Source organism: Erithacus rubecula (assembly GCF_903797595.1).
Source record: "Erithacus rubecula genome assembly, chromosome: 2".
Taxonomy (NCBI): domain Eukaryota; kingdom Metazoa; phylum Chordata; class Aves; order Passeriformes; family Muscicapidae; genus Erithacus; species Erithacus rubecula.
Window position 1 is genome coordinate 54,792,010 of NC_136685.1, and position 141,755 is coordinate 54,933,764.

A 141,755-nucleotide genomic window follows, 5' to 3' on the forward strand; every position below is an offset into this window, starting at 1 on the left:
CTCAGCAAGCCACTAGTCTGACCATAACCTGTTTCAGCCCCTTCTCCTGTCACACCACGAGCAATTAATGCTCTTCTCAGTCTACATGCCAGTCCAGGGGACTGCCTTCACCCCCTCTTGCAATGTGCTCCTTCTACCTCAGGGAGAAAATTTATTTTTGTCCAATTGTTTATGTAAAGTCTTTATTTGGTAGAGGTCTTCCAGGACACAGACATACACGCAAAACATGGAATCTCAGAAGTTTCTTCTCTTTCCTAATTTAGGCAGAAAACCTCCTCTGTCACCTTAACCCTTTAGATACACTGAGCATTGAAAAAAATGTTACCTTTTTGGCAGCATTATGCTGTTCTTCCAGTTACAAATCAGCCCCAGAACTTGTCCAAGTGCATGTGGTGACCTGCCTCAGCTTCATCTTTCACTTTCCTCCCTCATGGCTCATCTACAGACTTGAGCACCACTAACACACTTGGCAAGAAGTCATGAGCTGGATTAGCTGGGGGGTCCCCTCACCATGAGCATGGTCACTGTCTGCAATTCTTCACATGCACAAGTACCCATTATCTGCAAAAAGTAACATGCTGGTGTTTTTCAAGATAAAAATAATTTTGTCTAATACAGATCTCAGACATTTTAATTACCACAGCAGCTCCCACTGAAACCTCCAGCAAAGCTCATCTCTTGGCTTGACTGTGAACAGGACCCAGCCTGATATTTGTTTGAATGTTGACTAACACTTTTTGTTCTGAAAAATTGAGGAAAAGTGCCTGTTAAGCACACTTTCCCCCTCCAGTTAGGAAATGAGATGATTACTTCTGTTGGACATTATCTGGAAATGTCAGAGTGACTTGGCCTGGCTGACAAGATTTTATCACCTCTAGCATGACAGTGAAACTGGGCTGGAAACTGATCATAGCCAGAGGACTATGGCTTCTGGACAGCCTGTTATTCCTGTTCTGGAATAAGAACAGGCAGAAAATCATGAATACTTTCAGGAAAGAATATGATCAGCTTAAAGATGGGGGTTTTAATTTTTTTTTTTTTAAATTGCAATAACAAGAAATTCAGCTTTGCAAAGTAAGACCTCCCTTCTAGTCCTACATTCCTTCTTGTGCATATTAATTATCTTACTTCAGTGTAGTGCAAAAAAAAGAAGTCAGCATATTCTCCTTTCCATCTCTTCTGCCCTTAGGAATTCTGGATTTGAGCACTTTTTCTGCAGGTCTGGAAAATCTGCTTATTTGGCTTTAATCTATTTTGTGAGTATGACTTTCCATTCCTGTACAACCAGTGGAGCCTTCAGCATCCCATTTGCTTCACTTTTCATGTCTTGCAGGAGTTGTGTGAGAAAGAAGATGGCTCCTGTGAGTCCCTGGAGACCAGAGCAGCCTCCAGCCACTGTGATAGCAAGAATACACCCTTGTGCCCACAGTTCCTCCTTCACAGGAAACAAAAAGCACGTGAGGCTGCCACAAGGCTTACATTCAACCCCAGCAAGAAGGGCATGGGGATGGAGGTGTGGGTGCCACGAGCATTAAGCAAGAGTCTTAGCAAATGCCTCTGAGCCACTTTGCTTACAAGGGAAGGGAAATAATTTGAATTATAATTCTGGTTGGTTTATTGCTTTAAATCAATGCTACCTAGTAGTCAATTTTTTTCTGTCTTTTTTAAATAAATAGAGTACACAATTAAGTATTTAAACAGCCTAAAGAGTTCCTGCTATTTCATTCAAAACTCAGCAATCAAATGCACCAAAATAAAAATTTCATCCCAAACTTAATTTTTATAGTCTCATTTTAAAGAGCAATGTCAGGGGTTTATTCTTACATATATACTTTAAAAATACCCTTGCACATTTGCTGTTAGATCTCTGAAAGCAGACTGATAAGGTGGTGCTTTGCCTTTGTTGACAGGAGATAACCCAGGACACACTGGGGAAGGTCAAAGTGACAGAGCTGAGCACTCACAAGCTGAGCACTTCCTCACAACACAGGCATTGAGGCTGAGTCTCCTTGCCTTGAAACACAGCCTCAGGGAGCACAAGACCAGGACATGATCACGTTTTCCCCTTTTCTGATGGATATAGAGAACCAGTTGAAATCAGACCACCATCTGGAGAGATCAGTGCTGCACCCCCAGCTGGGTCCTTGGAGGCAAATTACATCAGAATTCATGACTTGTGGGAAATGTAGCACCTATTCCCACCAAACTTTGAAGATTATCAGCTGCTATTACCATAAATGGGGTAAAAGATGCTTGGTACTTTGTACTTTTCCAAGTCTATGTAAATATGAGCAAACTACACTAGATAGTAAAAGGTGAAAGATTGAATGATACTGTGTCATATCTTTACATACATGTGTATATTTATCTATTAACACAGTGCATTAATTACCATTTTGACACAGAGAGACACAGATTACTGATCAATGACTTTATGTTCTCTAAAAAAATTACAGAGTGTTCAGTTATGTAAATGAGACTTTATCCAGATGTTGATTTTTTTTCTTTGATGGTAGTTAAAACTTTATCAGATTGGTTTCCATGTTAAGGACTTAGTAGCTGATGAATCACATTGTAATTTAGGTGATTTGCCAACATGGTTATATTTCCTGGTCTTTATCAAAAGAGGAGAAGCATCTTTCCATTTTTCCTTGGTTTCAGTGGGATGGAGGATTTCAAGAAATAAAGGTCTCTCAAACTGCTTGCTCAGGACCCTGGGAGCAAGAACAATACAATAATTATCTCCAGTCATTGATTATCTCATTTTTAACCCACTCATAGTTCCCTGCAGTTTGATCTTGTTCATCACTGTCTAAAAGTGCCTCTGAATGAGGCTTGACCTTGCCACGGTGGTCAGTGCCATGACATTCCTCATCTTTGCTGTGCTGTCACACTCACAACCACTGGGAAACAAAGGCTTCCTGCACTGCTGCCACTCAGGCTCCTGTGCATTTCTGCTTCATTCAGCATCACCACCAGCAGTGCAAAACCCCTGGCCTCCTCCTGGTGTCGGGGGATAAAAGAAGATGAGAATTGGAGAAACCATTCGGAGAGCCACTGGGACATGGGGAGCAAGGTGAGAGCAGTAACAGACCCAGGACTGGCTGAAAACTCAGAAGTTTAGTTACAGCCTCTTGAAGGGATGCACTCTGCAGGTGGATGAGTTTTTCAGATTTTTGAAGACTATAATGACAGGAAATTGCTACATGATATTACCCAGGAAGAGTCACAATCTTCAGCACAAGTGAATTTGAGGGACAGGTGAAACCAGTGGTGGGTGGTGGTGTCAGATCTGCAGTGTGACAAAACCAAGCATTTTGCCAATGGCAAGGGGAAGGTTTTTGAGGGAAAAAAAGTAAACTTTACGTTTTTCTGTTTTCAAATATAGTCTATAGGTTTTGTGGTGAAAACTCCATTTGTCAGTGAATTTGGGATTTCTTGGAGAAACACTTAAACCCATAAATCTTCTAAAGTTTAATAAGATATAGCATTTCACATCTCAAAAGATGGAGCACAAGTGGTTACAGAACAGAAAGCTGATGCTTGGGTATTGCAGGAATAAGGAGTGAAGGAAGGAATGCTCAATCCACCCTACCAGGTAGGCACCCTGCTCCTGGCTAGAAAATTAAAAATCACACAGGGTTCCTGCTAAAGTGTTTGAGGGAAATTTTCCCCCAGTCTCTGCCCCAACTGAACCAGCCAGCTGAGCAGACTAAAAGGTCCAGAGAAGCCAGCTCCAGCACAGAGGGCTGGTTCCTGCACCTGTGGCAAACTGGGTGCACAGTAGGGCAACCATGGGTGTGTTCAGCTTCCTGGGACCCCTGCCTGACAATAAGACCTGTGAACACAGAGCCAGCACCATCCCCACAGTAGAAGTGTTGGTATTAGGGGAAATCTGTACTTACACAGGAAGCTGCATTAATTTCTAAACTTCAGAGCTGCAGGAAAGAAACACTGACCCTTACTGTAGTTTCCAGGTCTACACGTCAGCTGTTCCAGCCCCCTTGCCAAACTCTGGTGGGATTTGTGGTGAATGTGGCAGATTAGAGGGTAAATGTGCAAAACCCTGAGAGAAGTGGTAACCTTCAGTGAGGAAAAATTCTTGTGCAGCTGAAGTGCCAAAATCTCACATCTAAAAACAGCTTTCCTCTGCAGATCACCATCAGCAAACCCTTTCACATCACCTCCAGCTCCCAGTTACCTATTCCTGCCCATTCTCTCAAAATCCAACTTTTTCTCTGAGTCCCTCTTCCCTGCTGAGGAGCAAAGTCCATTTCTCTCCTGTGCTTGCTGCTCCAGGGATGTGGTGAGGGCCAAAAACTGGAAGAAAGGGGGGACCAGGGTTCACAGATTCACAGAATATTTTGAGTTGGAAGGGACCCACAAGGATCTTTGAGTCCTGCTCTCAAGCACAGCCCTTCCCTGTGCTCGATTGGAGCCCACCATGAGCCAGCAGCCACTGACAGGCACTCTATTCCTCCAGGTGCCTCCTTCAGCAGTGACACCCCTAGAAACATGCAGATAAAGGAGGGCAAGTTCAGTAGGGAGCAGATGTAGGATCAGAGGTGCCAGCCAGACTACAAGTACTTGGGAGACTAAAGATGGTGACAGGTGCCTGTGGAACTGGGAAGAGCTCTGGCTGCAGTTCTGTTCCCCCATCACTGTGCTCTACTCATGTTAAGTTCTGGTACATTTTGGATTATGATTTTGCATTATCAATGCAAGCCATGGAGCAAGAGCATCCCCCCTCTCAGGGGTGCCTCTGGCTGCAGAGAGTCCCCAGACAGCCCTCGCTGAGCAGCCAGACCCAGTCCAACCCCTGGAGACTGCCCAGCTTCTGGAGGCTGTAGGGCCCTAAGGGAGGCCCAGGAGCCCAGCATGTCTCCTGCGGCATTGCTTCCCATGACCCAGTGGCGCTGTGGAACAATTACATCAAGCTGCTTCTCTCCTGCATCCCAGGGGAGGGGGCAAATTTTGAGAGCTGCAGGCAGCTGTGGGAGCCTGTGGGTTTGCAAATCCTCACATTTATGGCAAAGTCATTTGTACATGTTTCATGCACAGGGCAGATGAGTTCCAGAGTCAGTGAATGACTGCCCGTTTTGGTTAGGCTGGCTGCACTTGTAAGCAAGCATCTTGTCAAACAGTGAGAAGTTAAGACAGCTGAATCTTTGTTAACCAAAAGCTGGAGGCAAAGCAGCAATTTCTAGCAGCACCTTTTCAAGCAATGTCAGAATATAACAGATAAGTCCAAACACTAGTGCCAAGATTTATGGGGCAAGTAAAATAGTTTGTATTACTTCAAAATTCAAAATGAAGATTGCAGGTTACTCTTTCACTGCTTATAAACTCAGGTAAACTCTAGGACTGCTCATGGGTGGACCAAATCCAAACTTGGAAGTACTTTAGGATTTCCTCAATTTGTGTATGCCTGGGTGATGTCTAATAAGCTGTCTTTAAGTGTTAAATAGCACTCTTTTATATTTTCCTTTTTAACTGGATGTGTTTCTGCCAGGGCACCATGTGTTTCTCCTGCATAGTAGCTATTACCATCCACAGATTTCCATCCCACAGATATTTTAAAAGCCAGTCTAATTACTTCGCTGAGATGAGGCTCTTTGCCAATACATTTGCTATTGCCATTTTCTTTTAAATCTTGGCCATGGAAGGTCAATGGATTAACCCTGCCATCTCCAGAAACAGGAGAACGAGTGCCAATCACTCCTGTGTCTGGAGAGGGTCCTTAGCTCTCCTTCATGAGGAGGAAGTGGTGCAGAAATCCTATCTTCATCTTACCTTTGGTGAAACATCTGTCTGTTTATATGCTCATTTGGTTGGGGAGAAAGTCCAAGAGGGTTCAACTACTCACCTACTTGTTAGGATGCTGGTGGGATTGGAATCCACTTTCTCTCAGGATATGAGTCTCATTCCCCTGCCCAAGCTGCAGGGCAGGGGTCTGAATGTCAGGTGGGAGTGTTTCTGCATACTGCATCTGTGGGGTCGCTTAAAAGGCAGCAACCCCAGCCCAGGTACCCCTCAGGGATAGCACTGTGCCAAGATCCTTCCAAGAAGGGAAGCCCAAAGGCATTCCCATAATACTTAAGCCCTGGTTTTGTTAAAACCACAAGCTTGAACAAGGTAGTTTCTGCAGCAAGAGAAAGCATAAGACGAGACACTGGGTATAAATTCTCCCTCATCCTTCATGCATCCTGACTACTACAACTCTTCTCCACTTCTCATGGCCTCCTGCCTTGCAACAGACTCACAGCTCCTCGGGGCCTCTGGAAGAAAACCTTTCCATGGCTTCTGCCCACGTATGTTCTCCTTCCAGTCCATGCACCACAGCAATCCTTGGCCATCTTCTGTGCCATGAGCTCCACCTGTCTCAGGCGGCACAGGTCCTGCTTCCCCCGCTGCTGCTCAGCCACAGCTTTTGTAACACAGCACAGACACACACTCTCCACCAGCGCCCCTGGAGATGTGTGGTGACAGCTCTGCAGGACAGCCAGCACAGGTGTCAGCCATGCCACACCTCCAGCAAGCCAAGGGATCCGAGATCTGGGCTCTCCCAGCACTGCTGCTCTGCATGGCCTTTACAGAGACGCCTTTCAGACAGCACTGGGCTGATGCATATCATATTCCCCTTCCCAAGGGTCCCTTGGGTCAGACTGGGCACAATCACTCTCTTCCTTAAGTAAGAGTTGTTGAAAGAAATACACCCATGGCACTTCATGCACTGCCCCTTCACTCAGCTCTCCTGGGGGGGTTCTCCAGTGCTGGAGACTACAGCAACCAGTGGAGAGGGGCTGTTGGGAAAAGCCATGGGAAAAAGGGAGATAAAAAACAGAAAAGTTGCTGCTGCATATAAAAGAACACCACAAAAATGTGTTAACAGAGCAGTTGCCCAGCAGGGTTTTCCCACGTCTAAGGCATATGGAAACTTTGTCAGTCGCTGCATCAGCACACAGAGTTCTGACCCAGCTGTGGTGCTGCAACACAGCCAAAGCTGTTCTGGCTGGTGAGGGAACCTCCCCCCAGGGGCTGAGCACTGCTGGCACTTGGCACCAGGCTGCTGCACTTCATTCATCCAGCAACTCATCTGCAACCTCGCTGCTCCTAGGCTCTCTGCTGTGATGTCTTCTGAATGAAACCATATTGTGAAGAAGAATTGTTGATTCACATCATTTGAAAACACAGAACTACACAAAATTTTCTTCTACATGAAAGATATCTTTTCGGAGAAGTAAAACCTGTTCTCCTCCAGTGCCAGCTGGAATCTGGCCTATTACTACTGAAGCAATGAGCAGCAGCAACAAGAGTGGAGTATTTAGAGATACTTCTGTCTTTTCCATGCCTTCTTATTGGAATAGAGATATCAAAACCCACCTATTTAATCTTGAAGACATTAAAAAATTAATGCATCAAAAATCATATTGTTCTTGTAAATATATTCTGATCTGCAGTGTTCCATATGCAGAGCTATATTTTTAGCATACACCTTCACAATTTGAATTTTAACATTTTTCACTGAGGGCTGGAATCATCCTTTCAAGCCTTGCAGCTAAAACACAAATTTCTCACAGTACTAAGAGGCAGGTGTGCTGCTAGGGACTCTGCTGTGGTTTTACCACTGTCTAAGGGAGACAGGTTTGATTTTCTGAACTGCCAGCCCTCAGAACAACTCAGAAGCTCTGACATGCATTTCTTCAGGGCCATAGTTACAAGTCAGGTTGCACCACCATGAATTGGCCTCACCAGAATCTAAATTATCTCCTACTCCTTGCAGGAGACAGGCAGGAACAGGCATAACATGAAATACTTTGGATACATCCAAGTTCAATTAGTAAGAATTCCCTAGTCTGGAGCAAAAGCAATGCCTGAGGTTGGATTGGCCAGATTGATGTATTCAGGAAGACTGTATCTTGATCAGCAGCTGCTCAGAAAAACTTGCTCTGTTCCCAGGGCTAAATGTCTCTGCTCTGATTTGACTAGCCCCCAGCTAACACATTTCATTGGAACTGAGCTCTTTAGGAGGCTCTGAGGAACAAGTGACCCTTAATTATTAGAGAAAGGCAACTTGTTTCTGTAAACTCTTTCCTTGGAAGATCAGAACATACTCAACTCACTCTAGAAGTTCTACAGCAATTGTCACTTATTTCTCCCAGCTCTGAAGCAGGAAAGTCAGGTCTCTTGATTCACTATGACACGTTGCTACATGAGGTGTGCGTGTCTCTTGGAAATGGAAAACACATGGTCAGACCCATAGGCTATTTCTCCAAAAAGGGTGAGAGGATCTCTACTTGTTCACAGGGAAGCGTGCTTCTCTAGATGATGAACCAAGAGAACAGCACTGCAGGGAACTGAGTCATTATTTGTCTGTGTGCCACTGAGAAGAAAATGGGAGGAACAAAATTTAAAGACAGAACAATTTCTTTGTTTCTTCAAAGTGCATGCTCCCTTAAAAACTGCTGGGCTTCTCACAGGCATCTGTATCTTCATGATCCCCAGACTGTAAAGATTAGATGCAAGTGAAGTTTTGTCTCCCCACATTTAAATAGCTAGCTGAATCCAGACCCTAGAGAACAAGGGTATTATGTTTCCCAGATCATAAGCCAAGAAGAGTGTTTTTATGTGAAAACACATGCTACTCTATGTAACACCCAGAGAAAATCTTCCTCAGCCTACACAACACAAAGAGCCTGTGCTCTCCTTGACACAAGGAGGTGGGCGTCTAATGATGCTAGAAGATTAACACTACAGAATAAGCAGGGAGACACACTGGTACTTGAAGGAGCATTGTGACAGAGAACCTCATCACTGAAGGGTTATAAAAAAGGTCATCAAGAAGTCAGTTACTTATCTTGTAGGAGCTTGTTTATGAAACAAGCTGTAAACCACAAGCTGTGCAGAACTCAAGAATCGCATCTGAAGACGTGCTGCCCTTTTCCCCTGGTGAGCAGCAGGCCCTCAGCAGCAGGGAGCACATGATCCTCAGGCACACCACAGCACTGTGCTGTGCTGCTGCCTTAAGGTCCCCTGCAGCAACTCCCACCTTACAGTCAATTAATGGCAGACTCTGCCTATTAGGTGAGCATCAGCCCCATCCAATTAAGTCTGACTAATGACATCTAGGAACCATTATATGAAACCCTGGATCAACAGGTTATTTTTAAGAAGAGGAGATTAGTAAGAAAAATCTCTGAAGACCAAACTCCCTGGATTGACAAATGCTCTAGCTGTATCAAGAGAAACTGATCTACAAAGCATTTATCATGCTACTTTGGATAAAGGACTGCTCACATGCTGTGCACTAGAAGCAAACAGAAATGCGTGCTGATTCACCTGACCTCTGTATACTCCACAAATTGAAACCTGATAAATTCCACTAATCTGTGTCAAACATCAGCTACAGTGCCACTGAAAATACCAGTGCATGATAGTGCACTGACAGCACTGCAAATTACTTACCATTCCCCAGAATCTGTCATGAGCCTGTTTTCATTTGGTAAACAGTGATATTTCCCCCACTTTACAACCAAAACTAAAAATAGCACCTTTCATTTCCTAACTTCCTGAACTTCATCAGAAATGTGTTTTTATGCAGCAAGCACCAGCACTGTAAACAAACTGAGGGTCTGAATAGCTGTGAAGAACCTACCCAGGACCAAGGTAAGTCAGGCATTGAAACAATCATCTCCCCCTTCAGGAAATGATGCTTTGAGCAGATTATAAAATACCACAAATTGCAAACAAACACACTTTAAAAAACACATTTCCAAGAAAACAATTCAAACAGTAATGGTTTTGGGTAACAGTAACAGTTTTGGGGGGGGGAGGTTTGTTCATTTTTTTCTCAAACTTTATTGAATGAAACAAAACAAAGCAGACAAACACAAGAAATAAGGTGAGTGTTCCTCACGTCTGATCTCTACAGTAGTCCTTTAGAGTCAACAGCTACGAGCTCCTCCAAGCACAAAGGCCAAGAGGGACCACAGTGCCACAATGCCAGAGATTCTAAGAGACAAGAGTAATAAAAAGCTGTTAGGCTACTCATATTTATTACTTAATTTTGTGTTTATTAACCCCTTAGATTTTTATCCAAACCATGTCAAGGCAGAAATTCACCCTTCATGAGGATCACTGTCACCACCTCACAAAAGGGGTGCACTTTGAATCTGGAATTCTCTCCCACTACCAAGCTTTCAAGTCAGCTGTACAAAAAACCCACTTCGATCCCACACCTGAGATTCCACCTTCCTATCATCTAGCTTATTAGAGCTGAAGCTACAGCTCATTGAGATTATCACCTCTCTGCTATGACAGCACATACACAATTTTGTGCTATCCAGAGAGTAACATTCCTGAGTTAACCATGAGTGAGATTAAAGTCCAGTTGCCCAGGGCTGAAAGCTCATGAGCAGACAGTCAGCAAACAAACCTGCTCCTGAGTCCCCTGCTCCTCGGAGGGGCTGGCAGGAGGACACTCAAACACGTGGCAGGCTGCTGCTGTGCCAGGGCCTCCGATCTGAAAGGAATGCTTCCCCACCCCCACCGCCCCGCTCCGTGCTCCCACAACTCACTGCAGCAGGCAGTTCACGCTCGGCGAGTGCCTCCAGTGGCGATAGACGGAGACCTGCAGGTGAGGGTGGTGCCTGTAATCCCGCAGGACCAGCTTGACTCTGCAATGAAAGCACGGCTTGAGCTCAGCCCGCAGGCTGCTTACAGCACCTCACAGCTCAGGGCAGGATTTTCTACCCAAGGGCTGTCACAGCAGAGAGAGGATGGGACAAAGGGGCAGAGCAGAGGAAGAAAGGACTAAAAATTAAGACTTTCTGATCACTTACTGCTTGTATTTATTGGAGAGCAGAATGAACTGGTTCTTTGAAAGCCGTCTGACATCAAAGCGACAACGAGCTTTAAACTCTTGGTAAATCTGTCTCTCTGTCAGCCCTGGCCAGCCTCGGACATGAACAACCAAGGCAGGGGGATGACGGCAAGGAGCATCTTCCCCAGAAAAATTCTGGAAAATTTACAGTATTGAGACATATTTGAATTAGGAAATACTATAGAGGCACTAGTATGATAATCAGAAAATATTCAGAACATGACAAATAAATGACAGGCTGTATAATAATGCTGTTGGTGTAACTTTTTTTTTTGCCCCAAGATTCGTCTAAATATTGTCATAAAAGCAAACTGTCATGACTACCATGGAGAAACTACCTGAGAAACAGCAATGTAGATTGGCTAATGCCATCTTAGAGAATACCAGCATGAATACATTTTGCAAAGCAGCAATTCAACTCACTGGCCATTTTAAAAGGTCCACTGAGTCACTTGTATGATGACAATTTCTGGCATGATGGGTCCCAGCACCCGTGGATTCCTCTCCTCTAAGGAGGCTACCACGTAGGCCACTGCCCTATGCACCCCACAAACAGGTCACAGACCTGCAATTCATACGCACAATGCTTGAAACGCCACCTCGGATGAAATTCACTTTGTCCACATGCTCAGCTAACACGGTGAGATACTGTGAGAAAGAAGGCTCAGCCTCCACCGCATCACTAAATTAGAAAACAAAAGAGAACAAAGTTTTGTTTCTCCGGTGCTGCACTGCTACACAGTGTCAAGCTCTTCAACTAGTGACAGAACAGATAGTTCAGATCTTAGTATCTTCCTACAGAAGTCAAAAAGCTGCAAGAAAAGGGAAGGGAACTTAACTGAAGGCACTGATTCACAGGGATTTCAAAAATGGAAACTAATGGAAAATTATTTGACCCTTACCCAAGTGAACTGAGCTTGAGAGAGCTTGTTCAAGAACAAAGAAGTCATAATGTCATTTCCCAACCTCTGAGCCATCACATGGCCCCTGATTTCATTTTTAAAATGTCAGCTTTGACATAAAACTACTACTTTCAGATTTATAAAATAAAAATCTAATTAGAACATGACATTTCCAATAACACTTTCTTTTGTCCAAAAGGAAGGTCAGCCTGTGAAACAAGAAGTCAGCCAGAGCAAATGGAAGGCTGTTTTCCATAGGAAAACCTCTCATGTAATGCAATTTTTAGTCAACACTTAAACAATACTCACTCTGTGGATCTGCACAGTAGCAAATGAGCTGACATCAGAAGAACTAGAGAAAGGAATAATGAGGTGGCATTAGAAGAAAGCTAGAGAAACACAGCTAAATACATAGAAAGCAAAAATGCATTGAAGTGCAGCTAAGTTACTAAGAGCAACAGACTGTATATAAACAAATATTTCTTAGCATCAAATAGACCTCGAGAGAAGGAAAAGATTGCCAAATCCCAACACAACTTCTGAAGGAGTTTTTAAGCATTTTACCTGAACCACAGAGAAATGCATCATAGCCTGCCTCATGAGGAGATTTCTTCTCAGCTGTAAGTGTCAAACAAAATCAGGAAGTAGTAAACACATCTAGCATGCTGTGAAAACTACTCACACTGCAGAATCCTGACTCATAAGATCCACTGTTCTGGAGGTTCTTTTCCCCCTCCCCTCTGTTTCCTTCCTCACCCTGAAACTTTACACTTAGTAAAAAGTCTGTGCTTCTAGCATGCATTTTAAAACACCAAAAAAAGAAGCAACAGTTACATGAATCTCTGAAAAACTTAGCAAGATGCACATTAAAAAATTTCAACTTTTATGAAAGTCTAAACCAAACTGTGTCGTTTATGTTATTGATGGTTTTCAAAACAGGATGCCCTGTGCTGCAGGACACAATGCTGCCAGGAGAAGCGAGAAAACATCTCAGCCAGTATCACACCATGTCCTGACACAACCTCCTGCACAGGCATCACTAACCCTGCACACCAGCCACTGAGCCACTGTTACTTCACCATTAGCTCCTTCTACTTTTCCTTCTAAGACAGCTGTTTCCCACATCTCCTTGCTCCTTCCAAGGGCTCCTGACTCTTCACAGCCCACGTCAGGTTCTGTTCAGCCCAATATAGTGTAAATGCTGTTTGTACCAGCAGCATGAGGCAAACCTGCCCTGCATTACCCTCAGCAGCTACCAGGGACATGCAGAACACACATTTTTGGGAGCCCAGGCTTTGGGTCTCGACAAAAATGTGTACCAGCAGCTGTGGGCAAATTCAACAGACCCACTGGCATTCCCTCATGCTTTGCATGTAGTTACCCACAGGGTACAACAAACCTCTTTTGATCTATCTGACTGTGAAGATTTGCTTAAGAACATACCGTATCTTGAGCAGCCACTGGCAAGAGCTATAACAGGGCACGGTGGACCTTTGGGATTTAGGTTGCTGCTGAAGACAAGTGGATGTGTGAGATTTTTGTCTTTCCTAAGTATATTAGAGAAAAAATACTGTTCTCTAGTGACATGTAGCTTCATTTCAGAAAAAAATTACTGGAGACTTTAAAATTAACTTGGGTAGGCCTCTAGGAAAAGGCCAAAATATTTGAGTAATATCTACCAGTTTTCTTCTTGAAAACTAACTCCTAAATACTTCCTTAGTTTCTTCTCTAATTCAAAACTCATAAGCAGAAAATCTGTTCTAATTTCATATTAAAAAAAAATGTGAGCAGAACTAAAACTGCAGGGAAATAGGTTGACTAGATGGTTCTATCTGAATGGGGAACCCTGGAAGATAACAAATACCCCTGGAATGACTAAAATTAAAGAAAAAGCAATCAAGCAGAATATGCAGTGTGAAATTGCTAATAAACAAACCCTCAGAATCCCAGCACTGTTTTTAAAAAAATATTAATTTTGCATCTCCTTCTTGGGACTAGGGGGTAATGGGAAACAGGCAAGATTTTCCTTTCCTTAGCAAAATTGATATGGAAAAAATTATTTCACAAAAGAAGTGTAAAATAAGTCTCCTACCACATCATGACTAAGCTCATGAGATACAACATCTACTCATGCTCCATTTGAACACGGTCTTTAGTTACTGTTTTGGGCTCAGTGCAGTCCTCTCTCAGCACAGGCATTTGAAATTACAATTTTTACATTTTACATTTGCACCAAGAACTGAATCTTCCTCATTTCAGAACACGACATAAGCAACATTTTTCAGGCTGTGTATACAGCTGTATGCAAACCAAATTTGTGACCAATGAAATAGTGGTGATTCAATGTGACAAGTGACTCAGAACAAACAATTTACTACACAATTCTTTATAAGAAACATGTGTGAATCCTTTGCTCTTAAATTTAGAAAGACGAGGATCCAGTTGAAAAACATTTGAGAGGAGGGAAGTATGAGCATGGGAAATGGCTGACTGTGAAATATCTTTCCAAAGAAGACACAGGGATCACTGAAAGCTCTGTTGGCCACCACTTACCTGCACAAAACTGCATACACCTCCAAAAGACTAGATACTCGAGGAAACAGACCTTTCTATAAAAGAAGAATGTATTAGAAAACCAACCACGACAGACCTTATGGCGAGTTCAATTACTTGCATTGCCAATTTGTTAAATGAGATCTAAAATTAGAACTTCCCAAAGCAACACTGAGAACTGGTTGCAGTTCTGTTATTTTCACAGGGCACTCCTCTCACCTTCTGCACAGATTTTATTACAGTCTTGGTGTCTATGATGACAGGAAACAGGTTGTGAATGTTCCGTTTAAACTCCTCATAGCTTTCTGAAAGCAAAGCACATGTGGAGAAAGACATCAGGAAAAGGGAAAATCCAATGGAATTGCAAAGTAACAGGGAAGAGAAGTGACAGCAGGCAACAACGCCCTCTCCAGCATTTAGAACTCAGAAAAGGCAACCAACCCTGCTGCTTACTAAGCCCTGCAGGTGTCCGTGGTGGCAAATGGCCACTGGACCTCCTGTTCCACCCCCAGTGCAAAGGCAGCAGCCTGGGACAGCAGCTACACACAGCAGTACCTGGGAGAGGCCTGTAGAACTTGTCGTGAAGATGCATAAGGTCCATAAGCATGTTGTGTCCCACCAGGGGCTAAGGAGGAATATAAACATAACAGCCCATTGGAGCACATTTCTGAAGAGAGCTCAGAGATAAACACAGGCACACTCAACAGCTGTAACCCTTTCCTCCAGCATACAACACCCACACATGCTTGCACAGGAGTCATTCAGGTTGCAAGGCTCACAGGAGGACTACTGCCTGCAGGAAATCAGACTTGTGAACTCTCTGAGAGAGTACTGTCTCAGCAGCATTCTATTTCAAGTGGACCTAAGGAGCTAAGTGGATTCCCTGTTCAGCTGAACAAGGTTCCAGCCATCAGATTTATATGCTCATTCACAAGGGCAGGGACGGTCTCTGCTGCACATCACCCATAGTCCTCTAAAGCTGAAATCCATTTGATAAGCTGCAGACAGAATGTAAGAATTTCCACACAGTCAGACCAATGGTCCACATGGTCCAATAAACTGCTCTGTCACATGCTGAGAAGCACAGCTTGCCCAAAAGGCAAGATTCTGCTCAGTTTTCTTAGATGGTGATTCAAACTGTAACACCAGGATTTTTAAGATTGTATTTAACAAAGCAAAATTAAAAAGAGATGAAAATGAGAGTAGGGTTAAGGCATTTTACCTTTTTGGCTTTAACAAGTATCAGGAAGAGGTTGGTAAAGCCCCGGGCAGACAGGAGAATGAGCTTTTCCTGACAGTGGTCATAAGAAGAGTTCTCCAGAAGCTGACGACGCTGTGGACTCACTTTTTTCACCATTACCTGAAAAGAACAGTCACTGAGTATCTCAGCCTCCCCTGCTAGTTATTTGTACATTGCTTACTGGGGTTCAGCAATGCTGAGGTCAAGTTCAGCTTCAAGGCACTGCAGGACAGAAAAACTGCATCCATCCCGTGACCTTGGGACTGTCTCACTTCTATATGGAGATCAGTGCTCCAGTAACTAAACAGGCCTGCTCAAAGTGAGTCTTTATTGTGCCTCTCTACTTAAAAGGATGATTCCTACCAAAGGGTTTTATTGAGCACAAATTAACCTAATTCAATTTAACTTGATACCAATATGGTAAGTTCATGGTACCAAAAAACCCAGAAACAAACAGCAATCATATAATCTGAGTCCCCAAAGGGAATGCTTCAGAGGAAAAGGCTGGGTAAATCTGACATTCTGGGGACAATGGTTATCAGACCAGAGTAGGACTAAGGCAAAAAAAAAAAAAAAAAAAAAAAGATTTCTGTAAGCTAATTCTAAGCAACTGACTGATATCATAATCATACCCACAATCACAGTTTTAATACAGAAAATATTGCACTTAATGTAAAATACCAGTAGCAAATAGCAAAACAGCAAATCACAGAGTAAAAGTCTTCAAAGCAAGTTCATGGCAGAAGTCAGCACAGGAAAACCACAGAAAATGCTAAAACTGTATATTCTTGTGGAAGCATTGAAGGAGGAACTTAATAAAGTCTGAAGACACAGGGAGGGTGCCTCCAGATGTGCTCCAAGGACAAGCACTTCTGCTGAAAGGGATTTTGGGGATACAGGACAAACAGAAACCAGAGTTGCTTGGTTTTCTGTATCCCTTTTCTTAGGATCCCACCATCAACATTTCCTTTGTCATTGTCTTCTCTTCCTTCTCCTCAACCCTATCATTAAAAGTACAAGCAACATTTCAGAGTCCCTTCAAGAATGCCAGTCCTGTATGTCCAGAGAGAAATTCTCTTTCCAAAAGGTCCACATTGCATCTCACCTTCTTGTCTCCAACAGGCTCTGTCCAAACATTTTTGAGAGCCTGCCTCAGAACCAGCTGAACTTCAAGCATATGATAGCCTATGACACAAAATAAAAAATTTTAAAAAAAGCAGTAAAACTTCAGAGGTGCAGACAAGCCTATTAAGTAAAACACAATCATCACTCACATCATTCTTCTAGACAGATGAACTCACCACGTTTCTCCCATAACATATACAACATATAGAAAATATTCCTCAACATATGATCCTGGTACATTACCATACACAACGACAGAAAGAAAACAAACCAAAAAACATAGACACATACACACACACACAAAACAAAAATACACCAATAACTGCAAACCCACAGAAATAAACAAAACACAACCCCCTCCCACCAAAGATCACAGTGAAAATTTCAGGCAAATGAGCTTTAGTAAGGACATGGAGGAAAAGAAAAGACTAACTGAAGAGGGAGGAGGCTACTACTCTGAAGAAGATGCACTCTGGTTTTGGACAGTTTCAGTTTCAGAGCAACAGACCCAGAAGCCAGGCACACAAATGGCACCAATGCATTTTCCTCCATAGCTGATAAGGACCTAACCCAGTCCTTTTCTGAGCAGAATTAAGAGACACCTGAATCTGTCTTCTTGCTTATTTAAATAAATGTCTTTCTTATTACAGGTGATCACCAGTGCCAGACTCTATTAAAATATCAGTATCATATCTAGCTGACAAAGCAGATAAAAAGCACAACACAGTCTCCACCCCTCCTACTGCATCCTCTGCAAAAAAAGTCAACAGACAAAGCCTTGAATACTCTGTTCCTCCTAACCTTTTCCATGTTTTATTCCCTGACCTAGAAGACTAAGTTTTGGGTTCTGTGAGTAAACCTACAAATTATTCCCTGCAAAAATTCCCTGCTCTTCAAGTCAGCGCAGAAGTTCCTCAGCTCTGCTATGGTGCTCCCAAAACCTAACATGGGGGATAAGTGGCCTTTTTATTTCCAGTGGCATATATGTATCTCCACGAGGCTCCATGCTCCTCCACATGAGAGGGACTAAACTCTGAAAGGAGGGGAAGAAAATAAACAAAAAATCAGATCACCCAGGATTTAAAACATGTAAAACATTATCCTGATTCAGAGTAACTACAAATTCTCCAGTTGCTGACCAGCAGAAGCAAAAAAAATGGAAGTCAATTGCCACAAAGCATTCTCCAAGCATCCAGACATCCACTTCTGCTTCAGAAAGACCTATCACCCCAACAGAGCAGAAAAGCAGAGCCCAGAGATTAACTCCCAACAGGAGTTAAAGTATGAACTGGGGTAAAGAGTTGTAAAGACAGGATGGGCACTGGTGCTTTCCCTCTCAATAGAGTAGATTAACAGAAGAAAGTACAGTTATTGCCCCAGAGGTTCACAAGAAATTATGAAGTCACTCAGACCCACAGGTGCCTAAGAGAGGCACTGTTTCATACCATTCAAATCCTGCAGAATCATAGTCTCCTCTTCTTTTGCTGCAGTTATCCAAGAGGTCACTTCATCAATAGCTTTCTTCAGGACATCCCTGTCTGCAGAACTAGTGCTGGATGAGGGGAAAAAGACAGTGTGAGAAATGCACTTTACAGGTGAAGCTTTGTGCTTTGCTGTAGGAATGCAAAAGCTTCATTTCCCAGCATGCAGCCAATTCTTTGCATAATATCCTGTGATCTCAATCTTCCTTCAGACACCATGTCATGCTGGAACAGCTGGCAGCAATGAGTTCAGACCAACAGGTTCAGTATTTCAACAAAATGTTATCTGAGTGATGCTGAGCAATGAACACAGTACTGAGGAGACACCTCTCTGGAAAGTGCTCACCTGCAGACTTTCCAGGTACCTGCTAAGAGGTGCTGCCTAAGGATCTTCTCCTGTACCTCATTCATGTATGGGATTCCATCTTTGAGGAACTGAAGGGAGAGAAAATGCCAGGTTGGTTACATTCCCCTGGATTTTCTCACAGCACATTAGAGAATTAGCAGGTTAGTCAGGACAGATGAAGTGTAGGCAATCCAACAAGTATGGAGGAAAGAAAAGTATATTTGTCAACTGTAATCAGTGTTTTTTTCTTTTCTTTTACCTTTCCTTTAACAAGATGCTTCCAAGAGTCAAGAAGACAGATGCTTTCTGCCCAGAATTGCAAAACAGTACTCTTAAGGGGAGTCTGAACAGAGTCTGAATTTAATGGGAAATGTGGCAATACATGGGATGCTGGTAAACTGGTACTTCTGCACCTTCATGAATAGTAAAGACACCCACCAAGGTTTAGTAAATTCTTATCTTACTAGAGATAGGTTTTGGGGGCTTTTTTGAGGCAGAAAAATTTGTCTGAGGTTGTCAAGGATGTGGTTGTTGCCTTTACATTAGTTCAGAAAAAACAGGACTCACTACTCCTGTTGATAATGAATTGCAGGATGCATTCATACTTTAGGAAGATGCTATTACCCCAGAAATGTAACATTTAGGGATACTAATCTGATTTCTTCTGCAGTTGCACAGATTTCCTCTGTTCTGCATTTCTGGCAGAGATTACATACCTTGTTGAAGTCAAAGCCATAGTGAGACAGGAACTTAATACTAGATGCAGAGAGGGTGAATTCGGTATCTCTTATTCCCAGTGTTGAGGGAAAGAGAAAAAAGTTGTATGAATGCACCACATACCTAAAATGAAAATAAAAATATCTCTAAAAGACAAGAAATAACTCTGCCCAAAATGAATTATGCATAAAATATCCTCATTGTAATAGAAAACTGCTTTTTTACTTACTTGTTTGAATTTTCTTTTGAGAATATTGCCAGCCCTGCAAGAAAGAAACCTCTGTTGAGATGGCAGCTGGATGTCTGCAGACAGTGTGCAAATTAGATGAGGGATGTGGGGAAACCCTCAAGAAATACACGTTTTCCATTCACAAATGTCACTATGTCAATCTTAGCAGCAACTGCCAGTCCACTCCCTGGATTCCTGAGAGCTGAAAGGGACAAGCCCTCACTGCTATGTGGGAAAAGGAGTCAAATCTGAATTAAATAACAAATAGACTGAGCAAAGGGCAAGAGATGAAATGGTGATGAGTCTCTGACTATGCATACATAGATGAGTCTGTGGGTCCAACTGCACGACAATAATGTTTAGGAAAAGCTGGGCACATTAAGATCTTATATACCCCAAGATTTCGAGCAATATTTCAAACTGTTTTTGAGCTGGCTTCTTGACTCCTTGACTGGTTCTAAACTGTCAATAGCTCTCCTCCACAGGTCCCTTCTCATGCTGATTTATTATTTTAGGAATAACAGAAATAGCAGCCTTCATTTTCCTCATAGTCCCCTTACTCATAATGCACTGTATCAAATGACACTGCTTTGAACAGGAGCTGCCGTCATATGCTTGCATCCTCTGATTTAAAAGCCTTGTATTTTTAACTGTGACCTTTAAATATGGTCAACTTCAGACCAGTAAAAACTATTTAGGCCACCTGACTTTATATTATTTATTAAAAAGCTGATAATGCTAAACATCAGAGCGGGGGGAAAAGAAACCCAAGATGAAAACTTCTCTGGAATGAGTGAGTAAAGGCCAGTTACCTGCACAACCTGGGGAGAACACCTTCCGTGTCAGAACTGCACTTACCAAGCTGAACAGGAGTGAAGCGCTGAACACTCTGCCTGGCCTTGACATACCGCTCTGCAGGGGAGTCAAACAGGCTGGGAACAAAACCAGAATGGGAAAGGAGAGCAGGCACATGAAGGGTTGTTATGCACAGGCTGCTCTCACAGGGCTAGAGCAACAAGCCTCCCTCACATTTCAAGTTCAATGGTTTTACCTGGGCTCGTTGTTTTGTAGGCAAGTTGAATGCAAACCAGTAAATTCCATATCGAGGGCTGTTAAGATGAAAACAACACAAGAGAATCTGAAATTTGTGGCATGCGCTTCACCAGCACCAGGACGGGGGTCACTCAAGCACTCCTCTTCACCCTAACCTTTGTCAAACCGCATGAAGCAGACTCAAGAGAAGAAGCTGTGCGGCTGACACCTGCATCTGCCTCATTCCCGGGGCAGGATGAGGCAGGGACACCTTCCCCACGCCCCTCAGCAGGGGCCTCCCTCACCCTGCGCTGTGTTCGTGCCCCCAGCCCGAGCCCCTAACACCGCGGGCCCCCAGCCCAGGCCAGCACCGCAGTCGGGGTTCCCTTCCCAGCCTCTGCTGCCTGTTTGAATCCCGCGCCTCAGCGCAGCTGTTGTGGGCGCAGCAGCGCCATGACGGGCTGCAGTGCCCCTCAGTGCCCGGGTCCCCACGTAGGCAGGGGCCAGCCGCCCCTCTGCGGGTCCGAGGGCAGCACTGCGGTCGGACGAGACGCCCCAGACGCTCACCCACGAAGGCGGCTCGGAGGATGCAGCGCCTGATGTGCGGCAGGCAGCGGGCAAAGTTCTCGGCGCCCACCTCCATCGCCGCCCTCCCGCGGCCCGGCCCGGCCGGCGCGCCTGCGTGCCCGGCGCTGCCCCGCGGGCGCGCCCCATCCGCTGCAAGCGATGGGAAAGGCAGCGCCGCGGAGCTCCGAGCGCGACCCGGGCGGCGGCAGCCGGGGGCTGGGAGGCTCGGGCTGCAAACTGGAGAGGCTGTGAAGCCGCACGGCACAGCCCGCGCTCGCAGGGAGCGCAGGGGCAGCTCCCACTGCCGGATATACAGATCGCACAGAGGCCATCACTGTCTGAGAGCTGTTATTGCTAAGAACCAACAACTAGGTAAAAATGCAGTAAAACAGTGGATTTTTTTCTTTATGTCATCTGAACACTGAGGATACAATACAGATGCCTGAACCGGGTCGGGCTCACCCCGCACGCTGCCGAGCCCTGGCACACACCCTTGGCGCTCCCTCCTCCTTCCCGACAGAGCCCGCAAACTCGAGGCAGCAGGTACAGCACCGGGACACGGTGCAGGGGTTGCACTGGCCAGGCTGGCCTCCCTGACCCTGCCTGTCAGAGAGGATCCCTCCGACACACAATACACTGTGGGGATTTCACAGCCTGGTCGTACTCGAAGCTCTGCAGAGCCATCAGGCAGAGACTGACAGCACCAGCCTGTGCCAAGCAGCAGGCAGACACACAAGGGGAGAATGGGGCTTCTTATTCCCTACAGCACGCATCTGTGCAGCTCCCCTCCTAGAACTACCCGTGTGGTTAAGAAGTTGGAATCTCATGATTGCAAAGATGAGTCGGTGGGAGTTTAATCTTTTCACCAAGATTTGCGCATTACTTTATCACAGTTCTAAACATTCATGTAATGATTACACTTTGCTAGGTTAGACTGGCAGCGTACAGGGATCAAGTATCAAAGCATTACCAGAGTTCAGGTATTAAAAATAAAATATATTTTTTAAGTGTTGAAATATTAATAAATTCTGTCAAGCTGAACTATGGTAAGTTTATTCTAGCTTTAAAGGTGTTGATCATTTTAGAGTAAAGCATATGACACACTTCTATCCATTTGAAAATATTTTATTATAAGATGACACATTCAGACTTTTTCCAGCTCTGGACCTTCCCTCTACCAGTACACAAAGCTAAAGAAGTGATCTTTGTTCCTTGGAAAGTCTTCCCAAAGGTCTCCGTTTTACCGGTAGATTCTTCGTGGCTCACGCAGAACAACACCACCCTCCTCCATAGCTTTCTCGAATTCCTGAATCTTGTTTAAAAGATAGACAGAAATAAATACAAAAAATAAATACCAAAAAACCCCCAAAAAACCAAAAAAGCCAGCAAGACTTAAAAATCAGTGGGGACATGTTATATGGAAAAGCAGAGGTTAACAACCTCACAGAAGCATAATACCAAGAACTGCAGCTTGTCAAAACTGCCCTTCTGAGTGTTGCACGGAGGGATTGTCAAGCCACATAAGAAAATTAATAGTGAGAAGTAAAACTGATGCCTAAAAAGGAAGAAAGGGCCAAAGGAATAAGGAGATGGGTACTTGCCGAGTCACAACGATGTTCCCAGGGGATAATGGCTTTAAAGTTCACAAAGTTGATTCCTGCTTCCAAACAGCGCTGTGCCATCACACGGCCAAGGTTTTTGCATGCAGCTACTCCCTTGGGACTGTACAAGTGTCTCTTTATGGCCCACTCTCGGGTAGAGGCAGATACCACAACATCCCCGTTGGAGCGCTCGACAAAAGCTTCTACGTAATGCTGGGTCCGCTCAAGCCGCAATCTGAGTGCGGGAAAGAAACAAGAGGAGATTAAAACGTCTTTTCCAGAGAACACAGCCAAATGCTTAAATTACTCCCTTTAGGAAATAAAATTGAATGTGTTAATACATATTATATTAAATTACCTTATATTGTATGTTTTGCTTATTAAGACAAAATAAGACCCATGTTGGGAGGAAAGGGTTAAAAGTGGAATAGTGGTGAGGAGGATTCGCTCAAGTGACCTTGCAGCTTGGAATGCCAAGGCCTGGAGAATAACATTGTGGGAAATCCCATGTATTATGCCTAGTGTTGTTTCTCCTCTGTTTTGAGAAGTTAGAATCTCTGTGCAGAGGGAGCACAGGTGTTTGAAGAGCCTTGGAGGCTCTCTCATGGATGTTGTTGAGCTGCCTGTTTTGGCAGACAGAAGACCAAAGTTTGGAGATCATGAATAGCACAGGGGAGACAACAGTATGACAGCAAACCTAAACGTCCCTAATAAATGGGTGACAACCTGCACAGACTGGCATCATGCGTCTCCACCTTAGTGCTGTTTTGGGATCCTTCAGTTAGCAAGGTAATGAAATAAATGTACTCTTTGCATTTCAGCAAATTCCAGTAGTTTTGTGGTCATTACAGATGCCTGTGTCAACTCACACAACTCCTATTACTAGCTCAGAAGAGTAAAATTCCAAGAGCAGCTTTTCATCTCAAGGCCACAGTCCTATGTTGCCACAGATCAACCCACTCCAAACCAAGCACTGTACAGCTGCACAATATGGAATAGAGATATGAGGGGAACTGCTCGAACAGAAATGGAGCTTTAGGGTCACTATGCAGTCTCTTAAAAGCTTGAGCTGACACAGCAGGTAACAACTTGTTAAGATCTGCAAGTGATCAGAAGGTACCTCAAAACCTTCCACACATAACAGTAGAATATTTATTAGGAGCGAGTATTTCTGATTGTATGAATGAACATTGTATGGTGTTCTCCCCACAAGAACAAAAGAAAGAGTTTGAAATGCCAGCCTAAAATGAACCTATTTTCTAGAGGACAAGTAAATTAAAACAAAACAAATTCCACAAACATAAACCAACCCCAAACAGACTATTATGGTGCCTCAAATAAAACCATGAAGCATGGTAAGCATAGGAGTGAATCTCGAATTAAAAAGCTGTTGCTGAAGCAACATTACTGTTGTCTTAGAAATAGATGTAAAATCTTGACCACATATGCTTTCACATGCTACTATCCACTCTTCTCTGAACACAGAAGGTGCCTGCTGATTAAGAGACACTAATGTGCTAACTGATTCAGCAACCCAAAATACACATTTTGTATATGGGGTTCTGGGGTTTGCTTTGTTGGTGGGTTTTTGTTTGTTTTGGGGTTTTTTTTGTTTGGTGTTTTTTTGTGGGTTTTTTTGTTTGTTTGGTTGGTTTTTTGTTTGTTTTCTTTTGGAGTTTCATTTCTGGCAGTAACTTCCTGACTCACCTGTGCCAGAACTCACGCTTTGGCCACGTTGTCTTCCAGCCACGCTCCTTCCTAGCCAGGGCCATCTGCTCCAAGTTCCGAGGATTTCTGTTAGTGAAGTTTGGGGCAACAACCTCATTTTCACTTGTGTCCACTTCAGTCTCAGTTTTGAGACTGGCTGTAGTTGATGCAAAACGAAGACCTTGCGGGGGAGAGCAGAAAAAAACCCACCAAAGATTAAAAAAACACGTAGTGCAGACAGCAGAATTGATATAGCACAGAATGACAGCTTACATAAGTCAGCAGGGCAGAATAATCTTGCTGTTATTTTTTAAGCACTTAACAGATGAATGACAAGACCTCAACCTGTCTCCCCAGTTTATGAGGTGAACTGCAAGTATACTAACGCCGTTTCTAAACTCACGTGTGACTAGGAGATCCCTAGAGCCAAAGCTTTACAAAACACTGAAAGCGAAGTACTCAAGGAACCAGAGACAGCGCTACCAAATAACAAGGTATAAACCCTTCATCCTTGGCACAGCAGCACCGCCGGACGGCCCCGGGAGCACGGGGGCCGCGGAGCCGCCGCCGGTAAGGGCCGGCATGGGAGCCCTGGGCTTACCCGCCGCACGGAGCCCGCCGGCCGCCAGCCGCAGGCGGCCGCTCAGCGCCATGGGGAGCCGGGCCCGCCGCACCCGGGCGGCCGCCGCTGCCCGCCCTCCGCTCAGGGACAGCCGGGCGCCGCCATGCCGAGGGGCGGCGCTTCCCGCCGAGTTCCGGCCGCCGCCGGCGGGGCAGGCGGAAGCGCCGAGCGCGGCCCCGCTCCCGCCCCGCCGGCTGGGCCGCCCAGCGCCGCCTCAGGGAAAGGGGTCTGCTGGGTGGCACTCGCGTCTCACAAAATAGAGCAGAAACACTGCCCCCACTCGGGGGATCATCTTTTAACTTTTCCCCGTGGAAAAAGGGCTTTAGGAAATGCCGGCCTCCAGACACTGGGTCGCTTTTCCGGGCACGGGTGTAAGGAAGAGGGAGCAAGGCGCGGAAAGGATCGGGGAATGGGTAAGAGCAACAGTAGGTGTTTCGGGGACTACCATCATTCTGTTTTAGGCTTCTTTCTTACCGCTCCTACAGCACACAGGTACAGCAGAGCTGCTCAGCCTTCTCAAAGCATCCTCCTGCATGACAGTGCAGGAACCCTACTTGGGGCTGTATTTAACTGCTGTAGTCCTGAAAATGCATTTAATGAGCCATCTGAGAGCAAACTGTGTCGAAAGGAGGCTGAAGGCCTGGTGAGACCCTGGCACCACGTGGCAGATGAAGTCTGGATACTGCTGCAGGAGCCGGGCATAACTTCGGCTGCGGAGGTCTCTCCTGGCCCCACAAGGTCAAAAATACGAGAAGCCTCTTCACACCATGCCCTACAAATCATCACATGCCCATACTGAGCCTTGCAGGTTTCCCCATGTCCCCACCACTCCCTGAGACTTTTCCCTCAGACTGTAGCAAGCTTTTCCCTATCCTACAAGCGTCACCGCTTAACCTACTTATCAAAAAGTGGTAGGATAATGGGAACAGTTACAGCTCAGAGACCTGCAAACAATACAGTGGTGTCGTTACCAAGCGCAATCGCAGTCATGACTTTGGGTAATTCTCATTAAAATTGTTTTGCCTAAAATGTCAGCTTGAATTAGTTTTTCCAGGCTGCAGATCTACTAGCTTCTTCATCTTTTGCCATCTCAGAACAGGAGACCGGGCTTGGAATTCGCGGCCTTCCCCCAGCACTCGGGGTACAATCCCGACCAATGAGTTAGATGCCTGAGAAGCGCAGTTACAGCCGCGCATGCCGAGGTCCCCCCTTCGGGAAGCAGGCTCTTTCCCAACGCTGGCTAGCGGCCATTCCCGCACCCACCCCTTACCCCGCCACCGGCGGGACCCCACGCGCCTGCGCGCCCAGGCCCGCGACACTTTCTAGAAGCTCGTGGAAGCGCCCCCTCGGCCCCGCCCCGTCGCGCGGCGCCTTTGTTCAGCCGGGCCCGCCAATCGGGGCTCGAGCCCGGGCGGCGCCGCGCCCCGGGATTGGGCAGGCTCGGGGAGCGGCTCCGCCCCCCGCGGGGTGTGCCCGCCCCGCCACCCCCTCGCGCAGGGGGGCGCGCTCCCAGCGTGCCTCGCGCCGCCCCGGCCCTCTGCCGCTCCCCGCGCTCCCGTCCCTTCCCTGAGCGTGTGGCGCCGCGCCCGGGCGGGAAGATGGCGGCCATGGAGGGGCCCCTGGCCGTGTTCGGCGAGCGGACTAGCGGCGACACGGTCCGCACGCAAAACGGTAACGGCGGCGCGCCCCGGCCTGGGCCGGGGGAGCGGTGGGGGGAAGGGAGGGGCAGGAAGGAGCGAACATGGCGCGGCCATGGTCGGCCCTGCCATGTGCTCACCCACCCCGCTCTGCCCAGGAACTGGCGCTCCTCCCGACAGATCCCTTCCCTCCCGGCCGCTGCTGCTGCAGGGAGGGCATAATGGAAGGATGGAGGGAGGGAGGCACACGGACGAGGAGCACACGCCATCGCGGGCCGCCCCGAGGAGTCTGAGAGGCGACGCAATGCCGCGTCCCCCGCCCTCCTTCCCTTGGCCGCCGCAGACACCGGGCGGGCCGGGCCGGCTGCTGCTGCACGGAGGCGGCTCTGCCCCGTCCCGGCCGCGCAGGGCCTGAGGCTGCGGAGCATTCTGCAGGGAAAGATCCCCGCTGCCCAGCCCAGCACAGGGAACCTGCTTCGGAAAGCGGGGACCACCCTCGAGATGCGTGTCTGTAGCTGTGGTTCTCGAGCACATTACCCATTGCTCAGGATTGTACCCCATGTCCTGGGGAAGGCTGCAAATCCCGAGACTGATCTCGGATTCTGAGTAGACAAAAGACAAAGGAACAAGCCGAAGACTTGCTTCCTGATCAAACTGAGATTCATTCCTGTAGCTCTGATGATACTTTAGGCACTCCACTTAAAATTTACAAGCCTTGCTTTAATTCACGAGTGAGATTCCACGTGCTAATGGCACCGTTGGTACAACGTTACTTTTTTTCCAGAAAGCTGCTATTAGTCCTCCTAAGGGAAAGAAATTGTTGTTTTGTTTGAAGGTCTCTGAGTTATAACTATTCCCATTTAACTACCACTTTTTCAATTTCCAGATTAAGTGGCTATGCTTGTGGGATAGAGAAAAACTTGCCACGGTCTGAAGGAAAAGGTTGATTGTATCTTTTTCCTATATGAAGATGGCAGAACAATCTTTAAATGAACCAGTGTTTTAAACACTTCGTGTTTTAGAAGTGACTCAAAAGTCACTTTTCGGTGACTTGGTTGCAGAAGTAAATGTGTTGTTTCAGTCACAGGCCTGATATGGACCAAAAGTTGTTTTACTAATTGATACGTGATGATACCATTGTTCTCTGTCAGCCCAGAACTGAGGACTCAATGAGAGTGAAGTCTTGTGGCACAGCTTGCTGCCATCAAAAGCAGCAGTGCTACCAACCCCACTAATCTAACACCACTGCTCCTCCTCAGGGCCTCAGTCCTCTCCATCTCACCCAGACAGCAGAGAAAGCATCCTTTAGTTCCTGATTTGTTGGTTCTTCCACTATTTCTTACAAACCTGAGAATCATCCTAAAGCTGGGAAGATAAAGCTTTTTTTTTTATTTCTTTCATTTATTCAGTTACTGCTGCATCTGCTATTGCCAATATTGTGAAGAGTTCTCTTGGTCCAGTTGGTCTGGATAAGATGTTGGTGGATGATATTGGGGTAAGTAATGTTACTTTAAGAAATGTCAGCAGAACTTGTATTCCTGTGTAAAAGTGCTTCCACTTAGTGTGCTTCATAGGTCTAATGTGCATGTGCCTGCTTTTTCCGTGGTTCTGAAAGGAGTAGGAGAACTGTAACAAAATTGAGTATTGTGTAATTTGTGTTACATCGTCTTAGTTTCATCTATTGTAGCGGTAATCTATGTGGTACAGTTATTTCTGCAGGTAAGTTCTTGTAGCCACTTAAAATATGGGTCAGATTGCAAGAAGTGAGTTTCACCATGTAAGTCAAGTTTAGCAGGTGATGACTTTTATATCCTGGTCTCTACATTAGGAGAAATAACAAAAAAAAAAAAAGTAATTTAAGTTTTTATGTAATTTTTTTTTTAAATTTTAAAATATTTCAAGTAATTGAAGAAAGTTTGTAATTTTCTAGGTTGATGTAATAAAACAATGTGTTGGAGGGAGATGATTGCGTGACTACTTATCCAGTATTTGCAAAATGTGGTAACACGAAGGCTTTTCTGATCAAAAGAAAGTGCAGATTCTGCACTGGTAACATTTTTGTCGTTAGAGTAGGACTCCTGGTTAAAAAGAAGCAGGAAAGTTTTGGTGTAAGTAGTTATTCTATGGGAAATTGCAAAGAATAATTAATTTCTTTTTGTGTAAACGTTATGAAATGCAATGAAATGTGAACGTGTAATAAAAATATACCTCATATGCACACTTGATTTCTGAAAATTAGGACGTGACCATTACTAATGATGGTGCGACCATTCTGAAATTGCTGGAAGTGGAACATCCTGCTGCAAAAGTCCTTTGTGAGCTGGCAGACCTGCAGGACAAAGAAGTTGGTGATGGGACCACCTCAGTGGTATGTAGCAGATTTTATGGGCAGATATATCAAAAGTCAGTGTTACAGTTTTCCATAGATGCTAGTTTCCATATGCAAAGTGGTGCTCTGGAAAAAAAATATGCTTGATTCTGTTCTATTATTGATTTCTTCCTGTCTTGAAGGTTGGGGATAGAGGCTGAATTTGGGTTTTTAATTTTTAATGACTGCATGAAATGAAGTACCAACAAAGATACTGAGTGTTGAAAACTTGTCTGAGACTTCAGATATGTCTTTGGGGGTTGGAATGAGGTAGCTCTCACCTCACATCAGAAACTGTCTTTAGTCCCGAGTTGCACAAGGTAGTTATTTTTCTTATGTGGAATGCACGTATTGAATGCATGTATTTCAAACAGGTAATTATTGCTGCAGAACTTCTCAAAAATGCAGATGAGCTGGTGAAACAGAAAATTCATCCTACCTCCATTATCGGTGGATACAGACTTGCCTGCAAGTAAGAAAGTGATGGAGTTGAATTTCTGCATTTTACAACTGCATTAGTACAGACTTTTTAGTGCCAAGTGGAATATGGTGATTTGTTGCAGGGGTGGTGGGGTTTTTGTTGGTTTGGGTTGGGTTTTCTTGTGGGTTCTTTTTTTTTTAATTATGTTTCTGTAATCACGTAACGGAGTGACAATCACTTACTTCCTTGGAGAGCAGTTGATTTTATCCCTTTGTTGTTTGAGGTAACATTTAGGAGACCTGAAAACATAAAAGTTTTTGTCTTCTTGTGCAGGTGGTTCTTTACCAGTCTATTTCTCTTTATTTTACAGGGAAGCTGTTCGCTACATCAATGAAAATCTTGTTATTAACACAGATGAGTTGGGCAGGGAGTGCCTAATTAATGCTGCTAAAACATCAATGTCCTCGAAAATTATAGGAGTGTATCCTTTAACTTAAGTGAATGAAGTGAGAGTGGCTGATTGGAGAGCTTCAGTAGCTAGGATAGAGTGTCCTTGGTTAGTTTTTATGTACATGACACAGGATGTGTAGGCATTTTACAGATACTGTGACCTGGCATGGGAAAGCATGTTCAAACTCTTCCCAATTTATTTAAATCTGGATTGACACATCATGATAGCTTTTAAAGGGTATTGTTTCCTAAGAATTGCTTTGCTTGTTAGGGAGACTAAATAAAGAGTTGTGTGAATGAAAGAATGTGTTACAGTGGTACCTGGGAAATGAATCCAGAGGGAAGAAAGTTGAATTTTACTCCATGGGCACAAAAACCTGCGTTTTTAGCTTTTGTGCAGACTGAACATAGGATACATAATTTTCTTTAGCAACAAAAGGTATGCAAAATGTAGGTTTCATACTAGTCTGTCTAATTTTCTTACCAGTGCTGTAGCTTTTACAATGAGTCATTCCTTTAAGACAATGGTAAGGAGAGTTAACATTTTTGTGCCTTTCTGAAGTTCTTTTTCAGACACTTAGTTTAGGCACTGTCAGTTACTTCTGTTCATGGTTTGTTGCTTTCTTTTTTTTTCCTTAAGCATAATACTACTTTCCTTCTTCAGTTTTAACCTTAACAGCCTTTCAGTGATGGTGATTTCTTTGCTAACATGGTGGTGGATGCTGCTCTGGCAGTGAAATACACAGACCAGAAGGGTCAGGCTCGGTACCCCATCAACTCTGTTAATGTTCTGAAGGCCCATGGCCGCAGCCAGAAGGAGAGCATTCTTGTGAACGGTTACGCTCTGAACTGTGTGGTGGGCTCACAGGGTAAGAGCAGGCTGTGTTTCAGAAATCTTCTGTGTCAGCTCAGTCCTCTTTGTTTTTCTGTATTGCTCTTCTTCCTTGCTGCAATCATTGCAAATCACGTGGGTTGTCAGTCCCAGAACAATTACACAAGAACACAAAATACTGCACTTCACCAGTGTTTCTTAGACTAGAGCCTGCCATCTAGCAGTGATTCACAGGGTATTGGTGAGTTGCTGTTGTTTCCCTAGCTCAGTGTCAGCAAGGTAGCATTGTGGTCTGGTGGAACCTAAATGCTTCCCTTTGGGGAACCAGTGCCAGGTTTATGGGGAACTGTTGTGTTTAGCAGAGCTGTGCTGTGATTAGGTGACTCAGAGTATGTGAGATTGATAGGTCAGATTGTCATGGTCATTCACATTTTGGGGACAAGGTATGTAAAAAGGTAATACTGGAAAGTGTTGATTGGCATTTTTCTGCAGTAGGGCAGAACTGGAGGTGGAGAAGCAAACAGTAGAAATCTGAAATGTGGAAGTAACATTAATTTTAATCTCTAATGCTAACTTGATGTTCTGTTAAATTGATTTGACAAAATCCTTCTTGCTTATTTTTCCTCATCAGGTATGACCAAGAGAATAGTTAATGCAAAGATTGCATGCCTTGACTTCAGCCTGCAGAAAGCAAAAATGAAGCTTGGTGTTCAGGTTGTTATCTCAGACCCTGAGAAGCTGGACCAGATAAGGCAGAGGTGTGTGGAAGCTTGAATAACTGAGGCAGTGGGGTTTCACAGGCTTGATTTGGTCTCTTCAGTTGAGGTGGCTCAATGTAATTTTGGCTGAGTGCAAGAGGTAAAAAATGTTTTGAATGTTAACGTTTCCCAGCAATACCAAATAGAAATGGAAGGAGCCTTCGCTTCTGGAGGCAGAACTAGTATTAAGTCAGTTTTCAAGAAATGCAAGTGTGTTTGTGCAGTAGTCCATTCTTGCAGAGCATTAAGATTTCAGGAAATTAGCTTGCAGGATGTGATGGTATATTTCTTAATACCTTTTTATAACTTGGACATTAATCTTTGCAGAGAGTCAGATATTACCAAAGAAAGAATCCAGAAGATTCTGGCCACTGGTGCCAATGTTATCCTCACCACTGGAGGTATTGATGATATGTGTCTGAAATACTTTGTTGATGCTGGAGCTATGGCAGTGCGAAGAGTTGTAAAAAAAGACCTTAAGAGGATTGCTAAGGCATCAGGAGGTATGTCTGTATAAGAATAACTGGTTTATAAATTTATTCTTCAAAGTAGAAGCTGTTGTTAGGGTATTTGTAAACTGATTTTTAAAATATAGCTTCTTAACATTCAAGGTCAGAATGAGTAAAGCTGAGGCACTTATTTTTAGCTTTAATGTTGCTTTTAAGTGACCTTCGTCAAAGTAGTAGTATTTTAAGACTTGATTGCTGAAGATTTACAGTGGGAGAAGAAAATGCTGACTTGCACTGTGAAGACTGGCCTCTTGTGGAAATAAAAGCCTTAATCTGTGTTTATTTAGAAGTCTTTATTATGCATGCATTCATAAGCCTCTGTTTAGACAGTTAAGTACATTGTTTAGATAGTTCAAGACAAATAAAGAACTACTAAATCACTAAATACATATCTAAAAAAATCTGGTCCTGTACACACTTTTATCTGTCATTTCTTGAATTTGGAAGAAAACATTTTCGTTGTGGTAAAGCATGGGAGCTTGTACTGGCTGTGGAAAAAAAGTGCTGTAAAAGTTGAACAAAAGGAGCAGTCATTTTATCAGTTATAAACTAAAATACTAAATTTCTGCCTGAGAACTGGAAGTGTTGTTTAAGAAAAATCTATTTAACACCACTTTTATTTTTGTTTCTCTTTCTGTCCACCTATTCTGGGAAGTAGGCAAAGGATGATGTGCAGGAATTGAGTGTTAACTTCACTTCTTTTTTGTTTGTTAAAGCAACCATATGCTCAACCCTTGCAAACCTTGAAGGTGAGGAGAGTTTTGAGGCATTAATGCTGGGACAGGCAGAAGAGGTGATTCAAGAAAGAATCTGTGATGATGAGCTGATTTTAATCAAGAAGTAAGAATCCTTTTAAAAATACTCAGTTTTGTATATGTTCTCTACTAAGTTGGAGATAAAATTCCATTTATTTACTTCATGCTATCTTAGTAGTTGGAGTAGTTACACACATGGGAAAGTAGTTATACACAAATCCACTGCAAATTAAGAGGTGAAAGTACCAGTATTTCATCTCTTGCTGGAGCTGGATACATATTTGTGAACTGCAGTATATGCGACAAATAAGATTGCTAGGCAATTTTTACTTTAATTTTTGTTCATAAACAAGTATTTCTAAATTGGCTTCCCTTTAGAGATGGTAAAGGGAAATGGGTACCATCTGAGTAATTCCATCTGAATAAAGAGATGTGAGCTAAATCTTACCATTTCTAGTGAAAGATAGTATTCACTTGTGCTGCTGTCACTGCTGTCTGGTACCTGAACACTTAAATAACAATTAATTTAATGACAACATTTTTTGGAAAATAACTTTTCTACTGCCTCAGTATCCCTTCTGGGTGTTCATGTTCCTGTGGTGTTACTTGAGTGTGAATGAAATGCCCTGCCCATGGCACTTCTGTGTCAGCTACATGGTGACAGCTTTTTCTATAACACTGGCAGTCATTTTTGCTTACTTGAGAGCTGTCTTAATTACTAGATAAGTACACTTTCCCCTCTTTGATTGCAAAACATCTTGTCATTACATTTTGACAGGTAGCTTTCTTTAAAGAACTGAAATTCAAACTAGGTGCTTGCATGTTAGAAATTAAGTTATAATGTATGTATCCTGCAAAGGGACATAACAATGTTAAGATTTTCTTTTAAATGTTGAAGTAATAAGGCTCCGCTGAACTTGGCTTTAGAAGAAAAAATTTACCAAGAAAAATTTTAATCTAGATTCCATCAAACACAGCTGACTTCTCATTCCTTTCTTTTTTAGTACAAAGGCTCGTACTTCAGCATCAATTATCTTACGAGGAGCCAATGATTTCATGTGTGATGAAATGGAACGATCTATACATGATGCTCTCTGTGTTGTCAAAAGGGTTTTGGAATCCAAGTCTGTTGTTCCAGGTGGTGGTGCTGTAGAGGCAGCACTTTCAATATATCTTGAAAATTATGCAACCAGTATGGTAAGTCGTGCACAAAGAAGCAATGGTGTGGATGTGTTAGACTTGCACAATGAATCTCCAAGCATTTATGTTCATCTGCTAGAAGTCATTTCTGTGGTTCATGAAAATCTAATCATCTTACAGACTAAGATGGTTCTTTAAAATTGAGGATGTAAGTTAACTCTGATAATTAGACTCTATTGTTCTTTGACCCAAACACAGGTTTTGCATGTGAAAACCCCTACCTATTAGTGCTGTTCTTGATTGTGGCTGTATTTTTTTCCTCTCTTGTTGCAGCTATTGGTTTAAAAACTTTTTTCCTCTTTCTAGGGATCGCGTGAACAACTTGCAATAGCAGAATTTGCAAGATCCCTCTTAGTAATCCCAAACACGTTGGCAGTAAATGCCGCTCAGGATGCCACAGATCTTGTTGCAAAATTGAGAGCATTCCACAATGAGGCTCAAGTTAACCCAGATCGCAAAAATCTGAAATGGCAAGTATCTGTCTTTTAGAAGGCTAGTAAAAGCCATGTGGGTTGGTGACCTAGATGTAAAATTGTTCTCCCAGTTTACTGAACCATGATGTGCATAGTAAAAATGTATGTTCTCAGTGAACTACTGTGCCCCTTCCCTTCAGTCCTGTGTATGTATTGCTGCAACAAAGTAGTAGCTACACAGTATATTTCCAGCTGTTTTTCTACTGTTTCTCCATCTGACATGTCCTTCTTTGCAGGATTGGTCTTGACTTGATCAATGGAAAACCTCGTGATAACAAGCAAGCTGGTGTCTTTGAACCAACCATGGTCAAAACTAAGAGTCTCAAGTTTGCAACAGAAGCTGCAATTACTATTCTTCGAATTGATGACCTTATTAAACTGCACCCTGAAACTAAAGAAGAGAGAGGAGGATGCTATGAGGATGCAGTTCAGTCTGGAGCACTCGAAGAATAACTTAGGCTTTATTTATGTTTGTTTCACTTATACTTCCCACTCTTATAACTAAAATGTTAATAAAACAAGTGGTTGAATGTTGCTGCTATTTTCTTGTGAACAAACTTAATTTTTGAAAGCAAACTTGGTCCTTGCTGTGAGAATTTAGGCTCTGGTTTGTGTTAACAATTAGTGTGCCTGCAGTAACCACTGACCTCTTTGTCCAGTCAGTGATTGAATGTCACAAAGTAATGTTGTAAGCTTATTTACTTTTAGGCAAAACAAACAGAATGTGAGCTCCATTATTAGAAGTTTATTAGTAAAATGTTTAAAAGCTAGTTCACACTAGCTGCTCATTCATTCCCTCACATTTATCTCTCGATGCACATGGCAATTCCCATTCCTCCTCCTATACAGAGAGCAGCAACACCACGTTTTCCACCAGTTCGTTCCAGTGCATACAGGAGAGTTACAAGGATGCGACAACCGGAGGCACCCAGAGGGTGGCCGAGAGCAATAGCTCCACCTTGAATATTGATCTAAAAAAAAAAAGCCAATACAGACAGTCAAGAACATTTAGCTGGCTTAGCTGACTTTCAACATCAATTACTTCACTGGGATCTAGCCCTTGATTATTTGTGAGCTTGAAACCCCAAACATCACTTCATACAAGAAAGTGCAACAGTTGGTAGTAACCAGTACTTCTGCAAGGATGCTATTTTCACTGTGAAGATAAGAGGTGAATTTAGGGAAGGGAGAATAATACCCATGCTTCTTTCAGCCATCACTGAAAGAATACTGTGGCAAATACACTTGCAGCAGCAATTTCAAATTCTAAATTAAGTATGCTTGAGCAGTTGCCTAGATTTGCATAAAAATCCACTGCAACAACGTTGGAACTTGTTCATCTGGGGAACTGTCTGCTAGCAAAGCCAGTGGGCAGAGCAGTGTGAGGATGAGGACATGCCTGCTGGGGCTCCCTATTTGCTTACACCAAAGGGACTGAAAGAGAACTGTGCTCATCTTTACAATCTCCATGCACAGAATGGGACAAGTTTGAATTACAGGAGGCAAACTAATGCCAGCCTACAAATCATTACCTTTTCTAGGTTTACTTTCAGTTCTTTTGCTATTGCAACAGACAGTGATGCAAAGGCTTCATTAATTTCAAACAGGTCGACTTGTTCCAGAGTCCAGCCAGCTTTGTCAACCTGAGAAAACAATACAAATAGGACCTTATTATCTTTTAGGTCTTCCTTAGCACCAGAGGAAGCTTTTCATAAGATGTAAATTGGGCGATTTTGAAGCTACCACTTCAAAAAAATTGAAAGAAAACAATTTTTTATAGCTAGTGTTGATGACAATTCTTGAAGACAACAGATTTCAGTGTCAGACAAGTCAGTACAACGAGCTGTAATAATGCTGGGTGCTCATAAAAATCTTGACTAATTTTACATGCATAGCAGTGGTGGTGCAATTGTGAGAATCAAACTACCTGGTGCCCTTCCTAGGAAAAGCACTGGATTCAAAAGCAGGTTTTAACAGACTAAAAGCAATTTTTTTTTTGACATAGTCTGACTCCATTAGGGAGTCTACTTGACAGAGATCTTTTCATGGGACATAGAGAGGTGTCAGCCATTAGTGATCAGTGCCACATCTGATTTTCCAGTCTCTCCTGCCTTTACATTGAAAGCTGCCACTTCAAGCTTTTTACAGGTGACTATTTTGGAAGACAGTTTGGCTCGTTTTCACTTGAGAAACTTGTGATGCAATTGCCTACTCTAGTACAGGCTTAGGCATGTTTCACGTGTAAATTTTTACTTCCACTCACTTTGTTTCTAACAGCAATACTTTATCAGCAGAATCATCAGCAATGATATTTCTTAACATAGGCTAGCCAGACTAGTACACCTCCCAGGCTATAGTCAAGGAGGAGAGCCTTTTCTTACTAGATAAAATAGACAGTATGGAGTATCCCATTCCTCTGGGAAAAGCTTAAGACACACTATGTTATTGTAACACTAAATGTATAACATAGAAAATTCTTGCACTATAAAGTGGTAATCTCAGATTCTGAAGTGATAACCATAATACACAGAGGGTGTGAACATTTGATAACACACAAAGTTTAATCACAGAATCAGAGAATATTCTGATTTGGAAGGGATACATGAGGATCATCGAGTCCAAATCTTAAATAAATGGCCCATAAAGGAAACAAAGCCACAACCTTAGTGTTATTAGGACCATGCTCTATGAAGTTGCCCTTTTTCATAGTATGTATGCAGTTATAGGTACAGCTTGTCTGTCCCACAGTTTAAACTAAGCTGTATTGTATATGCAGTTATTGCACTCTTCATTTAAAAGAACAGTTTGAGATCTGGTAAGAAAAAACTTCAGCATTACAGTTCTGATTTTCTTGTCAAAAGCCACAGAGCTTGGGTGAGTTCAAGTCAGAACTCCACATCACCAGGAGATTTCAGAGGTGAAAAAAATAAGGCCTTAACAAAGTATTAAAAAAATAAGGAACATTAAAGCAAATCTGTTTCATGCTCAATTTCATAGCTAAGCTTTAAAAAATCAGCTGGGGCTGCCTTGGGTTATGTCTGTACTAGCAAGCAGTATGGTACCAGCAGGGCTGCTCACTGGGGCATTGAGCACACTTGTCCTGTGGACTAACACTGAGCACATCAGTGGGTTCAGTTAGATGTGGTTTTGGAATGTACCTTCCTGTTTAGCTACATCTGAAAGGAATCCAATCTGTAAGCTCCAAGCTTTTTGCAGGCCAAACTGAAACACAAAGGGCACCATTTCCATTTGCTGATGCAGATGGCAGTCAGTGGCTCTTCTCTCACTGTTGCACTATTGCAAATACAAGCAATGATGTAAAAATTAACCTGGCAGACACAGCATCAGAATTGTGTCACTGAATTAGTTTAGTTACACACATCCCTAAAATTTGATATTTAGCCTCCTAGGTTATCTAGGTATAATACCACAAACTTGACTAGTTTATGCTCTGAAGTCCATTTATACATATATGCATTTGGGTTTTCTTTTTCCAACAAGTAGGTAGTAGCCTAGCAGCACTAGGATTCCTAATCATATATACTACACTATTTTGAGTCCTTTTTTCACATAGTTTACTTTTTTCTTACTAAGTTTTCTTTAAAACAGGGCAAAAACAAGACATGGCCAGAAAACAAAAAACAATTAAAAGCAAGAGTTTTAACATAATAAATACATAGATAAGTGATTACTTACAGCTTTCCTTACTGCTGAAATGGGCCCTACTCCCATAATAGACGGATCTATACCTGTCTGAGCCCAAGATACAATCCGAGCCAAAGGCATAAGACCTCTCCTAGCAGCTTCTGATTTCTTCATCAGAAGAACAGCTGCAGCTCCATCATTTAAACCTGTGGAGTAACAAAAAACTTGTGTTTATTTGTTGGACTTTATGGCTTTTACTGTAACACTTTCTCCTGCTTGCATAATCACAAATCATTTATTGGTATAGGTCGATACTGTTCTTATCAGCCACGTCTGCTCTCCACCACAAACACTTGAAACTATATTGCTGCAAATGTGACACATTTTGATTCTTCCACCAGCTGCTTTGCAAATAGAATCACAAGTACAATCTGAAAAAGAAGTACATCAGATTTGTTGGACAGGCTTTGGAAGGGGCAGCATAAGGACAGAGGAAGATGTTTAAAAGCTGCTTGCAGCAGTCCCACAGGAGTAACATTTTCAAACAGGAATCATTAAGTTTTCCATTTTCCAGACTGGCATCCCTTAGACAGTTTTAAAAGGAAATATTCTTTCCAGCTTATCAAATATTGCTGTTATTGTCCAAAATGTTGTAGTGTTTCATAGAAAACCAGGAAATAAAAGATGTCTCTGTAAAGAAATCCTCCACCACATCTAAAATGGAGTTCTACCTACATTGTCAAAATTACCATTTCCTGCAAGGCAGTAAAAACACAGCAGCCACACCCCTCAGAGAGACCCTGCTTTGAGCCACAAGCAGCTACTGTTCTTTTCCATTTTATTTAAACCAGATGGACCAACCTGAAGCATTAGCTGCTGTTACTGTCCCAGTTCCATCTGTCAGGAAGCAGGGCTTTAACTTTGCCATTGTTTCCAAGTTGCTCCCATGTCGAGGATGTTCATCTATTTTAACTTCTATAGGGCCTGCAAAACAGAGCATTATGCTCACAGGAAGGTCTAATCACACAAACACATCTCAAACAGCAAGACATCAAAAACAACATGCTGAGTGGGACACTCTATTCCTTTCAATCAACAAGGCATTCTTATGCTGGAGACAGCTGCCAACCCAAGGCAGTTTAACAAATGGCTGTAACCCTCCAGCTCCTCCTAGCAGGGCAGATAGCTCAGGTTTTCTAAGACAAACACTGGCAGCTAAAATACTCTCTAGTTGTGCATAAGTCAGTATTGTTCTTTCTGTTCAAACCCAATAGTTCTCTTTCTGCAGGAGGCTATATTTCAAATGATACTTCTAGTAATCTTGTTACAAAGAGTAGTCAAGTGTCGTTGAACATCATCATCTAAACTGTTACATGAAATAGTTTGTAGCCAGTCTAATGTCAGGACTTTTTCTACAGGGTCTGTTCAATGGAATTGTTGAAGAACTGATTCTTGATTTCTTTTTGTAAAATTCAGGTTTTGCATCTACCTCACAGGGAGCTGGGGAATTCCCCTGCTCTAGAAACAGACCTTTGGTTCAAGCATTGTAATAGGTCTGTTTATATCCCTCACAGAGATATAAAGAGAAACATACCCATTATATGCAACCTGACTACATAATTAATTAGTAATCCTAATTATTGTCACTATATATTTTACTAGATGGGCAAGGTTTGCCAGATCAATATGACTGTTTTAAGTCTGGTGCAGCAGGAGTCTTAAGAAAATTAAAAATACTGATCTTGGTACCATATCCAAGCCTATATTAAGTCAGTGCTTTGTCTAGGTTGTTACTCTATCTTCAATAAAACACACTAGTAGTATTTGCAGAAAGCCACACTGAGATATTCCACATTTGCCTTGCTTCTCTCTTATTTAAAATAGAACAACTGAAACCTGAAAAATAGAGCAACAGGCTACATGCTTGTAAAAAGGATGTGTAAATGGGGAACCATCCACTGATTACAGGAGACACAGCAGAAATTTTTTTTTTTCCTTAAAATCAACTCTCGTTATCTATTCACACCTACCTTTTTTAGAAGGTACAAGAACAGGAACAATTTCTTTTGTAAAATAGCCAGCTTTCTGTGCTGCCTCTGCCCTCTTTTGTGACTCTACAGCAAGTTGGTCTTGCTCCCCTCTGCTGACTTGCCACTTATTGGCCACATTTTCAGCTGAAACAGGGACAAAATGCAAACCGCCATCAGGAAATGCCAAAATTTTAAGTTGCAAAATTGTAAGCAGAAATGTAGTCATTAATGTTTGCTGTAGCAAGCAGCTGAGTTTGTTGAACCATTTTCATTGTGATTTCTTCATTTTGTTTACTCATGATTTTCTACTGCATTTTCACTTGAGGATGAAAATTTTTTCTATGTGGAATCTCCTCCCAGGTGATCTTATCAAATTAAATACAAATGCAAATAAGCTTTTGCAGTTTATTGCTTCTCTGAATTACTATGCTCAGATCTGTCTAGCCACTTCAGGAAAGGGAACAGTTCTGAAGTCACTCTGTTTCATAAGCAGGATCTGGAAAAGCAGTTGGCTGACCATCCCATCCAGGGTGCAATAACCTGAAGCTGCAGAACCACACATATGCACAGGACACTTTACCTAACTCCTCCCCATTGTAAATCTGAATGCTCCAGTTCCACTCAGAGATTATTTTATTTGTATTTTTTCTGAAATTAAATTTCTCAAATGTAAAAGAGATGCAGAGAAACTAGCTTACACAGAAGAAAAGCCCAGAACAGTAGCTTTACCAACAAAATGGAAAATGCCTTCATGCCTTTCAATATTACATATTTCTTTCCTTTTCGTGACTACAACACAAGGACAGCTTGAAACATGTTATTTGTAACTTTAGATTTCTGAAATTTCCTGTCAGTGAATTCTTTCAGTTGACCATTTCATTTTATGGACTGTCACCACTTACCTGTTATGCCCATATGGTACTGATAAAAAGCATCTGTAAGGCCATCAAAGATTATAGTGTCCTGCAAGGAAGCCTCTCCCACTTTCACCCCAGCTCGCATGTGAATGACATGAGGAGCCTGCAAAAACATATTTTGAAAGGAATGAGATGTTTACATCTCCAGTACATAATTTAGACAGACCACTGCAGAGACAGACCCCTGTCTGCTGGCTGGAGGTACCCATCCCAAATCCTGGCAGCCTCTCCAGCTCTGCCTGTCCCTCCAGAGCCTGCCAGCTGGCATGCCATTTGGCCTGTGCATCTCCTGGTAGCAGATCACCACACTACAAGTGCTGTTTCCTCTCCACAGACCAAATCTATCATTCCTGTGGCCACATGGCTGTAGCTCTCCCATCCTGCTAGCCTGCTCCAGGTAGTTCCCGATTGCACTCTCCTGTCAGGGAATGTCAGCATTACTCTCAACACAGGCAGCTGAGCCCTGGCAGAAGAGGCCATCTGTTCTTGGGCATCAGATCACCAGCTCAGACCCATTCCTAAATACAGCCTTGGGATGGACACCTCAAAACAAATCTGCTTTGCTTTCTTTCCAAGCTCTAACTGCTTGGTGAACAATGACATTTGCAGTTATTCCTTCTCTGGGCTTCCTGCAATACAAAAATCCTGTCTGTTGTGATCTGTTACAGCAAATCACTACAACAGGGCTAGATGGAAATGAAAATGGAATTTTAAGTGCAGTGTGTGTTCAGTAGCTGCAGTAGGAGTCTTTTCCTTTTCCTAAAAGAAGCATGCTACTGAGGTCAACTGCTGCACGTGTCAATTAATTCACAAGCGCAGCGACCCTTTCCATCTGCCCCCAGGTGCCAGCCTGCAAACGCAGGGTTTCAACATCGGGCTCTCTGCTCCCGGTGCGTCAGCGCAATGCCAGTCTAATGCTGTACCTTGCTCATGCTTTCCATGCCCCCTGCAACCACGATGCTGGAATCTCCAGTCAGTATGGACTGAGCAGCCAGGCACACGGCCTTCAAACCCGACCCGCAGATCATCTGGCAGCTCCAGGCGGGCACGGAGTACGGGATTCCCGCAGCCACGCTGGCCTGGCGCGCAGGGTTCTGGCCAGCACCTGCGGGAACAGGCAGCATCCTGCTTAAAACTGCTCTTAAAACACAAACATCTGCCTCCTCGCTGTTCACAACAATACCCCCTTTCCACAAAATGTAGAGCTCGCTCCTACTTTTAGCAGGAGTAGAGAAGTGCCCAGCAGTAATCTATAAACAGAAACCTCTCCCATTTATATTCATCAATAAATACCTGCTACTGATAGTTTTATATCTACAATTCTGGTTTTGATGATGGGTCAGAGGAAACACTACTTCAGATTAGCCCTAGCCTGTTATGTGTGTTGCTACTGGCTGAAGAGTTTCTTTTTGACATCTTCTGTACATCACCAGCAGTTAACTCTTCCTGAAAGTTCATATGGAAACCAAAAGCACAATTATGCACATATGGACCTGAAGCTTCCAGTCTTTGTTGTGATCCTGATGGAGATAATAGGAGCCCTATATTCAAAGAAAACAGTCTTCATCTGCATCTCCCGAGGCCAAAGTTCTTTGTACACAAAGAAAAGCACTAAGAGAGCCCATCATTCAGCAAGCTACAAATACAGAAGAATCTGAATCATCTTTAAGACAAAAATACATATTCCCTTCCTCCACATTTAAAATACAAACCTGCCTACGATTCTCCTGTTAAAACATTACCCTGGAAAAAGCGGGAGCAAGTTCAAAACAAACAATTCCCTGCCAGCTGCATTTTCATTAAATCAAAATATTTGTCTCCAAACAAGTGGCATCACAGACCTTGCAGGTCAGTCCTGCAGATAAATAAAAATGCAGGCCAAGCTCTTAAAATCTTAGAGTTACCATTATTTAGGATGCTAAATTTAGGAGCTGAGACGATCAAGGTGAGAAGGATGCAAAGAAGAGAAACTGATGTTCCCACTTACACTGTTGGCTACTTAAGGGATTTAAAGAAAACCCGAACTATCCTTTCCCAAAACCCATCCTCTCGGTCACCCAGAGCCACCCACGCGTGGAGAAGCAGCCACGCCGCCTCTCAGGTCCTTTGTTAAGGAGCCGTGCTCCCAGCGGCAAGGGCTGAGGTTCGGGAAGGTGCATCCCGAGCGGTTTCAATGGCACAAGCCCGAAGCGGCGGTACCTGCGGTGAGGACCTGCCCCAGGATCACCTCCGACACCTCCTCGGGGGCCAGCCCGGCGCGGCGCAGCACCTCCCGGATGGCGGCGGCGCCCAGCTCGTGCGCGGGCAGCGACGAGAGCCCGCCGTTGAAGGAGCCTGGAGGGGACAGAGGGAGAGCGCTCAGCACCGGGCACCGCCCGGCCCTGCCGGGAGCACCCAGCCCGGGGGAGCACCGGCGCCCGGTCCCTCACCCACGGCGGTCCTGGCGGCCGACACGAACACCACGGGATCCGCGCTCATGGCGGCGGCGCTGGGAGAGGAGCCGAGCGGAACCGAGCGGAGCGGAGTGAGCCGGGGAGCATCGGCGGCCGCGGGCGAGCCAATGCGGAGCCGGCGCGGGTGCCGCCCTCGCCCGCCGCCGGGCGGGGCGGGAGGACGGAGCCCGAGCCGCGGATTCGTCGCCGGGCGCCTGAGGACAGCGGGGGGCCGGGCGGGCAGTGACGTGGCCGGGCCGCCCCTGGGGCGATCGATCGGCCGAGCGTGGCCTTGGCCGGCTCCTTCCCAGCCGGGGCGGAGAGAGGAGGGGCTCCGGGAGGAGACAGGCTCCTTCCCGCCCCTTCTTCCCGGCCCCTTCTTCCCGGCCCCTTCTTCCCGGCCAGCCGGGGCTGCCGGGGCCGGGCACTTCCCCGTGTCCCCCGCTCGCACGCCCCGTGCCTGCGCTGCGCCCGCTGCCAGCTCCGTCCGGTTTGTTTATTTACAAAATAAAGCGTGCGGGTCAAGTGCTCTGTTGTCGTATCTTTCAGGACAGTTTGTCTGTTTCATCACGGCATTTCTTCGGATCCTCGGGAGCAGGGAGAAAAAATAATAATTTTAAAAAAACTATACAAAACTGCTTATGGCTGGTTTGACCCGCTTAGCAACTGATGCCCAGAGATCAGCAGCACCCAACTCGGCCTTTTTATTTATTTATATATTTAATTTTAGCACAAGCCTGACATATATAATATATAGGTGTATATATATATATATATATCTCTAGGTATCTAGATATTAGTACAGGCAGTTCTTGGCCGCTGGCCCCAAAGGTGTTCCTGTCTGACCTGACGAAAGAGGCAAGCTGGGGGCTGTTTCCATGAGAGGAGGCGGCTGCAGCAGTGGCCTCGACCCATAGCAGGAATGTTTCTGTGCGGGGATATGCAGGTGGGAAGCCTCGAGATGCAAGGTGGGAAGCAGCAACATTAAGATATCTGGAGGAAGAAGGGACAGAATAAAGGGAGGAACCAAGACAGTAAGTCAAAGCAATTAACAACAGTTAAAAAAAATTACATGGGCTGAAATAACTGGTCTATTGCACTGCCTTGATCTTCAGTCCTTACTCCTTCTTTCCTTATTCACGGATACCTGGCCTAAGGGACATGCCAGCCAAAGCACTGCATTGAATTTGCATCTGAAGGCCAAGAAGATGGTTAAAAATGTGCTTCTACTTTAGCTACAAAATTGGAAGACTTTTTTTTTCTATCCAGGTAGTAAAATAATGTAGGTTTTCACAGAGAGAACAGAAGTACAAATTAAATCCTAAAAAGCACACGGCTTGTGATGATAAACACGGACAAACATAAATGTGGTTATGAATGCATTGGTGCACTTGTGGTCACATCCTGCATGTTGGTTAATCTGAACTCGGCAGTATTAAGTCTGCATCCACAAAATGCATCTGAACCTTCTGTGTGGGCACAATGAGCAACAGGAGCACTGCAGTACCTGAGTTGGATTCTTCTGATGTCTATCAGCCTCTGTTCTTGCTTTACATTGTAAAAAGCGACAGCATTACTAGATAGGGAAAAAAATCCTCCTTCAGCTATGAAGAGCAAGATTGGCTAGATTTCACCAGTAACTCTGTTAAATCATGCTGCAGGACTCCAACACTCAAAATACATTCCTCCTTTTAGATATGTTGGTCTTTGTGAAGGATAGAGCCAAAGCAGAAAACCGTGTGTCATAACATATCTACAGTTACTTTGGGGTTTCCAGCTTTCAGCAAGAGAAGAATCCCCTCAGATATCTTCAGGAAAGGAAATCTCTGGAAAATCCCTCAGGCAGTCAAACGCTTAGGCGGACTGATGTACCAGTCCCTAATGGGATGCATAAAAGGATGCATTAATTGGCAACTTGCACACACCACTGCTTTTCTTTAATGATGCTGCGAACTCAGAGCAGCTGATAACACTGACAAAAATGTAAGATTAAATCTGGAGGGGAAAAATATGTTTTGTGTCTTTTCAAAAGGCTACCAGAAAGCAAGTAATAGAACTAACATACAAGCCAAACTAAGGAATGTAGGATTTTAAGCAATACAGTGATTGTTTTATAAAAATATTGTACAGTTCCTGAGCAACCCTGTATGTATGAATGTAGTCCCTACACATTTTCAAAATTCAGTACAGAATAACACAGACATATGAGGGCAGTACCAAGTAACCTTGTTTATCAACTGTACCATATACCAATATGTCATTCTTAATGTAACATTTGACTGATTACAACTTAAGGCCGTTGATGGAAATATAAAGTCAATAATGTGAGATGAGCTCAGATTAAATGTCAGCAGGTATTCAAAGTCCACAACTAACACTACACTTGAAGAAAGCCTTATGAACAGGATTATCTTGAATTTAAAACTTTACAAATATCACCACAAATATTGAAGAAAGTGAGGCTTCAGCCCCTTCCCTCCCACAGTTAATTTGCAGACAGAAAAAGTTCAAATATGAAGCAGCCTTAGGGACTTCAGGCCAGCTGAGAGCATCTTGGCTCTCAGCCCCAACCAGCAGAACAGCGTTGCAGCTCAACATCAATGACAAAGCAGTCTGTGAGTTTGGGGCACCCAAAAACAACAGAGATGAATTTTATCTTGGTATGTCTACCAGGTTTGCAGTATTCTATTTAACTCTGCTTGGATGGTGTCCAGGATTGAGATCCAAATGGACAAAAGGGGCATGTAACAGCGAAAAAATGTAGCAACTGCACAAAGGCAAATAATTATGAAACATGCATGGTACAGATCAAAGCTAAGTTACTTGAATGCAGAAAAAACTACTGAATAGGAGTGGGCAGCTGTACTTTAAAATTCAATGTAGTTAATGAACAGCATTATGTTCTCAATAGCAAACTACTGCCCTATGCTGGTACATTTTGCCATTTCTTGGAAATTTAAACTCTGGGAAATTAAGTCATCAATTCAGATCTTACTTGCTATAAGTTGCACAAAGTTTATTGACTAGATTGCTATGAACACAATCAAATGGACATGTGCTTTCCATGAAATACTCAAGGCACAAAGATTTTTGCATTTTCATTTGCTAATAGTGGCTCAGTTTTATTAAAAATAGACAAAAAAAATAGAGGATTTCAGTGTTCACTGATTTATTCTCCTGCTATATTCCCTTTTTTCTAAATATGACCTTTTAAAATATCATTATTCTCACCAAAATGTGAATACTTTTTTTTTTTTTCTAAATCTGACACATAGTCAATGAATATTTGCAAAAACAGATTTGCTGGGAATGTGATTTTAATAAAAACTAAGCTGCACCTCTTAAAGGGAAGAAAACTCCCCAAATAAAATGCAATTAATTTAAATTAATACAATTTAATATGAGATAATTTTTAAAATAAATTTCACAACTTTCCTGTGACAGCAAATTCTCTAGTCTATAAAGTCTTATATACAAATATTGGTACTAATATCTGCTTAGGGCACTCAGGCTTCCTGGATACTTTTAGTACTTTAAAGCCTTTTTTGATGTGTGGAAAGATGATTCATTCCTTTTCCAGGTTTTCTTAGCAGAGGACTGACATGCAGTTATATAGGAGTAGGTTGAGCGCATAAGGCATATTTGAAAAACAGACACAGTTTCCCAGTGAGATAAAGAGCTACATTTTCTAAAATTTCTCAATCTCCCATCTGACTGACAGGGTCCTTGGAAATCAAGGCAATAAAATGTCCTTGGCTGTGTTAAAAGCAATCTGTGTTTTTCTTGAATCCATCTTTGTAAGGGAATGTTCATAATATAATTGGTGTTTAATTTAAAAAATGTTGTCTTCCCCTCAGACAGGAAAATGTTTGCACTATTAAAACTATATTAGCCTCTATATAGCTAAAAAAAAAAAAAAAGAGTATAATAAACACTTATATCCTCAGCCACTATATGCACACCTATATTCCAAATGCAAGCTTGCAGTATTCATCAAGCATCCCCAAAAATTAATTTAGCCTGAGTCACCATTTGCTTGCAATTGTATCTGGATGGATTATCAGTCAGGGGATGTCTTCAGGACAGGCTCTGGAATTCACTCACTACATATAAATATATATATATAATTTACTGTTAATTAAAAAGCAATTATTGCAAGAACTTTCTGAAGAAGTTTAGTTACTTCTTGCTATAAAGATGTAAGAAAAACAGGTGATAATTCCACTAAGAACCATAAAAGCATGTTAGCAGGGGATATAAAGACAGTGTTAAGCCTGCAGCCTAGCATTCAGGAAGCTTCTCTAAAAGACAGAGTTCTCTGATGTCAAATTTGGGCTTTCTGCAGCACAGATCTTTATCTGGTATTTACCTGAAGGACCTCTCTGTATCACTGTCCTCTCAGTGCAATCCGTAGATTTTATCTTTTTCCCACACCTGTAGGCTGCAGGAGCCTTTTCTGGTGTGCCTGAGAGCTCATTCTCTGCTGCAGATGTACCACGGGTTTGCCTGGCTCCATCTCCTGTCCTTGCAACTCAAGCACAGCCTTCTTTAGTTCCTGGTATTTCAAGGTCCTTTAAAATGACAAGAGTATGTACAGTATTCCAGACTTTTTTTTTTTTTTTTTTTTTTTTTAATTTTGGAAAATGCTTTATGTTATCATGAAGCATTTTCCCTCTCAGCCTGCCTTCCTGGGGATGAACAGCATTCCTTGGAGCTGGGAAACATCGTGGTATTTGTGTTGGTCCAGAGGGCTTCTGTGTGAAACCAAGGGGTGGAATAGAAACCCAGAACTGAGCTGGTAAAACCAAGGAGGAGCCCTTCAGTTAATGGATAATTAAGGTAATGAGTAACACACCATCACTCAAGGAACCCAAAACCCGGTGAGCTGTGCTGCCCACACATTCATAATCTGATTCCTATTCCATTCTATTGTTACAGGTGAATCAATTTATGAATTTGGCTTTTGTGTTGGTGCTTGGACAGATTTTGTAATGTGCCCTCTGATCCTAAGACCAATGCTGCTGCTGGGGTTTATGATACCACCAATTACTTGAAAAGCTAATTTACTCCAGTTACCACACTGTAAACACAACCCAAGGCGAGTGTCGACATGTTTGTTTCAGCAGCACTAAAATGTTCCAGGTTAGTTCTCACTGTATAATGTGATGTGAAAACAGAACAAAAGAGTATTTTAGTTAAATGTCCTCTTCCCAAAGTTATCAGAGGACTGCTTACCAAATTGTTGCCCTTATTTGCCTAAAAAAAAAATTATAGGTGTAGCCTGATAATACACTTACTAACTTCAAAGTACAAAAGAAAGACAGCCCAGAATATTAAGCTCTGCAGGCTGATTCCATTTATCTCCACATGTCCCTGGCTGTCTGCCTATTGCTCAGCTAGCATATTTTCCCACAAATGTAATCTACACTTGTAAAGATAAATTTAAAATAACTAGGTGCTGACAAGGGGCAAAAAATGCAGGAATACTTTCTATATGCTCATGAACACAAACAATTGTGGAAGGTTTACCATCCCACACTTTGGAGTCTATCTGAGCTAGACATTTATCTCCACTGCTAAGAAGACACAAAGGAGGTTTGGTTTCTGAACATAACAAAAAGTAGCCAAACTCTAGACAAAGTACTGGGAGATCTTGTGTTTAAATCGACACTGATACACAGAAAGTGTTAGGTATATTATACACAGCTCTGAGTGTACATCTGCATCTATTTTATGTAGAAAAAAATCCAACTTCTTCTCCTCCTTGGTTTATATGCAGCTTTAGTATTGTAATGTTTGCGTTTGCACACATGGAAATTAAGTCATTTGCTACATTAATGTTCTTATTAAGGCCTACTCTATTAATTCGGTGCATCTCTCATGCTGCCATATCCTGGGATGGCTTAATCTGTAAATCGGTATCTTGAATGCTTAAAACAAGTATCTGCAAGAAAAGCAGGAGCAGGTAACTACAGCAATCACAGTGCATCTCTTTTCACTTCTAAATGAGGAAAGATTTCAAAAACATTTATTCAGGTCCTTTCTCCTTGTGGTCACCTCGGGGAGCTACGTCAAGTCACTTGTAGCGTGGTTTTTAAACGTTCTAAGTTCTCAGTGAAAAGTCGGTGTATTTATATATACACACACATGTGGATGTGGGACCACGTGCGTCGGGTTTTATTCTGCAGCGCTTCTATTATTTCTGCTGCCAGTAAGAGCCAGGAGAGATTTCCGGAGCACCTTCAGCACTGACATACTGAGTGCCAAACTATTCCATCTGCGCAACCCAGGTGACAGACTAATTTAGCCAGCAGCAGCTTTACGACTCTGCCGGCAAAAGTATTTACCCAATAGCACAGCTTGGGAAAACACGGATGGTAAGAAGGATAAACTCCATTTTAAAGCACCAGCTCAGTGCTAGACCGCACTGAAGGGCCAACTTTACTTTATTGGTTTTTATTCCCAAACGCAGAAACTTCAGCTTCTTCTGAAGCAGCTGGAATTTAAGTTCTTTATCTTTGACTGGTGGCTGAGGACACAGGCTCGAGGCGGCGGGCAGCCCCGGCAGTCACGCCGAGAAGCCCGGCACCCATCTCGCACTTCATTCACTGCTGCGCGCAGCTTTCCTTCCCTGAGCTCCCGTTTTCCCCGCCAGCCTGCCGGCCAGGCGCCAAGCCCCCTTCCCAGGAGGCGCCGGCTCCCGCTCCCCTCAGCCGCTCCGGCGGGAGCCGGGCGCCGCTCGCCGCATTCCGCCGCACAGCGGCGCCCCCCGCCGGCAGGAGGCCGCGCCGCACCCCAGGATACGGGCGCTGCGCAGTCCGTTCGGCCGACGGGCTTTAAATCGCCGCTCTAACAACCCGCGGGAGCCGCCGCTTCCCGGCGCGGGCGAGCGACGATCGCCCGCAGCGGCCGCCCCACGGACAGGCGGAGAATCCCGCGCCGCGGCCCGCCACCGCCGCGGCGCCTCCCGCTGCCGCCCCGCGCCGGGTGCGCGCGCAGCCGCCGCCCGCGGGGCGGGGCGGGCGCTCATTTCCTCCCTGGGCGCCATTTTGTAGCGCAGAGAACCCGCAAATAAAGAACGGCGGGAGCGGCGCGCGCGGGGGACTTCGGGCGGGCGGGGGGGTGTGCGGCGGTCCCGGCCGCGGAGCTGCTGGTAGCGGCGGCGTCGGCAGGCGCCGAGGTGGCGGCGTTTCGCCCCCGCTCGATGTGAGGAGGAGCGCGGCCCAGGCAAGCGGCGTGCGAGGGGCGCGGGGCCTCCGCGCCGCGGGCGGGAGGTGAGTGGCCGCGCGAGCGCTCCGCCCCGGCGGGACGGACGGAGCGGGCAGCCCGCGGTCCCGGGGTGCCGAACCCCGGCGGCTCCTCCGTCCCTACCTCGGGCGCGGGGGGGAGGAGCGGAAGCACTTAGAGCCATCTTGTTGGAGGCCCCGAAGCCCGGCCTGGCTGCGCGGCCGGGATCCTCCTTCCCCTGCCTGGGGCTGCCGCCGCGCCCCCGGCCGCGGGAGCCGCGTTGGTCGCTTCCCGTGCGGGAGAGGAGCGAGGGCGGCGGGGCGGGCAGCGCCCGGCCGGGGGGCGGCCCAGCAGCTGGGTCTGTCAGACACCTGCGGCTGCGGCCCGCGGGGGGGCGGGACCCCGAGGGTGCTGAGGCGAGTGTGAGGCCTGGCCAATTACGGGGCTCCTGTGAAGCTTTTCTTCTTAAACATCAAAAAGCTCCTCAGTACGAGAAGGGCAAGAAGCTGCTGGATGGGATCCAGGGGAGGGCCACAGAGATGATATGGGGTCTGGAGTATTTCTGTTGTGAGGAGGGACTGCGCGAGCTAGGCCTGTTTACTCCAGAAAAGAGAAGATTAAGAGGTGCTTTCATCAATACATACAAATATCTTAAAGGCGGGTGCTATCGTAAAGTGAATGGTGCCAGACTCTTTTCCCAGCGACAGGACGAGGGTCAATGGCCATAAACTAAAACACAAGAAGTTTCCCCTCAACGTGAGGAAGAACTTTACGTTTAGGGCAGCAGATCACTGGCGCAGGCTGCTGTGGTGGTGCATTCCCTCTTAACTCCTTTCTAGACTGCAGTGTGATCTGAGAAATTTTTGAGCAATCTCAAGCACACTCATTCGGGACAGCTGCTCAGGCAGGTCTTGGAGTCTCCCTCTCTGGAGACATTCAGAGCCCACCTGGACACGTTCCTGTGACCCTGCCTTAGTAGGGATGGGGGGTGTTGGGCTACGTGTGCCTTCCAACCCTAATGATTCTGTGATTCTGTAAATTATATGTTTGTATATATGTGCACACACATACGTGCTTTGGGAGTTGGGAACCTGTGCCGGGGTTTTCCCCGTGAAACTCTTTCTTGGTATCATTAAAATAACTCTCAGTTCGGGTATAACAAGTAAAACCTCATTGCTTATTCAGTTACTTTTGCTCACTGACTTTTAAAAAAAGTTTTTAAATCCTGTGTTTTATAAACGTTGTAGGAAAAGGTGTGCAGGCTTCTACCAGAGTTACTAAAATTAAGGCGTGCTTTCCCCATTTCACTTTTTTAATTGAAAGAGCCATAGAAGCCTAAGTTTTCTTAAAAATTCTTTTATTGCCTTACAGTGTAAAGTATGTAATGTGGTTTTATGTTGCTTGTTGCCAGGAGCAGATACGCAGAAGGAGTGGCGTGTGGCAGCCACCGTTTCTGCAAAATCATGAAAGTGCTTAGTTAGGATAGTACAGTTAAGCTGTTCATAATATAAATCACAAAATACAATCCTGTTCATTCCAGTCAGTTATGCAGGAATGTTGTTTCTGATATTGGTAGGAGAGACATGATCTCTTTTAGAGAAGAGCTGAGTGATGAGAAGTATCTCTTGTTGCACAGTGCTTGAGAATTTACTGTATTAGATTCAAAGAATGAACATTTCAGTTGCTGTTGTTGTCTGTAGCGTAGAGATTCACCTTTTCCGTAACAGAAGACTAAGGCAAATCACCGTGACAGCTGCTGTAGCCAGCCTGGCACTGCTGATATTCCTGAGAAACATGGAGCACAATGATTGCAATATACAGCAGTAATAAATGGTGAAGCTTCTGCTAAGGTGCTCCAGGTTCCCAGAAAGCTGTTGGAGGGCATTAGTGAGGTGAAATTCGTACGTGAGGAAAGAGCACGAAGTGTTTTTCTGTAGATATTATCAATCTTGCTTTTTCCAGAATAACCTACAGAATACTTTTAGCTAGTGTGTTTTTATTTTTTAATGTGTGGTTCTATCATGGCAAGTAATAATAGGTGGCAGTAAGGCAGTAACTTCTGTAACTTCAGTCTTTCGTGCTCTTGTCTGAAAGCAGGAGGTGGTTTTGTAAAAGGTGATGTGCTGGGTCTAGAGGTTAGAGTAGCCTGGTCTGGTGCTGGAATTTTTTGTGATCTGGAGATGGAAGGTTGAACTACGTTTGCATGGAGCATCAACCTTTGATTTCTTGTAGCTATGGTTGTCACAGTAATCATATAATTGCCGTATGCTGCAGCAAGGGTTATAAGTCAGGTCTTTGTGGGAAATGCACCGTTTTTGGTGCTTGTGTGCTTCTGGTAGTTTTTTTGAGGAACACACATGTAATTTTGTGTCATGTGTGCACCATTTAATCAATGTTAGCTGTAGTTGTCTGTGATAGCTGAAAGTCATGTTTCTCTCTGTCAGGAATTTAACATTAGCCGAGATCTATAAGACTACTTCCAAACTCCAGAGGAGTTAAAAATTCTAAAAATGTTTGTAAAAGTTACAGTGGAGAAGGTAGGCAGCCTAAATATAGGAGTCACAAGCGTTGCCTCTGTAATCTCTAGTTACTCTGAATGACTGAATCAGGCGCTGGCAATTTGTATCAGTAGCCTCTTATGCTTCTAGTTTATATTTAAGGTATGTTTTTGGTAATAAAATAAAATAAAGACCTGCATGCAGAAGTTCAAGCAAAATGCTCGAGTAGCTTCTTTTGAGTGGGAGGGAAGTGGGTGGAAGTGGAGGGGACCTCTTCGTTTAGGGAAGCACTTACATGCCTGTGTGTTACTAAGCCTAGCAACAGGAAGCTGCCATTCATTAGTGAGATGCTTCTACTGAATGTTTTCTTTCTGTGGGTTCTAACGTCAGTATTTATTGTAGGAAGGGAGTGTGAGTGTTGGCTGTTGTTTGTTGTTAGCCAGGACCTTGTTTGGTAGGGTGCTGTGTAGTGGTCGGTGGTGTCAGTTAGTGCAGGTTGAAAAGGCTCTGCTTTATTAGAATGTGCTTGCTTGTCTTACTGTCAGTTTTAGGATTTGGAAAAGTTAGATTGGCTCTTTGAGTGTCACTGTAAAAATACTAAGGTAATTCATAAAAAGCATTGAGAAAATAGAATATTTATTCCTTAAGAGCAGTGTTTCTTTAAAGTTAAGTGTTCACAATGAGGAGTTGACACACGTGCAGTAGCAGCTTTACAAGATTGTCAACTGTTGATATTGTACATAACTTTTCCACTGGAAAACATATTGCAAAGCAAACCTTGCATTTGTTGTTACTTGAATGCCTGTAAGATTTAGGAACTCAGTATTTTTACATAATTATAGTTCTAGAAAATACTGTGTATTACTCTTTTGAGATAAGGAAGCATGTCCTGTAACTCAGGGCAGTGTGAATATTTAACCTAGTAAAATGCAGTCCTCTTATGCACTGCATGCACTAGAGGAATTCAGTTTGGCCTATCTAAGCCATTTATTTTGCATCTTGCTTTTCCTGAAAATATTCACACGGGTTTAAAAATAACAGTACTATCTGTTTATTAGAATCTTAACAGAATAAGTACTTGCAAGAACATGTTGTAATGTTCACAAATTATTCTCTTTCATTCCAAAGAGGAGGAGCAGTAGTATAAATTGCTTTTCTCAGACCCTGAGTATTATTACCTTGCCAAATACAATGTAGCGTAGATATCTGCTAAATTTCAGGTTGATACAAACTTGGGTGGTTTTGATTAGTAAAATAGGAAGCATTGATTGCTAATTGGCTTTTTAGACATAAGTAGAAAGTTTGAGAACTTTTAGAAATAAGGCATCATCTAGATTATAGGAGCAAACATGTCACGGTGTTGTTTTGTACTCTGGTGTGGAGCCAATATTTCAGTGGTGCAATACTGCAAACTGCAACAAATAAGGCCAGAAATACAAGTTTCTGACTTGTTCAGTGTTTCATTTACACTAGAAACTACATTAAATGAATCTCCCTTTTTTCTTCTTCCTTCAGAGTTCACAATGACGAATGAAGAACCTCTCCCAAAGAAGGTATGTGTAGAATTACTTGTGACTTCACCCTTCCAGGTAATCAGGACAGTTTGATAAGTTATGCTTTTCTTTTTTCTTCATAGGTTCGCCTTAGTGAAGCAGATTTTAAGGTTTTACCTAGAGATGAGCTTATCCTAAGGTAACGTAAAAAGTGTTTTTTCCATCTCAAAATTTTAGTGAACTTCCAGTGGTAGATGTGTGAATTTACTCTTCCATTGTCTTTTAGCACCCTTGTTCTGAAAAATAGTTTTATTTGTTTCATGATGTGTCTATTCTGTAAAGGTATCCTCTTCTCTCAAATATTTTTATTTGTAGTTTGGGAGGGAACACTTTTCCCCAAGAGGCAAAATCCTTAATAGAATTTTGTGGAACATGAGTACTAGTGTTTTTTTCTTCACTTGTAACTGTTGAAGAGATGATTCTTTACATTCCTTGATAGATATCAAGTTATTTTAAGCATCAGAAAAATGTCAACTCTCTACTTCTCCAGTACTTCTTACACTTTCTCAGTCCATGGAGTTGTCTTCTCCACATGTTCAGATATTAACAGAAAAATGTTAAAATTAAATTTTCAGCACTTAGAACTTTGATAAGGAAGAACCTAGCCATCTTTTTCACTTTTTAGAAAGCTGAAGTGTTACCACAGAAACAATTATAGGGAATCCTGTTGCACAGACCACCTGCTTAAAGAAACCACCCCAAGCTACTTGTTTCCATATGCCTGAATTTCCTGATTTGTAAGCCAGGAGCTATCCAAACTAGCCATCTGTGGGGCATCTGTTTATCTGCTGGAGTAGTCTGTGCATTAGTTTTTGGTTTCTTGTACACTGAGTTGTTATCATTATTAGGGTCTCAAGGTAAATAATGCTGTTTCATGGAACAAAAACTAAATTGTATAGAAACACTGGGTTGTATATGCAACACTTAGTGTACATGGTGGTCAGCTACCCTCCCTTCTGGGTAAACTATCCTGCCAGCTACTTTTGGGGTGACAATTTTTTCCAGTCTGGCTCCATATGTTTAAAACTGGTTTCTGCCTCTGGGTATCCAGTTTTTTGGGCTGTAAAGGAAAATGTATTTAAACAGTAAGAAAAAGTGCTTCTTTAATAAGTGGTTTTGGCCTTGTGATCCTTTTTATAGAAATTTCTGTACTGAGGATTATCTCTGGCAGTAGTAAACTCCTAAGTCTCCAAAGCTGTGCTCTTACTTCCTGCAATAAAATTCATGTGAAAGTACTAAAGCACAGATTCTGTGCCACTTGCTTTGACTGGTAGTGTGAAAACAAAAAAAAAGGCTGTCAGTTGTAATCAGTTTCTGTAACTTGCAATGATTATTTGCTACCATAGAAGAGGTGAATTTCCAGCACATGTTCAGGGGATAATATGATGGAATACACTCAAGGAGGTAAAGTATGTCAGCAGCTCACCTGTGTTAACGAAGAGGCAGAAGGGAATTTGCTAATGACACCCATATTGCTATTGAATCATCTTCTTAGTGTGTAGAAAAACTAACATGTCCTCAAAAAGGGAACTTGATGGATTTAAGGATAATAACCATTAAGTATACCAAGAAATGGAAATTTGAATTCCATTTTGGTCATGTCCTTTTTATTAGTTTGCATTGATCAGTCTTTCAAACACTTTTTTTGGGTGGGGGGCTAGTTATGGATTTCTAATTCACCTGTAATTGTGATTTGACATAAAACTAGCAATTATTGCATTAACTGCTGGCTCCATTTGTAGGATGGAATAAAATATTATTATTACACATATATTTTAATCAATGTCATTTCTGTTACTTTGAGACATAGAAAAGCGTGTGTTGACCTCTAGATTATCTTGAGATTTGGAAATGTGTTTTTTTGGTCTGTGCTTCAATGAGGCAAATGCTTTTTGAGACAGACATGTGATTACCTTTTAGTCTTTTAGGTAATTACTCACCATTGCTGTACAGTTTCAGTGATGAAATACATAGGTAGAAAAGATTTTTTCCAGTTTCTGTGCTGTGAGTCCCAATTTTACTGTTCTTTTCCATGAAGTGCATAATTTAGGTTTGCTCATCTTAACTTTTGTTGATTAAACATGAGCAGAGCCTTTATATCTGACCTTGAATATATGCTTGTCTCATGACAAGTCTCTGGACTTGTTGCTGTGGACTCATCTCAGACTTTCCCCTCTTTAATGCAGTCCTGACTGTAGGAGCTTCTGGGAGAAAGAAAAGCCAGGAACACAGAAATACTCTGGATCATAGCTAAAAATCTGGATCAGTATTGCCCTTATTGTTTAGCAGAGTGGTTAGCTGCTAAAACACTGAAGCATTCTGATATACACCAGCATTTTGGTGGAAATACAGTGCTTTTACTAAACTTCAGTCAACAAGGACTTAGAGTCAGTCTTTTTTGGAATGGCCTGGGTGCAGTATGTGTCTTAACCCTATCATTTACTGTGAGCCCCAAAACTCAGCATAAAAAATGGGTGCATCAAGAAAAAGTATTTAGTACTTCAAATTACCTTTATGAAGTCTGATAAATATTTTAGAGAATGAAGGGGGTTAAATAACTGATGTAATGCTGTTCAGTTACCTTCCAGTTCTTGTGAGACTGTAAGTGATCCTTGAATGCAGGACAGTGTCCTCCCAGTTCTCTCCTGAATGCCTTTCCAAGTAGAACATCAGTGAAACTCTTCAGGTTATTAATTTTGGACCATCAGATTACAGACCTAAACTACCATACTGAGTGAAAAGCAAACTGATGGAAGAAAAAAAATCTGTTCTTTTAGCCTTTGTCATTCTTCCCCCGCTCAGATTCAGTGATGAGCTGCCTTAGTCTGCTGCAGGTGGGCTGGAAGGCATAATCTGGGGCAAGGAAGGGTCTGGCTGCATTCCCTCCCAAGATCTTTCTCAGGCCTGGCCTAGTGGTGAGGAGGGAATGTTGGAAAATGTGCTTTGATGATGTGTGAGCACTTCCTGCCAGTGGCTGAAACACTGGTGTGTTACCAACACCATTCTGGCTGTGAGCGCAAAGCACAGTGAGCACTGCTGTGGGGAAAATTAACTCTGTCTCAGCCAGACCCAATGCAAGTTGCTTCAACTGCAAGAGTCTTCACCAGGTTTTTGACAAAATGCCACATTTGAATAGTTAGGCATATGGCTTGAAATCCATGACATGGCCTAGAGCCATCTAAGTTTTCCAGGAGTTTGGTTCTTGTCTAAATACTAGCAGCTGTTGAGAGGTGACTTACAGGTATTATCTACACGTTCTTGGTGACCATAGGCTACATGGTTTGTTTGTGGGTAGTTATTTCAGGGGTTTTTTCCTTTTTTTTTCAGGTAGTGGTCTGGCACATCTGATTAACTTGTGTTTCACATCTTTATTTCACTTGCTCTGTATGTTGCTCCTGTTAGGGGATTGTGGGGGTCTCATGATTTTGATAGAGTTACTGGGTTTGGGCAGTGAAGTGCAACTTAAAAAGTCAAGTAGTCCTGTATATTTGAAGACCAACTGTTTATTGCATATCATTTTAAAATGTAAAATTAGGTTCTTTCTATCTAGATTTGCTGTTTAGTAGACCATTTCAGTTTTACTTCTGGGAGATTGAGATCTCCTGAAGTAACAGAATTTTTAATGGTCATATGGTGAAACTTCTTAGAGTCGAGAGATTAGTTTAAGGGTTAAGTACAAATACTACTGCTCCCTTTTACAGAGCTTTGTAAGTTCATTCATGCTGTTGCCATGTTCAGCTGAAGAGATGTAAAATTTTTTTGTTGCTTGAAGGAAGATATCTTGTGCTTCCTTTTCCCAGTGATGTGATCTTGCTTGCTGTTACAGATCTCTGATGCTTTTTAGACCCTTTAATGTGCTGTTTGAATTCACTAAGCGGTACAAATTACCTAGAGGTAGATTTTATACTTTCAATTAAAGTAGTGGTATAGGTTGGAGAGTTAAAATGGAGCAGTTGTGATGAATCTGACATAAAATGCATGTCAGGGAGAAAAATTAATTGAGAGGAGGTAACAGACACCTTCTACTGTAGTGGTAAACTAGTAGATGAATTTTCTTTATAATATGCAGTTGTACCATCATGAGGAACACAGACAGTTAGGTGCAGAGTACTACTTAAAAATCCCAAAATGCCATGCTGTGAACTTTTTACATAAAGCATTTAATGGTAAACTTTACATCAGGCTTTATTTGCTACTGATTTGATGGTTTGTATAAAACAAGCAGTGCTGTTTTTAAGTGATGCTTTTTGTCTGCAGATGAATTGCCTAAATATTATGTTTTCAGACTGTTTGGCTTATGGATGATGAATATAATCAGAATGGTCTTAACCTGCATGAGCTGATACAACTGCTTAACCTAGACTGCCATTTCTAGTGTCATAATACACTTTTGCTTGTCCTGTTCATTTGGTAACATACTTAATGTTGTATATGTATCACACTTTGTTACAGAATTTTCTTTGAATTGCTCTACTGTGAGAATAAGGTGTATATAGGGTACTTTATGAAGATAACAAAATAAGTAGTTTGATTCTAATGTTTGTTTAAAATACTGATTTTTTTAAAGATTTAAGTCAGTTCTAATTGTTGTAATGCACAGCTACCTTTTTATTCCTCTGAGATGCAAAACAGATTTAACTGCTTCCATGATTAGAAACTCCTTTTTTAAAAATGGATTTGTCTTTTATGCAATTGTGTAATTCCCTCTTGACATTTTCTGATGATGGTATCAGTGTGTGCTCTGAAAGCTTAGGAATGAGATGTCTTGAGTTAATAAACAGAGCTTCAGAAAATTCTTCTTTTTCTCTTTATATCTGCGACAGGTGGAAACAATATGAAGCATATGTGCAAGCTCTGGAGGGCAAGTACACAGACCTTAATTGTAAGTTAGCCGTGTTTCAAAAACGGTGCAAATTATCAGAATGTCTATAGCAGAGTGATCAAGTAATAAGTGTGCTTTCTAAAAGTGCTAGAAATGAGAGCTAATAATCTGTTATGTCAGTTACTTGTCAGGAAAAGAGCCCCTGTTTTTTCTGCTGTAACTTTTCAGCCTCTCCCTTACCATTTTCCAGTTGCAAATTTATCACACCATCTAAAAAGTCTCGGTTTTGTATCTATAGGACACAGACTGGGCAGGGAAAAGCTTCAAAGCATAACCCCATCAATAGGTTTTAAAATTTCCAAATTTTACCATTAGAAAAGGAAACTTTACCTACCGAAATAGTCCAGGAATGCCTTTAGTAGTCTTACAGGATTGTAAGACTGGGAGGGGGAATAGTAGTTAGAGGTAAATGTCTAAAATGATCCCCAAGGATTATTTGATCGATTAGGCAAATTTGATTGTCATTCTTACGTAGTCATTAGAACTTGATCTTTTGGAAGATATGGGGAAAACATCCTACTCTGAAATGTGAAAATATGAATGCCTTCTGGGAGTGACTGAACAGCCAATCCTAAGTCATTTTAAAAGTTATGTTGGCAGCTGGAGATGATATATTTCCTGTTTTCCACTCACCTTTTCAGTCTAAATACTTAAAAATGTAATGCCACTGAGTTTAAAGGGTATTTTTCTGTCAGTCCAAATGGATGTCTTCTCTTTTGCTGTTATTACATCCTTTGTCTACTCCTGTCTCATAATGTTTTGGGTTTTGGAGAGACTAAAATATGGCAAATGGAAACAGATTATTCCATTCACATCTCAAACTGCCTAAACATAGATAAAGAAGTTGTTTCAACATTGCCAGTTTCTTGATTTAGGAAACAGTACACACTGTAGTAATCAGTGTTAATGAAATATGTGCAAAGATTTATTTAGAAATCATTGTCCTGAAGCAATTCATGATGTTCAAGTTATATTTACAGCTGATTATTCTCAAGAAATTGGAAAAAAATGAAAATCCAAATTATTCAAATTCTTGTCTTACATATGACAAGAAGCAGAGTGAATACAGTTGGTGTTGAGTTGCTTGCTTGTGTTTTTTGTTTGAGTAATTTGGAAATGTGCTTCCTTCTCTTGTATTTCATATATAAATTTTCATGGAAGTCCGTGGATGAGAATTCTAGTTGACAGAAATTTCTCAAATGTCTGTTTGTCATGGAGTGTTGAGACCAGTGTGAGGATTGCTGGTAAACAGCCCTGTTTCACAGACTACAGATTTTTTGTGAGAGTACAGGCTTTCCTCCTGCACCACCCTGGCCTCAGCTTTTCTTATATATCCCGGGCAGTTCCAAGTTTCAGACTGCAGGTTGTAATAATAGTTGGTTCAGGAAGCAGTTTAAAAGTGATTTCCTATATAAACATGGAAACATCTTCAAAATTTTAGTAAGTCTTAAAGAAGGACCAGGAATACAGATTTAAAACCACCAGTTGTCAAGCTTTTCTAGTACTAAATATTTTGGTTTTTGTTTATGCTAGTTAAAAACATGACTGTAAAAAGCATAACTGTTTGACTTCTGTTCATGAATTTGGTTTTTAGGTTCTTTTAGCTGTCTTTTAAAAACTTCCTATGAGAGGATACTATAAAAAATGCTTTCTGTGTTATTGTGTTAGCTAATGATGTGACGGGGCTGAGAGAATCCGAAGAGAAGCTGAAGCAGCAACAGCAGGAATCTGCCCGAAGAGAAAATATTCTGGTGATGAGGCTGGCAACTAAGGAACAGGAGATGCAAGAGTGTACTGTAAGTATTTAGAAAGGATGTGTGTGTTCAGACAGTTGCAGCAGTATCAGCTGTTGAGCCAGTACCTGTGTGCTATGCTGTGTTTTTTGTGTATCTACATGGTCACATTTTCTGTGTTTAAAGACATGGCAGGATGCTTCAGCTTTAATTGAATTAGTAATGATCACTTCTTAAACGTTGAGGGTTTTAAAATATTAGTTCTTTCTGTGCGTTTTCAGCAGCAGTTGTTGTTGGAAGAGCTTTTACTTCAAACTAGGCTAATTCTTGCATGTGTCATGCTTACTGTCTTGTAGCTTTTGTCTGTGGTACAAAAATGTTACTTCTGAGTATAATAGAGTCAGGAACAAATAAAAATGTAAGAATATGATTAAGTTTATTTGGTTTCATTTAGGAGGTTTTAGGCTGATACTTCCATTGCCTTTGGATACCAAGGTATTTGTAAGCCTCTGACTGGATAGGTGAATTGTTAAATTGTTACTAACTTGTTCAAAACGCTCTTGAAATTTGGCAGATCTGCTTAATTTCTAGTGTTCTAGATACATGTTTTGTTGATCTTCGTTTCTCTCCTTTGTTTCAAGCCATTTTCTCTGATTTTTATATCTGTGTTTAGTTTTAGTTTCATAGAAACTATCTCATTTTGGGTTACCTTCTTAACATAATTTTCATTCTGCTTGAATCTGGCAGTTTCTGAGAGGATTGTAAAAAGCTTATTGCTACTTTCAGTAATATACTCTTCAGAGCTTCTCTTATGAAAAATACAAGCTGTGTGCAAAACTAATAACTAGTGTTGTAGCTTTCCTTTGATTTTTGTGTGTTCCATTCTTTTTGCCAGAAGTTTTTCAGGGTATAGTAGTGTAACTGAAGAACCGTACAAAGTATTTTCACTATTCTTAAGACTGTAAGATCATTTTACTTTGCAGTAAATAGTGTTATACACAGGAAAAAAAATAAAGGGGGTTAGGCTTACTTTGCAATGGCAGAAAACAAAGCCTAGTATCACTGAGGTTGAAGAGACTTGCAGTTTCTAGTCCAGCCTGCCTGTTCACAACAGGGTCAGTTGGGCCAGGTTACTCAGGACTCTGTGCTATTGGCTTTTAAGCATCTTCTAAAATGGAGACTTCAGAACTCTTTGGTGACCTGTGCCAGTGTTGAATCACTGACACAGCAGAATGTGTTTTATCTCTGAGTGTAACTTCCCATGTTTCAGTTTGTGCCTATCACCTTCCGTGTTTCAGTGGGCACCGCTGGCTTTGCTTTCCTTACTTCCCATCAGGCATATCATTGGTAACATCCCCTGAGCCTTCAATTCTTCAGATTGAGCAGCCTTAACACTCTCTGCCTCTGCTTGTGTCAATCCTCCAACCCCTTAATCAGCCTCATGGCCCTTCATTGGCCTCACCCTGATATGCCTGTGACTCTCTTGTACTGGGGTGTCCAGGTCCGGACCCAGTATCCCAGATTTGCCACCAGTGCCAAGTGAGAGGAAGGATCGCCTCCCTCATCCTGTTGGCTGCCCTATTGCCAATGCAGCCCAGGATGCCAGTGAATATCTGGTACTGTACTGCAACACTTCCCTAGTTGTAAGGCTACTGTATTGGTCCTGCTTCATCTGTGAAGTTTTACTGATAAATTCTGCTATGTGGAACAGCAGTAATAATGGTGTGGGTTTTTTTTTTTTTTCTTTTGAACTTCTAAGCATATGGCTAAAACAATAAATCCTAAAAATAAATAAATAAAAAGAAATACAAGTTTTTCACCAAAACCAAATTTGTGTGTACTATATTTGTCACTCTTCCTCCCTTGAAATTATAAACCAAGTATTTAATGCTTTGAATTTGACAATATCATAAAGACTATAGGAAGTTTGGACTGCACTTTGTTAGATGTTTATAGCTGCATAATCTTTCCAGAACATCTATTTAGGAGAACTTCTGAAGAACTTTTATTTTCAGTATACTTTAAAAAAGAAAAAAGGGTGCATGACAACCTACCAAAAAGAAACAAAAAACAGATACATGCCCACACACTCAGGTGACTTATATTTCTCCTGCTCTCGACTCACACCAAGGATGTAACCTCCATAGTCTATGGAGGTAGGGAGATGCATCCTTGAAGAAGAGGTGAAAAATGGATACAGTGGAGGTGTATAATGGAGACATAGTCACTTTTAGGTATTTTCAAGTTTAAAAATGCACATAGTTTCATGTAGGTCTGAAGGGCTATTTGGCTTTGTGTTCCTAGAGAGTATTTTTTCCACTACAGTAACAGTAGAGAAATGTCATGTTGTGTGAGATGCAAAGTTAGGCTATAGGTTGCTAAATCATTTAATAAGCTATTCATCATGTGATATTAATTGACATGCGTGATTTTAATCCATAAAATATTTTTTCCATATTTTTATAATAGTTAACAAGTTTTTTATAATCCACACTTAGATGTAAAATATACCAGTAGCATTTATATGTAAGTCTTCAGTGTTACTTGTCACAGTTTAATTAGGAAGACAGCATTTATGATGTCTAGTTTCTTGAAAACTGCAGATGTGTTTTTGAGACATTTTATTCTTACAAACTTACTGCTTTCAAATTCACATGGTTAAAAACTTAATACCGTACTGTATTCACCTGCTAGTAGTTGGCAAAGACTGAGTTTTCTGATTACTTGTGTAGAACACCTTGCTTACTAAAGTACACTAGCTCCATTTTAAAATAAGGTGTGATGAACTCCATTTTGGTGTTTTAATTCTCACCCTTTTAAAAATAGTAGCTTTTTAGTGTGTTTTCAGCCTATGAAAGTAAGCAGTTGCCATCTAGAAAGTGTAGGTGTGCATGTCAGAGCAGAAGTAGCAGAATCATTGCCCTTATTCTGTGTCAGTGCTGTTTTAGAAGAAACAAGGTAGGAGTGCATAGCTCCATTCTCTCTAGTGCTCTGTGCTAACAGGAGAATATATGTATTTCTTCAGAGACAGTATCTCAGTAAAAATCTGTGACAGGTGCTGCAAAGTTACTCTGTGGTTTTAGGGTGACTAAGGGCTGCCTTGAAGTTCAGGCTTTTAACATCCTATGTGCCCTTGTTGTCAGCAGCAGCCTCGAGCTACCTTCCCCCAGCAGGAACAACCCTAGAAGAGGTTACTTCTCTTAGGGAAGTGTGGGTAAGGTGTTGGCTATGGTTTCTACAAAGCTTTATTTCTGGCAGAGGAATAAACAGAGTAGTTAATGCTACTTCAGGGAAAGGCTTTAACCTCCTTCCAGGCTACTGCACAGTTACTGAGCATCAGTAAGTGGGTAGACATTTGGAAATACTTGCTCAAATATGTTTTTCATGGAACAGGTAACAATGAGGGGAACTTTCTGTGGGTGAAATTGGAGTGTAGCACTAGATAGTCATTACTCTTGTGGTTTAGGTTACAGCTCTGTTGTGTTTTTTCTTAGTTGTGCACTTTCTTTCTTCCTTCCAACTCCTTCCTTATAAGAAAAATATGATCTGACTTAGATTGCTTGCACTTTCTCTCAGGCACCTGTGATCTGGTTTGTAAATTCTTCATATTTAGAGTCTGTTCTTTGTAGCCATCTTCAGATGATTTCAGCTGAAAGCATGCAACTGTTTCCAAGAATGTGATAACTAGAGGCATTGAAAATGTTATTGTCTGTCCTTAACAAAAAGATAACAATCCATGTAAACAAAACCTCACACAATCTGATATCCTCTAAATAGACTGCTTTCAGTGCTCTCCTGCCTTGGGTTGGAACAGAGGGAAAGCTGATAGCAAGATTTTTATTCTGTTTGTGAAAATTGCCTCTACTTGTCCATCTGGGGGCTTTTGAAAAATACCAGCTAGTGTGTGCTTTCATGTTTGGGAATAAGAACAGTCTGTAGGCATTTTGGGTGTTAGGGTGGGTATTCCCTGGGGTCTGGCATTGGACATGGCTATTCCTGTATGTTGCCACTGACTGCAGGCAATCTCTCCTGCTCCCTAACCCTTACCACCTGGAATATCAGTGGGAGGTGACTCATACCAGAAAATTATTACAGGGAGCAATGATGTGAGGTTTGGACTGGCTAAGCAGGAAGACAAATATAATTAGGAAGTCGCCAGAAAATGGAAGACCCTTGGCCTGCTTTGGGAGCGGGTTGTACTGGGAGGAAGTTGTTAGGTCTTTATGGATGAAAAGCCTGACAAATGAGAACTCTGGAGTTAACAACTGGAGAAAGCACTTGTGGAGGGATCAAGAAAATTAGAATTGGAAAAAGTGGAGGGAAAGAATGGTCTTTTTAAGTTTGGGGAGGGAATGAGCAAGGGTTGGTGAGCTTAAGGAAGTTTTTTCCTACATCACTGCTTTAGAAATGATGGTTGAGCTGAAGTCCTGTGCAGGTGCCATCTGCCAGGCTCAGGATTGTGAGCTGGAGAGACCCCAGTGAGATTGTCGAATAATTGGCATTGCACACCACTGGCTGGGTTGTCCAGAGTGTTTAAGTGCATTTCTGGTGTGACTGAGGAGCAGTGGCAGCAATTCTGTGTGCTGGTGATCCAAGGAATCTGTTACAGTTCTTAGATTTACAGTGAAAGAGGAAGGATTCTGGGCCTTGGTGAAAAAAGGAATGTGGCCTTCCTCCCTCCTCCTTCTCCCAGTTAGTGATGCCTCTTTAAAAATGGATTTGGAGCAATTTTGCTGTATCTTGATTATATTTCTGAAATATGTTGCCAGTGAAGTTGTCTGTTTCACTGTCTACTACCTCTAGCCATCACAAAGAATTGACAGGTTGTTGAAATACGTTCAGTAGCAGAAGAATCAAAAAATTGAGTGGACGGAAAATATACATCAATAACAATGAATAAAATTGATCTTTATTCAGGGAGCAGTAGATTGTGCATTCAGTGAGGCAAAGGACCCAAGAGGTAATATGCCATACAAGAAATGTTAGCATAACCTTAATCTGGACTTCCTGTTTCTAGGTAATGTTTGTATGTGGGTTCTTGAGTGCTTTATTTCTTGAAAATATTTTTATGCAGTGCTTTGCTCCCTTCATATTTCTTTCTGCATAGAAATATGTCTGTTTAAAATTTAAAGTATGATGATTTCATTTTTTTTTTAAGTAGCTAGGTATTTTTATTTTTATAATATCAAACTAATATGTCAAAGGAAATACTTCAGTCATTCCAGAGCCTTTGAAATCACTTACTTGAACTCCAGGAATTTTTGCTATTTAACTTTAACAATATATAAATTAAAATATGTTATACTCCATTTAAAATTGACTGAGGTTTCTACTGCACACTGAATGTGCATAGGACTTCTGTACTTCCTCTTCACCACTGCTGTGTAAAGACCCTGTAAGAAAGTAACTGTATGTACAGGTACCTGGTTAAGCTGTCAGTGCTGCTGTCCTTGCTGTGTGTCCCAAGGAAAGCAGAGAGTGCAGGGAGACTTTCCCTTTAGGGTTTGTCAGTGAAATTCCCTTGCTCTCACGTCTGATTGCAGGACTGCCTGTGTGGGAAGCAAACCATCAGACTTTCAATTAATGTCTTCTAATATTGTGTGATTCTCTTCAGCTCTTGCTGATGCAGAAGTGTGTGTGATACAGGGAGCATAATAAGTTGAATTTAAGAATCAGCACTTTCTGTGCAGGCTGATACGGTACCAGACGTTAGCAGGGTTCTAAACACGTACTTCTAGTACAATTTAAAATATGTATGTTATGATGGGATTAAGACTGAAGAAACTTTAAAAGTTATTTCTACTTATTTTCATTCATTTTGAATAATAAATAGTATATTTGAAAGAAAACCTCTCACTACTTCTGAAATTTTGACTATTGCAAGTGTTCTAAACATAAAAAATTGTAACTCCTTTGGCTTGTGGTTATTGCCAGAGAATAAAAATCCAACTAAAATCTGTTTTAATTGCTGTTAATATTTCTAAATTAATTTTGTTTAAAAATACACAATCTTGCATTGTAAGTGACAATTACAGTTGCAAAAAACCTTAGAAGGTTCTAAAACCATTTTATTATTTGCTTGTAAACATTTGTTGTTAATTTTAGCTGAAATGTTCCTTAACTTCCACTGAATTTAAGTGGAAATTGATTGTCTGTTTTAATCAGGTAATTCTTTCCATATGCTCTTTTCTCCCCACAAGGAATGCAGGCAGATACCAAAGAAAGAGGGAGCATTCTAATGTTCCAGATCTTGCTCTAACGAATGTAAATTGACACATAGAAAATAATCTGGGATCTGAAAGGGAATCTGCCATGAAAGGTTAAGCATGGCAGCTGCTTAGGATGGGAGCTTGGGTGAACAGGCACATGGACGAGGGTGCAAGGTGTGCACAAGTGATTTTTATCCTGCATTTTTCAAGTTACAGTGTGAAGGGAAGCTACCTTGATGTTAACTTTGGAGTAACTATTTGTATTGAAATGACTTATGATTTTTCTGTAATAATGTATAAATAACAGTCTTTTTTTCTTATTTTATGCAGAATCAGATTCAGTACCTCAAGCAAGTCCAGCAGCCTAGTGTTGCCCAACTGCGATCAACAATGGTGGACCCAGCCATCAACTTGTTTTTCCTAAAAATGAAAGGTGAACTGGAACAGACTAAAGACAAACTGGAACAAGCCCAAAATGAACTGAGTGCCTGGAAATTTACGCCTGATAGGTAAACAAAACAAATACTCCCCAGTCAAGACTTCCCTGACAGTCCCACTACGAGAATGCTATGGTGGGACAGCCAAGTACTCGTTTCCACACCAAGACTCAGACGTTTTGAGGCAAAAGCCACATTCTTATACTGTCCAGCTTGTAATGCTTAATGTAAAACTTACCAGATGAACCTTGTGTTTCAGCTTTTTTCTCCCCTTTGCTTCAGAGGCCTGACAGCGTCGGACTATTCTGAAGAAATGGCCATCTTCGAAAAAAAATCTTTTCTAGAACATGTAGACATTTGCAAAATTGTTCTATTTGAAGAAAATAGAGGGAGAAACAGAAGTCTTAAGTCTGTGGCACACTGTGTCTACAGACAGTTTGGAGGAGAGAGAACCTAGAGATTATAAATCATGAATTGAACATGTAAAATTCCCGTAAAATGTAGAAGTGGAATATGCTTCGCTCTTAACCTTGAGCCTAGTGACTTAGAGACACTGTAAGTCAGTTTTGCCAATAAGACTGTGGACTTCCTGCTTGTTCACTGAACTGCTGGGTCAAAACTCAATGAGGTGAATTTTGCATTAAAGAATTTACTTGCTAACCAGTTTTGCATAACCACGAGAGTGGTATTTGATATCACAACAGTGGTAGTGTACACATTTGACTGTTTAGCCTTTGGGCTCTCTAGCACTTGATGCAGCCTTAAGTCACTGTTGCTAAATAATGAACTGTTTTCTGATGGTTGGTAATCCTGTGGACGCCTCAATTAGGACTGTACAAAAATGTACGTTCCATCTAAATGCAGGTTTAAAATTGTTGGAAGCAATATATATTTGATCACAACTAGCATGTATAAGAAAAACTGGTTGTGATAAGAATTTCACTGCATGTTTTCATGCAGAAATGAGAATTTTTCCATCTTCATACTAAGAACTGATCTCAAATGCTCAATACAGAAGGCACATGATGGCAACTGTCTTCAGTATTGGTGGGGTGTTTTTATTCCGTTGTACACCTGGGTTTTTTTGTATTGTGCTTCTCTATAAAATGTGCCTTGAAATAGTTGTAATACATAGTTCAAGGAACACTTCTGGTTATACTGTTGTATCATGAAACTCCTGGGATGAACGAGAATTGAACAGGTTGTTACTTCTGCATTGTCTCGTTCGCTGAAAATGAAGTCAGTATTTTATCAAACCAAAAAAACCTTAAATGCATGCATGGTGGATTCAGTGAAGGAGTTTTTGCTACTCTATTGATGCCTCTGTTCTGTTGTCCCAAGTTACTTGTAAGAGTAGCGATCTGGGACAGTTGGGAGTGCACGTGCGAGGTCTGTAAAGCAAAATGTAGATTTGGTGTAGCATTTGTGTGTTCGTTTTTTCCCATAGCAAATAGAGTTCTATTTAGTAATCTGAGGTTTTGATTTTTCAAAACAGTTGGGCAACATTTTAAACAATTCATTTTTAAATTAAAAAGAGACATTCAGCTGTCACAGAAGGTGATGTATTCTAACTGTTTTGATGACTTTTAGTAAGATGCCATTACATTATTTTGACTTGGAAGTATCTTTAACTGTTTGTGCTTCAGATGATTAATACAGGATCGAAGAGTAGTATATTTATGCAGGTTTATTTTTTTTTGCATGAGTAATAACTTAACAGCAAAAGAAAAAAATCCACAGAAAAATTTTACCTTTTTAAAAGTGATACATCCGGAATGATTTTGCTATAGCAGTATCTAAGATTTTATTGATATAGCATCAAAACAGAGGTAAGACTTATATTAATAAATTGTTAATGTGTTACTAAGCCATTTGTAAAGCTCACTATAATGTGTTGAAAGAGGCATGCCATGCAGATTGCTTGTTTCTAACTTGGAGTTCAGAAAGTTTTTTAGTACATTTAGATAAAGGTTGGTTGTTTTCTAAAGTCCTCAGGCTCTGGATGTGTGAATACAGCTGAGGAGAGATGAGTAACTTGACAATTCCTTTCGATACCAAGTGTCAAAAGAAAATGTTATTTCTATAGCTACTACATACCCTAGTTTGCATCATATAATTCTAAGTCAGTGGTGTGAATGTTCATAATTCATATGTGCAGTGGCTGAAATATAGAAAGTTAAGAGTTATTTCCTGGTAAATAATTGAGGCTTTGTTAACTGGGTTAAGATTTTACTGGGTTTTATTTCTTGAAATTGGCTCATATAAAATATTGGTAGGGTTTTTTTCATTCTCTTTGCGTCTTGCCCCACCCCCTCCTTTAATTGCTTTAATTGTCCATCCTTGTACACAATAACTCATTTAATGGCATCTGGCCTAGTTTTTGAAAGAGGCAATGGCCCTATTCATATTCTAAACTGATGTTCTTGGGATGGATAACATGTTAACTGCAGCCCTAAGCAGAGTTAGTTCTGGACCTTAATGTAGATAAGACTGTGCAGCGTAAACATTGCTAATGTCTGGAGGGGGAAATAAAAGGGCATGTAATCAAAGGAATGGCTATGCTAAGCCATTTTAACCATCATTAAGCAGAGTATAAACTTGGAATAAAAATTAGTTGAAATGTCATTTTACAGTAAGCCTAGTACAACAAACGTTTAGTCTTCTAAAATTTAACCACTTACATTCTTACAGGTTTTATTGCATGTATGTTCAAGAGGATTTGTGAAAACTATGCTGAACTTAGTTTTATAGTTCATAGAAATTATTTTAATAGTTATTGGATTTAATGTTCTTGAATGTGTTGTCTTTTTTTGTAAATTGCAAAGGTTATTCTCTACTAGTTCAGAACATCTGGAAAATTTTTGATGGGAAGAAATAGCATTATAGGTAACTATGCAAATTTCTATACAGGTAATAAATATTTAACATTTTGGCAGGAGTTAACCTGAAGCTATTAATGGGATTCTAAAATTGTCCCAATTCCAAGGTAACCGGTACTTGCTGATTCTGCAGTTGATGTTGGTTTGTGAAGAGAAAAGCATTGAATGACTTAAGCATTGTAAACTTTTTCTATTTGTAGTGATGATGAATACAGTAACAGGAATTTGCAAATGACTAAAAATCATGTCTGCCTATTAACTTTTGGGATCTGTCACATTGGTTATCTCCAAAGTGGTCCTGCTTTGCACAGCATGAACATCTCTAAGGAAACTTGCATCTTAAATGTGCGACTTGGACTGTATTAGGTCGGCACAATTTAAACTTCAAGGACCTGGCATTGGACATCACATCAAGAAAGAAAACAGGCTGCTGCCTTTAGCAGATTTTCAGGCCTCCAGGACTTTACACAGCCAGATTCCTTCTGGAGCAGCCCATCTGAAAGATTTGGGAAAGTCAGTTGAAAAATGTTAAATGGAGCAGAGTTGGCAGAGAACTTAAAAGTTGTCTTAAGGCTTGAATGCTCAGAAGGTAGCTGATAAGGAAGTTGCTGTTTTTAAATTCTTCTGGTTGGGTATTTTGGTTGCAGGAGAGAACTGTGGCTGTGATTGTAGCAGAAATGTCCTGTTCTACTTTTTTAATCCTCAGTTTTTTTCAGTATTTGTCACTTGTTTAGAAGCATACAAAAAATTAAATGACCTTTTTGGTCTTGAAAAGTAATGCAAGTCTTGCTATTGAATTCACAATAAAACTGTTGAAGTTTGGGGGTTTTGGCAGAGCTTACACTTTTGTAGAAAAGAAGACAGCTGCATTATGGTGCTGAGCCTGTTAAAAGGAGAACTGTTTGGGAATGCTATCCTGACTTGGCAGACTGAGAGTCCTAAAGGACTTTAATTTTTCTCTTTTATGGAGTCAGCTGTATTGCCTATATATTAATTTGCATACTGCTTCCTATAATGCTTTCCAATGAGATTTTTATCATGAAGATTAAAGATGTGTAACGTTACCAATTTAGTAAAGAAAATCATGTCAGTTCCTACCTGTTTTACATTCCTTTCAGAAATTGAATGTCCTAATGATCATTATTTATGGTCTGAAGTCTGTAATTTTGAAGTAGATAATACACCCCTTCCTTGATGTCCTTCCAATGTTCAGCTACATTTTCATTCCTCTTCACCTACAAGATGTACTTAAGAAATGCTGGCCATAGAAATCATGAAGCAGACTGTGCATGTGACTGTCAAACATATAAGTTGGCTTGAAAAATAGACATCTCATTTTTTAAACTAGAGTACCTAGACAGCATTCAAATTAATGTTTAAAGCTCTTAAAGAAAAATTATTGTTGGTATGAAAAATGAACATGAGATGTGTTACTATTTCCCCCATGCAACTTCCTTTTCTCCACCCAAATTCAGTTATTAAATTTCATTAATTCAACAAATGGGGAGCGATTTTGCGCATAATTTGCTTGTGTAGTTTTATGTAGTCCTTGATCATTTGAATTGCAAAACACATCTTTAATCAAATATTTAATTCCATTAAGAATTGGCACATGCAAGATTGTGCATACTGATAATCCAGATGTTGGTATAAAAAAGTACAATATGCTTATTCATATTTTCAGTAATAAAACTTGCCTTCCACTTTGTGGGACAGCGACAGAAGATCAACTGGCGTTGGAACAGCACGTGGTAACTATAGGGAGACTTTCTGCTATGACAATTATGTTGAGGCATAATGTTCCTTGAATTGTGACATGCAGAAATTGCATCTCCTTTTTGTCTGTAATTGTGATTGAGGAAGATAACTGAAGGTTTTATATTCATTTTGTGATAGATGGCTCTTTCCTTTGCAGCCAAACAGGGAAAAAGTTAATGGCGAAGTGTCGAATGCTTATCCAGGAGAATCAAGAGCTTGGAAGGCAGCTGTCCCAAGGACGTATTGCACAGCTTGAGGCAGAATTGGCTTTACAGAAGAAATATAGTGAGGAACTTAAAAGCAGTCAGGATGGTAAGGGATTTTTTAACGAATAGAAGTTGCCTTGCAGTTCTGCAAGTTTAATTTTGTGGTGATATACATAATGCAAAAGCATTTTTGCCAGAATGAAAGAGCAGTATTGAGTAAAATATGACAATAGTAAGTATTAACTGGTAGTCTTAGTTAAAAACAAACAGACAAAATCCTTAAGTTGGGGGAACTGGTGGGATTCACAGCTCCAGTAATGCAGTGTTTGAAATAGAGATTGTTCTGTAAGTCTTGCTATTTAATAGGGAGTGTTTAGACTGCACACATTACTGGTGAATTGGCAAGATGAAAACTGTTAACATTACGTGAAGCCTAGGCATGCACTGAGAACAGAAAGCTTCTTGTTAACTGACTAATTTGGAATTTATTTTTAAAAATCAGCAATTTTTCAATAATGCCTAAGAATATGAAAACTGGTATTTTTTTCCCTTTTGTAACTCAGATGAGTGAAAATGTCTCCTCATGCTTATAGTCTAAATTTTACAACTAAATTGAAATTATCTATAAACTCTGACCTCTTGCATAACTTAAATGAAGGGGAAAATGCAGGTTTACAAGTCTTCAGTCTCAAATTCTGTGTGGTGTGAGTGGCTCTTGATAGAATGTTAGATTAGGTTATCTGAAGTTTGGGGATATAACCTATCTAGACATCACATAGATGTGAATATCTTTTTGTTTGCCTTACATCTGAAGGTTGTAAGATATTAGAAATTTGATATGGCATCACATCTGAGATGTCTTACATTTTTAAGGATAGGTCTTTCTTCAATCATTTTCAACTCTTTGAGAAAGCAGCAGTATAAAATAATTGGAACTCTTAAGAGAAATTATGTATAATGTCATTTTGTGGGAATAGTAACTAATGTTTTGATAATGCACTTCAACAAAATCTACCAAGTACAATTGAAACAAGTGTAGATACTAAAGGCTGCTACTTTTGAATACAGCACTGAGTTGCTTCTTCCCCATATATGAATCAAGATGATGATATTTCTGCAATAACAGTTTTCCTAATGATTTTTTTCCATAGCAACGAGAACACTTTAAAAAAATTTTACAATATTAAGCAGTTTGCATTTTATTTTCACTGTCATACTGATGGTGCAGTTGAATTGAAGACTGAGTCAGTGTTTCTTACACTGTTTTGAGGTCAGATTTGTTTTGTTCCAGAATGAAGAACTAATTGTAAAAACATTTTTCTAATACATGAATATTAAAAACACTCTTGTTGGTAAGGTCTTTTTTTTGTTGTCTCTTGAAGGATTTAAAGGATTAAACACAGTAAGAATTGAAGCTTCCTTGAAATGTGATAAAAAAATAATACTTTGGCTACTGAATAGGGTTTTGCAGTAACTCAGGTCTGTTATGCACAGATACGATTCATGGTCGCTTTTACAGTATTTCTGCCAGGAATTTATAGTTGAATAAAAGTAGAAACATTAGGATCAACTTACAAAATATTAATTATTGTAATTGAGTTTTTCTCTGAATATCTTACTTTCTTGCCCAGAAATTAAAATCTCTCCTATTTTTAGTAGCAGTATAGAAAAGAGTTGGATACCTCAGTTAAGCATTTTCTCCTTCAGAGGCAGAGTGTCAAAACCAGTGCATACCTGATGGCTGAGAAATAGTTCACTGAAAAATTTCAGCATAAAATGTTGAGTTATGAGATTTTAATTTTTTTTTGTCTGAGATTCAAGCTATATATGGGCTATTAAGTGTTTGCAACAAATGTGTTTTCTCTACATAGAATTGAATGACTTCATCATCCAGCTTGATGAGGAGGTAGAGGGTATGCAAAGCACCATTCTAGTTCTTCAGCAGCAGTTGAAGGAGACTCGCCAGCAGTTGGCACAGTACCAGCAGCAGCAGTCCCAGGCCTCCAACCCAGGAACCAGCAGGACTCCATCCTCTGAGCCCCCAGAGCAGGGAGAGGCTGCGGGCAAAGACTGCAGCCGCCTGGCAAACGGACCAAGCAATGGCAGCTCCTCCCATCAGCGGACGTCTGGGCCTGGATTTTATAGGGAGGGTAGCGGCACGGAGGATGACTTCCCGGCTTCTCCAGGGAATGGTAATAAGCTGTCCAACCACTCTGAAGATAGAACTGGTAGAGGAAGTGGTAGCTACATAAACCAGCTCAGTACTGGGTATGAAAGTGTAGACTCTCCCACTGGCAGTGAAAACTCTCTCACTCACCACTCAAATGACACAGACTCCAATCATGATCCTCAAGAGGAGAAAACAGTGAGCATGAAAGGTAACAGAACTGTGGGTTCTCGTCATGTCCAGAATGGTTTGGACTCCAGTGTAAATGTGCAGGGTTCAGTTTTGTAACATTTTTCTGCAAAATTTTTATACAGTGTCATTGAAATTGGGAGAGAATACTGTCCAGAAGCCGTTTAAATTAGTGCATACTTGTCACAATTTTGCCTTTTTGTGGGTTTCTTTTTGCTTCAATACCTCTGCCACTTTGGAAATTTTAACAGTTAATTACGTTGAATGTTGCTAAAAGGACGTTTGTGTAGCTCAAGTTATTTTTATATGAGTTAATGTGAAGTTGAAATGGAAGTTATTTCCATAAAGTATAACATAAATGATGTCTGTACAAATCTGTGTATATCTAGAACCTGTGCTGTGTAAGGGCATTCTTACTCATACTGTTATACTTAACACCACCTTCAAGATTTGTCATAATAGCTGTGGGTTTATGACTGCCAAGTTTGCCCAGTACAGTAGTTTTATCACTAAAAAGATGGACTTACTGAAGGAGTCCTGTAGTAGTTTCAGTGTTAATTACAGTTTTTCCCACCATACATCTGTGCATTTTCTCCTTAGGTGACCGAATGTTTATGGATTGTGTGCATAGTTACTCAGTTTTTAAGAACTGTTGTATCCTGTTGATGCATATTGCTCTGTGACTCCAATATTATCTTACCTGTACTGACCAAACCTAAATAAAAACTTTTAATAATGTAATTTCCTCCTTGTTCTGCATTGACTTACACGGTTTGCTTGTATGCGGTGTATTTATAGTCCTTGCTTTTGAATTGAGTTTGTATCTGTGTTCCTCCTCTCTGATACAGCGTATGCCAAATACATGAAGTTGGAGGTGTGTACTAGTACTGGTTTCAGGACAGCCTGATTATGCTTGTTCCACAGGTTTTGTCCTTATGGGTGGAAAAAGGGTGGGACTGAGGGGGAGATGGAAAGGAGAAGTTCATAAAAGTAAACCTTAGTGTTTAAACCTTGTTTTATTAACAATTACAAAAAAAAAAACCAAAAACCAAGCCAAACCCAAAAGCTCGAAGTACCTAACAGGTAAATGCACAAATTAAACTAAGTAACTTAAAGAATTAGCAATTCAGCCTCTTGAGCCAGATAACTTTGTTTTTAAATGCCTGCCTGAGGAAACTGATTTTTTAACAGGTGCATAGGATGAAAGAATTCATTTTAATTAAACATACTTTTATTGCTCAGTAGCAATGAGCTATGAATTTCAGAGCCTGGATTTCTGGTGTTTATTTTCTATCTGCTAGCTTAGTGTTGGTCACACATGACCAAGGAAGATGAAAAAGCACTGTTCAAGGTAAGACAAAAGTACTTGGTGTATTTTAGGGTGGACTTAAGTCCTGTTTCAACATTTTTCTACCTGTGAATCTTGTAATTACCAGATGACTAATAAAATTAATGCATATGTAACTACTAAAATAATAAGAAATAACTATTGCAATTCACTGTGGAAACAAACTTGTTTGAAAGCAGTATTTCTCAAAAATTATAGAGCACACTTTTACAATAAATTTAAAATTTTATTTAAATTAATTCAAATTTACAATTACGGTAAATTATTAGATTATTGAAGGGCTTCTGTAGTAGCATTTTTAAATGCTAGCTAAATTAGTGTCTGCAGTAATATTGTCCAAAACAAATGGATATAATTAAAATGCTACCAGCTACGCTTGTCTGTATTGAAAACATTCTAGTCCCTGGCTGGCACCACTGCTATTTTAATTTCATAGGGTTCACATGAATGTTCTAAAATCACTTAGTAGTGGTCACTGGAAGTATAAATTCTACTGGTGACACCTCGTTGCTTTTTGAACATTGCTTCAGGCCTTATTGCCTGAAAAACAGCAGGTAAATGGTTGAATGTATGAAAAGGAAGTGACAAATACCTGTACAAAAATGGTACTGGCATTCGGCACCCAAATGAATTTTTACATCACGGAAGTCCCTGATGATGAATTTTATTTGATCTTACTTGATATTGCTTGCTTGTGTAGCATCTATATATATGTACATCCTGAATCCTATACATTGTAAAAGACAATATTTGTAAGAAGCTTCAAATGCTCAGAACGCAATACAGTATTTAGGCTTTATGTGATCAGATGATAAAAAGCCTTGTGAGGAAACCTGTGGTCATTGAAATAAGGTATAGCTCTCAGGTGGTGACAATTTACTTAGGTATAGAACATTAATGACTTTAAAATCATCTTTACATGATGTTTTTAAATAGTTAAATCAGAAATACAAATTATACCATCAGACTTCAAGTTATCGTTTTGAAAAAAAAAAAAAGGTGTCATTCTCGGCTTAGAATGTATCTTCTAAATAAGCAGGCTGGGCTGCTTTAATTAATTTATTTATTTATTTTTTCTTTCCAGAATGAAAGCAACCCAGCAACTGTGCCAGTTAAAATTAATAATATAATTGCATAATTGACTTGCTTTCATGGAACACTTGCTACAAGCATTAGTGAACTGCAGTGTAATACTACATATGCAAATACTAAAGCCTGTAATATTCATGGTTTTGCCTGGCTGTTGGTGCCTGTATTATGACACTTAATAATCCTGAATGTAGTTTGTTCATTTTAACAAAAAGTGGCATTTTATTGATCCAATAAATACAACATATTCGTCTTTAAATTAGATGGAACCTATACCTTACTGCATGCATTTTTAGTAGTCAGGGAGGAAAAAACAACTTGCTGATTTTGGACAGTTCGTCTTACATCTTAGTTACTGCTCAAGCAGTTATTTCCAGTGCTCAGATTCCCGCAAGAGCACTGCTGGCTGATCAGACAAGCTGAATTACTCTCCTTTTTGGATGCCTCGAGAAGAGAGGGATGGAAGCACTGGCTTCCGGGGGGCTGGGATTCCCTTCGTGGGTCTTTCCAGGTGGATTTCTTCTGCAACTGGCAAAATGAAGTAATTTATTCTCAACAAAATTGTTCAGGCTTAGCCCCCACTGACTTGTTCTAATTTGAGTTTTTATGCGCTGGTAAATGTAGGTGCTGTAAAGTCTTAAGGCTATATGTATGTATTTAAAAAGACAAAATATAAAGACCGACGGTTTTGTGGTAGCAGAGATTAATTCCATACAATTTAAATTCTACCTAAGGTTTGTCTTGTTTGCAGAGTGCCTCCTGACTCTTGAGGGATGAGCTTCTCCCTGACCTCGCTAGAGACCCGGTTTCTAATGGTTCTTTGGACTCACTCGCGGTAACTCTACCCATTATTTTAGCTGAGGAGGTTAAGGTGATTGGGTGAAGGATTTCCATGAGCGCTAGAGGCCGCTGACTATGCTACATGCAGGAAAGCAGGTGTTGGGGAAAACAAGATGTCCAGAAAAAACGGGTAGAAGAATAGAAAGGAATTAACCAAAGTAAGTCTTAGACAAAAACGCTGAAACGGTAGCGATAGTGCAGCCAGACCCATATGCAGGTTTTCAAAGCCGAACAAAAGTGTTTCCCTAGCACTGTGCGGTGCTGCCGTATCCCCTCGGGGCACAGGCAGCGGGCGGCACTCGATCTGTTTTGTAGGGGCGCTGAGGCAGCCTCGCCTCGGCTGCCACTACTGCGGGCCTGAGTTTTAAGATAGCGATTCCAGCAGCGTTCCACTCACAACGACGAGCAACACCCCCTGCTAAAAAACCAGCATTTAACCGAATGCGAAGGCCGGGTGGCCGCGGGGTGTGTCACCCGCGGCTCGGCCGAGCTCAGCCCCCGCGGCCGGGGCGGAGGGCGGGCGGGCCGCGGCTGCGCCGTCAGAGTCGCGCTCGGTTCCAGACGCCGCCATGTTGCGCCGCTTCGCCGCCGCGGGCAGGTGAGAGCCGAGCCGCGCCGTGCCGTGCCGGGGACAGCGCGGGGATGGGCAGAGCCCCGCACCGGGAGGCGGCGGCCGCACCGCACCGCCCTCGCCCCCACCGCCGAGCCGGGGGCGGGAGGGCGGGAGCGGGGGAGGAGGCGGCGGCAGGGTCGCCTTCTCGCCCTCGGTGTGTGCCCCCGCCATTTCGCGCGCAGGGAGGTCGCGCTGTGCCGGCTGCCCCGCGGGGTCGGCGCCGGGCCGGGTGGAAGCTGCTGACGGTCGTCCTTGAGCGCCTCCACGTTCTGCCCGCGCCGTCCGCCGGCGGGCTCTGGCGGCCTGGCACGGTGCTGCCAGACCCTCTTGTTCTTGCTGGCCGGGGTCGCCGCACTCAGCCGCTCTTCAGGGTCCCGAGGGCTTTTCTCGCGGTGTGACCCTGGCTTGTGTCAAGGTCACCAGCGGCACGGCGGCCGGTCTCAGAGCTGACCGTCCTGCCGGCCCGGCGATTCTCCTCTCTTGTCATATGACAGGTGCGAGGTGTTAAAATGGGGAAGGGTAGCGCAGCCTGCGCGGTGTCTGTGCCGGGCATCGCGGCCGTGACGCCGCGTGTGGTGTCCCGGTACTGCCCATGGGACAGGGAGACACATGTCCGTGTAAATGCTGGGGAGACCCAGTCCTGGGAACCCGCTGACTGTGTAGGAGTTTTAGCTTTTTCTATTTCCCAGTACATGAACCTTGTGGATAGCGAGGGAAGGACGTTTCGGTGACATCTTTGCTTCTATTTTTAATCAATAAAGATTAGGTGAAGCTTTGAATGTCATCGAGTTACTGCTGGCTTTTCAGTGCTGTCCCTGCTTTTCCCTCACGTGCGTGCTTGGGAGGGTACATGAGTCTTTGCAGCGGCCTTGGAGAAGCTGCTGCTACACAGTGCAAAGCCCTGTATATGTGACCTTTGTGTGAATTCATCTTTACAGTTAAGCTGCAAAATATGCTTGCTTTAAACTCTTGAGAAATGGAAATTTGATTTTTTTTTTGGCTAAGATATCACCCCAGGTACTTACAGCAGCTGAGCATAACAGCAGTGTATTCATTCTATTTCACTGGCAAAGCCCAAGTTTTACCGAATAAAACTGCTTCCTTCTGTTTTTTTTCTTTTCTAGAAGCAGTGCCAGGTTTGTAGCACCCTTGGGGTGCTTGGTTTCTAGGCAAAAGCACACTCTTCCTGACTTGCCATATGACTATGCTGCTCTGGAACCTCATATTAATGCAGAGATCATGCAGCTGCACCACAGCAAGCATCATGCCACCTACGTGAACAACCTGAATGTTGTCGAGGAGAAGTACAAAGAGGCACTGGCAAAAGGTTTGTATATGCACAGTCAGCAGGTGAGATGGGAGCTTATTGGCATAGATGATACAGGAGAGGGAAAAAAAAAAAAGGGACATAATTTCTTTTAATAGTTTTGTATTATGTCATCGCAATATTGTTAGGGGAAGATCTTTTATTGTAGCTTCAGTGGTGCTGATAATTAGAAATAAAATATAAGTAAAAGGCATGAATTTTGTTTTCTGTAGTGCTGTAAAACTAGAAGATACATTGGTTTTTGTGGGTTTAATCTGTACTCCGTTAGTAATTTGAACTGAACAAGTCAGTAGGAAATTGCTGTCATTTTGCTGAACGAGTACTTTGCAGTAAAAATTTAGTAGCACAATTAGATAAAGTGAAATTTTTGTGCCCTGATAGTTTTCTATCTGCTCTGCTCAGTCTTGGTAACTAATCTTGGTTGCCTGGAGATAAGTGGAGGTAAGACAGACATGCAGTTAATGTATACAACAAGCAGTGGAGAGACCTGAATTTCGTTATATCACTGGGTCAAATTAAGGGTCTGTGTGGGTCACAAGCCTACTAAAATATGCAGGTGAGTCATAGAATTTTTTGTTACAATCTTAAAATTTGAGATACGCTGCCTTTTGTGAAAACTTTGCAGGTGCATCAGAGCTATGCTGAAACATGAGATGAGTTTTTCTAAACTTTGAGTCTTTCAGTTGAACTAATGAAAGTGTGAGAAATAACATGTACATCTTTTTAATAAGGTGGAATAATTTTCTGGGGTTTTTTTGCTGTTATGATCTTCTTAGAAGGTATCAGTTTACCTCAGAGAAAGTATTACTGTATGGACTCACTTCTGTCTGCTTGCCAGGTGGCTTCAGTGGAATTTTAACTGCTTGGACTTGGGTGAAAGTGAGAATTGCTGATGTCTGGGTAAACCTCAGCCATGTATCACTTAATAGTTAATTCCCAGTGTATTTGAATAGAGAATTGGGCTTTTCAAGTACCTAAGTGGGCCTAAAAATAACTTGTACAGTCTGAATTAATGAACTAATGAGATTCGATTAAGAATCAGATAATCATGACTGCTGCCCTGCACTGCCAGTGGCAGATCCAGGAAAGGTGTATTCTGGAGATGTAATTAGTACAAACACAACTGAGGAAGGAACCTTAAGCATAAGAAGACTGTGTGTCTGCTGCTGCTGTCACTGATGCTGTTAAATGATGAAAGTTTTAGCTACTAGTGAAGGCAGAATTTTTGGTTATCAGAAGCAGTGTTATGGATCCTTTATTTTTTAGAGATTATAGCTTTTGATAGCATCTTGTCACTTGCTATTGAAATGTTTTACTGATAGGTAGAGATTAATTTCCAAAGGGATTGCTTATTGGCTGTGGTCATGCACACCAAAGCAGACAAATATTTACTCAGGATATTTGTGATTGTGTGGTTTGTTTGTTTGTTTCCCAGTTGGTATCTCAGTGTGCAGTGTGCAGTATTTTGATCCTCATTAGAAAAAATTCTAAGACAGGGCAAAGTCTGAGCTGCTGCCTCATTCTGTCAATATTGTTGTTATTTCTTTTCACTAAAACTGGGCACAGTCACTGGGCTGTGTATCAGTGTTGGGTTAGGTAGCACATCTGATCACTGTCCAATGACTTTCTCTGCAGATAGCAGAACCTTGTCAATGTCTCTTATTCAGCAATAGAAAGTAAAGTATTCTCTTCAGATTATCTTTAACATATTCTTCATTTATCTGTATCTGACTAGAAAACTCAAGGCCATCCTGTTGGCTTACATTGTCAGCTCATTTGAATATTAATCTGCACTTCTGTGATAGCACAGGACTTTGTTTCAGCATAAACTGGTCATGACTACTGGCCCATCAAAATGTGTCAGATTTGCTAATTGAAGGATATTAACTTGTATCTTATTTTCAGTGAAAACTTGTTCCTACCATAGTTTCCCTGCTCTTCTTTGGCCATCACATGACCTGTGATTGCACTCTTAGAAGGAAACAAATTACTTAGGCTAAGAAACTGAGCTAACTGCTCTGTTGAGCACCTTTGAGCTCCTTGTCTTGGTTTACTGAATTGTCCATGGATTCTATACCAATACATTTCAGTATACTTTTGCTGTAACTTGAGGGCAAATTACCCCTTTTCAATTGCTTTTTTTAAATTCCTGATGCAAAGTTCAGCAGCACTGAACGTAGAAAATACTGGTTTTTAAGGACAGTGATGAAATGCCATCTCTGGTTCCTAGTGGTCCTGAGGAGCGAGTTCTTTGACAGAATGGTGGAATAAAGAGTGATGAACACATTAAAGGCATTCTAAGTTAGATTTTGATTTCTGGCTTGTTGTATATTGTATGCTTTGAATGAACTTGAAAGTGTCATTAAGGGATGCAAAATTCAGGGGAAATGTCCCAAAGATGCCATCTTAGTGGCCATGAGAGACTCTTATCCTTAACCTGATACCTAAATCCAGCAAATAATGTTTTTACAAACTGCATTGGGTGCTTTGTTTCAGTGCTGTACCCCTCTGCAAAGGTTATAAGGAAGTGCTGAGAATGTGGAATCCTGGATTGAAAGCTTAGTAATGAATGTGCTACTGCTTTGAGGTGTATTACTGCTTTGAGGCTTGTCTTCATGTCTGTTGTTGAGGTGACTCAGAAAATTTCTACCACTCAGTCCTGAGAATGGATGTATTGGAATGGTAGAAAAAGCTTTAAAAATCTTTTAAAGGCTTCAGTGTTTTTAAAAGCCAAAATAGTAATGAAAACACTTGTATTAAAGTGGTGCAACACTGTTTAGAGGCACAAGGCACCAGTGAATTCTTCAAGGAATACAGCATTTTGTGGAGAGAGAGGAAGTACAGAGCTGTTTGATTTGATTTCAGACGCAGGATGCTGTCGTGTGAAGTGAAATTATTTGGGTCACTTTTCTGTGAGTACCTCCCTCCAAAAAACCCCAAATGAAACAAAAGATAGGAAGGAAAAGAACATTTTGTGTATTTGCTCATTGTACTTACTGACTTTTCTCAAGCTCAAACTGTTTGCCCTGTAAATTGTTTTAAGAAGTTTAAAAGTGCTTGGTTTGCAAATCAGTGGGCTAATGGGTGAGTAGTGATGATACTGAAGAATTCACAAGTGCTGGGTCCTCAAAGAGTTCTTGCTGTGTTCATTGCTTTATTCTGCTGTAGTGTGGCAGCAGGTCTTACGTGTGTAGTATGGGCTGCCTGATAGTTGCAATATTGCAGATCATTTATTTCAGCATAAAAAATATCAAAAATAATAAATCTTTAATAGGTTTTTTCTGTGACACTCTAGAATATGGATAACAGTACAAACATTGGCAAGTTATATGCTTGTAGAATGATTTTTCAGTGGAGGCCTAGTAGAAACTTACTGCCTGTTGTGGTGATGATAATGTTTTAATTTATGTATTTTTATTTTCTGTATCCTTAGGTGATGTTACAACTCAGGTATCACTTCAACCTGCACTGAAGTTCAATGGTGGGGGTCATATCAATCACAGCATCTTCTGGACAAACCTTTCTCCTAATGGAGGAGGGGAGCCTAAAGGTTAGTGCATGTTACAGTGGTTTATTGCATCAGTTTAATTAACAGGTAGAATTGATGATCTGTCTTTGAAGGAGTCTGTCTTTCAGAGTTAATTCACCTTTCTGTGTGACAATTTATGAAATTCTGAGTTAGTCGGGGGGTTTTTGGATGTAAGCCAAAAGTATAAAAAACTAGTCACGTACAAAGTATTTTTAATTTCTAGAGCTGATTGTGTATACACTGCAAAATACTTGGCTACTGCTGTATGCTTCCCACCTTCATTAAGAAACAGCAGTTGTACAAAGCTGTGCCAATTAAATTGCTCTATGTACTCGGTTCACAGAAAGGGAGAAGTGTGCTGCAGACCCACCCAGCCTAGTGGCTGGACTTACGCTCCAGTTTGGATAGGGATAGTTTAGCACTTAAAGAAGGGATCCCTTTGGGGAGGATAGAGTACTAATTACCTAAAGTGACCTGCAATTAAAGGTAAAGGACCTTTAGCACAGATCTCACAAAAGCTGTTGTGATAAATTTGGGAGGTTTCGATCGAGGTTTGTATTTTATATGCTTGTGATCTTTCTGTGCTTTTTTTCTGTTAAAGGGGAATTGATGGAAGCCATCAAGCGTGACTTTGGTTCCTTTGCAAACTTCAAGGAGAAGCTTACAGCTGTATCAGTTGGTGTTCAAGGATCAGGCTGGGGGTGGCTTGGCTACAACAAGGAGCAGGGGCGCCTACAGATAGCAGCTTGTGCAAATCAAGACCCTTTGCAAGGAACAACAGGTCAGGTTTCTTCCCTTCTGCTCTGTAGATTCAATAGACAAGTGTATGACATCTGAAAAGTGGTTTGTAGAAAATCTTGAGAAGAAATTGCTGGATAAATAGATCTGAAAAACCAAATGTCTCTCCCAGCAGAAGTGAAAACTCAGTTTTTAAAGCAGCGTTTAAAAAGCAGGACTTAAAAATTGTGAAGAGCAGGAGGATTAAGTGTCCTTCTAGTCCAAGGGAAAACAGATGGGCCCTGTTGTGAAAGTGCATTTTGCTTGGTGAATATTTTAGCTTCCGCTTCCTTGGATTTTTGAGAAACTGGAATAACTTGCACGTATCAAGCAATATTAAGATTCTTGCCATCAGATTTTTTTTTCCTCTTTCAGAGGAGCTATTCACAGTACTGTCAGTGGAGGCCAGACAGCAGGAGAGGATGAATGTAATAACTCTTGTTTCTATCTAGGCTGGGTTTAAAATGAAGCCTTACAATTTGCTTCCTTTATATTGACAGAGTGATGAGTGTTGACCAAATGATGTGGTTAAATGGTACAGTTGGACAAGCAGTACTGGCAATGATCTCTTTCCAAGATATTCTTACTTCCTTAGAGAGACATGGGAGTGGTAGTGGCAGGCTTCACAGAGAGAAGAGGTCATGACCAGTGACAATCTGCCTGCAGTGTCAGTTTGTCCAAATAATTTTGCAGATACCTTTAAAACATGTTATTCAGAATTCATAGAGAATGACAAGGAATTTCATGTATTGCTAACAATCTGTGTACTACCTATTCAGTAGGGTGAGAAGAAATCAAGATTTAGTATAGGGACATAGAGTATAATGGGGGTAAAATTTCAGCCTCCCTCCTGTCAAAATTTATCATTAAAAATTCAGTGACAAGGGTATTTTAGCACAAAAGCAAGGAGGTAATTAGGCAGGTACCAAATAGCCTGTAATTAAATTATTGGAAGCAAGCTGGCTTAGCAAGAAACCTTTATAATGCAATTTTGCTTTAAAGTGCTTGCATATCTATGAAAAAGATAGAAACCTTTCCAAAAATTACTTCACCTGGTTTTTGTTATATCTTCCAGGCAGTTCCAGAATATTTATAGATGTGTTTACCCAAATCATCTCTTTGAGTTTATGCAGTTTGTGTGTGTGTGGAGCACAGTTTTGTAAATATTGCAATAAGGACCAGTATGCTGTAGAGCTCTTTGTCTTCCTGCAGATTAAGACTCGGAAACTGGGTACAACTTGGGGACTTAAAACTTCACATGCACAGTGTGTTTTCATACATTCACAAAATTTATCCTCTTTTTTCACAGGTCTCATTCCTTTGCTAGGCATTGATGTATGGGAACATGCTTATTATCTTCAGTACAAAAATGTTCGCCCTGATTATTTGAAAGCCATCTGGAATGTGATAAACTGGGAGAACGTATCTTCAAGATATGCAACTTCCAAGAAGTAGAGTGGAATTCTTGCACAGACTACTAAAATGTCACCAGTTCTACTCTGGTACCACTCTTGTAGTAGTGCCTGTGGCTTACAAATGAATTGTTCTACTGCAGAAAGCACTTCACTCATCCAACAAAAGCATTTCATAATCAAGCAAAGTGTCTGCTTGTTTAATTCTGTGAAAGGTGTTTACTTAGAGTTCTGGAGCTTTAAACTGTTGTGCAACAAAGAGAGACACCTTAATCTGTTCCATTGCATATAGAAACATAGGTCACCTTGCTGAAGCTTAATGGATTTCCTTGTTGCACTAAAATACCTAAGTGGAAATATGTGCTACTGTTGCTATAAACAAATAAACCTCATAAGAAGAATCTTCTATAACTGTCTACAGGAGACTCATTTTTAATATCTGTTCTAGTTACTTGAATTTTAAAAAATTGTAAGAGAAAATGCCCTTTGTAAGTTGTATTACAGGCTGCAGAGCTTTCATAAAGGGGAAATAGGTGTTGCTGTGCCTGCCTGAATTGGCTGTCTTCAGTCATCCCTGCTCCTTCCTGCATCTCTTACGTGAACTCTTCATGTATCACACTGATGCAGGGGTGTTGGAAGCATTACCTTGGGCAGGAGATTACAGTACTGGCTCAGGCAAATTGTTCACATAGGGCTGAATGACAGCATGTGATACTCATTTCATACTAACTGTTCAGGTATGTCTTGGACCATCCTTCAACTAAAGGGAGTGATTCCATGCATATGTCAAGTACGAGTTGTCTCTGCATAGCTGTGTTGCTGAAGCAGTAATAGCAAATTAAACTTGATGCTTGAAGCAGGGACAAAGTAACCTCTGTGGTGTAAAATGCCCATGGTCTTGGAAAAAAAATGGTTGGCAGATTGTGCTTACCATGGTGTCTGCTCGAAGGTGAAGGAAGCTGGAGTTTTTTTCTGTTCCTTATTACATGTGATGAAGTACCACATAGCAGAGATGAAGAACAAACCAGTGGACTGCTCCTCAATATGAGTGAGTCCTGAGGCAGGGCTTTGTTGGTGAGTGCTGTAATATGTGTGCCAGACCTGGTACTGCACCCTCCAAAGCAACAGGAGGTAACTATGCCTGTAGACTGGTGCTCTGGAAAAGAGTGCTTAAGCTGTGGAGGAAGTTTGAATTAGCCCCAGGTGGTGAGGCTTTAAACCAATGAGAACTCCTAAAGTACAGCCAACATTTGCTGAGACTCTAAAGGTGGGTAGAGTGAGACCCAGCACATGCTGGTAAAGCTCAGTTTCTGCTGGGCACCAGATTAAGAAAAAGTTCTCTTGTCTCCTGCTTCCAGTCAGCTGGTGAGTCAGTCCTGATACCTTGTGTTCTACCTGCATCTGAACGTACAAAGTCATCAGCTCTATACAAAAGAGAATGTCTGTGGAGTAGGAAGAAGATGGGAATTTTCTAACTGCTGAAGGCAATTTGTAGGGCCAGTGAAGCAGTGAAAATTATTTAATGCTTGACAGCTGTAAAGGACAAAGGTTTCTTATGTGGTTCATTTGAAGTAAGGGCTTGGTTAAACTGTCTTAATTCCATACTGCTGCGAAATCTGGAAAAAGTGGCTCTTGTGGCACTGTGAGGTGGAGTATGTGCCTGTAATTTAGCAAGTGTGCTAGCAAAGCTGTTGACTGGGCATTGAAATGCACAAACCTCTTAGTAATCTGTGTTAGGCAGTAAACTCAGAATTGCTGCTGAGAGCTAGCACTTTGTGGTACAGTGGTTGCTGTGGAGGTGGGCATGTCTGTCTCCCGCTACATGAATTGAGAAACAGGAGAGGAAAGCCTTACAGCTGATCTCAAATGTCCTGTCTGGACAAATCTGAGACCCATCAGTCAAACTTGAAATTAACTGTTTGTTCTAGCTAGACCTTACTAGTAGTAAAAGTAACTGTGTGTAAAGTCATCTCCAACCTGAACTGTGCTGAGTATCATGAATGAGCATGGAATTACTTGCAGACTTGATTTCAGTGCTGGACTAGTCTTTGACCTGGATCAAACAGAAGAGTTGCAAAATTGCATCCTGACAGACCCCAGAGTTGCTGATAAATGTGCCATGATTGTAGACACAGTTTATTTGTGTGTAGGTCCCATTATGCTAAAATAAAATCTTGGAGTAATTTTCAAGAGGGGAACAAAGTGCAGTACCTAATCCAAAATCTGGGAAATGATAGTGTGTCATGGACTGAAAGAACAGGGTGCATCAGGGTGATCCCATAATAAATACTTGCAGGTGGCAAAGCTGCTGCACACATAGACTTTGGTTTGCACATTGCAGCTTTTGGTGGCTGAATGTTTTTCAGAAACATGCAGTTGGGTCCAAAAGGGCAATACACTGCTGGGAAATGCAAGTGCACGTTTGTGACTTTTTGCTGACCCATAAAAAGATATTTGAAGGCTAATAAGAATCACAAAGTGTGTGTATCTCATTCTGTACCAGGACAGATTAAAGTAATTTGAGGTCCCCCCAACTGAACTCTTGCAGCCTTTCTGCCTCTCCCATGGCAGGCTGTGGGGGTGATGCCATGGCCAGCCCCAGGGTGACACCTTCATCCTGCTGGGAAATAGGATGGGTCTGTGGTTGTCTTTACTGAGCATGCAGAAGTGGAAATAGATGAAGGAGGCTTTTTCCTTCCAGCTTCTAATTGCCACCTTACAATTTTTTAATTTTACCTTTATCTACAGCATGTATTAAAAACCTCCCAAAGCAGTAAACCCCTAAACTGACTCCAGAAAATACTGACAGTGACACAGCTTGTGAGCTGGTATGCTCTTCTAGATATTGAAGCCTCTTTATTTACTGAAGACTTACTTGTCTTTGCATTCAAGACTTCAGTTCTCTCTAGTGTAGCAAAGTAGGTTTAAAATGCCACTGCCATTCTGCTAATATTTTACATGCCTGTTGCATTGACCTTGCAGAAGTTAATCATTACACTACTATAAAGTGAAACAATTGTGTTTGCAGTTATGTCTAATACTGAGGAGATAAAAATACTGGTAACTTGGTAGGCTTAACCTGCATTTTTCTTCTGCTTAATTATTAAAAGTAATGCTCTTAGGTTTCATCATAGCTGTGACTCTTGTTGATTCCAAAAGCAAAGGGTTCTGTGGTAGGAGTGTGTGAGTGTGGAGCGCTGAAGCAGCTCCAGTCCCAGAGACCCAGAGCTGTGCCTTCCCCGCTAGGTGGGAGTGTCAGTCTGTCTTACTCCGTTGACTTCGAGCTTCCGAGTTGAATTTCCAAGAGTCAGGTTAGGAATCTGGCCGGGTGTTCTCACTGCTGAGGAGGGGATCTGCTTGAATTTCCACTTTCTAAATAATCAAAGGTGACTCTTTTCAGTATGTGGGGAGGAGACAGCGCTGCTGTAGAGAAGGCAGTTTATAGTAATACATACAGTCAAATACAGAATTCACTGTAACTGGAGCCAGGCAGGCAGAGGCTAGAAGGAGGTACTCCTAATTAAATGAAGATGCTTCTGGGGTTCCCATCTGCCTCATCAGGCTCTTAAGTGTGTCTGGGTAGGGACATGCTGTACATGCCAGCCTGAATGGTCTTTTGAGTCCAGAGACCACAGGTGTAACTGCAGGATGTGAAGGCTGTCACATTGCTGTAATTAAGCCAAGCCTGCAGGGAGTTTATAACCTGGGGCATGGAGCTTTGCTGTTACAATTTATAGAGCTGCTGCTGCCATCAGCTTTTCCCTGGATCTTCTCACCCAAAGAGATGGATAGACCAATTAGCACAAATTGGTAAACCTGATGCCTGGACCTGCCAGAGCTGGTGGTGGACCCACAGAGCCTTGAGATACCACAGAAGCAGCTTTGACATGTGTCCTCCAGCAGGGTTTTAAAGCATGTCTGGATTGATGGGAAATCCCTGGAGCTCAGAGAACTGCCTACAGCCCAGTACTTGGGAAGTCTTGGCATCAGGGCTATGTGAAGTGACCAGCAGTCCCCAGAGCTGTGGGCTCCTGTTGCATGTAAATTTGAAGAGGAAAGGACAGTTTTCTGAAAGTATTAATTTCTGTGGAACTCTGTGGAAACATACAAAAGCTGCCTGTTGTTGCTCCTGGTATTTGCAGACTGGTTGGAGGCTTTCAGAATCTGTCTTCCTGTGAGGGAGTTTTGTCCCAGCTGGAAAGGTAAAATCTTTGAGACGTCCAGGTCTGTCTTCAGTTAGACTACAATTCCTTAGTCCTTTATTGTTTTTATCACTTTTTTCTGAGGAAGAACCAAATCTATACTTCCCTGGCTTCTCCCTACCTCTCCTGAGGTCCCTTACTGAGCTCCACTTCCTTTGGAGTGTGCTCTGCAGTTCTGTTCCTTGCAGCTTTGTTCCTTCTCGCCAGCTGCTCCATAGTGCTGCATCTTAAGGGCTTGTCCTTTATGCTACTGGCACTAGGACTCTAGCTGTAAAATGTCAGATCTAGAAGCAAGTAGCATGGTAATGCAGCTACTTTTATCCATAAGCTTTGCAGTACTCAGAAGATTACTGCACAGGGATTTTGGTTTTGCCTTGTTTTTGTAAGAGAAAGTTAAAAGTTTTTACGCAGTTACACAAAAAATACCACTGGCACGTCAGAGGTCTGCAAATCAGAAAGCAAGAGAAAACATCTGTTCATTTAAGTGTCGTGGTTTGAAGGTAATCTCACAATTCTGAGAAGGACTAATTTGTACCATTTCAGTATTTGAACTTGACAGGAAATGGTGATGTTGCAACCCTTGTTTTGCCTATAGAAATTCAGACCTGAGGTAGCTAAAAGCAAGGGCTCCCAGTTTTCAGGAATTTTTAAATTTGGCTGTGGTCAAAACTGGATAGAATTGACAACTTGTCAGTGTTTCCAGGAATCCAGAAGCTCCCCAGGCCCCACAGCTGTCAGGGAAGTCTGGTGTCTTGTCTGTCAGAGCAGCTGTTTGTGGGCTTGGAGCCTCAGGCTTCTCCAAAGGTCATTCACATAGAGCTGTTTCAAACAAAACACTTCAGGCTCATAAAGGTATTGTTTAAGAAAGTTCTCTGTCTATGTATCTGTCTTCTGACTGAATGCTTCACTGGGGTGTTTCCAGCCACTCTTATCCCTCTAGCAGAATTGTGTTAAGAGGCTGTAGGGAGGAGAGAAAATGCAGTCTTTGAAAGGATTTATCACTGAGCTGTCTTTGATTTCTTCTTCCTGTAAGATGCACACAAGCCTGGCCAGCCTGCAAGGAGCAGAGCTTGACTCTTGGGTGCCTTCAGTGTTTGAGTTTGTTTCCCAAGTCACTGAGAGGAACTTGTGTCAGGAGGACTTGAACTTTTTATTCCATCTGGGCTCCTCCACCCCTTCCTGGCTTTAATTGCAATAGGTTCTGCTGGTATTTAAAGGAAATGTATTCATTAATTTCTGCTTAGGTCACAAAACTAAAGCTCTCACCTGGGCTTTTTGGAGATGAATGGATATTATTTATCAAAGTTTAAGTGTAGGACTTGGTGCTTGTTTGCATAACTAAATAAAATGTGAACAATCAACTGGAATTAGCTTGTCTAAGGGTCAAATGCCCCAATGGGAGTTTGCCTTCATGAGATCCAGGTCAGTTAAAAGGAGCTCAGGGCCAGAATTGCTGCTTCTCTGTATTATTCAACTGGGAATTAGAGTTGTTCCTGGATTTTGTTTTATTAGAATGTAAGTCATAGCAATTAAGTGTTGGTTGTTGTCCATCTGCTGATATTCCTTGCTGTCCCAAATGCATTCTCTCCAGCTTGTGTGAGATGGTGCAGTGCACATGGAGTGGCAAACTCATGTGTAGGGAAAAGCACAGGATATTAAGTGGAATGAAATGTTTTTCTTCCAGATGTGGCTGTCTGGCATAGACACTGTGGAATGGATAGAGGTGTGGGCTAGTGATGAGGGTTCAGCCTTGAAACTGATCCTTGAAATTAATATCTGCATCTACTGATTCTGAGCTGACCTGGCCAGATTTCTCTCCAGTGGGCTCTGATGTCAGCTTCATTAGAAAGCAGCATGTTTCTGTGGCCTCAGAGAAGTGTCCAACAGCTAGATCATGTTGGGATGTAGGAATATCCCATCAAAGCCTTCTTTCCTTTGCCTGAGCATTTTGCATCAGCAGCTAGTATGTCACAACAATGCAGTTATCTTCCTGCTGTGTATTTTCATTCCAAATCCCAAGCAGTTCACTCTAAGGCAGTTTTGCATGGGTAGAAAAAAGCAAATGCCCATATCCAGCTGATGAGCTGTCCCCAGGTACTGCATCCAGGAGCATGTGTTTTAAGTGGTTGCAAAGGGATTCTCTGGGTTGCACCCTTGGGCTGATCCTGACATATGGATCAGGGCAGCAATATGGAGAAGTCCTAGTCTGGTTGTTACTCACTTGGAGCTTCTTGCAGAGTCTGAGGTGGACCTGACATCTGAAAATCCTAGTTCTGCCAGTAATCCTTAGGGATTTCACTTTTGAGGGGACTAATGTGTATGTGTCTAAATATACAAATATGATAACAAACTTATCTCTGTGTGTGTCATTCTGTTAACCTCTTCTGAATGTTTGGAGAAAAGAATGGCAGAAAAGTCATCTGGTTGCACTCATTCTTGCAAGCCAACATCTGGCTGCCAGACTTGAGAGGTTGTGTGATCTGTGCTCATGTGATTTCCATGCTTTGATTCCCTGCTATGACTGAGTGCTGCAGAGGAACTCTTCCCTCGTGACAGAGTGTGATCTGAAGTGTGCTGGAAGGACAGAAGGTGTCCACCATGAGACTTTGTTTACATGGAAGTGTTTCCAAGCTAATCCAAGTGGCAGGATATATGTGTGGTTCTCATACTGCTTCATACTGAAGCCTTGGCCTTAAAAAGCTCTTCCTTGGGCTGGAACTGTGCTTGCAGTTACCCAGATATATTGTAGAGGTGAAATGTCAGCCCTGCACTATGAATGTGATAAAGGTGAATGCTTCGGGTTAGCCTCTGAACTGAAATTCAGGAAAAATGCTTTGCTTTTGTTCCACACCACACACATACACATGCAAGGAAATGAACCCCTGTGTCTTGCCTCTTTGATTTATTTGTGGATGAATGAAAAGGGTGGCATGGCAGTGCAGTTCATGCACAGAAGGAGGACGTGGGTGCTGGAGCGTTACCTCTGCTGTCTGGCTAGGCACTTGGGATACTCTGAAATTCAGGAGAGCAGCATGGAATTCTTCCTTTGCTGACATAGGCCTGAACATGTATCTCCCACTGGAGTGCCCTGTCTGTCATGGCAGGAGCATTTCAGAGGTGATGTATTTTGGGTTCCTGCAGCCAAAATGACTGATGGTCATTATGTGAGGTAGGCAAAGGTGACCCCCTCCAGACCAATGCCCAAGGTACTCCCCCAACGAGGAGAATATGGATATCAAAAACTACTGAGGACAGTATCCTGACTGCTCAAGGGGAGCCATCTGCCCTCAGCATGAGCTCATCCCACTAACTAAGCCCTACATCCTCTTTCCAGCTCCAAGCATTTGGTGACTTCGGATGAATTGGCGAGACATTTTGAATCAGTCAACACCCTATATTCAGTAAGTAAGTTATTTGCTTCTCCCAGTCTTGCCCAAAGCATTTTTCAGTTGCATGAAACTATTTGTTATTGGCTTGAAAGGGGAAAAGGAATGAAATAAATTTGTTGACCGAGTCAAAGAACATGTAACAGCAGTTAAACAAGAATTCTGATTTACTGATTTTTGTCACGATCAAATTTAGACTCCTTTTTTCACAGATATTCAGGCTGTGGAATGTTTTTTTTTTCCAAAGAAATTCACAACAAATGTGTTCATCCCAAGTCAGAATGACTGTCTTGGTGGCAGTTGGCAGTGGCATTCGGGTTATGTTAATGAGAGCTATATTAAATATAGTGCAAAATTAAATTTAGCACAAAGTAGAAACCAGTAACATGAAAAATAAGTGAAAAAGAAGAAAGAACTACCTGTCAGACTGCAGATCAAAGGGAGTATTGAAAAGTCCCAACACTAGTTTTTTATAGTTTGGGTTTTTTTCAAGGAAAAAAAATACTATAGCCTGAAAACTGTGATGATAATTTTCTTTTTTGAAGCTGCATAACCTCACCTTCTGTTGGAGAAACAATCAGGCTTTATCCTTCACCTTGACCGGAAAATTAAATGCAGTGGAAGAGGCAGGGAGAGGAAAAAGGCTCTGTTTTTGTCTTCCATACTAATTTGCAAAGTTCTTGACGAGGGTGAAAAATTTGTAAAACTGTTCTAAGAAAAAAGCCCAAACAAAGGAATCAGAAAAATAATGTAACTGGGAAAACAACAAAACTAAAAAAATGGTGCTTGTAGAATGACAGTTAGTTGGTTATCTGTTGCAGGATAATTTTGGTGAAGATTGAAAGCTGCCCACAGAAGTTAATAGTATCACCACCATCCACTCAAAACAGCCTGTCACCTCCATTACCATCATCTGTCAAATTCTCAGGTTACAGCCAAGGATTATCAAGATGGCCCAGCCTTGTTGGCAGTAATCTTTAAGAAAAATATGCCAAATTACAAAGAGGCCCTGCTTAGACCAGAGGATATGCTATTGTCACGTTGTATCACTCTCAAATGGAGCTAACATGAAACTAGGCAGCATTAATGTGTGTAAGGACCCTCTGCTCTCTTTAGAGGTAGCTGCTCTTTGTCACCAAAGGAAAAGCTCCCAGAAGAACCTCTAGCTGCTTGTGGGGTTTATTATCTGACATTCCAGCTTCTCACACCTACTTTTCCTGAGTGACGCAGTTGCACAGCTCAGATCCTCATGACTCTAGCAGAACAGGCAGCTGGATGAATCCATCAGGCAGCTGTATGATAAGCTGTGATCTACACAGGCAGAGAAGAGCATTTCCAGCAGGAGATGGTATTTATTTCCATAGAAACAAAATGATCCATTTTATGTCACTCTCTTTGCTGTGTGGCAGAAGAGAGAACAGACAATGGTAACCCCATCAGCTTCTTGTGCTCTCTCATATGTCAGTATGGAGAGGTTTAAATTCTGAACAAGCAGATTTCTCTCTGATTTGTGTTAAATTGTTCACATGTGGTGAAGGTAGCCAAGAGTGTCATGGAGTAAAAAGGCCTGCTGTATTTCAGAGACCTCTCTGTCAGGCAAGTCTCAACACATCTCTAGAGCTGCAGAAATCCTTGAGGTCATGCCTGCTGGTCTTATCCTGCATCCTCAGCATGCAGAACTTCCACCCTTAAAAAGTCCTACAGGAAATTTCAACTGCAATTTCCTTAAGACGTTGGATATCAATACATTTCAGAAGGAACACATCAGTTCTGTCTGTATTTGGAGAAAGGTTGAGTATCTTCAGAAGTGTTTTGTATTTTTTTGTTGGGAACTGATAGAGTCCTTAGGAGCCCCAGCAGCATGACAGTGGTCCATGAATGATTGATAATGCTGGATTAGAACAGCTATGACCTCCTGGCTTCTCACTCTTATTTCAGTATCATTTAGCAGATTAAGCAGATTAAATTTAACGTGGTATAACAGTCCAAGCAATTATTGCTGGGGCTGTGGTGATGTCTAGAAGGTCATTGGCTGAACCCTTGGCCTGAGATAAAATTAGTATTAAAAGAGCCCTCTGTGTTAGTAGGGCCCAGGAAGTGCTGGGTGTGTGTGGGATGGGTGAGTCTGCTTGTTCCCCTGAGGCACAGCCATAAATACTGCTGTGATAATGAAAGCTTGCAGAGAAATCTGAGACACTTCTTCCTCAGAGAGAGGCTGGCTTACAAGTACTTAGAATAGCAATGTATATTCTCTAATAAAGAGGTTTGGAAATCCCATATTCTTCTGAGATTCCCTAGTGAATGCATTACCCATATGTGATGTATTTTGGCACAAGTTCACATCCAGCATCTTGAACAGGTAGAGGAATATATATTCCCAAAATCTGAATGGGTGATGCTGGTAAAATACTGCTATATTAGCATACAAGTAAGTGGGTTTTTTCTGAAAACACCTGTAATTACAGCTGTAGACAAACTAACTACCTATTTTTCTGGAAGTAATCAATCATATTGTGGCCTGGCTCATGCAGGAATTTATGCAAAATGTATGATCATAGTGTCTCTGTGTTTTAAATCCTGTAAGTTTAATACTTTTATTCCCTTTCTCATTTCCTACATGATTTGTTTACTCTTTCTATCTTTCTCCTTGATAAGGAGAAACTTCTCCTAAGTAGTTGAGTTCTCTCTCCTTGCAGAAGCTGAAAGCTTTGATCAAATCCTTGCCTTCCTCTTTCTAATGTGTGTAACCCAGCAGAGAAGGTTGTCTGTGGTTAGTCTGAGCCTTTGCACTAAAGTGCATGGAATAACCAGGTTTTCCAAGGCCAACCAATTCTCTGTGATACAAGAGAGTCTCAAAAAGAAATTGTGATCTCTTGTTTTAGAGGCAACAATAACTATTCTCCCTCTCAATTACACTGATAAAATGTAATTGATTTTTTTTTTTCTGTAGAAGAAAGGGTTTGGATAGGAAACTTTCAGGGAGAGCTAAGGAGCTGTACTACTGATGTAGACAGGAGGATAGGTTTTACATGATTAGGTTTTTATGTGGACTAAAAACCTAAGATGTTCACAAACCAGTTTTGTGTTCCCATGCTTTGCTTTGTTTAACTGAGCTCTCTTTCATGCTCTTTCACCAATTGTATGAACATGGACTCCAACCAAAGATGAGATTTTTCTTGTAGAAGACCTATGGACCTGCTTTATTTCCAGCATTCCCTTTGAATGAATGGTTGTCAGCCGGTACTTGCATCTCTCCTTATCCTGTCTTCACCAGAGCTGCGTGCAGAGGGTGAAAGCACTTCTGAGTGATGCTTAATATTATCACAATATTATCACTAAATTTATCACAGCACCCCATTAACTCTGTGGAGAATGCCACACTGTTGGATCTCACACTGTTGTTTTTATAAAGAAAAAAAGGAAGGCTAAGTTGAGGAAGGATATAACGTTAACTGTGAAGCATATATACCAGATGAGACTACAAATGTAGGGTTTTTTTTGATCTTGGCATAACTTCAGTGATACTGATGTGAAAAGCCACAAAGTGGAAGCTTAAAAGTAACAAACGTTGCCTAGGAAAAACTTCACTGCTGTAGAGGTATGGCTGAAATGACAGATGGGTTTTCCTCTCTAGTACAGTGAATTTCTCCTCTAGTATGTTGGGAAGGGAGTTGTATCACACCAAAACACTGCCCTCCTTCCACCCCAGGGCATGGGGTCTGGGTGCTTTCTTGCATCAGCCTGCCAGACAAGAAGCCATGTAGCCAAGAAGGATGGAGCCTTCTCCTGTGTTTGGTAGGTTTTTAAATGAGGCACTGTCTTTGGGCTGTTGGGGAAGTTGCAGATGCTGCTGGTGCAGCAGATGGCTCTGTAGGAGTCCATAGCAAGGAAGAGAGCTGGTCTGAGCACATCCTCCTGCAGATCTGAGAGAGTTTCATTGCAGCAGACAGCCTCCTCTTGTGGTTCCTGGGAACAAACCTCCTTAAGTGAGGCCAGACTTATTTTGGCTACTTTCTCCTTGAGCTTGTGCTGTGCTGAGCTATTTCTATACCATGGTCTGTGTTCAGATCCCTTAGTTCAGCTGCCTTGCTTTGGAGTATGTCTGTCCATCTGCAATGGGTATGAGGAGAGCCCAAGACAGTGCTGCAGGATCTGTTGCCTTGCTTGTGTGTCCTGCCTGCACACAGGGCAGGCACTGGGGTACCAGTCAGGCCTTCCCTAGGTGTCCACTCATCCATAGCTCCAGGCTGCTGTTGCTGACTCTTCCTGGAAGGCAGAGGAGCCCAGGGGCAGCAGCTGCCTGTAAATCCCTTATCCACGGGAACATCTTTTCCAGCACTGTAGTGATTTTGCTACTGCTGTGAGGATCAAATTCCAGCCACGTGTGTCACATGTGAGGATCACATTCCAGCCATGTGTGTCACTTGTGGCTCTCAGGGACACAGGATACAGGTGTGTATGCACACTTAGACACTCAGGAATGGCAGTCCTTGAATCCACCAGTGCTATGGTGTCAACACAGTGCTGGAGAGGAGTGTGCTTGGAAGAAAACCTTTTATCAAACCATGTTTTGTTGACTCAAAGCCCTAGAACAGCCAAACACTTCAGCAGGTATTTGATTATAAACAGAGGAACACTTGCTGAGTAAAGAGCAGCCAACCATGAATTACATAGTGGGCTGTGCTATTGAAAGGGCAGCAGCTGGCCAGCTGTGCCCTTCAAGAACAACACAGGACTCTTGGTGCAAAATGACCTTTATGGCCAACATTTCGTCATGTATGACACTGCTTCTCTTTGATAGCCAGAGCTGACTGGAAGAAACACTTAGAAAAACCTAGAGAGATGAAATGAGGGGAGAATCTAACAAGTGTAAACCTAAATCTCTAATATTCCTATTTCTGCAATGGTGTAAGTATGACTGTGAATAATAAACTTTGTATGAAAGCTGAAATTTCATTTTGGATTCATTAGAAGATTCTCATACTGCTGAAAAAAAAAAAAAAAAGAGAAAATTACATTCCTTTTGGAATTGCCAAGGGATCACACAATAGTTGCATTTATTTTATTAGCCTTCTGACCTTTCCCTTCTCTAGTGAGGTTTCTTTTTCCTATTAGCTCTAATAGAGTGTCTACTGAGATGGCAACAAAGCAAACACTGTTATTGTTGGCTAACTTGCTCTTTTAGCAGGGAACAGGGATGCACAGGCTGTGAGCAGACACTGTCCTTGTACATCCAGCCCGTGGTAGGTGTGGGAGTCACATCTTGCCTGGGACACCAGGCTCTGGTGGAAATCCCTCTCTGTGGACACCACCATGCTGAGGATGATGCACCTACTTTCATAAAGTGCTTCAAGCCATGCTTGACTTGTAGCCTGGGCATGATTTATTTGCCTCCAATGGAGGAGCATTATTTTCATGTATATTAATGTATTTTTGCATGGATATTGGGGGTTTCCCCCCACTCTTTTTGTCACTGCTCCCCAACACCTCTTCCTCTAGTAGTGATCAGTGTCAGACTATGTGGTGATGGATGGATGCTTTCTGCCCCCGTGGTTTCTAGGGCAGATTGGTTTACAACAAAGAACTGAAGCTTCTGGAGTGATGGATGTGATTATTGTGGCAGCACTTTCCCAAAGTACTATGTGGATTTTGTGTCCTTAATTTCACTGGCTGCTCCACACCCATGGAACTGAGTGTTTCAAGAATTTATACCAAGCAGTAAGGGTCTACTGGCATGGAGCAGGACTATGGAATTTTTGGACTTATATGGAAGTCTGAGAAAACTTCAGAAATAATTCTGGAATATGCCCAGCAGACTGCTTGGTAACAGAGGAGCTGGCTGAGGAATTTATAGCTGTGGGGAGAGAATAATTACCTTTTTTCTAAAGAAATTTTGATCCCAGAAGGGGGAAAAAGCAACTCAGAACACTAGTGGAGAATTTTTCAATTATCTTTTCCTTTGTGGCTAACTTATCTGGACCTATATATATAAATCATAATAATAACACAAACACTGCTGAAATTAGCAGCAGCATTTAAGGAGAATTTGGGGATAGGATCTCACCAGCTTTCCAGAATGCCAAGATTGTTGTCCTGTGTTATTCTAATATTAGTCACTTCCAGCAGATAAGATTGCATAAAAACCTCAGTCCATCTCCAGTTTCAGGACGGCTGAACCAAGCCAGTTAGGAACAGTTAAATTGCTAGTTCTTGAAAGTAAGTGGCAGCATGATAAATGTGACCTGTTAACTCCAGGAAAGTGCAGCCAATTTTTCTTTAGTTTTGCCTTAGGGAAAAAGCATATTAAAACTTTGTGTGTTGGCATTTGAAGTCTTCTATCTTTAGACAAATGGCACCACAACTCTAGAGTTTAAGGAGGAAGGCTGAATCAATTGCTGTTATACATTTACTCCATATAATTACTTTTGTTCTCCTAATTAATTTCCTTGTTTTACCACTTAGGAGATTTAGGTACTTGCTATAATCCATGGTACTAGACACTCTTTAAACATGCACCACTACCAAAAATCTCCCACCTTTCTCTCTTTCTGTGGCTGCTAGGTACTGGGAAAATGTTTACAGTAGCTGTGTTTCTTGTTGCACACCAGAGGTGATTGAAGTACTGCATCAGCCTGGCAAAGAGCTGGAAGCAACCCTGACACCCCAACATGGGCTGTGCATGTCTTTAGAAAAAAAAAAGGGGGTAATTGCTGATTCTCTCAGGGAAGCTGTACATCTAAAAGTGGATAAAAGACTAACTGTGCTATTAGAGAAGATGTGATAGGAAGGAGACACCTCAGACAGTGGGGAGAATAGAGAGGAGTAGGGTCAGGGCCCATCCAGTTATGGGATAGGCCCTTATGGTGTACTTTGAGATCATGCAGCACCTCGAGGTGAAGTTATACCAGCCCTTTGCTGACAGTCAACAGGAGATGATCTGGTACCCTAGATTCCCAACACAAACAATCAGGAAGTAGGACTGTGGTATTGCAATTAAAATAGTAGCAGCTGCACTGTCACAAGGGCTTGCTCATGACATGAACAAGTGATGTTCACCTCTGATTTCATACTGATCCCGACTCACCAGCCATTTGAGCATCCTGTGATTTTCCAGAAGCCTACTCACAACAGGCAGAACAGTGGACACTGTGATGCTCTTCTGGGCCCCATGGCACAAGGAGTTGAGTCAGGATCATGGTGAACACAGAAATACAGGTATGAACTAGAAACTATCTTCTAGCTTAGCATCTTACTATATTTTTCACCTTTTTTTGGGCACAGGTGTTATTGCAAAATAACAGACAGAAAGCATCCCCTGCTTCCAGGGCCTCACTTAGACCCAGGCAGTACCTCTAGCTCCCCAGTTTGAGCCACAGAGTATGTTAAGAATGTATGTACCATTATGAACTGGGAAGATGTGTGCTCCATAAACTCAGAAGCCTTAATTGGCTCAGCTAGAAATATCTCTAAATGAATATTGCCAAACAGTGTATGGTTTTCAACTGGCAGTTAGTATTTTAATATTTTTTGATCAGGACTAGTCAGGAGAATAATGGAGTCAAAGGAATTCCAACCCAATGCATTCATGGCATCATGTTCAATTGCAGTGAACTGAATAGTCCAAATTACCCCTAATGATCACTTTCAATTTACTTGCTGGGCTACCTCTGTAATTTTCAAATAACTGAGGTTGTAAAGTTTTCTTCTTCTTAACTAAGTTGCTTTTTGGTGTCAGTTAATGTTATGCCTTATTAAATCAATATGGTGGTTTCCTGCCAGTTTTATTTCATGTTTAACAGACAAGTAATCTCTATAGGGTACTGTTAGAAATTATGTTATAACATTTCATGTCTATTAGCTAACCACAAACAGTCTCTGGTGAAACAAAATGCATTCAACTATATTTTTTGCTAATTTAACTTTTCTGTGAAAAGTCCCTTCTGATGTGGAGAGCACAGCTGCACAGGATGAAGCCAAGAGGAGCCCAGAGAGGAAACAGTGGTGCTGGCAGGAGCATGGGATGGGGACAGCACAGCTCCTGGAAACCCAGCCTGTGGGAAAGGGATCCCAGGCTCTGCTCCCCTCTCCCTGCACCCGGGGCAGGGACATGGCTCAGTCTCCAGCAGCTTCTGCCCCACTGCCAAGGCAGCTGTCCCCTGCAGGTGACCAGGGCACGGGTGGGTCTCTGCTGCCAATGGACAAAAGCACCATTCCTCTCCAGCAGCCTGCCTGCAGAGGCTGTGCTCCTGCTCCAGAGCAGCAGGCACTGAGCACTGAGGTACACAAAGTGCTGCCAGCAAAAACTGTGCTCTTGCTCTTGATGGTGTGGATTGGCACAGCCCTGCTCTTTGTGATGAGGCCTTTTGTTTGGGAAAGGGGTCTTTGCCAACTTCTTCTGCACTGTCCTTCAACAGAAGTCAGCTGCTTTAAATACTGTATTTTTGAAGCTTTAAGATTCCTGGTATGGTTCTTTGCAATACATTTTCCATATGATTTTGTTTCAAACATGAAGTATGGCTTTATGGCCAGAAGAGTTCCTCATCTCTGCAAACACGTGCACATAAAATAACCCCTGCAAGGTTCAAGCTCTGAATGGTGTGCAAGGTTGAATCATTTTACTGGAAGCAGGGAGAAACAAATGGAAAGAACAGTTTTAAGCACATTCTGTCACTGCAAGGAGTGAAGTATGTGTTGGGTATAATTCCTATTTATACTTGTATTCTAAAACAGTCCAAAATCCGAGTTAGGTTTGATCTCCTTACTGCACTGGAAAAAAGTGCTCATCCCATATGGGGACTGGATGCCTCAAAGGCATTCTCTTACTGCAAGAAGCCTTTCCAGGGAAGAGATGTCTCTCCACCTCCTCAAATCTGAGGCAGGAGTGCAGAATGTGGATGCTGCAGTGTTTCAACTCCCAGCCTGTGGCATGCAAAGTGACATATAGACCCTAACATTGTATCACCTCTATACACTCTCTCAAAAATTTCTGTCCACAGCTGCACCTATGGTTTCATGGTGCTGAACAAAGCATCCCTGAGGAACTGCAAGAAAGGCCTGTTCTCCATGAAAAATATCAGAGATTAATTAACATTGCATATTTTAGTTGCTGAGGCTATATAGGACAGCATAGGTGTAGGCTACTGGGGGTAAAGAGTGGGTTATTCTGATTTATTTTCATTCATTGAAAATTAAAAAAAAAGTTCCAAGTTAAAATAGAGTATTACATCACTTTGTGCCTGTGTATAAGCTTTCATTGGCTCAATCAGACTCATTAAAACACTTAATAGCTACTACACCAATGGAAACTACTGTGCAGGTAATATCTGACATGCTCTTTCATGGAAGGAAGATCTTAGAGGAGGTGTGGAAATTATCTACCAATTATTGACCAGACCTGCCATAAAATGCATCTTACACGAACATAAGACCAACCAAGTGGTCAGAACAGAATTTCACCCAGCCCAGCAGAATGAGCCATTACTCACACTCAAAGCCAGGGAATGGTATAAGACTGGGGCAGATGCACAGGGATGCTTCCCTATCCTCCAGAAATTTAGAAGTGAGTATGCAATAACTCTTGTATTTCTGTATTTCTATGTATTTCTGGCTCATGAATGTGTAAAGTTGTCACTTGAACCCTGCAGCATCCCATGCCAAGTTTGTTTGGGGTGGAAAGGTACTGATGGTGGGGTTTTCATGTCATGAGCAGAATTAAAGGTTTTATCTGCCTTTCTACAATTGTCAGCAGTGTGATCCAGAGAGCTGCTCAGTCTTCTTGCAAACATTTTCTATAACCAGAGGTTCCAAGTGACCTGTGATTAAATATTTAGTAATAGTAATGGTATATGCCAAGCTTCTGACACACGGTGTCTGCAACTGTGTCTGCCTTCCAGGTCCAGGTATATCTGAAGAGCCATATTTCTTGCTGTAGTGATTCATGCTGCATTTCTGTGCTCTGATTTTCCCGTCTGGCATCCTTTATTCATAGCAGCAGCTCTTCTTCTCTTTCAAGATTCTGTTTGCTTTTACTTTGTTCTTTTTCCTTTGAGGTTTCTCACTAGTTTAGGGAAGATAAATAGATAGGGAGACAGTGTTGCACAGGGTGAGACTGTGCAAGAATCTGTTGTCATCAGCTTTTCTGATTTTGTTGGAGGTCTTGTGCTTTTATTTAGCTGCCTTCATGCAACAAAAGCCTTGGAAAACACTGGAGCCTAAGGCTCATCAGCTGTACACAGGTGCTGATGCTGGGCTGTGCAGTCTCAAACTTTGTATTCAAGATGCAAAATTTTCAAGCACCAGAGGGAAAAATCTATGTGTTATTTCCTAAAGAGGCTTTAATGTACTGCAGCCACCATCTGCCTACAGCTCATAAATTAAAACCAATTAACTGTACAAGACAGTTGAGCCACTGCTTCCCGCTGGCATGCCTGCTCCCTCTTGCCTGGTACAGCCAAGCCATGAGGAGGCAGCTCCTCTGGCAGGAAAAAACCCAAACCAGCAACAAAACAAAACCCAAACTGCAACTCCCCCAAAAGTGAAAGAGAAAAAAACACACTGGGGAAACAAATAGAAATGCAGGAAGCTAAGTCTTGTGACCCATTAGCTCTCTTGTTTGCAGCATAAATCATTCTGTTATAATCACAAATTTTGGGACATAATTGGACTACATGTCTCAATCTATTGCCCAGTGATTACAGGCAAAATGCCCTGAGTGGTGAGGCCTGCAGTCCAGCCCTGTGTGGTTTGGGGGGGAGGTTTGGGGAGGGGGAAGGGAGTCTTTGCCATCACCAGAGTATTTTCCATGAGCAGTTCTGTGGCTGGAAACAGATGCTCCATGCTGCTGTCCAGCCAGTAAAGTAATGTAAAAAACATTACAAAGCCATCCTTCAGAGCGGTGTTCGCTTTGCTGGCTGTCCAGCAGTGGCCTGACCTCCTCCTTGCTCCCCACCAAAAGCCCATGTGGCTCTGCCACATCCCTCTGAGAAGGGCAGAATGGCCCCAAAGCTGAGCAGCTGTCTCTTTTGTGGTTAAAGATGGCCAGCATCACTGTTTCCTAGTCTCAAGTCCTGGCTGACCCTGAGAACCACTGAAGGGCTTTTGGATCTCCTTGGCAACATCTCCTGAGCAAATGTGAATGCTGTGGCTTCAGGAATGAAAGGTTAAAATAATTTCCTGCCCAGCCATCTACCTGGGCACCATTCTCTGCTGCCCCAGGGTGTGTTTGCCTTGAGCTGCTCTTTCCTGAGTTCAGTTCTTGTGGTTAGCCATGTTGTGAGGAACCTGGGAGTGCAAAAGTCCTGTCATCATTGTGATCCATGACCTTTTCCCTATGGAAGAGACTGGTCATGCAGGGCAGCATGGGTTAACATTGTGCCAGCCATTTTTAGCCAAGCCCAAAAGATGTGTGCAGGGATGAAGTCACTCCCTGAGTTGTCCTTCAGAGGGAGATGTCCCACCAAGACCCTGCTACAGCTGGGGTGTTGGAGCTCTGCGTTGACAAGCTCTGTTGCAAGCCTGTGAAAAACTGACAGATGATTCAGGGTGAATTTTTCCCTGCTCTTGATGCGTCTCCCTTGTGTGTGTTCCTGCACATTCTGTGAGTGTGTTGATTCCCCCAGGGCATTCCCCATGTGCTGGACACATGGCAGCTTGAAAGCAGACCTGCATGGACAGAGATTGTTTACTGCTGGCTGCAAAGCAGGTACTCTGTAATGTAACTTCTAAGTGTGATCTTAGGAGCATGTTTCTGCCTCTGCTCTTCTACAGCCAAAGTAGCCAAGATGAGGTAATGCTGCTGTGGAGATGCCAAGTGAGAGGTATGACTGCACAACATAGGCTGTTGCTCCACTGGGGTAGGGTTGTGTTTGCTTTTTTTGTACCAATCTCTGACTTGGAAAGAAAATCTTCCTCTTATTCCTAGCCTTGCATGTTTTCTGCAGCAGACCCTTAATGGTGTTTCAGATGCTGCACCCCAAAATCAGTGCAGCTGATCTTGCAAATCCCAAAGAGCTAGGTTTGCTTTCCAGTTCTGGTGTCCAGACACTCCTGCTACCTGCATTGTGATGACATTTTTCTTGTTCCCTGTTTTCTTTAAATGCAGTAATTTGAGCATCTAGGGTTTTTGTGAAGCAGAAATACAGTAATTTTTTGGTCTATGGGAGGCATTCTCCATGCTGATAATCTTTTGAGCTTCAAACTGTGAAACTCTGTTCTTCCTCCCATGGCATTTCCTGCTCTTTCAATAGCATATGTCAAGAACTTCCATGTCTAGCTATATCTCACATAGAAAAATATCTTATTTTCCAGCTGGTCTGCTGGGCTTTTTAAAAATTTTGAATCTTCATTAGAAAGTGAGAGCAAGTGCAAGGTTTTCTTAACCATTACTTCTTGCAAAATCACATTTACCTATGATAAACTAACTGTCTTTCAAATAGTCTTTTACTAAATTTGCATAGCACACAATAGTTTTCTTTCACAGAACTTGCATTTCCCTCTATTAGCACTGTATTTCCAGTCATCATCAAACATCCCCAACTCTCAAACTCTCTTCTGGGGTTACAAACTGGAGAGGAGCCACAACAGTTTTTTTTGAAGAAAGCTCTTAAAACATTATGACTTATTTCATAGCTGGTCTAAGAAGGTGAAGACATAAGGTGAGCATTAAAAATGAAAAGACAGAATGCTCCAGCACAGGGAGCACAATTCATGCCTCTCAAAGTGGGCTCTCTGCCTACTCCCAGCAGCACCAGAGGAGTGTGTCAGAAGCTCTCTCTAGGGAGAGCTGGCATAATCACTCACAGGAAATCCACTTCTTTCAGGGTGGGGGTATGATGAAGTCTCCTGACCCAAGCAGGATAGAAACCCTGAATGTCACCTAGTTCAGCTTTGCTATATTCTGACACCAGACTAGGTTAGTCCTGGGGAAATCCCCAAGGAAGGGAAGCTCCTGTACCTGGGACTTGCTCCAGCGCTGCAGTGTCTCCTGAGGAAAAGATTTTTCCTAATATTAAGAAAAATCTCTCAAGTCACAATCTGTGGTTCTTGTCTTCTTCTATATGACTTGGCACCCATGGGACCACTTTGGCTCACACTCCATCACCTCTTTTTCTTGCAGCTTTCTGCCAGGGCAGCTTTTGGTTTTTGTGGCTCAGGTGACACCCAGCACCATTCAAGGTTTCAGGGCAAGGCCACCATTTGGAGAGGGAATGTTGGTGATGGTGGGGTCACCCTGCCACATGGATTTGTTTCTTGTTTACACTGCTGGATTTCCTTTGAAATCAAGTTATTTGGGGCTGAATCAGGCTGCTGGGGGGTCCATGCAGGACATATGTGAGCAGAGGGGAGGAGAAGCAGCCCTGTTCTTTCCACCTCCTTGAGCTCAGGCTCACTTCGAGCTGTCAGTGAGCAGAGAGGGGACGATAATCTCTGAGGGTACCAGCCTCTTTCATGGACTGTAGAGTGGAGTAGGTGATCTGCTTGTATGAGGTGTCTAAACTACAGACATAATATCCAGATGAGATGACACCCGTGTTTTGCCAAGCTTTTCTAACCACATGGTTTAGAAAGACAGTGTGTTTATAACAAATGAAAGTTTAGATTTTCATCTAATCCAGATGCTTTCAGGCGTGGGGACTTCATTAAAAAGTTCAGCATTAGGAGCTATGATACAATTGCAAAAGTTGGCAGTGTCATATTTCTGTTTGCCAGTGTTTTTAGAAGCCAGGTTGTGCAATGAACAGTGGCAGGAACTGCAACATTCTCCCCATTTTAGAAATGGTTTTAATTCTCTGTAATGTCCATTACAACCATTCTTTGGGAACCTCTTCTGATAGATTACTTTACACAAGCAGCTAACTGCTCTCCCTGGATGAGTTCTAGTTTATTGATGACAAATTCAGAGCAGAAAACAGCTATCAGTGCCCACAAAAGAAAAACAAAGAAGCCAAATTATATGCAGTTTACAATAAGATGGAATATTTAGCTCTGTTGAACATATGTTAGTGATGAGGAAAGTGGATGTTAGATTTAATTGGATCCAGAAAAATGATGAGTATTAGTCCCTCTGGAATTATTTCTGGTGAATCTCCAGGAAAATTCATAAGTATTTAAAAAAAATAAAAGCAAATGAAAAAAAAAATGGAAAGGGAAAAAAAATCAACCAATTTCTTATTTTTGTCTCCAAAGATTCTAGTTTCACAGATAATTTCCAGTAACACAGATAATGCTCTAGAATGCTGTGTTCAAAGAAAAATAATGTACCATGACAGCAGTGACATCCTCTGGGTGTCTAGAATTTCTTTGTCACCCTTTTGCTGGCATCTATGACATCCTTCTCCTTGGGCAGTTCTTCCTCCCTGTTTTTTGCCCAGGATATGTTCCCACAGACCTGTTTTATCCTTTCCATACTTCACAATTTCAAACTGGCTAAGTCCATCACCTTTAGCATATAAACTCACTTGAGGAAATCAAAGTCTGTTTTTCTGATCTTCCTATATTTGCATGCAAACCAAATCATTTAGCACATTTTGAAGTATGTGTTTTGACAGATGCAAGGGAAGGCTTACTCCTTGTTCTCTGTTTCAAGATAGATTAGCAAGACAGATTTTCATGCCTCTCCAATCTTTGGAAAAAGAAGTTGTGTTTCTTTGTGCTGGTAGTCTGGAGCTCAAACACCAACAGTTTGCCTAGCAGTTGTGACAATCCTGGTGGCTTGTTTTGTGGAAACAGGAGAAAATTCCAGCTAAAAGCTGAGCTGTGGAGAAGACCTGGGGATAAATTTTTTCATCTTAAAACAGATATTAACTGTTCTTATCTTGAAGTGGCTCTAAAATCACAGTTACATGGGGAACCATGCCCATTGGGCATGAGAAAACTGCTTTTGGGCCCTCACAATCAATTTTCATAATTGTTTTCTCTTTGCAATAGGGAATTGAACAACCACTCTGTTCATTCAACAGGGCTGTGTAAAGAATCAGCCACTCTGTGACATCCAAAGGACATGACAAATGCAGTGCATTTTGGTCTTTACTGTTTGAGAAAAATGAGCCTGAAAATGGGTAAATGGAGACAGCACATGGTTTGCTGTTAGAGGGAGCAGCAAAAGATTGTGGCAGAGGACAAACAAGGTGACCAGGGGAAGAGCAAGCAGTGAAGATTCCAGAGTGGTCGTGTCTGGTGTGTGGTGCAGATGAGTTCTGGGGCAGTGGAAAAAATGGTTTGTTACAATACAAGAGCCAAAGGAATTTCTGCCTGGAGTTGGGGTGGAGGTCCTTTTTCTGATATTACAGCAATGCCAAGAAGGAGAGAAGCCTACAACAGTCAAAGGAAGAGACATTTGCTAAAGCAGAGGCATTTCTCTGCTATACACTGAACAAACCACCTGACAGAGAGTAAGCATTGCATGTTGTGAAGCAAAGAAATGAATGTTGCTGCTCAAGCTCCTTGCTATGAAATGGGAGGTCACTGAGGGGCCAGTTAATGTGGTGGGATAAAGGAAGAGATTTTAAGAGTGGTGACATATTTTAAAAATATTGTAAAAGGGGAATCCTCAGGGCAGATGTTTTCTCAAAGCCATGGGAACACAGCACTGCAATGACAAGAAAATATGCAGAGAATGTGTGGCTGTTAGAGGATGGCAGCAGCCAGATGGTTCTGATTAACTCAGCAATGACTGCTGACACAGTGCAGCAGCAGGTGGGTCAGGCCTCAGTGGAGCTGCAGCTTTGCAACCAGCTCTGCATCCTCCATCCTCTTCACAACAGTGGAAACATCTGGCCATGGGACTTCATAGAATGGTTTGGGTTGGAAGGAACCTTAAGGATCACCTAGTTCCAACCCCCTGCCATGGGGAGGGACCACTTCCACTAGTCCAGGTCACTCAAGGTCCCATCCAGCCTGACCTTCCCAAGACTTCAAGGAGTGGGGCATCTGAAACTCCACTGGGCAACCTAATCCAGTGCCTCACCACCCTCACAGGGAAGAATTTTTTACCTATATCTGATGCAAACCTGCCTGTTTTCACTTTAAAGCTATTCCCCCCTTGCCTTGTCACTGCACACCCTTGTAAAAAGTCCCTCTCCCACTCTCCTGTACCCTCTTCAGGCTGGGGAGGCTGCTCAAGAGTCACCCTGGAGCCTTGTCTTCTCCAGAATGAACAATCCCAAATCTGTCAGCCTGTCTTCAAAGGAGAGGTGGTCCAGCTTTCTGATCATCTTGCTGGCCCTCCTCTGGGCTCATTCCAATAGATCCATCTCTTCCCTGTGGTGGGGATCCCAGAGCTGGATGCAGCACTGCAGGTGGGGTCTCACCAGAGCAGAGTACAAGTGGAGAATCCTCTCCCTCGTCCTGCTGGTCACACTTCTTCTGATGTGACCTCACCCTCTTCACTGTATTATGTTAAACTCTTAAAAGAGCTCTGCTTTGAATGCTTAGGATAAATTTAAGCCTTGTTATGAGATAAATTGGTTCTGGTTGCATGAGAAAATGATGAAAAACTTGCAATTTCAGCTGGTTCATGAAAGCAGATGCACCTTGGGAGATTTGACATGTGCCACCCAGTAAAAAGAACAGGATGACATAAGCTTGCCAGCAGTCAGGCAAGGGTTCATGCATAATGAAGTTTTTTGGTGGAGCAGCTAAGACCTGAACAGTGTTTGAGCTCATACAGTCACAGGGACAGTGAGCAGGAGGCCTGTGAAAGAAGGAAAGAGAGAAGGTGTAGACTCACTGGAGAAGTAGGAAGGAGGAGAAGCTTGAAGATAAAAAAGTATCTGAAGACCCCTAAGGACAACGGGGAAGGGAAGAAATTGTTCATAGAAAGGACATGAGAAATTTTAGAAATAAACCAAGATTATGAGCCTGGAGATAGACGGAAGTGCTGCTCTACAAGCAAAGCCATGTGATGGGGCAGCCTCTGGCCCTGTCACAGAAAAGGTGATGGTGCTGGCTTCCTAGTGCATCTGGAGGAGTGCAGACTCTAAGGATCCCCAGGTAAACAGCATCAGCATTCAGGGCTTTGCCAAGCCCAGCACTGCTCTGTGGTTTGGGCAACAGGAGCTGAAGCAGAGCAGGTTCCTGATGACTGCTAGACATGTTTAGCTTGGCTCCTCTCAGGAAGGTCTGTTTTATAATTTTTCCTCTTATACAGTGCAATTTTATCTTTCATTTTTACTGTATAGGAACTATCTGCACATTTTGGAGAGAATGCTTGCCAAGAACAATTATTTCTCTTGCTTCAAAACATAAGAGACTTAGAAAAGGCTAAGTTTCTTAGCTCTAGTGCTGAAAACGTGGCAGAGATGATGTCCTCTCTGGGGACACAGCAGAGTGGGGGTGTGAACACTTCAGCAATCTACTGGACTTCTAGGGCTTTCTGTTTGCAAGATAACAACAGGACCTGATTTGCCTGAAACATCTCCTATCCACAGCATGCTATTCATCATTAGTGACTGGCCAATAACTTATTTTATTGGGTTGGCTGAGGCTTATCTGAAAGTTCAGCCGGGCAATGGACTGGTGAATGTGTTTCTAGGAAAAGGTTTTATTAGAGAGGTTTAAAAGTGCTCACACTCTAATCCCTGTTTGAGGGTGAAAAGTGAACTTTAGATGAAACAAAACACTTGAATATGAATGCTTGTCATTGACACAACAGACTTGTTTGTAACTTGCAGCCAATATGTTGGAATGAGATGTATTTTTTGAATTAAAGCATCTGCTGACTGATATTTTACAACTATGCTCAGTGACTGAAATAGGAATTCAGAAACATGAATATAATGAAATCCTGACATGGATATTTTGGAGTCCTGTTATTAGCCTCTTCTACCTGCCTCCCCTTGGAGATTGTGTGAGTGTTGTCTTTTCCACCACTGTTCACCTTGCAGTTTATTTTCATTTAACATGCTCCTTTGTGGTATGTCTGCTACTCCTGAAGCAGGTTCTCTACACCCCTCTGCATTTATCCCTCAGCTCTTTTCTGTTCAAATCTCACAGTGTGTCCTTTGGTTCTTAGCAACTTCAGTGTGATTTTTTTTCCTTTTTTGTTTAGAGAATTAAACTGCAGCAATCTCACTGTGTGGGATTGATCAACAATTCCATTGATGATGTTTTCTGGGGGGAATTTTTTCCCCACCTTTTTTTAAGAGTCCCAGTTGAAGATCTGGACTGTAATTGTCAGGCAGGTTAAAATTTAACTAGTGCTCTGGGCTGTATCATCTTGAATTACCAAAGGCAGAATGTGGGTTTGTCATCTTGCATTGTTAACAAAACCCAACTCTTCCCTGACTTACACAGAAAACATTCTCCAGCTTGATTAGCTGTGGTGGACAGAAAATTTATTAAGAAGAATTGAAGTAACTGCACTGAAACAGGTCATTTAGGAGCAATGTTGGAAGCCTCTGCCTGTCATTTTAATTCAGAGGACTTGCTGTCATCTATCCATGTATCCTATACTGATGGTGGCTTGCAGGAAAAAGCAAAAGCTCTGTTGGTGTGTCCCCAAGGTGTGTCCTCATGTGGAGCATGAGGAAGGGAAGACCTGAACTTGATGCAAGAACTCCCAAGGTGTTTCTTCATTTTTTACCTGTCAGGTTTGTGATTGCTGAAAATAAACAACAGCTGGGAGGTTTTGGCTGGGCCCAGGCCACTGCAGAGTGCTTTTGTTACTGGGCTCTTGGATTTTGGATTAGATTCCTATCCTTGCTGGTCTCTCATGTAGCTTTCTGTGGAGGAGGAAGGGGGACAGTACTTCTTACAGATACTTCTGTTTATCCCATTAGGGAAAAATTCACCTCTGGACAAATGCATTTTCATGGTGATGCTGTGACAATGATTAAAGAAGTTGATGGAATTGGCATATTTACCCTTCACGTGGGATCTCTGAATATTTCAGTATTCTTCAACTGAAGGAGGAAAACCCAGCTTGTCACCTCAGCCTACAGGTTGGAAAAATAATGTTCTACTTCTTTATAGATAATGTGATCTGAGCCAAGGTCTTAGCATGCTCAAACAGTAGGACTGCTCACTGATGGCTTTGCCATGTGTAGAGATCTCTTCTATATACACACAGATACAGTTCTGTACATATATATATGTATATATTAATTCTGTGTAATAAAGTGTATCTGGCCATGCTTATAGCTCTATATCTGACTAGGAAGTCCTGAAGATAACTCATGCCATCCTCCTCACTGTCATCTCCCACCCTAAAAACAGATCTCTGTAAACTGGAGAGCCATGAACAAGACCTTTGTCTTCAGGTCTAGCTTTATTGCCTGAGCCTGTCACTTACCTCTGCAGCTGTAGGACAAACATCTGCCTCAGCTGCACTTTCCCCAAATGCTGCCTTGCTGCAGGGCCAGGGGAAGAGAAGGAGAGGAGGCCTTTGGATTGCTGCTTGGGTAAACCAGAGTGACTGTGGCCAGCCACAGCAGGGTGCTGGGGTGAAACAGCCTGCATAATGCTCTGTAATGGCATGGCTGTGGTTTCCAGAGCAAGACAAAGGTTCTCCACAGCTCATTTCCATGGTGGTCTCAAGTTTGTGATGTTCCCCTTGGGGGCTGGACTGGAGCTCAGCACTGGTCATTTGCTGTGCTGCCCTGCTAGCCACCAGATTCCCAGGCTGGAGGCTGGGATACCTGCTAGGACATTCCTTGGACAAAGCAATGCTGCATGGTGAGGAATGGCAGGGGAAATTCCTTGCAGATCCCTGCAGGAAGACAGTTCCCTTTCCAGGCTCCTGGGACAGCACTAACCTCCTAACTACAGTGATCTCTGTAATTACTGGGGATTGCCTCAGCCAAACCATTTGCCCTTCTAGCCAAAAGCATTCATTTCACTAGCTGTCCCTCTTCAGTATCAATTACACACCCTCTACCAAAATCCCAAGCACTCAGACCCTGAGACAGGTATTTTGGAGAGATTTCCTCTGGGGAGAAAAACTGGGTACTGCCATGGAAATTGCTTTTGCCCTTTTTGAGGTGCCTGCCCTTAAGCACAGGCTACAAGGCTGTGCTGCTCCTGAGCAGCCTGGAGGAGATTGCACTGCTGGCTGAGGTGGTTGCAGTGATGCTTCCAGATGTGCAGCACAGAAGAGGGAGCTGCTGTTTTGCCACTGGGGGGGAGTTACTCTCTTTTCTGCCCACACCAGGGTACCTGTGCAGGGCAGAGACACCCACAAGCTAACTGGAATGCAGAACAGGGTTGGCAGGAGGATGCTGCCACTGTGATTCCTCCTGCTCATTGTAGAGGCTGTTCTGCTTGCAGACTGGGGTGGCTGGAGCTCCTGAGGACTGGGACACAAGCTCCTGCTGAGCAGCTGGTAATGCTGTTGGGTATTTGTGTGAGATGTATCTTCCTCATCCATGCACCAGAGAAACATCCTTGTAGTTTGAGATTGATGTGTTTCACTCGAAAGGGAGAACAACTAGTGGTGGGATTAAATGCCAAGGTACAGAAATTATGGAGGGCAGCTACTGTAAGATATAAGAAACTCAGCAACTACTGCCAATGTCCTCTTTATTTCAGTCAATATGCCAGTTTTGTTCTGGGATACCTGAAAAGAGATGGTCTTTCAAGACATTATCTCATCCCGGGTGTCCATGAGATGTCAGACACCACACAAAGGTTCATGATGGAATAAAGGATCAGACAAGCCCAAGGCAAGCAGCATTTGTAACAACAGCCCTTGCCATAAATTTGGGGTCCAGGACAGACTTTGTTCACTATTGTCACTTATTCAAAGACAAGAGGAGTCAAGAGGGTTGTGCTCATCTCCTGCTGCTCCCCTTGCACTTGAACTGTTGGTGGTGTGGGGCATGGCTGTGCTTTTTGTCCTTCATGAGGCTATGTCATGCCAGATGAAAGGAAAAAATTATTTGGCTTTGGATTGAAGAAGTGTAAAAAAGGAAGTCTGGTTTCTCACCCAGTGAAGCAGAATCAAACTAAGTCTACATAGTTTGGCAGGAAATACCCCTTCTGACTCCAGATTAAATGTGTTATTTCAATAACTTGCAAGAAAAGAAAGGAAATGAACAGCTACAAGCAGAATGCCTGAGAGGAAGGCAATGGACCCCTACTTTTTTCCAACTCTCAGGAGGTGAGGTGCCATATTCACAAACATTTCCATCCCTGGAGCCATCCACCTGCATCTGTGAGAGGGTGACCAGGTGACAGACCTGTAAAGTGCTCTTACATTCTCCTCAACACTGATCACTTTGAATAACATCTTTATTAAATCCCATTAGCCTCAGTTACATTGCAAAATATCACAGAAAGAAGAATTCTTGCTCAGATGTCTCAGACTGATGATCTTACAATATGTTTTAGTATTACTCATAACTGCAGGTGAGTGGAAAGATTTTTCAAATAAATCATTACTCTAAGTATCAGATTTTCCTGTTATTCAAGAAAAGGGAACACTATCATCATTTTGAAGAAGCTCTATTAACTTTTGAAACCCATTGGGAGGGCAAGAAATAGTAATGGAAAACTAAGAACACCAGTTGGATTCATTTTTGAAAGGGCAGCTGATGTGTAGGCACATCAGAAATGCACACCTGCATCTCATTTTCATGAGTATCTTTCTGGAAGTGAAGCAGTGTTACAGAAATTGCATTTCTTCTGCTGCATTTACATTTTCTCTTTAAAGTTAATGAGCCAAAAGATGTGTGCAAGATGTTACTGAGCGGAAGGAAGGAAGGAAGGAAGGAAGGAAGGAAGGAAGGAAGGAAGGAAGGAAGGAAGGAAGGAAGGAAGGAAGGAAGGAAGGAAGGAAGGAAGGAATGAAGGAAGGACGGAAGGAAGGAATGAGGAAGGAAGGAAGGAAGGAGGATGGAAGGAAGGAAGGACAGGAAGGAATGAAGGAAGGAAAGGAAGGAGGAAGAAGGAAGGAGGAAGGAAGGAAAGTTTTTCAGAGCAGCTGTGTAAATCAGTAACAGCTCTGCATTCCTCTGAGAGTTTTAAAGCCGCCATCACCTGAAGGAAGGAAGAAGGAAGGAAAGGAAGGAAAGGAAGGAAGGAAGGAAGGAAGGAAGGAAGGAAGGAAGAAGGAAGGAAGGAAAGGAAGGAAGGAAGGAAGGAAGGAAGGAAGGAAGGAAGGAAGGAGGAAGGAAGGAAGGAAGGAAGAAGGAAGGAAGGAAGGAAGAAGGAGGAAGGAAGGAAGGAAGGAAGGAAGGAAGGAAAGGAAAAGGAAGGAGGAAGGAAGGAACGGAAGGAAGGAAGGAAGGAAGGAAGGAAGGAAGGAAGGAAGGAAGGAAGGAAGGAAGAGGAAGGAAGGAAGGAAGGAAGGAAGGAAGGAAGGAAGGAAGGAAGGAAGGAAAGGAAGGAAGGAAAGGAAGGAAGGAAGGAAGGAAGGAAGGAAGGAAGGAAGGAAGGAAGGAAGGAAGGAAGGAAGGAAGGAAGGAAGGAAAGGAAGGAAGGAAGGAAGGAAGGAAGGAAGGAAGGAAGGAAGGAAGGAAGGAAGGAAGGAAGGAAGGAAGGAAGGAAGGAAGGAAGGAAGGAAGGAAGGAAGGAAGGAAGGAAGGAAGGAAGGAAGGAAGGAAGGAAGGAAGGAAGGAAGGAAGGAAGGAAGGAAGGAAGGAAGGAAGGAAGGAAGGAAGGGAAGGAAGGAAGGAAGGAAGGAAGGAAGGAAGGAAGGAAGGAAGGAAGGAGGAAGGAAGGAAGGAAGGAAGGAAGGAAGGAAGGAAGGAAGGAAGGAAGGAAAGGAAGGAAGGAAGGAAGGAAGGAAGGAAGGAAGGAAGGAAGGAAGGAAGGAAGGAAGGAAGGAAGGAAGGAAGGAAGGAAGGAAGGAAGGAAGGAAGGAAGGAAGGAAGGAAGGAAGGAAGGAAGGAAGGAAGGAAGGAAGGAAGGAAGGAAGGAAGGAAGGAAGGAAGGAAGGAAGGAAGGAAGGAAGGAAGGAAAGGAAGGAAGGAAGGAAGGAAGGAAGGAAGGAAGGAAGGAAGGAAGGAAGGAAGGAAGGAAGGAAGGAAGGAAGGAAGGAAGGAAGGAAGGAAGGAAGGAAGGAAGGAAGGAAGGAAGGAAGGAAGGAAGGAAGGAAGGAAGGAAGGAAGGAAGGAAGGAAGGAAGGAAGGAAGGAAGGAGGAAGGAAGGAAGGAAGGAAGGAAGGAAGGAAGGAAGGAAGGAAGGAGGAAGGAAGGAAGGAAGGAAGGAAGGAAGGAAGGAAGGAAGGAAGGAAGGAAGGAAGGAAGGAAGGAAGGAAGGAAGGAAGGAAGGAAGGAAGGAAGGAAGGAAGGAAGGAAGGAAGGAAGGAAGGAAGGAAGGAAGGGATTTTTTTTCAGAGCAGATGTGTAAATCAGTAACAGCTCTGCATTCCTCTGAGAGTTTTAAGCCGCCATCACCTGACTTTGATGTACAGCTTATATAAAGTACACTGGTCAAACTTGGACTTTGTTGCAGTCCTCAGGTCAGACGAAATTCCCAAGCTGGGGGTTGTGTGTGGATCTGAACTACCTCTGGGATTGGTGTCTAAGTCACAATGCACTTTTTCTGAATGTGGAGTTCTAGGCAAGGAAGATAGATGAGGATGTGCATGTCACTCATTGCCACAGACAAGTCCAGCACAGGTATCAGCCCTGGGCTTGGAAAAGCAAGGAGATCCTGTGTAATGGTGAGAAGGGAATGAGAAGGAGCTCAGCAGCCTATATTGACCCAACCCAACCATTCTTATGTTTAATTCTGATGTTGAATTTAAAATTACATTCACAGTCTTTAATCAATCAAACCCAGCAAGTCTTACAGTAAACATTTGTCATACACAGATGCTGCTTCCTTATGCTGCTTGTGTGCCTACTCTGTTTTTCTCTTTTGTTTGGATCACTGACTTGAAGTGGGGTGGAGAATCATTTTATCCTGTGTTTGAATAACACCCTACCAAGGGTGTTATTGGTGTGCATTGGTTCATGCCTAGAATTTCTAGGCACTTCCTTGAAATAAAAAAATACTAATGATTTATAGTTCTCAAAAAGTAAGTTTGATGTTCCTGTAAACAGCCTAGGGAAGAAACAGAAGAGCTCCAGCCTTACAAGCTGTGAGAATTAGCCAGATGCATAGTTTAAGAAATATCAACAAGTAACAACCTAATTAGTTACAGCTTCTGTGATGCAGATTTTAAATACCATTTTCTTATTGAGAACATGTCTCTGGATAGCCACTGATGCCAGGTGAGATACAGGGTGAGGTAGAGGGAAAGAGTGTGCTGTGACCAAACACAAGTAAAGGTCTAAGCAGTGTCAGCTCCTGCATCCAACACATGCTTGTGCCCTTGCATCAGTGCTGCATTTAATCCAGCATCACCTGCCAATGGCTGCAGGACACAAGGATCTCCCACTCCACATCCCCACGAGGCAGCACCTTTGTAATGTGCTGGCTGAGCTCTGACCTGATTCATTGACTCTCCACAGGGGAACAGGGCTGTAGCTCTTCCTCCATAAACAGTCTCCCTTTAAAACGGCTTTACACATGCTGGTGAGGACTGTGTGCTGGCAGGATACATCAGGCATGGGGATGCTGGTGGATCACAGAAAGCTTGGATTTAGTCTTACGTGTTTTCCCTGCAGCAGGGAGATGAAGTTTTCCTTTCCATGCAACAACACAGGTATCTCCCATTCCATCCTTTCTGCAGGAAGAGAAAGGTTGATACATACATCCTGTTGAGGACTGAGTTGTCCATGGTATGTTACTTTTCAAAGAAAAGCCTGGTTTTAATGGTCAAGAGGCAGAACTGCTGTGAAATCATGTGAAGCAGAGGATCATCTTTGCATTCGTTGTATTGAAAAATGTTCTGCACAGCTCTTCAGAAATAATTATCTAAATGCCTTTCCTGCAAAGACTGAATAAAAATGATAGATTTCCTGCTGATTTAAACACAACAGGAATCAAAGATATCTATCTCTGAATGAAGGGAAGACCATTAAGCTGAACTGAAGTGAGGAAGAGAATGTGATTTTGGTAATACCCTCCATGTATTGATGTCAGCACATACTAATGTACAGATCTCTTGGCACAAAGGCAAGCATTTTTATGTATATGAGAGTCCAGCTGAGGATGGATGTGAGTAACCCAGCAAGAGCCAAACAATACACCTGTTCTTTCCAATGTTTGCCTCATCTGTGCTCCTGTCACTCTGCTGATTTTGCAGGATGGAAAGCTGGTTGTGTGCTGTGCCTGGCAACAGTGTCAGGCAAGGGTGAGGCTACCCAATGAGTCAGAAAACGCTTGCAGGAGTTAGTTCTGGCAGCCAGTCCTGCTGCAAAGTCACATCTCTTTTATTCATCTGCCATTTATGTTGTTGGTAACCATAAATTTGGCAGCCCGTTAAGGGTGTTAGTTTTTTAAACATGAGCAGTTCTTCAAGGATTTCCAAAACATACAAGAGCACCTTGAGGCTCAGGTCCTTTGGCATCTTTCTCTTGTGAAGAAGAACAATAACCCTGAATTTATCCTTTACTTGGTGAGTGCAGGTGTAAATGTGGTGGGGTGAGCCCAATCCATAGAACCAGCAGTAGGGATCAGTTTTCAGTCTGGAAAGGGCAGTAGAACACTCATTCCTCCTGCCCCACACTTGACAGACATCAACCTCACATCACACCCTCAGCTACCGCTGCCCAGAAAACTGCTTTTGGCAAACTCTTTGTACATGTGCAAAAGTCACAAATACAAGGTACCACAGGAATAGAGGTGGGATTAGAGAACTAACATTGGGCCCCCACAGTGGTTTTTCTATACAGAGATAATTTAGAGATTGCTGGAGACTATAGGTCCAGGGTCTGCCTCAGGTAATCATCTTCTTCTCCAGTCCCTTTGGGGCTGGATGCAGGGGTTGTCACATTTGCTTTGGAGTGTTTGAGGGCTCTCAGCTCACCTACATTTTTGCACTCACATTGCAAGTTAAATGATTCTTTTAATTTGCCAATCAAACTGAGTAATATATTGCCACAGAGATGAGCATGATCTTGGGCGTTCCTTTTTCATGTAGTGGTCAACTGCTCTTTGACCTTGGCAAAACATGGATTTTTGCTGTGTCCTATGAAATTTAAATACTTAGATACTGACAGCAGAATCTTAGATAAAAAGCTACTTATATAAAAAGATACTTACTTGGGGACATACCTTATCTTTGTCCTCCTACATGTCTCCTGAATCATTCTATTTTAATCTGCTCAACAGTGCTGCATTTGCATGAAACCAGTCCTAAAATTAGGGTGACACCTCCTTCCTGCTTGTCTGGATAAAAGGGACACTTATCTGTCTGATGGTTTCAGCAGAGCTAAAGGCTTAAGACTTAGTGAGTCTTTATTTAATGAGTCTTTTACAGTGAGTCTTTTATGTCTTTAGTGAGTGTATTTATATGAAGCAAAAGTGATATTCTATGGCACTGGTTTCTCAAAACTTTCAAGTGCAATTCCTTCAGGGTAACATTATTTCTCTTACAGCATATGTAGTGGAGTTGCACTGAAACTACATCCTAATCCCTATGTTAAGTCTTACAAGATTTATAGATTTGGATAAACAGTGTTTGATATCCCTTTGTAGCAGATCCATAGGGTATTTAATAAGAAATAACAAGAGGGCTCCTATTCCTTCTCTAGAAAACTTTTGATCCACATCATAGATTTGGCTAAGAGAACAGAAAGCAGGAGATTTATGGATGATAAAAAGGATGACATCATGTTTCTGGACTGCTCTCCATGTCATGCTGTCTGTAAAGAAGAGTGCTTCTGGGCAGAACTGCTCCTCTGCCTATTTCAGTGCCCTTGTCTGCATCCAAGGAGGGGATGGATCAAAACCAATCCAAGCCCTGGGACACCTCATTCCCCCAGCACACAGCTTTTCCCTCTGTGCTGGCAGGGCCAGGCACAGCACAGCCTGGAATTCCCACTCCTCCATCTGTAAGCTGACAGTGTTTGGGAAGGGGGTCAGGTTTTAGTGTTTGCTGAGAGAGCTGTCACCTAGTACTTGACAAGTTCTAGCAAACCTCCCTACAGCTGGGCTTTGCCTTCCAGCTTTGCTGATGTGGCCAGAGACTTAAGGGCACTTGTGAACAGCCTGAGTAGCACTAGGATCTCTCCAGGACTGTGAGTTTGCCTTTGGCTGGCTGAGGGGGCCAAGATGACCAAGGTGAAGGAGGAGGAGGGAGCAGAAAGGCCCTGTTGCTGCTCTTGGACCTCACAGCAAGGCCACAGAGCTTTGCACACAGAATTGCCACAGCAATTGCACCCTGTCCCCAAGGGTGGCATCAACTCAGTGCCATGCATTGCACAGGAAACAAGACCCTGTCTTGCATTGTCATTGTGCACTGGGAAATTTCTTGCTGCCAGATCTCACCTACATTTGCAGTAACCACTGATAAGCAGGTAGTGACAGGCTTTTACAAGCACAATCTCCATAGATTGTGGAGCACAAGTCAAGCAAGTCACTGCAGAGTCCCAGCACTCAGCCCCAGCTCTACTGGTATGTGGGGAGGGATGGGTGTCCAATTTTGATCTAAACAACTCTGTGTGCCAGGCTTATGACACAGGTTACTTGCTGCTTATGCTCACAGGAAACTCCTCCTGTGACTGTGGGTATTGTCAGAAAATGTAAAATTGTCAATATGCTCAGAAACTCCATGTCTGCTGTCCTGAGAGAGAGGGTCTTTCTGGTGTCAGAAGGAGTGTCACACCTTGAGAAGCCTTGAAACCAGGGGTGGTCACAAGGGGCTGGGACTTTCAGGCTCCAGCAAAAAAAAAAAAAAAATTGCCAGTTAGCTCCTATTATCCCTCCTTTCAAAAATTAATGGCCAGCTTGTGCAGACTTCTGTATCAGCCTTTGGAAAATGATGGTGCTGTTACTTCACCCTTCTATCATCTAACACTTCTCTTCCAGTGTTTTTCCTATCATGATGCCTGCTTTAAAGTATTTGTGATAGCAAGAAAAAAAGTCTCTCAGAGAACACATTTAGAAACTTGAATGTCATATATATTAAACTCAGACAGTGAAACCCATGGAATGCAGGGCTCTCCCAGAGAAAAATGTGGCCTGAGCTATGGAAAATGGGTTCCCTTCCAGCTCTCATAAGTTCTGCAGCAACCTTTGTAAATCTGCAGACTGCTCAGTAGATGACCAGCTATCTGCAGAAAGTCCCAAGAAGGCTTGCCATAGAAATTCCAGGCATTTTTGAGAGAGCTGAATAAAAAGTATCTGTCTGAGCTAGTGCATAATCTCTTTTGATCTGAGTTCAGATATGAGGTTTTGTAGTGGTTTAAGTCAATCAGGGTATGAAACTATCATAAAACATGTCAGTAGATAGTAGTAAATTTATTACATCAAAGTCAATAGCATATAATGACTTAACTCTGCGGGACTGCATCAAGACCTACTCAAATATTTTTAGCACTTGTAAAGGAAGCAGACTTCAGGGTGGATCCCTTCTCTGCTATGTATTTTGTTCTGCTTTTATGTTTTTGAAGCAAAAGTGATGAACTTTGACCTCTTGCAGAACATTTATAATATCTATAGGACTAGATGAGAAATCTCCATTCAGATATTGATACATCAATGTGACATATCAAAAATATCAGCACCACCCTGAAAAAGACAGGCTTTGTCTGTCAATGTTTTTGATCACTCTGAATTGGAGCTGCTTCAGAGACAAAAGTGCCAGCCTTTCAGCAGATGTAGGGTCAGCACTACTCTATCAGCATCAAAGAATTGCTGGGGTCTTAATGGAGGGATGCCAGATGGTGAACTGCACCATGTCTCACACCACCTGCTCAGGTGTTTCTTGTAGAGGTGTTTCATATGATGGAAATGAGTTGGTGAACCTCAGTCATCATAAACATATCCTCTCCTGATCCCCTCCCTGCAACTGTGATGGTGCCACCTGTACAGACAGGTGTAGGGGTAGCCTTGCTCCCACTACCACGTCACTGGCTGGCACCACTTCTTCTTCATCCCAGAATGCCTGAGCATATTGGAGTGGAAGCTGGTGTGAGAGAGGAAGATCAGGACAAACATTTTTCATCCCACCAGTATTGCAGCCACTCCTGATGTTTGCCCATATGGTTTCCAAGCCTCATATTCCCTCAGAAAAGGAACTTAAAGATTGGAGAATGACCAGGTCCACATAGAATTACCTACCATGGTGTGGATTCTTGGTCATAGTTATGTGAAAGAGAACTAATAATTGTCTAAAGGCTTAGAGGTTTCATCTCACTTAAAAACTTTGTTCACAGGAAAGAAGCTGCCCTGTCCTATGGATAGACACAGAGCAGAACAGGCAGAGATGTTAATTGTCTGGATTTCTGTGTTCATCTCTAGGGTGGGTTATGCTTAAACAAGCCTGATGCACATTGCAGAAGTGTCTTGAAATAGTTTCCACTGCTGCAACTTTTTTTCATACTGTTAGCCTAGTGAAACCCTTAAGAGTCAATGCTCTCATTGTTTGTCAGGATAAACAGACAATAACATTTCCTACAGGAAGTACAGGGCTTTTTTAGATTTAGTTTTATTTATCTGGTACTTGTAATTTGTTTTTCTATTGTTTATAAGATTTCTTATTATGAAGGAAAAGGTTTTTATTCACACATTTGGTTCTTTGACTGAATGCCGAGGGAAGGCACAAGGAATTTACTAGCAACCATGATGCAGTATAATTTCAGCAAGCTGCAGGTCTTTCTAATGGACTATAAAGGCATTTGAGCAGGCCAGTAGATACTGGCTGCAAAGCCTCGTGGTTCAGGACTTGAGGAGGAGAAGTGACTTGTACTACAGAAAGTTAACTCTCTGCTTGGCCCTGAAGTAACTTGCCATTTAGGAAATTACATGCTTTTATCCATTTTTGGAAGATTATATAAATTTCAAGTTTTCAAATAATATGACATGTAGGCTAAGAAATACACTCTCTGGGGAAATTTCTCTATGCATGATTCCTTTGACAGCTGAATTCCTGTCTTTCATCTGAAGGAGCCTCCCTTCTAGTTAGCAGCAATGCTTTCTGACAGAATGTGTGTAATAGAGAGTCACACTTGGCCAGATGTGATAGAAGCCCAATAGTGGTGGTAGATCCACAGCTGTGAGTCTCATGTAGGCTTGAAGTAGAGACTGTCCTTTAATGACCTGACTGCAGGTGAATATTTGATCATTTGAGCAGCTGATAAAGGATGGGTGATACTGATTGAGATAGGTACATTGATTGTTTGATTGATTGACTTCTCTGCATTGCTAAAGACACACAAGATACTGTTTGCAGACAGGATCTGTAGATTTATTTTGAAAGAGATGCCCCAGGATATTGGACCTATTCCTGCTGCATGAAATCCTGTTCTGACTGGTGCAGGGAATGTGACAGGGTGGGATGTTAAGCTCAGGTTTCTGCACAGAGGAGCTCTGCCAGCACGGCCACAGTGGGGGTTCTGAGGAAGGAGTACACAATGCAGCAGTGGTTTTAGGGAGGCAGTGCTGACCATGCCCGCAGTGTCACCAAGGCAGCCTAGTGCTCCATCTGGGGAACAGAGTCCAGCTGTCACAACAACTGGTAGCATTGCATTTGCATCAGCAGCACTTGACATCCTTGCAGTAGCATGCATTCCCAGGGCAGGTCTATTTGGAAAAGGCAATTCTTTATGCTGCTGAAAGTATCTGGGACTCTATGACAAAATAAGCCTTCTGAGGAGGACTAGAGAGGAGAGGATACAAGTACTGATTTACATACTGTAATGAGAATATGGGCCACAGTGGGCTCTTGTTGGGTGGTCAGGTTTCATTGCCTTTGCCTCTGCAGGGTCTCCTTTTCCTAACTTCTGCTTCCCAGTATGCCCACCATTACTGGGTGAGAAGATGTAGGCAAACTAGAAATAACACTTCTCTGAAATGAAAGACCCAAATAAATTATAAGGGCAGTTCCAATGGGAATGCTGATAGCAGTATCCAATGAACATCCACTCTGCTGGACACTCACCATCACTGCTGGATGTTGAGAAAATCTGCAAGGCCACCCAGTGACCATGGATTGTGCATATGCAGACCCACTCAGACTAACCATGGCTGGGAGTTGCTTCCCTTACCCACATATACAGCTCCTGCTACCACTGACAGTGCTACAGAAATTGCAGGACTTTTCCTATGCATAGTGTATTCATTCTATATTTTTCTTCTTCTGCAACACTGTGGGGAATAGATTATTCCTGTTTTGGTTTTGGCTTGCTCTGAACAAATGGAGTGTTTTTGCTTTGGAAGGGATACTGTATATTCTGTTTTCTTTGATTGTTAACATAAGAATTAAGTCTGCTAGCAGGCTGTTTTTCATTAACCCCAGTGCTTCCTTCCTTGTCTTCTATGTCTGCTGGTGACTCACCCAGAGCAGAGGAATGATGGAGGTGAGTTTCAGGATTGTTTGTAACACATGTACTGGGGATTCCTAAACACATCCTACCTTTTCCATCCATTTGCAAATGATTTGATGAAATGTAGAGCACTTTCTTACAAAATAAAATTGAAATAAATTTCATATGAGTAGCAAATTTCATTTCTATTAAAAAAAAAAAAAAAAAAAAAGCCTTTGAAGAGGTATTCAGGGCTGCATGTGCTATTTGTGTCAGGTACACTTGTTGCATGCCCATTTGCAGCATATTGCCTACCCTAAATTTATCCACTTGATTTTCAGGTATTTCTGGTCATTGCTGGATCTCCATTATTGCACCTCTGAGATGTCCTTTTGCATCCTCCCTGACCAGCACATCATGTGCAGCTTTCTTCTTCCACCCTCCCTGTTCCTTCCAAGAATTCCTTTCAAGCAGTCTTCTCTCTCCTTCAGCCAAAAACAAAGTCACAAGCTTTGGGCTTGGTTTGAAAAACTCAAGCACAGCTGCCTTGGGTGGGGTTGGAACCCAATGACCTTTACAGTGAAGTCAGAGCTGCAGTTCAGAGGTAACTTTTTTCCTACTGCATCTTAAACTCCTCTCCTCGCCTCGCCTCGCCTTGCCTCCCCTCCCCTCCTTTGCTTTAAGGCAACATACCTGTCTCAAACCTTTTTTTTTTCAGAGCTAACTTCAGGAAATCCTGTGACTTAAGGACCATTTTTATTGACTAGGAGTTTTGTGTGGTTATTAACCTTTCTTTTAAAAAAGGTATTTTCCATCCCTGGTGTGTTTTAACTGATACAGCTTTAAGAGCAATTGCACACATTCAGCCTTATTTTTCTGTTCTTCTTGTGTAGAATAACTTCTTTGGTCACTTGTTCCTCACTGGAACATTGCTTAGCACTACTCCAATTTAATTTACTCTTTAGAAAAAAAATTGAGCACAGCAGTATAAATTAAGTGTCACAAGAACTTTGTGTAATCTCACTGATTCATGAGTCCTTGTATTCGAAATATCTGTTTCATCTTGTGATCACATCTGCAGTTCTTATGGATGCACCATATTTTTGGCTTGACTTCACCCTAAATAATACACCTCAGTCTGCCTCCTCCATCATCTCACACGAACAAACTCCTGGGATACAGCAGAGATCCTTCCTACTAGACATTAAGTATATGACTTTGTACTTTTAATTTAATTTCTACTGTTCCAGACTTCAAGATCATCCAGTTTTTTTCCCAAATGACATTGCAGTCCTTGCATCCTGACAGTTCCTTTCTATGTTGCATTGGCAAAAAATTCATTAACACATGAAAAACTGTAACAGGTCATTCAGGTAATTTCTGAAAGTGTTGCTCTGAGATCCAATACCTTCCACTGGATGAACTTCACCAATCCCTTCTAACACAGTCTGTTCTCTGCTTTTCATCTGCTGTGACTTGCAGCTATCCCCACAAGAAATGCAGTGGGAAATGTTTCCCTTGAGGTCAGAAAGAACAGGTGTTTTGCATTTTCTTCTTCCAGAAAGCAGTTTTCCTGTACCCCAAAAAATCACATTAGCCCTACTAAAAGCACTTTAGGTTTCACTGTCTTTTCTGTTTGTCACAGTGCCTTTAGTTACTGTGGATTCATCCTTTTCCAGTTGTAGGTTCTCCAGAGTTATGAGGGAAGGAATGTGTGTACCATCGACATTTCATGCATTATCTTCTTTCAAATTTCCTTACATCCTAGGTTGTAGGACTTCTCTAGATTATCCCACATTTCCACCTTCTCCATTTTGCAGATCAGCCACACTTTTCAGTTTCTGCCTTCTATACATGGCAGAAAAATATTTCAATTCTTTACAACTACTTGCCTTTTTAATTTCTATACTTGTACTTCCTGAACATCTATCTGGTTTTTTTACTTCCACTTTACTAGGTTCTTTACTGACTAATTAATCTTTCCCATGCCCTACAGATTGTACTTGCTTGTACTTACCCTTTTTTATGGTAATATTAATTTTTGTGCTAGCATTTTATTCGGTTAGAAATGCAGTCTTCATGTATAATTTTTTTTAAAACACAGTTTGATACTAGTTTGTGTACCCGTGCAAAAAAACTTTCCAACCTATGCCTAGAATACTTTTCATTTTCTTTCATTTTGTAAAAACAAATCTTCACTATTTTTTGGTGGTTTGAGGTTTTCACTGTTCTCCACACTGGTTTTGGCTGGTTTCTTAGTGTAACACTGACATGCAAATGCAATAAATTTCAGTAAAGTGCAGCTTATTTGCACTGGTCAGCTGACCATTTATAAGTAAAGTATGGAGAAAAATGTGATTTTTTTTAGAAGCTAATTAGGGTTGCCATACATCCTGCATCCAGCAGGGCTCTTGTCTAGCTCATTCAGCTCCCTGTGCTGGGCAGCAGAGGAAGGATCTGCTGCCACAGGAGAAAGAAGAATAAATGTCTGGCAGGCACCCTTGTTACCTGTTGCACATCAAAAGTGGGATTTCTGTAAGGCAAGAACCCCACAAAGGACTTGATTTCTCCATATTTGCTCAGATAGTGCATACACTTTTTCTAAGTCCTCTAGCTTGTGATAAGTTTTCATTTACTTCAGATCTCACAGGGGACAAAGTACTTTGAAATACAGGCCGAGTAATACAAAATTAAAGTGACTCACTTGGAATACCAAACGTGAAAAATCCATAGGCCACAGGATTTTTTTTAAATTGAAAGCAATAGGATGCTCCTTCAGCTTTGGCTGCTGTTCTTTGTAAGGGCATGAGGTGGGGAGCTGCACCTGAAGGATGGTGCAGAGCCAAGCTGTGCCTTGAAGTAACTGAGTGTGTAGAGAAATCAGCCCATGATATGAAAGATTAGTACAAACTTCCCCCTCCAGACAGAAAAAGGCACAAAGGAATGAGAGACTGGGTAAAACTCCAGCCCTGCTGAAGTGGGTGGGAATTTTGTGATCATGCAGTACAGGAATCTCCCCTACAGACTCATAAGGAATTTTGCAACTGTGTAGTAATGTGTGCCAGGGAAAATTCAGTGCTTGGCTAAAGGAGTATTTGATATTACATCTGTCTACATGCTTTCCACCAAAGCTATGCTGTGTTGTTTCTCATTCAGGGACAGAGAAGCCTGGAAAAGCCTCTCTGAAGGGAAGGAGCAGAAAGAGCCCTTTTCCTGCCCATTTATGTTTGTCACATGCCAAAGAGGTCCTAGCATGGCTGTGTGACACTTGTGGTTTTTCTTCAAAGGCTCTGTGTCCATACAGACAATCCCAGCTGACTGCCCATGGTGTGCATTTCTGTTTTCTAGCACAACCTCTTTGGAAAATATGTTACAGTGCTGGCCTCTCCAGTCAGTCTGTCACTCTTGGTTGGTGTCCCCTGTAGTAACATGATGAACAAGTTGTGGGGGTTTTTTGGTTGTGGTTTTTGTTTGGTTTTGTGGTTTCATTTGGTTGTGGTTTGGTTGGTTGTTGGCTGGGGGGGAGGGTGGTGAGGGGGTGGAGGGTTTTTTTTGTTAGTTTTCCATCAGCTCTCAGAAAAATTAGTCTGTGAAATGTTGTCTTTCTCCTGAACTGTTGCATCCCACTGGTATGTCCTTTCTGCTGGACCAATCCATCTCACTTCCCAGGCAGTTCCATCCAGCTACATCCCTGTTTTGTGTCAGTCTCTTCTCCAGACTGCACAGAGTATCGAACTTTCTTACAAACATAAATAGAGGAATTCCACATCATCCTGTCAGATAAGGAAGAATTATTACCCCCTTTACAGCAAAAGCATGGGAGCTTTTTCAGTGCTCAGAAATACACGGTTGCCAAAGACCAGCTGATCTCCCTAGCACACATCATGTTTTTGTCTGGAGGAGCTGGAGCGTTTCTCAGTGGGGTGGAGATGTCTCCACTGCCACAGGGTGTGGCAAAGGGATGATGGGCAGAGCTGCTAATTTTGGTGATTGACTGGAGGGACATTCCCTGTCCAACCTTTGGCGAGCACTTGCAGGATCAGCTTAATAAACGACAAGGATTTTTATTTTTTTTTAATTTTAATTAAAATAAGGGAGGAATGTGTTCAGTTTGTAAACAAAAATGCAAACACATTTGGTAACTAAGCAGTTTGGCCAGCATCCTGCTTGTAAAAGCTGAAGTTTGGAGTTAGACTTTGAAATAATAGCATTTAACAGTACACTGAGTATTTGTCATGAAGTGATTTCATCTTTCTGTTAATGCAGTGTATGCAGTGCTGAGACTGATGTTTTTAAAAGCCAGATGTGACAAAGGAAAAGTTAATCCTTTGGAGAAAGAATAACATGCTGATTAGCTTCATTATTAAGAACTATATGAATATGCATTTATAACATTTTGGATTAAATGTCTCAAGGCTTGAGTGCAAGTTGTCACAAAAATAATCTCCTAAGAATGCAGAAAATGCTTTTGTTTTAAAAGAAAATAAGCATTTTCTGTGATTTTATGACCAAGAGTTTTTAATATTAAAATTTAAAGATGAAAATAATTTTGCAATAACTTATGGCAGTTGATACCGTGTGTTTACGTATTACATTCTTTTGCAGTTTAGACACTGAAAATGGATGAGGTGGTTCCTGAGTTTGTTTCTAGAAAATGTCAGCTTCATATTCCTGTTAACACATTGCTAAAGCTTTGGCCAACTCTGTCTAAAACAAACCTGCTACCATGAGATGTAAAACTGAAGGAGCACAGTTGGAGGCATGAAATTGCTGCACAGATACAGAGTGAGACCTGAAGAGGAGATATCCTTCAAGGTACAGGCAGAGGAAGAAATCCAGAAATGAGAGAACCAGTCCCAGTCATGACTCTTCAGAGAAGAGTTATTGGGAGCTCTTTATAACCTTGATTGGGGAACTGAACCCTGGAGAAGTACTGCCTAACAGCATCACCCCTTACACCTTCATCCATCAACCACAATGCAACAAACCACACCATTATCTAACAGAAATAACTTCCCTCAGTCCAAGGCAGTTTTTAAAAGGCTGCAAAAGCATTTAAAAGACTTACTAATCTAAGAAATATAGAAAAAAACCAGCAATATAACTGTATGAGTTGTTTTTCCTTGACACAACACTTGTACATTTTCTTTACCTGTATATGTGTGGGTCTAGAAGGATGGTTTTGTATCTGATGCAGTTAAAAATATTTCCCTCCTCCATTTTATGCCTATAAATGCCTTTATTCCATCACTGCTCTAAAACAAAATGAACCCCAATCCTTATGGCTTAAAAATATTGAACTAATTACTCTACTTACTAAAATACTTCATTTAGTCAGGTCAAATTTGCATGTTATTGCTGCTTCCCTGTTGTTTTGTTTCTGGGACAGATTCAAAGTAGTGCTTTAAACCAAGACCTCCAAAATGCCTTAATGGATCAGAAATAGTGTTTCTATTGTAACTATTGTTCTATTGGAACTTAATCTCTTGATAATTTGTCTTTTCATTAATGGAGAGTCTGACTTTGTTGTTCCAGCTCAGCCTCCAATGCTGAAGGTTTTTTTTGACATGTAAAGAGTGGGTGCTTAGGGGCAGAGGCTCATGTGGTGTAAATTCCCATTGCTCTCTGGAAGCCATTTCTGAGGAAGCCAATGCTGATTCCTGAATGGGGATATCAGCTTATTGCAGCTGTTAACTTTTCCAATCTGTTGTAACTTGAGGATGAATATTTTAATAATATAAGTATTTTTATAATACTTAATATTAACAGAATCACAGACTCATTAATATTGGAAAAGACCTCTAGGATCATGAATTCCAGACAATAACCTGACACTGACAGGTCCACCCCTAAACCATGGTCTAAGTACCACATCTACATGTTTTTTGAACACTTCCAGGGACATTTTTCACCACCTCCCTGGTCTGCCTATTCTAGTGCCTGACTGCTCATCCAGTGAAGAAATTTTTCCTATGACTGAGGAAGCTTTTTAGTGAAGAAATATTTCATGGCTACAGAGTATACAACAGGAGTGTTTCCAATGCTCATGTCAGGCCAAAACATAAATTGTGTTTTGAAAATTTGTTTTTATTTTTGCTGAATATAGCAACTGGATGGTCAGCACTAGCTGGAGGCAGTGAGAAGCTGGTTTCTGTCTCCAGTTCTGCAGTGACACAGAGGCCAGGATCCCACTTTGTGTCTCTTCCCTGTTTTTAGGCTGGCTGTTTACCAAGGATGCACAAGCACAGTTTGGTGAGCATTTTCTGATTTGTGGTGGTGCTTTAGAGCAGTGCAGGCATCTACACTCTGCTAGAAAGCAAGAAGAGCTTTTAAATTTCTTGGGATTTTTTGGAAAAACTTACTCTGCATCCTGCAGATTAGTAAAATCTCCTTCCAAAAACCTGTGTAATTAGTTACTCTGAACACAGAGAGCAAAGAGTCCATGGAAGGGCTCCAGCATTTTAGCAAGCCTAGTATGTGTCAGCAGCCCCGTGCTTCAGCAGGGTAATTGTCCTCACAGGGACAAAAGCAGCAGGGCTGTGAACTCCCTCAGCCTCCTTGCATGACTCCTGCCCCCATATTTATCCCTTCAACCTCCTTCCATGCATGGATCTGTGAAGGTGGTAATGAAGTCAGATTGGGGTTGGTAGCATGTGTATCCTCAGGAGGTTATCAAGAGAATAAAGTGGGTTTTACTAATTTCCTCTGATTTTACATTTAATTCATCAGCATTTCTTTCTTTTAGTATTCCTTAAATTGGTGAAATGTGGGCTTTCATTGTAAGGTTTTCATCTCAGTATAGTTTAAGCAGAGTTCAAAGAGACCTTTATTTTGTGAGAGACCAGCTTTATAACTAGTTGGATATCTACCCTGGAAGAGAGAGCACAGATGTCTGCATGCAGCACAGGCTGGCCCCACTCTTTCAGGGGGCAGAAAGTTTTATTGCTGGTGCTGTGAACTCTCTGTGCTCCCCAGGAGAGGGCAGAGAGCAGGACATGGGCACAGACAAGCTGCAGCCAAACAAACTGAGCGTGAGCTTGCAACAAATCAGCTCTTTGATAATGAGTTAATGGCCCTTTACAGCTTGCAGGACAGATTTTGCCTCTGATCCTATTGTGTTAACTCCCCCAAAAGTCTCTGGATGCCTTTGATCCTGCCTGTGACAAATAGTCCCACAGAAAGGGCAGCATCTGCTACCTCCTGACTGAGCTATTTGCCGTGTGCTAGCCAAAAGGCTCTTTTGTATTGTTTATCTTCAAGAGGGGGACTGCCTCAGCTATTTTCCCCCTTTTTTATTTCCTCAGTGTTGCTTTATGCTCTTTGTTCTCTTTAGTTTTTCTTCTCTCTACTTGCTCATTGTCTGCTTTCCTTCTTTTTCATTTTCTGCCTGTTTTTCGCTGTTATAAGGGGATTTTCCCACTTCTCTCTTCCACTGCCTTCTTTCCCACTTCTTTGCTCCCTGTTGTTTTTCTTCTGTCTGGCTCTTTCTGCTCAGCAATCCCATTATGACAGTGGGGAGCAGATCACAGAAAAAAACCCCAGCTGTGTTACTGGTTAGAGCACATGCTGCTGATGACAGGACCCAGAAGATGGAACAGGAATGCCTCCAAACTAGATTTGAACACATGATCCAGTTAGGGAAGGAGAGGGTGTTTTTCACTAGCCCTGCTTTGTTTATGCACCTCTGCACACATGGGACAGGATTACACTGCCATGGGCATTGGCACAGCTGGGGGAGGTAGCAGCAAGAGGACAAGCTCTGCAGGCATGATGAAAGGAAATCACTAGAAGAGTTAGAGCTTTGCTATGAAAGGCAACAAGCCAAGGAGAAGCATTTGAGAGGAAGGCAGAGTTCTCTGCTGCAGATGTCACTCCCATCTTGAGGAGGATTTTATATATGGGAAAGAAGCAAATATTGAGCATGGCCCTGTGCCTGGTTATGCTTTCCAGGAGAAGGCTCCCTGGCTTGCTCCTCACCATGCTTCTGCCTTTGGCCTCTCAAACAGGACAGGCATCCATGCCCTCCATGCAGGAGTGTGGGTCAGCTTCTGGATGCATCCAAGGAATTCACAGAGGTGATGCTGGAGCTTAGTTAAAGGACAGCATTCATGGAATCACCTGCCAGTGTGAGACTGCTCTGAATTAGCAACACCACCCGCAGCTGTGCCAGTCATGACAGGCAGTGTTGGCTCAGGACCTTTTTGAATGTCCACAAGCCTGGTGGTGATGGCATCCATTTAGAAACCCTTGTGCTGACTTTCTTCTTCCTCTCCTAGATCTAAGGCATGGAAGAGTCTGTGAAAAGAAATGCAGATTGAGGTGCATTTGGTGCTTGATATTACACTGCTTGGTGTGGGAAAGTGACAAGAAGTGCTGGGACTTGACCCACGGGCTCCATTGAGCAGGATGGAGCAGCACAGGGAGGATGGAGGGAGGCCACTGGGGGTGTTGAAGTCCAGGGAGCATTTTAGCAGTGTAAGACAGAGCATATGCATATGCAGAGGTCTGCAATGCAATGGCACACTTAGGCTAATTGCTTGTTGCTAAGGAGTCCTACACATGTTTGTTGTTGGTTTGAGTTCCCCTTCCTCAGGTGGCCCCCCTCACCCAGTGAAGTCCATCTGTTTGGCCTCCAGCCCCGTGAGTTTTGGCTCTGAAGCCCATGTCCCATCAGGAAGGGCCAGATCATGCCTTTCACAGCCCAGAGAAGGCTCTGTGCCCAGCACCCTGAGTGCTGCCAGCTGTTTCCTGATGGGAGACTCCTGTGGGACTCAGACCTCTTCACTGCCTCTGTCCCACAGAGAGCAGCTGGCCTGGCATGCCCTGGGCAGGGAGATGTCCCTGGCTCCTGCAGAGTCATTGCTCTTCTGGAAAAGCTGCTACACACTGCTGAAACAGCAGCTGTGGGTGAGGCTGGGGTCTGTCCCATGCTGGCTTTCTGGTAGCACAGTCTCTGGCTGGTTAAAAGGGGGTAAATGCACAGCACAGGCTGCTAAACTGGGTTTGTAGAAGCAGTGGGAGAAGTTGGATACTTAGCCCTGGCCTTTTCCAGCTGAGGCTGCCTTCTGAGGGGGTGCACTGCAATGCTGATCCACACGGGTGTCTGGGGGGGCAGAGGAGGGCTTTGTTCCTGTCCTCAGGGCTCCATTCCTGACTGGCATGTGCTTGCCAGAGGTATTTAACTGAGATAGCCTGCTATCTTGGTGGCTTCTCTACCTCAAAAGTCACAGCAACCAGACATGTCAGCCCTTGTGCAGTTATTACATGTGAAGTCTACTCTAAAACAACACAGTACAGACTGCAAGCCACCCATCCATTACATTAAGCATTCAGTACTTAGGAAAAGCCAGGTTTAAGGTTTCCTGTGCCACACCAACTACCCGAGGTTTTGAAAGCACCATCTGTCTCTTAGGATCTTGTCACTGACTCCAGCCTCCTGTTTCTCTAAGCCTGAGCTTCTGCCTCTCTCCTGCTTTTCTGGCAGCTCTAGACCTTTTCTCTCTTCCACATCTCAGTCTTCCCCTCATCCCAAGTTTCTTTTTCTACTGTCAGGTTACATGCTCTCACCTGACCCCTAAACATGCCACACAGCTGCACTGAGTATACACCTCTCCCCCTTCTTCCTCCCATCTCCCAAATCTGCCTCCTGATTCAGGCAGTCAGTCCCACATTCCCAGTCATTCCTCAAAACTTTTTCATCATCTGTTTCATTCATGCCTTCCCAACTTCTGCATCAAAACAATGGAGTTTGTTCCTAATCTTTGCATGCCACTCCCCCTTCTACATCTTTCTGCTGTGGTCTGGAGCCTCCTCACAGCCATTAGCACCCAGAAACCACAGCTGCAGGAACAGGAGGAGCTGCTCCTTCTCATCAGCCTTGAAACAGAGGCACCCAGGGAGGACAGCACCAGGTGATCATAGACAGCAAGTTAACCTTGTTAGTGCCCAAAGTTCAGATGAGGTCAACCATCATCACAACATGGAAGTCTTGGCCAAAGAGTTTAAAGACAGGCAAACTTCTGATTAAACTGCCAAAGAGGGTCTTACAGTGGAGACTGTCAGGGAAACATGGTGTGTGTGCAGCACAGCTACTGGCTTAGTCAGCAATACCTCACTGTAAAGGCTTGCAGGGGGCTGTGTGAAAAGTGAAGGCATTCCTCATTTAATTTATTTGCTTCTGGGGATATAAACTCATAGAATGTCACAGCAACTGGTCTGTTATTTTTACAATGTATAGTGGCTTTCCAGGCTGTTAGTTCTTGTTGGCACAGCAAGTTTTTGTGGACATGCCATAGCATGTGTAATGTTTCAGTCTTTTTGGCTGAATTCACAGACAACAAATAGAAAGCATTGGCTTACCTTCTTGCCATCCCATAGCCTGCCCTCCAGGGCAAGAGAGCTTGATTGGTCAGAAGCTGCACAGATGTCTTTAAAACATTGCAGTAAGAGTGTCATTTGGAACAACTTTGAGCAGCATTTTTGGCTTTTTGGGTGTTGGAAATCCTTGGCCTCATATGTCATCCAGGAAAATGTAGGGAAAACATTGGACAGCTTGGTTCTTTAGGAAACACTTAGAAACCATGGTTTTAATCTTATCCTACCCAAGTAAGTAAAACTACTTCTTTACATGACTTTATGCTACAGAAGGAAGACACAGACTATGTGGCAGCTCAGAAATACACTTTCAATTCAGTTTTCTGGAGTTCCTATAGTCTGGTTTCCTGAGAAGTTATAACATCCAAGTAAGCAAGTTTTCTCCAACATGTGCAATACTGGATGAAAAAAAAAAAAAAAACCCAAAGAGAAAATGCAGCCTAACTTTGACACTCTGCTGAATAATTGGGTGAGATATGCCAGCTTAGGAAACTAATTTTTGCTTGGACAGCTTCACTATTGGTAGGGATGATTTTCCCCTGCTAAGCAGAGTGACCAGCCACATTCTTTAGAATTGCTGTAGAGGTGCATTAGAGCCAAAGAGAGATAGCATTCTTTATACCTGGCTAGCAGCTTGGTGACAGGGGATGGGGTGCAATGTACTCAGAGAAGCTGCTATATAAAAGTAGATGAGTTTTGGCTTCTAGCAAAACTTACCTTTTCCCAAGAAGATGGTCAGAGACAGCAGATGCTGTGTCTTCCATGGTGAATTCTGGTGTGCTGCCATCTTCAGAACTGGGCCAAGCTTAGTGTAAATCTGAAGAAAACCAGGGTCTAGAAAGGATGAGAATTCACAAACACTTGTTGTGATCTTTCATGTTTTCTGTATCTTGGGCTAAACCTTGCCACAACAGATGTGACTGCAGGTTAGATAGTCTGCTAGAGTTTTGGGAACCAAAGGCTGAAGGGAAGCATGGGGTTTGAGTCTGAATCTTTGGCTTTACTTGTATGGGAATGGAGTAAAATATTTTTAGTTTCATTTTGCTTCAGCATCAATCCACCTGGCATTCTGAAGGATCACATATAAAGCAAACCAAGCTAGTCAAATCAATCAACATGCCATTTTTTGTGGATGCTGATTTACCAGCATAGGAAAGTGCTGCTTATGTTCCACATACTTAACTCCTGAAACTTTCCCAGAATGCAGGAAAGAGTGTTTGTGCTGTATACATGGAATTGTTTGGCAACAGCTTCAGGAGGTCACTTTCCTCAGAGGTCTATGGTCCATCTCAGAGGTCTCTCGTGTGGGTCCTCTGTTTTTTTTTTTTTTTTGATCTGTATTCTCTGGTACTTAAAACTTTCTCCTCAAATGCTTCAAGGAGGAAACAAGCAACAGAGAACCCTCAGGATATGATGGCTCAAAGAAAAATAGGTCCCTGCTGTTTACCTCCTGCTTCTTGAGGCTGATGTACCTGCCCATATCTCCTGCTTTGTTCACCCTTCTGCCTCTGGCCCTGTGCCCCCACATCCTTCCAGGCACTCTTTTCCTCCCCACAAGTCAGAGCTCTCACCCACATCTCCATCAGCTCCTCCCTGCCTGCTGAAGAGACTGAGATTGCTATGCATTTTTTAGTTTTTTTAGTTTTCTTATTTCAGATTATGCCACATCGTTTGGGAGAAAAGTCTCCATAAACATGGCAAAGATATGGCTTTTCTCCCACATGGCAGCTGTTTTTCATCTCTGGACACCACAGAGGCACCTGTGCCTCCTGCTGGCCACACCAACTCTCTGTCCAAAAGGAAGCTGTGTCAGGGCATGAAGGTCTGAGTGGGACACTGGAGCATCATCTAATCACTCCATGTGTTGTAATGGTTCAGCCTCTGAACTGCCAGCACCAGTCCTCCTATGTGTCATTACACAGCCAGCATAATGTTGCTCATTAAATTAAGTCATCATTAATTTGACTTGGAGCTCAACTACAACACCAGCAGCACTGAAAGGAAAGTGTGATTTAATTATTACTATAACTTTTTACTACAGAATATTATGCATTGTTTTGAGATATCTGGCTGTGGATGTTATTTTAACATGCTTTAAAGTCCATAGTAAAAAGGAGTTAGATGTTCCTCATCCTCATTTTCCATTGCTGCTTAAACAAGTCAAAGCCAACAAGTCTCTGCAACGTTTAAATAATTTTCCCTTGTGTTATATTTTTAGTGCACTTACAGTAAGACTAAGTTTTTAAAATTAGTTCTTAGGCATAGTGTGGCAATTTTTTGTACTTTAGTATCTGCCACTTAAATTCTTAATTCACGTGCACAGCACACTATAGGGAATGTGGGGACTAGAACATGCTGTTTATGCAGGTTTTTCCTTTATTTATGTGCCCTAGAAAGGGAGGAACTGACTGTGCAGAAGGGCAAGACCTTCTCCTGGCATCATGGCCACTTGAGGCACACAGCACAGGCAGGCTAAACCTACCAGGATGCACCAAGTGCCACAGAGAGGGGAAATGTGGTGCCTCTGTGTCACATACACCAAATTTACTTCATGTAGTACAACAAATCTACAGCCCTGTAGTATCTCTCATCTTTAAATAAAAGATCTCCCGTGTATGTATGTGACTCATTGCTGCACACCCTAAGTACATAGAGTTTAAAAATTTTTTTAAACCTGTTACTATCTATTTGAAGCATAAAGGTGTTTCCCCACTTCATAGGCTCACAAGAAGTCAATAATCAGGCTGAAGCTGTGGAAATAATTGGTGGCTGAGCAGTGAGGAATCTCCTAGGCAGTCCCAAATCAGTAGACTCAGGAAGAAAAAAAGATGAGAAAAGAATAAAGCTGATTTAACAATATGCAGAGTTGGTAGAAAAAAAGAAAGCCCCTTACTGGTGAAACTGCAGGTGCACCTGACAGGCATGAAGCACAACTTGTGTGAACGTGTGACACACTGACCTGGAAGGAAGAGCTTGTGTATCGTCTGCCTACTCATTTGTCTCACTCTTTGTCTTCATATTCCTTTTGCTCCTGTGCATTTGAGAATGCACAGATCTATGTGTCAAGCCCACACAGTGGAGCAGGCAGGCAGAGCTGTGATGCTCAAAGTCTCTCTGACAGCAGAGCCCTGAGCCAGCAGCAGCACTGGGGTCAGTGACAAAGACCTGTGTGCTCCTCCTGGTGCTGATACCTGTCACAGCAGATCTCTCATTAGGGGTAGCAATGAGCCAAGACACAGACTCCCATCCAACAACATGAAAAAGGTCCTGGTTTATTCTTCTTTACAGCTTTGCCTTCCTGACTCTGTCTGCAGCAAGCTCCCACTGCAGAGTCCAGCTACAGACTGACTGCTGGATCTCTCCTGCTGGACTGTGACTGCAAGGATTGGTTTGTAGACTCTGAACACAACTTCCACCCAGCTCAGCTGTGACTGCAGGCTCCAACTCCATCAGACCCAGACTGACCTCAGAGCAGATTTCTTGCTGCAGCAACTCTCTTCCTTGTTTTATTTGTCTTTGTGTCTCTCTGGATTCTTCCTCAGAGCACCTCAAGGTCCTCTTTCTCCAAGATCCCCATAACCAGCCAGCTCAGCTCACCCCTTTTTATCACACTTATCTTTATTAGTTACAGCTGCAGCCTATTAAGGACAAGGCTGTTCCTCTTCTTTGGTAATTAGCACAACTGTGACTTATCAGGAGCAAGGTGGCCTGTAATCTCTTCTTCTGCTCCTACAGATGTCCATGTTCCTCAGGAGCTGGAGAAGGCTCTCTTGTGGTTGGCTATAGGGTGTTGACAGGACTATTCCCAGTGCTCAGCTGTGCCAACATACTGAGAGTAGAATCCTGCAAGCAGCACACTGACTTCCCTCTATCCACAAACATCCTCTCCTAGGATTGAGTCATACCACCCAGCACCTTCAACTGTATTTGTTTGGGCTAAACTCCACAGGATGCTCTTTCACTTGTGGCTCAAGGCCTTCCTGCACACAAGGCACCCTGAGGTATCTGTGGTGGGGAAGTGATGCATGGCCAGGATGCTGGCCCTGCTCCTGCAGAGCTTCCTGGCCCTGTGGTACAGGAGGCCAGTGGGGCTGCAGCGCCCACACAGATGGAGTGCAGTTACTAATCCCTTTGAAATTACAATTTTCTCTTCTGTATGTTTTCCAGATGTCACCTGCTGGCTTTGGGGGGAAGGGAAAAGTTAGTGTGAAGAAAATATTTCAGTAATTTGCCTGGGAAGCCAGGTGCCTCTCTGAGCAGCTTGAACCACTTTTAAATTAAAACTTCAATAGAAAGAGAGCTGTTGCTTCAGGATGGGCAGATGTAAAATAGCAAGCAGCTACTGAGATGTCATGGGTTTGCCCATGGGCAGAAGTCAAAACCAGTTGGTCCCCTCTTGGCCCGTCAACTACCTGCAAGACCAAACTCACTGGCCCAAAATTCAGCCCTGCCCTCCCTGTTCATGGCTGTAGTCAGGTGTGAGAGGCCACTGAGCTCTCTTTGTGTCTCTGCTTTTGGCTCACCTAGATGGGATTCATATAGAGCAGGTGTGATATTGTGCAAACTGGCTCTCGTGTTTGGGGTGCCAAACGGTCCTTTGCACTTCTGGGTTACACCCTGCAGAGAAAACAGTGGCTTCTGGCTCATCCCTGCAGGAAGGCAGGTTTTGAGTTGGCATTTGGGTTCACTTTTTATGAAGCATCTTAAAAATCTATCTGTATAATCTCTTTCTTGCCTTTGATCTGCCTCCTTTCCCTTAACACAAACAACTTTTGCCATTCTCTAAGAGCTCCTTGTTGGTGAAACAGAATGGGGAAAATACAACATAATTTAGTATATTCTTAGAATAATAATCTCTTTTTTTTAACGATGATAAAACAGATAAAAGACTTCTTGAGTAGAAAGGGAGAAAATAGGTCAATAATGTTCAAAAAATGTACCTTTAAAAAACCTGAAGTCTTTAGAGTACATGGAAAAAACATGTCCGTGTAATGTGAAGCAAAGTCATAATTTCCCCTATTAACACACACTAAAACAGAGCTAAATGATTGCACCACATCTTGACGAATCTGTTTTTAGGAAGGTGAATCTTGTGCTGCTTGACAAAAGGTTGCTAAGCATTCTTCTATGTTCATTAGCTATGTAAACAGGGATGTAGAAGAGCCCCTTTCTTGCCAGTGCCTAAAGAAACAGAGCTTGGATCCTGGCAACTAAAAAACAATCCCCCTCTTTCCTGGAAGTCTGTCAGACTGATGTGGGGAAATTTGCTATTTGGAGAGAAGAAAAAAATATCCTTGAGTTCTTGGCTCCCTTCTTGGCATGCAAGGAGTGCAGTGGGCTTAGGTATTTCTGAGTAAATGTGAAAAATATTGAAGGGGATATTTTCCTCCAGGGATCAAGGTACACACCAACACTCACTTCCATTCTGTCCCCAGGCACTACTGTATTACACAGTCTCACAGCAGTGCTTGAGTTTCAGAGAGAAAAAATTGCAAATATGAGCTAGAAAGCATGTGTTTTTCTGTTTCTCTGGTTACCTCTTTGAGAAGTACTTGATGAAGTCAATTAAAAAGAGAAAAAAAAACCAAAATAACCAGCCTCTTTCTCTCAGTAGAAATCAGTCCTTTTCTTGCAAACAACTCAGTGTTCAGCTCTTCCAAAGAAACAGCTATATGAAAAATGGAAAAAAACCATAGTCCTTGGCAGTTAACCTTTTATTTGAGTTCAATAAGTACTTTCAGCACACTGTAGATTTGCAAATACTAATTTCCATCCCCTTTCCAACCTGACAGATTGCTGTGCTTTCCTCTTTCGTCCTTGACAAAGCAGACTATAAGCAAAACAGTGAAGCCTTGGCACAGATAATTTGGTGATTTCTTTATCAGCCATTGATTACTTTTTCCTGCAAAGGCAAAGCTGCACTCTGTGCTATTTCATAGGGTTTTCAGGAAGCTCCTTATCCAAGTGGAACAAATGCAGTCTGGCCCACTACATTTTCCTGGAGATTTAATTATTTTTTTAAAAAAAAAAAAAAAAAAAAAAAAAAAAAAAAGGTCAAATTTAATAAATTCAGTATTCAGTGCTGCTCTTTTTGCATTTTGCTGGTTTTTTTTTGTTTGTTTGTTTGTTTGTTTGTTTTGTTTTTAATACTTTGGAGTCAATTTTTATTCGCTCTCTGCTCCTTTACACAAGATGCTTAGAAACAATTTGTAATTCAGCATAGTATAATGTTCCATCTCCTCTTTGTGGAGATGGTGAGCTGCAGGTGACTCTATTGAAGGATCCTTGCTGCCTGTGGGAGGGAAAGGAGGCCAGGAGCTGGTGCTGTCATGCACAGTGAGGGTGCACACTTGCTATGATGCAAACTGGCACAGGTAGAGTCACTGCTGTCCCC

General features: G+C 42.3%; 6 protein-coding genes across 12 annotated transcripts; 3 read left to right on the forward strand and 3 right to left on the reverse strand.

The window, feature by feature from the left end:
- Positions 1–9,830: 9,830 nt before the first annotated feature.
- PNLDC1 (PARN like ribonuclease domain containing exonuclease 1) lies at positions 9,831–21,228 on the reverse strand. Of its 6 annotated transcripts, none has more exons than XM_079298909.1 (19): positions 21,075–21,226; positions 20,527–20,584; positions 20,334–20,407; positions 19,476–19,509; positions 19,246–19,369; positions 18,530–18,618; positions 18,148–18,254; positions 16,683–16,762; positions 15,560–15,697; positions 14,893–14,962; positions 14,557–14,642; positions 14,338–14,393; positions 13,228–13,292; positions 12,349–12,402; positions 12,094–12,136; positions 11,465–11,564; positions 10,842–11,017; positions 10,578–10,676; positions 9,831–10,011 (listed from the first exon to the last, which is right to left on the reverse strand). In XM_079298909.1, the coding sequence occupies exons 1-19, from the start codon at positions 21,148–21,150 to the stop codon at positions 9,945–9,947; spliced, it is 1,596 nt and encodes a 531-aa protein (XP_079155035.1). In that variant the 5' UTR covers positions 21,151–21,226; the 3' UTR covers positions 9,831–9,944. The 6 variants fall into 6 exon arrangements, 5 of the variants coding, with proteins under 5 accessions (XP_079155035.1, XP_079155039.1, XP_079155037.1 ...); XM_079298913.1 differs by having other exon boundaries at positions 13,228–13,295; positions 21,075–21,187; XM_079298911.1 differs by lacking the exon at positions 12,349–12,402 and having other exon boundaries at positions 21,075–21,227.
- A 950-nt stretch (positions 21,229–22,178) lies between these two features.
- On the reverse strand, positions 22,179–25,160 carry MRPL18 (mitochondrial ribosomal protein L18). Its single transcript, XM_079297994.1, has 4 exons — positions 24,984–25,160; positions 24,383–24,563; positions 22,676–22,910; positions 22,179–22,386 (listed from the first exon to the last, which is right to left on the reverse strand). The coding sequence occupies exons 1-4, from the start codon at positions 25,033–25,035 to the stop codon at positions 22,315–22,317; spliced, it is 540 nt and encodes a 179-aa protein (XP_079154120.1). The 5' UTR covers positions 25,036–25,160; the 3' UTR covers positions 22,179–22,314.
- Positions 25,161–26,484: 1,324 nt separating this feature from the next.
- On the forward strand, positions 26,485–34,948 carry TCP1 (t-complex 1). The gene is made up of 12 exons (XM_079297831.1): positions 26,485–26,675; positions 28,051–28,136; positions 28,881–29,009; positions 29,384–29,481; positions 29,801–29,911; positions 30,568–30,749; positions 31,344–31,470; positions 31,798–31,973; positions 32,696–32,819; positions 33,739–33,931; positions 34,241–34,404; positions 34,644–34,948. Exons 1-12 carry the CDS (start codon positions 26,603–26,605, stop codon positions 34,858–34,860), a joined length of 1,680 nt encoding a protein of 559 aa, XP_079153957.1. The 5' UTR covers positions 26,485–26,602; the 3' UTR covers positions 34,861–34,948.
- Positions 34,949–35,132: 184 nt separating this feature from the next.
- Positions 35,133–43,702, reverse strand: ACAT2 (acetyl-CoA acetyltransferase 2). The gene is made up of 9 exons (XM_079297832.1): positions 43,429–43,702; positions 43,199–43,333; positions 41,923–42,104; positions 40,985–41,102; positions 40,083–40,226; positions 38,914–39,036; positions 38,104–38,258; positions 35,940–36,050; positions 35,133–35,378 (listed from the first exon to the last, which is right to left on the reverse strand). Exons 1-9 carry the CDS (start codon positions 43,475–43,477, stop codon positions 35,211–35,213), a joined length of 1,185 nt encoding a protein of 394 aa, XP_079153958.1. The 5' UTR covers positions 43,478–43,702; the 3' UTR covers positions 35,133–35,210.
- Positions 43,703–50,476: 6,774 nt separating this feature from the next.
- On the forward strand, positions 50,477–75,910 carry WTAP (WT1 associated protein). Of its 2 annotated transcripts, none has more exons than XM_079333383.1 (8): positions 50,477–50,705; positions 54,672–54,709; positions 54,793–54,848; positions 59,533–59,591; positions 61,260–61,387; positions 67,864–68,042; positions 72,765–72,919; positions 74,685–75,910. In XM_079333383.1, the coding sequence occupies exons 2-8, from the start codon at positions 54,680–54,682 to the stop codon at positions 75,266–75,268; spliced, it is 1,191 nt and encodes a 396-aa protein (XP_079189509.1). In that variant the 5' UTR covers positions 50,477–50,705; positions 54,672–54,679; the 3' UTR covers positions 75,269–75,910. The 2 variants fall into 2 exon arrangements, with proteins under 2 accessions (XP_079189509.1, XP_079189510.1); XM_079333384.1 differs by having other exon boundaries at positions 50,494–50,658.
- Positions 75,911–78,902: 2,992 nt separating this feature from the next.
- On the forward strand, positions 78,903–86,515 carry SOD2 (superoxide dismutase 2). Its single transcript, XM_079299290.1, has 5 exons — positions 78,903–79,044; positions 80,184–80,386; positions 83,820–83,936; positions 84,517–84,696; positions 86,002–86,515. The coding sequence occupies exons 1-5, from the start codon at positions 79,016–79,018 to the stop codon at positions 86,145–86,147; spliced, it is 675 nt and encodes a 224-aa protein (XP_079155416.1). The 5' UTR covers positions 78,903–79,015; the 3' UTR covers positions 86,148–86,515.
- The last annotated feature ends 55,240 nt before the right edge of the window (positions 86,516–141,755 follow it).

Bases quoted from the DNA above. Each gene is read 5' to 3' on its own strand.
- PNLDC1 (XM_079298913.1), bottom strand. From the start codon at position 21,150: ATGGAGGTGGGCGCCGAGAACTTTGCCCGCTGCCTGCCGCACATCAGG. The intron at 11,565-12,093 runs GTGAGTATTGTT...TTTCTAATTTAG, and splicing joins CTACTGTGCAGATCCACAGA to TGATGCGGTGGAGGCTGAGC. The intron at 11,018-11,464 runs GTGCGTATGAAT...TAAATTTTCCAG, and splicing joins GAGGTGGCGTTTCAAGCATT to AATTTTTCTGGGGAAGATGC.
- MRPL18 (XM_079297994.1), bottom strand. From the start codon at position 25,035: ATGGCGCTGAGCGGCCGCCTGCGGCTGGCGGCCGGCGGGCTCCGTGCG. The intron at 24,564-24,983 runs GTAAGCCCAGGG...CTCCCCCGCAAG, and splicing joins CGGCGGGCTCCGTGCGGCGG to GTCTTCGTTTTGCATCAACT. The intron at 22,387-22,675 runs GCAAGTACCCAT...CTTTTAAACAAG, and splicing joins GGGAACATCGTTGTGACTCG to ATTCAGGAATTCGAGAAAGC.
- TCP1 (XM_079297831.1), top strand. From the start codon at position 26,603: ATGGCGGCCATGGAGGGGCCCCTGGCCGTGTTCGGCGAGCGGACTAGC. The intron at 31,471-31,797 runs GTGTGTGGAAGC...TAATCTTTGCAG, and splicing joins CTGGACCAGATAAGGCAGAG to AGAGTCAGATATTACCAAAG. The intron at 34,405-34,643 runs GCAAGTATCTGT...CCTTCTTTGCAG, and splicing joins GATCGCAAAAATCTGAAATG to GATTGGTCTTGACTTGATCA.
- ACAT2 (XM_079297832.1), bottom strand. From the start codon at position 43,477: ATGAGCGCGGATCCCGTGGTGTTCGTGTCGGCCGCCAGGACCGCCGTG. The intron at 41,103-41,922 runs GTACAGCATTAG...ATGTTTTTGCAG, and splicing joins GCATGGAAAGCATGAGCAAG to GCTCCTCATGTCATTCACAT. The intron at 35,379-35,939 runs GTAATGATTTGT...TTTTTTTTTTAG, and splicing joins TGAAAGTAAACCTAGAAAAG to ATCAATATTCAAGGTGGAGC.
- WTAP (XM_079333383.1), top strand. From the start codon at position 54,680: ATGACGAATGAAGAACCTCTCCCAAAGAAG. The intron at 54,849-59,532 runs GTAACGTAAAAA...TATCTGCGACAG, and splicing joins AGAGATGAGCTTATCCTAAG to GTGGAAACAATATGAAGCAT. The intron at 72,920-74,684 runs GTAAGGGATTTT...TTCTCTACATAG, and splicing joins ACTTAAAAGCAGTCAGGATG to AATTGAATGACTTCATCATC.
- SOD2 (XM_079299290.1), top strand. From the start codon at position 79,016: ATGTTGCGCCGCTTCGCCGCCGCGGGCAG. The intron at 79,045-80,183 runs GTGAGAGCCGAG...TTTCTTTTCTAG, and splicing joins CGCTTCGCCGCCGCGGGCAG to AAGCAGTGCCAGGTTTGTAG. The intron at 84,697-86,001 runs GTCAGGTTTCTT...CTTTTTTCACAG, and splicing joins CCCTTTGCAAGGAACAACAG to GTCTCATTCCTTTGCTAGGC.